This window comes from Zonotrichia leucophrys, chromosome 3 (genome assembly GCF_028769735.1).
Source record: "Zonotrichia leucophrys gambelii isolate GWCS_2022_RI chromosome 3, RI_Zleu_2.0, whole genome shotgun sequence".
NCBI lineage: Eukaryota > Metazoa > Chordata > Aves > Passeriformes > Passerellidae > Zonotrichia > Zonotrichia leucophrys.
The window spans coordinates 80,660,519-80,782,414 of NC_088172.1; the positions used below are offsets into that span (position 1 = coordinate 80,660,519).

At 37.2% G+C, this 121,896-nt stretch overlaps 1 protein-coding gene across 1 annotated transcript; it reads left to right on the plus strand.

Moving 5' to 3' along the window:
- The first annotated feature begins 31,651 nt into the window (after window positions 1–31,651).
- Window positions 31,652–118,807, plus strand: LRPPRC (leucine rich pentatricopeptide repeat containing). Its single transcript, XM_064708981.1, has 38 exons — window positions 31,652–31,842; window positions 41,704–41,906; window positions 44,512–44,634; window positions 45,309–45,430; window positions 45,520–45,578; window positions 46,133–46,219; window positions 46,703–46,829; window positions 47,847–47,991; window positions 48,875–49,017; window positions 49,301–49,406; window positions 49,487–49,594; window positions 55,352–55,470; window positions 56,084–56,177; window positions 59,361–59,430; window positions 62,550–62,577; window positions 64,797–64,854; window positions 65,985–66,091; window positions 66,305–66,382; window positions 66,709–66,762; window positions 67,487–67,600; window positions 68,813–68,943; window positions 70,380–70,465; window positions 72,101–72,305; window positions 79,930–80,054; window positions 80,680–80,786; window positions 93,167–93,235; window positions 93,478–93,568; window positions 95,806–95,948; window positions 96,059–96,140; window positions 99,978–100,098; window positions 103,782–103,870; window positions 107,074–107,278; window positions 109,404–109,543; window positions 109,706–109,821; window positions 112,622–112,696; window positions 114,238–114,322; window positions 116,888–117,030; window positions 118,316–118,807. Exons 1-38 carry the CDS (start codon window positions 31,652–31,654, stop codon window positions 118,370–118,372), a joined length of 4,206 nt encoding a protein of 1,401 aa, XP_064565051.1. The 3' UTR covers window positions 118,373–118,807.
- The last annotated feature ends 3,089 nt before the right edge of the window (window positions 118,808–121,896 follow it).

The window sequence follows — 121,896 nt, forward strand, 5'->3', positions numbered from 1 at the left end:
CATTCTTTGTTTGATATAGATTCTTTCTTTTGAGTAAACAGTACAACCACGACATTAAAATGTTACATAAATGTAGAAATTTATGGAGTTAAAAACAATGAATTGTGAACCTATCACTTGAAAACAAAGGAGAAAAATGGACAAAGTACAAAAAAAGCTTTTGTGCATTGACACTATGCACCATGTGCCTTAAAGAAGCTGCCTGTGATATGTTTTCTTATTTCACATTTTCTCAGTATATAAATCCTGCTAGAGAGCTTATTGCTTGTTTACATCAAACTTTTGACCTGGTAATGAAACTTCACACAATGCCACAAACAGAAATAATATTGAAAGGCGTGAAAAGAATGGGTCCATTGGGATTGCTATTTATTTTAAACAGTTCTCTGTGCCAACATCCATCTAGAGTTACCTGTTTTATCCATTAATAACCACTAAGTGTTAAAATGTGTCCCAGATTCTGCTGGCTTCGGCACTACAAACACGCTGCCTTCTTTGTCAAGAACCACTTTCAGATAAGGGCATGTGGCAGATTACTGTTTCTACTGTTCCTTCCTTGCCATTATGAATCTCAGCATGTTGTCCTCATGCTTTACAGAATTTCACAAGATCCTCTATGTGATGCAAAATTTTCACTTTACATGGACTAAAGTACCCCACGACAATTCCCAAGGGACAAACCCTCATCAACTGACAACACTTAAATGTGAGATGCAGAATGGAGAAAACTAATACAGCTCCCATCTTATTTTCACAGCTGGACTCTTATGAATTTTTGACCCCAGCATGTTAGACATTAACAGAACTGATTTTTGATTCAGCATTTAAGCTTCACTTTGACTTTTTATTCCCACTGCCAGATGATTACTATCTCTGATCCCACTATGAAAGTTTACCAGTCACAAATCCCTATAATGTGTAACCTTTATACTGCCTTGATTTACGTTAATCTGATCTACCAACAAATGGACACATCTGTTTCATTCTGACAAAGTTGATTTATGTTGACATGTTGACTTTTGTACTTTCCAATGCTGTATTCCCTTTATTAGGTTTCTGGCATTGTGTCTGCTAGACAGGGCTGGCTTCCCTGCATTTTTTTATCCAGCTGGGAAATATTTCAGTGCTTGTAAAAATTAGGATGCTGAACTCTCAAAATCAATGCATTTGTTACTCCTGTGGACAGTTAAATAAGGTTCTTTTTCACTTCCAAAGATTTCTATGCTCTGATTTCCTTCCCACTTTGGCTGATGTAAATCATTAGCAATGCAGCTAAAATTATGTAAATTACAGTGGTGTAAAGGCAGAAATTTAGATGTAATTGATGCCTAATTATTTTAAAACATTTAGAGCAAACTTTGGTACCAAGAGGTACCAGAGTGCAAAAAATATCTCTGCACTGCATTTGCCAGGTCAGGACTCCCATTTTCTGACAGAAAGCCATGCTTTGTGCCCTGTTTCCAGCCCTTCAGCAAAAAGAAACATCTGAACCCAGGCTCTCACTGGGGAGATCATACTCTGATAATAATCCCAGTTGAGAAGAAAAGAACAGAACAGCAGAAGTCTGTAATTGGATATCAGCAATGCAGCATCAGGACTGTGTGTCCAGGCCATCTACAATGGAAAAGGATGGGGAGGAAATATCACAGAGATATATGCATTTTCACATAAAACTGAGGTAAAGAACAGCTAAGAACACTTTAGTGAGACAAGGGCTTTAGGAAAGCTTCTATTCCTAGCAGCTAAGTGAAATGCCTTTTTCCACAGTTCAGTGATAGAGAGAAGTACAGAGAAACTCAGGTGTCTGGACACTGAGCTGATGGCATCAAAATAAGTATTTTCATTCTTAAGAACTTCTAAGAACTCTATATGAAAAGGGCAGTATATTTTTTTCAGGTATATCCAAACCAGGTTTTAAAGGAGATTTTGTAATACCACAGAAAGCTTTGTCTTAAGACATCACAGAATTATAGAATAGTTTGCCTTGGAAAAGACCTTGAAGATCATTGAATCCAACCATTAGGCCAGAACTGCCCAGCATCACTAAACCATATCCCTCACCACTACATGTATTTTAAATATGTCTGGGAATGGTGACTCCACTGCTTCCCAGGGCAGTCTGTTCCTGTGCTTGACAGCCCTTTCCATGAAGAAATTTTTCCTGATGTCCAATCTAAGCCTCCCCAGGCACAGCTTGAGACCATTTCCTCTCAGACCCCCACCTGGGTACACCCTCCTTTCAAGTACTTGAAGAGAGCAATAAGGTCTCCCCGAGCCTCCTTTTCTCCAGACTAAACACTCCCAGCTCCCTCAGATGATCCTCGTAAGACTTGTGTCCCTGACCCTCCACCAGCTCTGTTGCCCTTTTCTGAAGCCTCTTCACCTCAATGTCTTTCTTGTAATGGGAGGCCCAAAACTGCGGCCTCACCAATGCTGAGTACAGACGGGTGGTCAAGCTCTTTCCTGGTGCTGCTGGATCACATTATTGCTGATCCAAGCCAGGATGCCATTGGCTTCTTGGCCACCTGGACACACTGGCTCATGTTCAGCAGGCTGTGGACCAGCATCCCCAGGTCCTTTTCCATCAGGCAGCTTTTCAAACACTGCCCCCAGCCTGCGGTGTTGCATGGGTTGTGACACAAGGGCAGGACCCGGCACCAAGCCTTGATGAACCTCTTTTGCCTTTGTCCTCAGCCCATCTATCCAGCCTGTCCAAGGTGCTCCAGATCAACACTCCCACCCAACCTGGTACTTTCTCCAAATTGACTGAGAGGGCACTTGGTTACCTCACTCAGGTTGTTGATGAAAATATTCAACAGGATCTACCCCTATTCTGAGCCTTGGGGAGCCCCACTTGTGATCAACTGGGTGTAACTCCATTCACCACCCCTCTCTGGGCCTGGCCATCCAGCCAGTTTTTCACCAAGCAAAGAGTGCACTCGTCCAAGCCATGAGCAGTCAGCATCTCCAGGAGAATGCAGTGAGGAATGGTGTCCAAGGCTTTACTGGTGTCTAGACAGAACACATCTACAGCCTTTTCCTCATCCACTAAGCAGGTTACCATGCATAGAAGGAGACCAAGTTAGTCAGGCAGGACTTTCCCTTCATAAACCCATTTTGGCTGAGTCTGATCCTCTAGCTGTCCTGCACATGCATGTGATGGAAATCAGGATGATCTGATCCATGCACCTTTTCCAACACTGAGGTCAGACTGACAGACTTGTATTTCCTTGGTTCTTCCTTCTCACCCTTCTTGTAGGTGTCATACTGGCTAATTTCCAGTCAATTGTGATCTCCTTGGTTATCTGGGACTACTGGGAAATGATGGAGAGTGGCTTGATCAGCACTTCCACCAGCTCCCTCAGTACCCTTGTGTGAATGCTGCCTGGCTGCACAGATTTCTGTGTGTCTGAGTAGTACAGCAGATCTCTGACCATTTTGCCTTGGAATATGGGGGCTTCTTTCTTCTCCCCACCACTGCTTTCCAGCTCAGGGGGCTGGGTGCATGAAGAACAGCTGGCCTTACTATTAAAGACTAAGGAAAAGAAGGCAATAAATATCTCAATCTTTTCCTCACCCTTTGTGGCAATGTTTCACCCCACATCAATAAAAGACAGAGATTCTCCTTAGTCTTTCTTTTGTGAGAATGTATTTATAGAGATGTTTTTGACTGTCTTTCACAGCAGTAGTCAAATTAAATTCTAGTTGGTGTTTAACCTTTACCAAGGCCAATGCAATTACACCAGAGATTGAGCTCCAAAGCCTCGCCTGCTGTATGGGAATCCAGCCCTCAGGACCAGATCAGAGCCAGTCAAAGTAACTTCCCCAAATCTCATTTTGTGTGAACATTGAATCCTTAGATCCATCCACTTTGCTCTTTAATCCCAATCCCATTATGTCCCACTAGTTCCTGGCACAGGCCGAGGCAGCTCCCGACACAGGCAGAAGCTAAGTGTATCACTTTGCTTTGGAGGGATTGAAAATGTGAATTTTTGGTTCAGTGACCAAATCAAGAATTGTAACAAAATAAATTTTTGGCTTGGATCAAATTGACATGAAGCAATTATTTTTAGGTTATGTAGCCATTTTTAACCTGCCAGCATAAGAATAATAGATGATGGGGATGGAATAGAGGAGGGGGGAAATGGTGAAAATAGTTTTGCATTCCCTTTTCTTTTTTTCTTAGGACTTACTAAAAAACTCTACTATTTGCACTCCAATTTCTCCCTTTTTTCTCTGCATACTCAGGGATTTTAAAATTTCTCTTTCAAAATCTGGAGAATGAAGCGGCTTGGAGAAGAACACACAACAGAGGATTCAAAATTCCTCTACTAGAGTTGCCCAGCTGTACCCTGTAACTTCACGGACATTTTTTACTAGAAACTGCGGAAAAGAGACCAAAGAGGGAAAGCACTTGGGTGATGCAAGGACAGGCACAAGCGGCTGTGATCTTGAGGCCAAGCGTGCCATCTAGTGTTGGAGAGTGCTTGTCAAAGGGAAAGCGTCTGTTCATCTCCACAAGGCTCTCAACAGCCGCAACAAATCTTTCATCACTTACTGGACAGGCTACTGCTATTAAATGTAAAGCTCAACAATAATAACAACAACTTTTCACCCTCGTGACATTTGTGCAGTACATGTATATGAATGAATAATTTGTGAACACCTTTTATTTAAAAGCTGCTGATCAATATCTGGTGAGCACGTCCAAAAAATAATGAGACTTATCCTGAAACAGAGGTGCACAACATTACAATAAAACACTTTGAATATAATGTGGCCTTTTTGATGATCACTTATTTCAGGAAACTGCAGGAACTGATAGCCCAGTGTGATGTAGAACAGATTGTAACAACATTCTCTCCCTGAAACTCCAGTAAAGCAGGACAATGACCCAATTACCGCCCTCATATGATGGAAAAATGGGTACAGAAAGCTGAAGATATGCAGGCTGCCATTTTTTGTTCTTTTGGCTTTTGTCAGCCACTCCATATTCAGTTATGAGGTATGAGCAGCAAGACAGGTATCAGTAAAATCCACAGCACCACTGTCATTCCAGCAGTTCTCTTAGCACAAATACTCTGCTACCACTGAGGAGCACAGACTTCTAACACATGTTACCATAGAGTTCTCCTAAACAATTGCTAAAACCTCTCATGACACAATAAAGACATGTGTGAACCCCTGAAATCTAGTGCATTCCCATAAATACAAAAGTGTAAATTCTTTGGGATAAGGTGTCTTTGTTTCTTCAGTTATTCCATTTCAGGTCCCCCAAGCAGAAATGACAGGAAACATTGGGGATGAGCTGGATTGGAGGCAAGAAGTTGTATTTCAGTCATAGAGATGAAGAAAAGACTGGCTGTGAAAGTCTATGGAAACACTCATTTGAAACATCTCAGGCATCATCATCTTCTTGATGTACTGCTAGAATTAAGGCTGATGTGAATGCAGGCACTACAGTGATGGGCAGAGTCAGGGGAGAAAAAGGAGGGTAATTCAGAGTTATTGAGTCACATTTTCCCTGTTTGTTAAGCATAATAAAAAGCACCACGATTAACTGCTAAGTGACTTGATGATACACCTTATCTTGTGCAAGTTAAACTGATGGTATAAGGTATAAAAGTCACTCCCTTGCCCTCCTGTGCTGCTGTGCTCCCGCCACTTCCTCATGTCGGGGCAAGTGATCTTGTAGCATCAGATTTTGCCAGGTCAGTGAGCTGATCCAACTGAAAACTAACAGGGGGTAGAAAAAGTTTTCTATCAGGTAGCCACCAAGAATTATGTCCTGCAGCAGATGCTGGAGCAGAAAAAGCAGCCTGATCCTTCAAGGAAAATCAGCCCTTTTAGCAGCAGCCCTTTTAGCAGCGACTGGCTTAAGAATAAGTGAAACTATGCCCAAGAGAGTAGTACAGACTGAATCAATCCTAAAATTAGAATTATTTATATACAGACAGAGTGATATTTTTAAAAGTTTGAACTGTATCCTCTGAAGGATTTGCACTCCAATTTGCACACAAAAAAAATTTGCTTCTTTACATTAAGATCACATCAAAATTCAAAATGTTTTTCTTCTCAGCAGTTTTTTATTTCATTATATGCCTAAAGGTTTCCTTGATTGCAAAAATGCATAGAATATTGTAAAGATGAACAACTAGAAGTTTTCTTCAGTGAAAGCCATTAGATGTTTTTTTCAGTTCAATGTTGTTCATAATCATTCAAGATGAAAGCTTAATAATGTCAAGCTGAAAGCAAGCAGAAACAGTGGGAGACACCATGTTTGTAGCAATCTACTCATATTTTAAAGAAAACATGCCTCTATAGAGCTAGGAGAGCACCCACACTAGCAACAGACCTAATTCTTGTTCAGGAGGAGGCTGGAAGCCCAAATCACTCATTAAATAGACTAGAAGCTCCCATGTGTCCTTTCCCAGCAGCGATCCAGTTTGGAGTTACTACCTGTGGGGAGTCTGCATGCCAAGGTCAAGTAGGTAATGCACAGCAATTTGCAATGTTCCTCCCAACAACTATTTTTGAAGCATGTTACAGCAGGACAACTCTTGAGAGCAGCACATCTCCTGTAGGAGGCACTATTTCAGACTTTGATGCGCAGCACAGATACAGGAGAAATATCATCTCCTTTCTCAATTTCAGTGCCAGTGATCACGGTAGTAATTCAAAGACCAAACCGAGGACTCATTTGCACTGAATATTAATGCAGGTGTAATACATAAAAAAACTGGCAGGAGTAGTTTTCAGAACAATGCATCTGTCAGCCAAGATCTTTGAAACAAATCCAAGTTTAACAGAGCAGCTTCTTTCCCTTTCTTTAAAAAGGGATTCAATATGATCAGCTACATCTTCTCAAAAGAAAACATTTAGACTCTTGGCTTTTACTGACTTTGATCCAACGTCGGAATGGCGCTGATTTCAGTGGAGGCAAGATCTTAAATAAGCTTGGGGCATTTAGCTGTCTTTGAAGCTAGGTGCTCGTTTCTGTCACAGGACTTACTTGACAGCCTAAAGACGAAAGCCTCTTTTCATGCCAAAAATAGAAGAAATGCACCATTTCAGAAAACTGCTCACACAGTCCTGCCAGCTTGCCTTGACATTTTGGTGCAGGAATAACCTTGACCTTCAGAGAGGAGCTATTTCCCAGGTAGTTTGTCTCATCACCTCTGCCAAAAAGTTTACTGCAGGTGCTTAAATCATGGTAGTGGTGGGGAGCTGCTTCAGATCCAAGTGTTTGCTGGACAGAAAACAGGCAAGTGAGCTATTTGTTAAATATCACCAGTCACTACTGCTTTATACCCAGATCCTGCACTGGTGAAACTGCGCTGAAGTAAATGGAGTTTGAACACTTGACCAGAAGACTGATTTAATCAGTGAGTATAAAGTAGTCTGGTATTGGTGGTCATTCAATCTACCTGCAGAAAACAGCTTTTAACCCAAAGAAACTAAGTAACTAAATCTGCTCACAACTTCAATTTTTATGAGAAGGTACATTTTAAACTCTACAATGAAAAAATGTGCAATTTTCATAATAAAATAGTGATAATTAAATGGCCATTTTTATGCATGGATCCTGCTTCTGGCAAAACAAGACACCTTTTCCTGTCAATATCCTGAAGTACACTTTCTCCCTCCTGTTATACTTTGATGAAAGAATACTTCATGTCATCTCCATTACTTTCATGCTTAATGGCATTGCAATGAAAGAAATGACACCCTAAAGAATTAGGACCCAGACTGGCATCCCTTGGAGGCTGAGTTTCAGATCATTATTTCTGCTGACACTGTGCAGCTGTTGCAGAAGGTTTTTTTTTTTTTTTCTAGGAGCAACTTCGGGTGTTTTGTTTTGGTTTTTTTTCTTTTTTTTCGCCACAGAAATCTTTAGTGGGAAGAGGAAGGCACGGCTTGTTGGATCAGTGATGTAACACCAGCTGACAGGTGGGTTTCAGGGAACTCTCTGGGGCCATGGCCTCTTTAGTGGTTTTACCACTCTAAACTCAATTACAGTGGAGTTTCACGCTCCACAGCAAACTCCAGTCCTTTTTTGATAAAAACTCTACAAAGTAAATAAGTCATGATGATGATATGGGTCTGCCATTTAATATTCATTGAAGTACATATGTTTGAAAATTGGAAGCAGAGTTTAATCCATTTTCATATTTATATCAACATGCAGCTTTAAAAAGGATATATTTCCTTTTCTCAGAGAATCTTGACAATTTCTGGTCTGACAAGATAAATAAAGATGTAAAAACCTGACTTAGAATGTAAGGAGAAGATCCAAAGAGATTTAAAATGCAAATCTTAAAATACATATCCTAGGTCTACTCACTTTCAAGGAGGAGCACACCTCCCTTCCACATGACTTTTGTTTTCATTGAAATTATATAAAATACTTTCAAGGATCCATAATTCTTGATGATATGTGCATTATTTGATCACTATTTACTCCTTATTTTGTACACTGCACTGACAGTATAACAGGTAATATATTTTATAAAGGGACTTGTACATTTATGATCAATTCCTTCCCTCATTTAAGTATTAGCTTGGTGTCACTTTTCCATCTTTGACATAATTAAGTCACAGTAATATTCAGAATTCCACTGTGCATAGCTATGACAGTTAAATCAAAACACACAAGGAGCAGTCTCTGTGAGAACTACACATAAAACTGGCAAAATAAACAATACAGTGCTCTTAAATAACTAAAAAATTCTAATTTGCAAAATCTCACCTCATATAGCACTAAGTTTAATCATTATTCTGCAATATCAGAGAGGTTTTCCTGCCCACATTTACAAATCTTCTGGAGAAATGAAAACAAAGACACAGTAAATTTTCCTTTGTCTTGATGTTTTATTTTAGATGACTGAAGGATAAATGAAGCTGGTGAAAAAAGAGTTAACCTAATGATGTCGTCTTTTATTTGAGTGAATGTTTAAGCATGGTGCTACGGCTGATGGCACCTTGTTTAATAATGCAGTACAGAGCTTCCTAAGGGGACAGGGCTTGATCTGAAAACTGAATATGGTGCACTCTAAATTCTCTTCCCTGAGGAAGGCTGACTAACTGATAAGTGCCATGAGCTAGCGCAGGGACTGATTCTGTCAAATCAAGCTCAAATGGAAGGCACAATGTAGACTCTTCTCAAGTCTTAGTGAAGTAATTTGAGCAGACATTTGTGACATTAGACAGTGCATCAACTATGGAATGCTGTAAAAGTTCACTGTCTTACTACAAGGTGGTCTTTAGATGACAGGATAAAGAAATCAGTGCAAATTTGTTAATGTAACAACTTGGAAAAGCATGCTAAAAATGTCACTCTATTGGGATATGTGATAAAATGTATAGGGAAGTGACTGCCAGTTGGGTTTCCTAGTGAATCCTTTATTAGAACTCATGTAAAAGGCATATAAATAGGGAAAGGCAATAAGTACAAAATTTGTATTAGGTTCTATCAGCTAAGCTTCCGTTCTTCCTGAGCTAAAAATTCCCAATTGAAAACTGAAGCAAAAAAGTCCACCATTCAACTGTTTGTTTCTCACTTGGGGATCACATTGTCATTCAGTTCAAATTTCCCCTACTGAAGTCCTTGAATATCTTTTCTAAATGGGAACTGAAAAATACGGTCTTTAAGGTCAGGAAGAAAACTGTACAGGTTGAGGAGGAGATAAAACCTGTTAATCAGACATAAATAATATGCTAGCATACAAGGAGTAACTTTGAGCATATCAGCAAGAATGACTGGAAACAAATTCCTCAATAAATAGAATGGAAAATAGCAGGAAAAAAAGAATTTTTCACTACTAATTCACATTAGTCTAAGCTTGTTCTTTTCTTCAAGTAAACAATGGTACCCAGTTATAAGAATTGAGTAAAAAGTCTCCCAGTTTTCCAGTGAAAAATTTGACAAATTGCTACCTGTGAAAAACGAAGATGAAATTAATAAAGGAAAATCTGGTACATAAGGAATTGATCTAAGAGGATGGAAGAACAAATAATGTTGAAAATAAGCACTTCAAGTTTGAGAGATATATTGATGGGTATATTCCAGGATAATTTAAAAAAAAGTTTTCAAAAGATCTGTGACCTTTACAGAAAAATGCCAGTGTGCTGATGGGATGAGCTGACACTGCTCAGCTAAGAGTTAGAGCAGTACACAGTGAGGCAGTGTTTCTCAGAGAAAGACCTGATGGCTGGAATAATAAACCTGTGAAGGAATGGTTTATGATACCACACAAGATGGTGCATTTGGAGACTAATAACAAACTCTATGTTGCAAGGTGGGAATCCATCAGCCGGGTAAGGAGCAAGATTCTAGGGTAATGAGTGATGACAGAAGGAACTGCAGATGGCAATCTGCTGACAGCATGAGAAAGGCAAATGACACCAAACCAGTAGCAGATGAGACTTTTCTGTTGAAGATCTACTACTGTCAATGTCCAACACAGCAGGAAAGACCCTTTAGGTGACACCTTACTGAGAAGCCTTCACATCACTTAGCTCAGGAAAGAACTCCTCAAACCACGATGCTTCTGCAAGAAGATGCTCTCAGATGGGATAATATAAGAAGAGAGTGACATGTTGTGGCTGATTACCGATAAAATTTTCTTTTATGAAATGTAAGGGATAAGAATTTCCATTTACTCACCATGACTTCCTATCTGTATGGAGGCCAAGGAGCTTCTGAAAAGCAGCTTCTCATCTGAGCAGTGAAAGCAAAAAGACTGCTCCTTAGACAACAATTTCTGACAAGGTCAGGAAAAAGGTTATCTGATGTACTATGTGTGATCATGTTTAGTGTGAAGATCTAGGAGGTCCTCTGCCTATGTTGTTGTGGGCTGCATGGAGCTCTTTAACTCTGTTTTTATCACTGGTATGCTCAAAGGTGCAATTTAGGCCAGTGCCTGAGAAGTGTCCTCAGCTCAAAGTGCTACACAAGTAAATATATTAATAACCTTGTATTAATGGACCACGGGGAGAATTTTCAAAGGCCTGTAGAACTTTACAACCAGTGATGTTAATGGCATTAAATGGAAAAAAAAATTGAAAGAGGCATCCTCAGTCACCTTGCTCTGCAGCGATTAAGTAAAGATCCAAGCAGAATTCCAGTGCAGGTAACACTGACAACTATGAGCAACAAACTCATATTCTAGCTATAAATAGTACATCTCTGGTACACAGAAATGTCTGGTTTTCACAGGACCTAAATGATTTGCATAGAATCACCAGGTGATTACACCTTACTACAGGGCTCAAACGCTGTTGCTCAGTTTTTACTTTAATGCCTTCCTCTTTTTAGACCAAAAACCCAGTGGAAATGAGTCCTGTCCAGCCAGAATGGAGGATACTCACCAGTAGCTTACTTAGGAAGATAAAGGAAAAAAAAGACAAGGAATTTTCTGGTTAAGTAGGGGAAAAAAAAGAATTTTTATATTCTCCACTCATAGGAACAAGAGTGAAAAAAGACATTCTGATTTTTTAGAAACTGAGGTGGTCTCTCTGTGAAGCAGTATGAGTCAGCTGTTATTCCACATCTTGAAGTTCTGAAGCAGGATTCACTAGAACTGATATCACTGCTTCATGGGTAAAACCTGTTCTGCAAGCCCCAATAGCACTACAGCATGCTTCCAATAAGAAAACTATAAAATAGTCTTACAGATCTAATGTTTAATCTAGCAAGATTTCCTACCCCAAAAAGCTGACAGAGCAACTAATCACATTCACACAGAGCTACATTGAGGAACACTGATAGAGAAAAGTTTCAAATAAACCAGAATTGTTGTACACAGACTTCTGCTTTATATTTTCTTTAACTCATTCACTTATTTAATTCTGTTAATCCCTTCAGACACAGTATATCAGTGGTAGTGCTGAACTCAAAAATAAATGTTCAATTTCAAGTCAACCATTCCGAGTTCATCTGCAAAATGAACTGTAAGTTCACCCTGTTTCCAGTGTCAGGATTTCCAAGATGGTTATATTTGGACCTACATGGCATTTGATATTAGCTATGGTCCCATTTTGCAGTCTGATTTTATCATTCTACAGCCAAGTAATTTATTTAACTTAGAAAAAAATTGTGAAGCATTGGAAATAAGGATTAACCATATAACAATACTGCAAAGTATGAAACAACACGAATTACAAGATGATGAAATAAGCACATTATGAAGAAGAACTATGTATTTGTAAAGAACAGTTTCTCAAGTCTGAAGTAATTCATGAATAACTTACATGTGCAATTTTCCTTTGTTATTTTCTGCAAAGTAGGGTGTCCTATGGAGCACAAGCAAAATTCTAAATATGTAAGTCTATAAACATCAAGTGATGAAACCTGAATTTTTCTAAAATAAGGACATAAAGCAGGGTTCCTTTTACAAACAAAGTGTAAATTTTCCACTGGTTTTACCTATGCCACTGATACTTTCACTGAGAGTTGCCTACAGTGCTGACTGGTTTTGATCCCCATTCTTACACCTTCATGTCAGATGTTCTGGTACATAGAATTGCAGCAGCTTTGTACTACTGTCAATAAACTCCATCAAGAATTTCTTCCATAGCTAGTTGAAGTAGAAGCCACAAAAATCATTAGATAGTATATCATATAGATATACCAATCCTTTTAAAGCCAAAGGAACTTTACATTATTGTAAAGACCCAGCAGTTTTCATTAGCTCGTATTTGTGGAGCAGAGCGTAGATCAAGTATTGGCTGCACCTATGGGTTACTGTCATAAAGGAGTCCAGTGAGTGGTGCTAATTGTTTATTATTCATCAAGACTGCAAGATTTTTTAACATTTCATGCAATGTCTCTTCCTTGTCTTTTTAAGACTTCTCCTATTGCACAAGCAAAACTGAATATCTGCAGCAATGGAGAGAATTCTTCTACACCTTTCTGTTTGTGATACCACATTGGAGGTACAAGGATATTGACATTTTGAAACATTTCTCTGCCCATTTAAGAGAAATATTTTTAAATGCATGTCTAGAAAACCTGGAATCAATTTATCATCAAAACATAAAATGTTCATAAGATATTTTAGAAAGTCATCTAGGAGTCATGTTCAGATACAATTGTACATTATTATGAGTTGTAAGAGTCACAGTACTTAATGCACTACATTATGCAAAAGGTCTGATGATGTTCACAACAGCCCTTTCTTTCCAGATAATCTGCTTTTCTTTACAATCATGAACATTCTTCTAGACTACTGCTCATTTGCCAAGGACAAATAGTGCAGAAGTGATGACAGCATCACAAAACTTTTTCCTTACACTTTCACCAATTTGATAATGTATTGTTTGACAATGTAGTGTCATTTTTTTCACTGAGAGAGAATGGAAGCATCTCAAAGTACTGTCAGGGGCTACCCTTGAGGCATTTGCTTAAATATCTCTATGCCTCAGTTTTCCTATTTTAAAAAAGGTTCATAATATTCATTCACACCAGCAGGGTGTTGTAAAGCTAAATTTATTATTGTTTGTTAGATGCTTTTAGAGCATCCAACTGGAAGAATGATAGATATGCAAAACAGAACCTGATGTAGCTATTATTCTCAGACAATTTCTGTTGAATTTATATAAAAGGAATACTGATTATTCCCAGACAATTATTCTCAAAAAATATATATTGAATTTGTTTAAAATGGAATGCTATTTTTTGAACAATATAAATGTACTTGACCATTATTCATAAAATTCCTTTTTTTGGGCAAATAACCAATAATAAATTACATTGAAAATACATCCAATCACTCAGCTTCTGCTAAGATGCACTGAACATACAGACATATTACATGAACACAGGCCCCAGTCATCCTTGCCTCTTCTTGTCAGTAAAACATGCACAAAGCTTCTTAAGTGTGTGTTTGCTTCTGATGGGCAACTTTTAAGTAAGGAGAAACACAAGAAATTGCATACTAGTTCTTAATTCTGGTACTTGTCTGTGAATCCTGTCAAACTCACACTTTTAAAGGAGCTTCTAACACAGTTTTCAGAGCATGATCATAACTCATTCCTATCATATCCTAACCAAATGAAAACAGGCAAGAGTTGCTCTGATATACAAAACTAGAAGTCAAACCAAGTTTGTGGTTAGCACTGCAATCCATTAACTTTTCAACTTCAGTCACAAAACTCTGAATTTTCATTAATGTGACCGTAAATTTACTGCTGCAGTCCCCATAAGGCAACTCAACCTCCTTCCATTCAAAAAAGAATCCATTCCTCTCCTCAGATTTTGACATTGAAATTACTGTGAATTAGCCAACAGCTGAGCTCCTCTTTTTAATGCTTTCACCATCCATTCTTACCACTTCCAATTCTTCACAGAATGGCTGCAATTTGATCAAAATTGAAATTTAATTTGAAGTTTTTAGTTCCTTGTAGGCCAATGTGTAAGCAGGTCAGACAAATATACAACATAAAATATTACCAACATTCAGAGTAACACATGAATTTCAGTAAGGTGTTGTCTGGACCAGAGCTACCTGCTACCATAACACACTAACACAAGGAAATGGCCAGAATGAATATACACACTCCCAATATTATGAATAAAAGTTATTGATCAAAGGAAAGCATGTTACTCAGAACCAGAATAAGGAGTTGTGACATTTTCAAGAAATCTGAGTTGAGAAAAATCTGAATAGCCTTATATTTATCAATAACCATGCTCATTCATGTAAAAAAAAATTAAAAAAAGGTGACCTGAAGATGTGTTTATTACTGATACACCACCATCTCACTACCTACATCTTTGAAGACCGGGCTCAGCTTTGTCCAAACCACAACTCTTTTGGGACTCTTCATATATTTCATGAGCCAGCAATTGTGTCCTATAAAGCACCAAATCCACTGGGAAGCAGCAATTATAACGTGATCCAGGATTGTCCCTTCTGTCCAAGCTCTCTCACTAAGCCCTCCCCTGGCTGGGGGCGAGATGGCAAACACGTGTGGGTGGGCACATGTGCACAGATGTCCCTTCCCACCCTTTTCTAACAGACCTGTGTTCTGTGCAGGGGGCAGGAATGGCCTGCCTGCGCCAGAGACACCCTCTCAGTTTACAGATGAGAGACTAATCCCTGGCAGACTTCTTCATTTAAACAAGGAGGAATGAATAAAGAATCAGAAAAAAGCTAAAAGAGAAGCTGCATCTCTTTGTCCTCAGTCCTTTTATATGTTTACATGGTGGGGACAGGCCGTGTGGGCTGTGAAACCTTGAGATCTGACCCCAGGCTGTATTGGCTTGGCACCACACTACCTCATTTTCCCCAAGACCAAATGAAATGCCTAAAAATGTCAAGGCTTGCCAAAACATTTATGCTTTTAGCTTCGCTTGGTTGTCTTCACATTCAGAGCACTTTTCTTCTTCAGCCCTACCCCTCTGATTAGATTACATTTCTCTTAGTTGTGGGAGCTGGGATGAGCCTGAGCTGGGAACTGGAGGGAATAGAGTAAAGCAGTCCAAAGGGGAAGGGGGAGTATTTCTGACATTGCTCCCAGTGAAAGCGAGCAGCAATTGACCAAACACGCTGTACATCCACACTCAGCACTTACACACTGGGTGAAAGGGTCAGCCCTTGATCTCTGTGCTGCCTTATTGCATTTCCCACAAGGCATTACCTTTGTTGACAGATTCCACCCTTCTTATCTATGAGGACTGTCATCTGGTCCCTCAGGCTATGCTCTTGACTACTTCAATTGATCCTTTAGTTTGCCTTTATTTCTGAATGCCATTGTTTTCTCTCTTTCTGGGATTTTATATGTGCAACTGAGTATTATTGTTATTCTAAATCATAGCTCATCAATTTTAAAAATACAAATAATTTTAAAAAGAAGATGTCCAAATTCCTCTAGCTTTTCTTTTGATTGTGTTTAATGCTTCTAAACATTAACATTCCTCTCTCTCTTCATTCCCCCCAAGTTAAACAGCTCTGAAAGACTTCCAACCTCACTGCCAACTATTGCAAAAAGAATAAATCAGGTAGCAACTGGTTTCAGCCAAAGCCTACAGTGATTCTTACTGGCATTGCAAAGCTTACTTGAATTCACAAGGGGCTTAAAAAGCACTGAGATGGCAGAGATTGTTGTGGCAGAAGCAACTGGAAAATGTCCTGAGATTGAAACACAGACATATTAACATCACCCTTGTGGACGCTAATGACTTGCACTTTAAAATGCCAGAGGCTCATACTGCCAGCTAAAACAAAGAAAAAACCACATTTTTAGTCTCCAAAGACTTTAGATCTTTCCAAACTCTGAGGGCAAATTCAGCCATAATGTATTTTTGCAGTAGAGCAGGGCAGCTCATGCATGCCACTGGGGGAATCATTGCCTGGAGTTGCTGTAGGCAGTGTAGTCGGTATAGCTAAATAAAACAGCAGCTGAAAACCTCAGAGAGGTTCAGCCAGTAATGAAGCATTCTATAATGCAATGCAATCAAACCTAAACAGTCTGAAGGCATTTCTTGCTGACACTCACAGCCCTTGCCTTTCTCACTGGAATGCATTTAAGGAAACGACCACCAAACACAAGGATTTCTGCAAGAGCTTTACAATTTAAATTGACACATAATTAGGAAAAAAATACTGAAATCTTTTGATGAAGTAGCAATGTCCTACTTAGACGCTTCTAGATAAGTTCCTTGAAGAGTTTACTAGTAATGGCAGATTGGAAACTTTCTGGAACTGTTAATGTTTAAAGAGCTCTACTCCAAGAAATGGAAAGATAACAGGAAAGGAAGAAAGATACTGACAATAAGGAGAAGGCTAGGAAAAGGCTTAGAAGCAAATATTTGGAACAAAAAGTAATAAACCAAACTGGCTTGAGTGGGAAAATATCTGTAGGATAGGAAGAATACAGAAGTCAAAGTCATCTCTGGTAGAAATTCAGTTATGATACAAGCCCAAGAAACTTTAAATGGACTGAATTTTAAATGGGAAAAGGTTTTTTTCATTCTTTTCGATACTCTTTAACATGTAAAAGAAAAGAATTCCAAGTGTTCTTGGCTTACATTAGAAATGTGAGCCACATGCACTTTCTTCTTCACAGATTCCATGGATGGCTAAACAAAGAAAAGGGTAAGATTTTTATGCTATTTAACCTGAATAACTGAGAAAGTAATTTATACTTTGCATAACTGAACATACATCTTCTGCTGAAGGATAAAAAATTCAAAGTAATGTTATGTTGCTTTCTTGGTGACCTACTGATACCTGCAAAAATTAAACAAAACATCTCTTTTAAAAATTTTTATAAAAATCAGAAGAATTAAAGTAAAAGTCTTTCTTTAATTTTCAAATTACATTTTAATTTACAAATTACATTTTAAATAATTCTTATAATGAATATGAAAAGTAAATGCTTTGTTAAAGTTGAGGAAAAAAGGGTTGTAAAAGAGGTGAAAAGTCAAGAATATTTTTAAGAAAAACTTTTGCACCCCACAATTCTTTAGGCACATCTTTATCCCTCAGTAAAGATATGCTATAAGCACATTTAGGCCAATGGCCAGCATTGTCAAGGGAGTTGTTAAAAAGATAAAACCAAATGTGAATTTTTGAAGTTTGCAGGCAGAAATTAAAATTAAAACAAAACTCACACAAAAGGAATTAAATTCCTCCCAAAAAAGAGATAATAAAAGCAACACATGCACACAACTAAAAAACAGAAGAAAACATTTAAATTCTGAAGGCTAATATTGAGGAAAAATGTAAGAAATGAACTTGCCAAGACCCTCTGTGTAAGAGACATCCATCATTCTTCCTTTAACTTTTCTCATGAATAGGCTAAACTCTTCCTATTGCAGTCCCAATGCATTCCAGCTAATTACTATGCATCTTCTAAATTCAAATTTTGATGTAAAAGTGTTGGAAGTGGGTTTATAGTGGTTGAGATTCCATTTGTTCTTGTAAAAATGTGTTCTAAAAGTTTTAGTCTGAATTTCGCCATGTACAAATAACTTTTATTAAAAGATCTGGAAAGATGCAGAGATCAGATAATGAGAATTAAATGTAAATGAACCTACATGAAAGTGGCTGCACCTAAGCTAAGAATGAGCAAATTATAAAAGACTCAAACACAATTTGGTCAGAAAAAATGTGCAGCCGTACTGAATTGGAGCAAGTGAAGCAATTTAATATAATTGTTATTAAACTTACCCATAAATCCTTGCACACTCTAAAATATTATTAATGAAGTCCTTACATTGAAGTTCCACAAGAACTAGAAACACAGCTTTAGGCTGTGACCCAAAGATTTCTCTGTACATTTACCTTTTTGGCGGGGAATGCAGAATGTAAATTTAGTGTGTCTGTATCAGGCACATTTTTGTGCCAGTTTAATTTTCATATACCTCAAAAAGTTCTTCCACTACAAAAAAAAAAATTTAAACATCAAGCTTACCTCCAGAATTGCCTTCAATGCTGAAAGAAGCTAAGTAGGACTATTACTGAAGATCATTCTGGGAAGCCAGGGAATATCTAATACAGGAACCCAGGGTATGGATAGCTAACAGTTGTCACCAGGATCCTTCTCTTAGCTTCTGCTTCCACTCCAGAGCTAAATCAGGAAAATATGCTGCTTGGCTTGACTTCACTTAGAGCACTGCAAAGCATTGGAACCTGACAGCAGCATTAGAACCAATTCAGTTGTACTTTACTAAATTTTTCACTTAAATAAAGCTTAATAACTCACTAGATTGCATTTTAAAAATTGAAAGGATACTTACAGGTAAAAGAGCATCAACACTAAAAAGAGACAGGCACCATCAGTCTCTCAGCTTCTGATTTCTGCACTGGCCCAGTCCTTGTGATCAGTTTGTGCTGGCACAGACAGAGGACAGACACAAGGATGAGCAGAGGGATGGAGCCCCTCTCCTATGCAGACAGGCTGAGAGAGTTGGGGTTGTTCAGCTTGTGGAAGAGAAGGTTCCAGAGAGACCCTATAAAAGCTTACCAGTTCCTAAAGGGGAAGGGGGCCTACAAGAGAGCTGAAGAGGGACTTTCAAGAAAGGCATGTAGTGACAGGACAAGGGAGAATGGCTTTAAACTGAAAGAGAGTAGGTTTGGATTAGACATTAGAAAGAAATTCTTCATTGTGAGGCAGTGAAGGCGCTGGAACAGGTAGCCCAGAGAAGTTGTGGATGCCTCATCCTTGGCAGTGCTCGGGGCTGGATTAGACAGGGCTTTGAGCAACTTGGTCTAGAGGATGGGGAGTTGGATGTTGATGGTGTTTGAGGCCCCTTCCATCACAAACTGCTCTATCATTTGTGTGGTTGTGCATTGTAAAAGGTCAGGGGGAGGATTGGGGTTAAAACTAATCCAGACTGATACATCCATGTGGTTCATCTAGAAACTCTATGAACACTTGCTGCCAGAACAAAAGGATGGTGCAGGTGAGGACTCAGATAAAATACAGGTTGGAGGAAATATTTTCAGTATATCCTTCTTGCTACTTATCTCAGAGTGTTTCTCAGCTCCTGGTGACAGATTGATTCCCCCACAGATACCAGACTGTGCTCATACAACAGCCTCACACTTCAACACTTAATCCACTGCTTCAAAGAGAGCAGCTACTTTTCCTTGTATAAAGATCAGGTTAAGCTGATTTACTTGAAAAATCAAAATTGTTTCAAACTTTTATATATTTCCCTAGTGCTGCCCTGACCCACACAAAGGACATTCACAGGCAGGCCCCAAGTAGGTAATGATGCATCTTCAGAGAGCTTCCCTTTCCAATAAAGTCCTCTTGAGCACTGACCACTCATTCTAACACATCTGAACTTACATGTGCTGAAATAACCTGGTTCTTGTTCACCTCTACCACCAGACTTAATTCACATAATTTTGTGTAAGTGAACCATTTCCATCACTTACTGCTCCATGACTTTTCTCACTAATTCAAATAGTGACTTTTCTTTTAGGTTTCAAGTAAAATACTAAGCTAAGAACTATCTCCATATAACCTCACTAGATTGTCATTTATTTTGTTAACCTTTCCTAGCAAATACAATTTTTGTATTAGTAGTTCACTCATGCTGAATTTACCATTGTTGAAGAGCAGTAATTTTTTAATTGGTGCCACTAAGTCAAATGCTTTCTAGAAGAGTGTGAGCACAGTTGCCACCTGTATCAAGCAGACTTGTAGTCCTTGTAGTCCTTCAAAACAGTTACAATCTCATTTGACAAGACCTAATTGCTATGAAATCATGTTGGTTAACATTAAGTGCATTGTCAGCATTAAAATCTCTGTTGAAGTCCATTATCAGCTGACCTGTTACTTTTTTGAGGCTCTGTGTCTAAATAGTTGTCTTATATTACTTTTCCCAAATCCCATATCTCACCTGCTACAGCAGGAGCAGATCATACCCTCAATTCTCTGGAATTTCTCAGATTTTCATTCAAAATCAACATCTTGGTACAGACAGATTTGTTAAGAAACTCTTGGGATAACCTGTTTCAACCTGCTAACATAAAAATCACAGAATCAGACAACGTTTTGGGTTGGAAGGGACCTTAAAGACCACCTACTTCCAATCCCCCTGCTGTAGATAGGGACATCTTCCACTTAGACCAGGTTTCTCAGGGCCCCATCCAACCCAGCCTTGAGCACTTCCAAGGATGGGGCATCCACCTCATCTTTGGGTAATCTGCTTTAGTGCTTTACTACCCTCACAGTAAAGAATTTCCCCCTACCATCTGTTTCTTCCTTGCTTTTTTTGGTAAATGTTGACTACAGAGTACCTGTATAACAACAGGACATTATATCAGATATAGGAGCACCAAGAAATTCTGAATATCTGAAGATTATAAAGTGCCTAAGCTTCAAACAAGACTCAAGACAGACAGCATGATTTTCACTGATGCTGCAAGCCCAGCACGCTGCATGTTGGAGACATCTGGTCTCATGGATGGAAAATAAGTTTTCCAGGCATTCAGATGTAGCCAGAAGATTCTTTGCATAAAGCAGAAGGAAGAATCCTCCAATCTCAGTTTGTCCTGCAAATTTCTAAACCGACCCATGCTATTTAAGAACTGGGGTTTTTCATGTGTTGTGTTTTTTCCCCTTGCTAACATTTATTCAGCTCAAATATGACAAATATATTGGAAGAAATTCTCTCTGTGAAAGATGCAATATGCTATTCCTTCTGAAAATAAGCAATTGTTGCTGGTACCTTCCAAAGAACAGCAACAATCAAGAAATAAAATGAACAGGGAAAAAGCTGTTCTTTAAATTTCATTTTAAGCCAATATTCAGTGTACAAAATCAGACTTAGTGGAGCATGAAATTCTTGTCCGAGTCACTGATTTAGGAAAATAATCAAAAAGTGTTTCATGACTTCATCAAAACATATATTTTCCAATAATAAGGAGACAATTTTGAAGGGTGAATCCACATTTGAAAAATTTCTTTCTGCACTAAAAATACCATCAATTTTGCAAGCTTTTGATGAATGCCCCTAAAACATGAGTTTACAGAAATACACAAATACCTTTATGTCACAACTCATATATTTAAAATAATTAATTAGACACAACAGGGAAAACTAAAAAGGATTTTTTCACAGGAGATATGTTTAAAATGTAAATAATTTCTTCTTCCTTCACAGAGATAATTTGTGCTGCACCTTGGATAGCCCAATATATTCAACTGTTATTTTATCTTAATTTATCCAGACAGTGTCTGCCCCAAGGGAAATATTTGAACTTTCCAGCCTACACACATTGCAGCAATGGGAAAATATTAGCAATACAACCCATGCTGCTGAAACAGGTTCCTCTCTCCAGTTAAATGATACCCATTCCAGTCATCCTAACTGAGTTTTATGGGAAAAAAAAGCTTGATAGAGTTTGCAGTATTTAATGATAAATGCTTGAGTAGTATAAAAATTAATTAGTTAGAAAAAATATAGAATACTCACAAACCACAAAGGAATTGAAGCTGTTTGTTAAGCAAATTTGGAATTCACCCTTGAATTTGAGTTTCTTTAACCAAAATTTTATTTCAGTTGAGCTGATATTTTGTCCCCAGCTCACTGGGTGCATACACAGGCTAAGCTAGAAAGATGTTTCACTACAGATGCGCATTCTTGTGGGTAAAAACCCCACCCCCACCATATTTTGTTTTTACGATACAACATGAAAAAAGTATAAAACCCACTCAATGGCTTAAAGCAACAAGACCACCACAGAATATTGTTTATGGTAAGTATATCTGTCTGGATTTTAAGTTTTTTAAATTCTGGAGTTCAGAAAGAAACACCTTCCAAAAAAAAAAAAACAAACCCAAAAAACCCAAACCAGGGAAACTAGATAATTTTTCTACACAACTAACTGTCACTTGAGTTCAAAGTTTTGTTTTGTAAGACAATCAGTATTTGTACTGGAAAAAAAAGATAAAATCTAATTTTTTCTACCCCATCTTCACAATTGGAAATATTACTCCTCAGTTAGAGCACAGCCATATAAACATTTGTTTTGGCATTTGACATAACTGTGGGGCAGAAATATCCAGGAGGGATGATGGAAAAATTAGCAAGAGAAGAAAAAATTTTTCAAAGTAGATCAGCTGCCAAAAAAAACAACAACTTTTTCCAGCAGTGACTGATCTGTTTTAAGAGATTCTTGATCTCTGCCCTTCAAAATGCTTTTTTACACCTCTCTGGATATTTCTGTCTTCTTGGTCACTCAGGGTTGTCGACCTACAACAGGAGGGAAGAGAAATAAACATAAATGGAAGTCTTCAACACAATTCAAGCTGATCCGATTATTGTTCATGAAGAGAACAGTCCAAGTGCCATTTTTGACAGCCACCTCATATTTGAAGGACCTGAATGGAACTAAATTGCTACTCAGGTAAATGAGCCATACAAATAAGCAGCATACTGTATCTGCCCCTGGTGTGGGTGCCAGTGAGGCAGACGTGAGGCACATGCAATCTGCATGTGATTTAACATTTCTTTTAATGTCAGTGGATCAGAGTATAAGTGGCCTTTGGATTAAACCATCTACATCCCATATCATTAACTGCCCAAGTCCCAAACTGTATCCAGTAACTATTGAGATCAATCAGAACATTTGTGAGAAAATCTCAAATACTTCAAACTAAAGCAGATGTCTAGAGTTTAGATGCTCCTTACTTCATCTGTCTCATATCCAGAATTATTAATTTCCTTTTTTTGGGGGGGGGAATAGGAGGAGATTTGACAGAGACTTGGCCAGTGTGCCCAGCAATATAAAAACAGCATCAGAATTCTTGCATAAAGTAAAACCTGAAAGCTTAATAATGTTTTATTATGATTTCCCAGTCCAGCTGGTAATCTGTATGACCTCCAAGTCATTCTGCTTCTGTTTCCAACCAAAAGTTAAACTGTGCATCAAAATCTGAAAATGTTTTATTTCATACTGGAGATACAGACAGCTGAAATTCAATTTTACTATTCCTGAAACTTGTTTTACTGTTTTCTCCAACTACTTCCTCTCCAATACTCATAGCAGCCAAACTCTGGGACATGATATTCTTTGTAGTACAGCATGCTCCCAGTTTAAGGTGTAAAACAAAGGTAATGACAGAAGAAATTCAGTGTGTGACACTTGTGTGTGTGTGTGTGTGTGTGTACATATATATATATATATATATATAAATTCTTAGTTTGTTATTACTTCAATGCAGAAGGTTTAAGATACTGAAGGGCTAGTAATTGGTTACAGATTTATGACTGGTTTGCAGTTTTCAGTAACAGTACAATATGCAAATCTCTGAGCTGTATGAGTCACCACAGCTCGAAGAATATACCTTCTGACAAAAGCAGCCACCTCAACTTCTCATTTTATGCAGCTTATAGAAAAATTTCAGATGTGACCCAGTTATGTCATAACCATTTTCATATTGTGATCCTCTGAAAAGTAACTCTACAAAAAAAGCACCTTCTTACTCATCAGATCTACTCCCTGTAGATAGTCAGGACAAGATCTGCTGACTTGGTTACAAAAATAAAGGCACTACTACTTATTAAAATTTCTACTAACCTTGCAAAACTAACATAGCTGAGGAGCCAAGGGAGATAAATTCTTTTGCAATTTCAGTGGAAAAAATTATTTTACAGTGGAGTACAGCTTTAAAAGAGCTCATCAAAGATTTTGAGTGGAATCAACCAAGAGCAAACACATAGTTTTGCCTGCAGAAACATTTTAACTAAGAGATACATACAATAAGACATAAATTTAGCATTTTGTTAGGGATTAGGTCACCATTGCTCATTGGAAAGGAATTGTTTTACATTAAAATCAAGCATTCTTTATATAGAAATCAACAGAACCCTGAAGAAGTAATTTTCCATTCAAATTGTCTATTATTCACCTTTTTCTACTTCTCAGATTTGCCTTCTTGATTGAAATTTCAACAAGACTCTTGGATACTATTCTACAAATCCTGAAACATGACTCTGATTTTTACTTGCTACTGTTATTTCCTGTTCCAGTTCCTTGGTTTGATTCTACCAAGACTCCGAGCACAGCAAACCAACATGCCAAACCAATATGCCAACACCAGCAAAATCTGTGCTGCCATATCTCCATAAAATCTGAGATTGGCTTAAACTTAAGAAAATTTACAGCAGGGATAGGGGAATTTACTTTGGGGGAAGAGTGGAAACAATTGACACTTGAAAGATAAACAGGCCCCAAAAGCATCTGAGCAGCAAAGTGTAAACTTAAAAGTCCAGGGGAAAAAAAATCTTCTCACCATCTTCCTGAAAGTGAGCTGTACTTACTTTCACCTTGTTTCTGTATGTGAACAGAAATCCCTTTTTGTCATGGTCTAATCCCAGCTGCCAACTAAGCACCATACATTCAGCAGCTTGCTTTACCCCCAGCACAAAGAGGGAAGAGAACTGGGAGGGAAAATGTGAGCAAACTCATGGCCTGAGAACACTCATGGGGTTTCATTGTGATGAAAAGAAAAATAACACAGAGAAATAAAATCCAAGAGAGGCAAGTAGAGCAAATTAAAGCAATTGCTCACCACCATCCAACCAGGCAGTGGTCCTGCAGCCAACCTTGGCCCTCATTTTAGTGCTGGGCATGATGCCATATTATTGTATTTACAGGGACCCCTGTGGCAGAGAGGAATGATGAATCTGACTCCATGTTCTCAGAAGGCTAATTTATTACTTTATGATACTATATGATACTATATTATATTAAAGAACACTATTCTCTACTATACTAAAGAATACAAAAAGAATACTTACACAATGCTAAAAAGATAATGATGAAAACTTGTGACTCTTTCCAGAGTCTCAACACAGCTTGGCCCTGATTGGCCAGAGAGTCAAAACTACTCACACCAGAATCCAATGTAAGAATCAACTGTGGGTAAACAATCTCCAAACACATTCCAGACGAGCAAAACACAGGAGAAGCAAATGAGATAAGAACTGTTTTCCTTTTTCTCTGAGGCTTCTCACCTTCCCAGGAGAAAAACCCTGGGTGAATGGATTTTCCAGAGAATGTGGATGCCACTCTGTATGGTGTGGCGTGTCCTTTGGTCAGTGGGGCTCAACCCACTGTGCAACACCAACCTCCCTGCTGGTGGGGCAGTGTGAGCAGCAGAGAAAGCCTTGACTGTAAGTGCTGCTCATCAATGCAGAATGCATCCCTGTTCCCTGCACAAATCCAAAACCCAGCCCCATACTAGGGAAAATTAACTCTGTCCCAGCCAAAACCAACACTTTTCTATCCAGCAACCTTACCAAGTACTCAGTTACTCCCATCTCAGACTTTTCCTTCCTTTCTGTCAAGCTATTCTGTGTCACATTTCCCCACTTTTCTTCTGAACATGTATGCTTCTACCATGTCTACCTCACTTCTGTAGCTCCTGAACATCTCGTTCATTTTTATCCTTTCAAAATAAAGCCCAACTAGTGCAAAAATCTTGGTGACTTCAATCTTATGTGCTACTAGAGATTTTTCATGGAGCACCTGCTTTGCTATATGTAACACCAGCTACATTACAAGACCAGAAAGACACTGAAGTAATAAAAGAAGGGAATCTGGGAACCTGGAAAATGTCCCAAAGAAGAAAATCACATTATTACTAGCATTAAGCAATTCTGAAAAACATACATTTGTTTTAAAAAAACCCACTCTTTTCACATATTTTTTTTCTCTAAATTCATGAGACATCCTCAATTTATGCTTTTTATTTATTTTTATTTTTTTTTGCAAATGAAGCAAGAAAATGCATTTTCACAAGATCTGAGAAATATTAGGAATTCAACTGGAAAAAGTGAGTTTGAAGTAACAAGTGTGTGAGTACTTCAAGCTGCTCCCACTGTGTCCCGGAACAAAATGGAAATGAGATATTAAAAGTGTACAAAAACCTTGGCAAGCATGAATTTCACTTAGATTTTCTTTGCTGTCAGAGGAGTATCTGTATATTATCTAAATATAGATCTATCTAAATCTATATATAAACATACAAAATATCACAGAGAACCACATTCTTCATTATCCTTTAATCTTGAGCTGTCTCGGGAGTCACTCCTGAGATTAGGCATGAGGCTTAAACCAACATTTTCAGTCAGGTTTAGTGAACAAGCCATGGGGAAATATCATGTTCCCTCCAGAAATATTAAGGAGGCATATTCTTCATACCAGAAGCTCTTAAATAATAATAAATTTCAGAAAATAACACATTGTCTGAAATCTAACCTTACTCAGCCATCAAAACTTAAACCAATCTTGATACTAGCATTACATATACATAAGTGTCTCACCATCCTCTCAATTCCATGGCCTACTTTCCCCCAGAGTCTCAGGTAAAGGCTGCAAATGATCCTCTCCATGGCAAACCTTCCTGATAGTGCACCTCTCAAGAGGAATGCAGCCACAGAATGAGTGCTGGGAGCTGTGTTCCACTCTGCTCCCTCTCCCCATTGTGTAACGTGGATCATGCCCCACCTTGGATTAGGACCTTGGTGGGAATGGATGTCACACTGCACTGGTGACATCTGCACACAGCTGCCTCTCAATGAGGCCATTTGAATCTAGGGAATGGGATACAGCAAGTGAAATATGGCGAGGTTAGGAGCACAGCATCTTCCCTGCACACCGCAGAATGTCTTGTCCTCACCTGAAAACTTCCTGCCTTGAAACATCTAGACAGGAGCCCCATCTTTCCAATAGGGACTTGATGGCCCCACCACACAGCTCAAGTACAAGTAGAGGACACAGCTGAGGCTGCTGAGGGACCCCATAAATTCACCCACACCCCACTGCACAGCCCATGTCTGACTTTTTCAATGGCCAACCTCTCAGAAACCTCCTACAGGAGAGAAGTCAAACAGCCACAACCCTTGCTACCATCTGTGCTCGGACACACAGCAGCCACATCCAAACTGCCTGCAGGCAACACTGATTCTCTTCTGCATGTCCTCCTATTTTCCCCTCCCTTTGACATGACTTGGATCATTAACTCCAAAAGTTTTACACTGAGATTCTGGGGATGCATTTACAGCATCATTTAGCTTTGGATTTTCCAAGTTTCCAAAGTCAACTGTGGTATAAGCTAGTTTTTTTTAAGATGTTTTGTGCATACAGGGTTTTATTTGAAAGACAGGACAGTGAATGAGGAAAACTGTCATTACCTATGTCATTAACACACTTCAACTCAATTTTAAAAGCTATTAATAAGTGCTTATGATAAATTCCCCATGGAATTAGCAGAAACCTTGAGAGAATTTATGAGTTGCAGTAGAGGTAGTACGCAGACAACTGAAAGAATTTGGACAGAATCCTTCCTTTTAAATCCCCCCACTCTCCAGCATAGCATGGCCATCTCCAAACCACCTACTGGAAACAGTCCCAAGCTGATTGATGCTAATTCCTCAAACTTTGCCAAGCAATTGTGTGGCATAGGCTGAAACTATGGTAGAGAATTCAATACCAGAGATGTAGTTTCAGAGCCCAGGAACATAACCTGGCACTGTTTAATTATTATCCCTAGGAGTAATTAACTTAATGAGGGGAGTAAATTCCTTGAGCACAGTGAATCAAGCCAAGATTTTTAGACTATGTGGTCTATGGTATGTGTCTGCAGGGAGAAAAGCTTCTCAACAACTACTAGTGGCAGAGCGTTTTCTCTGGATTTTAGCATAAAAGGGCAAATATTTTTTCTCCACAAATAACATACCTAATTACACAACTCATCTTCTTCATCCAAAGAGCTAAAACTCTCACCTAGACTCCATAAACATTATGTCTCAATTTACTGATTAATTTTTTTCTTATTTTCAGATCTTGATAAATGTGACCTACACCCTCTCATCCAGAGAACTTCAGGAAACATAATTTCTTAAGTTTACTGTTTCAGCTAAATCACATTTTGAATTAATTATCCAGGACCTCTTTTCCTTTTCACATCAACCAAGCAGTTGTCTTTACCTGTGAAGCAGAATCATGTCTATGGCTTCTCAGTCAGCAGTGAAAAGACAGAACATCTCTGAGCAGCCTTTCATTTCAGATCCAGTTATCCACCAACTGGATTATCAAACAGAGTTCTGTTTTTTCTTCATCCTTTGGAGGAATTGTGGTCAGCATCTGTCCCAATGTTCTCTAAAACACTTCTTAAAATGCTCTTTACTGAGTCAGAAGCAGTGAAGTCTCAGTGACCAGAACTTACTGTTATGCTAACCAATGTCACTTCATTTTTTTCTTTCTGTCTTCCAGTCTGCTGTGATTTAGGGTTTTCCCTTTTGTTTATTTCTCCCAGGGGATTTTCTCCCAAATGTTGCAAAGCGACAATAACACCAATACTTAAGAGAGACAAAAGCAGTTGTCACAGGAAGGGGGCAGCCAGGTTCTCTCTCACCCGGGGAGTTCTCTTGGAGGGGCAGATACCCAGATTTGGGCTGGAAGGAAAGGGGCTGGGGCAGCTCCTGGTGCTCTTGCTCCCTTGCCATTTGGAGGGGGAACAGCTGAGTCGCTGTGGGGAGATTATTGCACCACTGCTGGGCTCCATCTCCTGCTGCCTTCTTCAACGGGAGCGAAGCTCTGCTTGTGGGAGCAGTCATTGCATTGGAACCTTATTAAAAAAGGACCTTTCCACCATCTGCTCGGGTGCCTCAGGGGAAACCCACAAAACCTTTCAACCCCCAAGGAAGCCTCTCCTGGCCGTGTCCTGGAGCTGGGCTGCCGCTGCCCAGCCCTGCTGTTTCCCGGCCACTGCTCCGGGGCTTTTGCTACACTGTAGCCACACACCCCGTGCCTGCTGGGACACCCCACAGTTCCTGCCACAGCTGCGGAGTTTCTGCCACAGGCCATTTCTGCCCTCCAGCCCACCCATCCGCTGTCACCGCGTGAGGGGGACGCGGCCGGCCTGGCGCCGCAGCGCCCCCTGCAGGCGGGGCAGTCACCGCTCCTGCCCTGCCCGGAGCCGCCAGCGCCCCTGCCGGCCGTGGCCGGAACTGCACCGAGGGCAGAGCGCTGCAAGAGCAGGAGGAGATTCATCGGGCTGTTCGCTCTTGTTTGTATTTGCTGTTTATCTGCCTTGGTGTACGTACTCAAAATAGTAAAGAACTGTGATTCCTCTTCCCATATCTCTATCTGTAAGCCCCTTAATTTCAAAGTTATATATTTGAAGGGAAGGGGGTCATATTCTCCATTTCAAGGGTGGTTCCTGCCTTTCTTAGCAGATACATGTCTTTCAATCCTAGATACAGTCCTTCACTGTATCATTTCTGGTCCTTATTGTAAACAATGCATAGTTTCACTGAAGTGAGCTCTCAGGGGCTCTGCCACAGGGCTTCCTCTCTCAAGGTTCTGGAGAGCGCAGCCTCCCTTTATCCTAATTCCCGGTAACATGTTGCCCTCTTCCTTTCCCCATTGGCCGAGGTACTAGGAAGGTACAGCCTTCCCAAACCACCTGCCACGTATTCCCCCCTTGAACCTACTGTTTTACCCCAAAATTCAGAAGTTCAGGCTTGTGCAGACCTTTGTCGGTTTCAGAAGCCAAGCTGTCTGGGCTCTTTAACAAACCTACAGTCCAAAGTTAGTAGAGATATTAAAAACTCATTTCAAAGATGTTAACACCCATAGCTTCACCCAAATTATTTGTAAAGACATTAGCTTTCCTCTCAAGACTGAACTTTGTATTCCATGAAATGCTGTAACACAGATACAGCAAAAGCCACGATAACATTGCAAGTATTGTCATACGAGCAGCAAGTTATTCCTCAGTGAGCTATGTTGAACATCCAGGACTTTGATAAATAACAAAAATGAGTGTACATAACAATTAAAAACTGAGCATTTTGCATCTTGATGATGAGACAAGTCTTTCCAAGCAAAGTGTAATTGGAAAAGGCTGGTCATAGCTGATCTACCTTTAGAGTAATTATTTGCAAGTTATGGCAAAAATGACATGAGTTTTGCATGAAAATATGCATTTAATTTCTAGATACCTCAGTTAATGTTTTATGTCACAGCAACCAGGTTAACTTGGATGCTAAAATGAAGCATCAATTCAGGTGGCATCTCAGTAAATACATGCAACCTCAGGCAGAGATTTACTATTGATATTTGGTATAATGACGTTCTTCCCTCTGCCTGCAACTTCCAGGTGTGAAAAACGCCAATCACTTTTTAAAATTTTAAAAACTTAATAGTAATAAAATGGTTATAAAAATAGTAATACAATTAGAGTAATAATAATTTGGACAATTTGAATTAGGACACTATGCGACAATAGAAACAAAGACGCCCGGGTACCTTTTTCTGGGCAGCATAAGCCAGAAAAAGGACTCCCTTAAAAACAACAGTCTGTTGCGTATTCATACATCTCATACACGATGCATAAATTCCATTCAAACACAGGATTCTGTCTGGTCATCGTCGACTTCTTCCTCCGAATCCTGACAGGGCCTTTGAGGCGGGAAGAAGTTCATTTCTTCTGATAAGAGGGCAATAAATTCTCTTTCTCTGAAAGATTTAGGTGTCCTGTGGCTGCTATCTCGCTACAAGTCCTTTCTTTAAAAAAAGTATCATACATAGCATAGTTTCTATTTTAACAATTTTTTATAACCAAAAACTATATTTAACACACTACTTAAAAGAATTAATACAGCATTACTTTCTAATACAACACATATAAAATTCATTTTAATATCTGCGAAAAGTCAATGATAAAATACGCATTTTTCACACATGCAATGATAACATTTCGGCGGAAAGGCTGATAGCGACCAGCAGCTTTCCCAGCCCCACTCCCCATGGCTCCCCTGGCGTACACGCCGGCCCGCTACGCTTTCGGTAGGGTCTGGAACCATCAGGGGCAGCGAAGAAGCGACGGCCACCGGTGGGCAGGCAGGGCCAGCCGGGGGGGCGGGCAGGGCCAGCAGGCCAGGGGACCGGCACGGAAGAGCTCCCGGGAGCGCCCTTCGGCAAACCCGGCGCTTCCCGCCGCTTCCTCCCGCGCGCCCGCCTTCCGCCGGGGCCGCTCCCGGTTGGCTGCCGGGCGGCCCAACCCGGGCCTGCGTGGAACGGCCCATCGGCGGCACGGGGTGGAAATTAGCAGCGCGCTGGCACCTTAGCGGCCTCTTTCAGCGGCCGCGCTTAGCGCCTCCCCCCTGAGCGGAATGGTTCGCCCCCATCACGTGGGGCTGACGGCGGCGCGGCGCCGGCGCGCGGCTCACGTGCTGCGGGCGGTCATGGCCGCGCTGCTGAGCTCCGCCGGGCGCCTTCGGGCGCTGCGCCCTCGCCTCCCGCCGCTGCTCCCGCCGCTCCTCCGTCCGCCCGCCGCCCCCGCTCCACCGCCCGGCCCCGCCAGGTGAGGTCCCGCCCCGCCGCGCCGCCTGGTAGGGTTGGCGGGGTCGGCTGAGGCTGCGTGCCGCACGCCCAAGGGCACTGCCGGCCATGCCGCCGGGCCCTGCGGCGCCGCCCGCCGTGGCTGCCCCGGGGGCTCTGAGGCAGCGCTCGGCCCGGGCCGGCCCGGTGGCCTCACCGCGTGTGCGCGGCCTCGGGGTGAGCGCAGGGCAAAGGCCGCGCCGGAGCCCCGCTGCCCTCAGGCTGGGCGGCCTGGGCTGGCCGCGCTTCCCGCCGCGCTGCGCTAGCGGAGCCCTGACCGCCGGGGACGCTGCCGTGGGAGGGGGGATCGCGGCTGTGGTGAGAGCCACACGGTTGGGGGGGGACACGCCGAGGGAAGGGGGCGTGCAGGAAGAGGGGAAGACCAGAGGAGCTAAGCAGCGATGGAGCGGAGTTACTGTCCCTTGAGGCGCTCAAGAAACGACTGGACGTGGCACTTGGTGTTCTGGTTATAGCTGGCAAGGTGGCGATCGGTCACACGTCAGACTTGATGATCTTGGAGGTTTTTGCACCCTGAGGCGGTGATTCTGTGACCGACTCTGGGTACATGCACAGTTGGAATTGGGGATTCCTCTTCGTGCCCTCCGGCTCTGCTGTGTCTCCTGTGAGGAGGCACGGCGAAATTTCTTTGCCATGGTTTTCTCTCCCCTCTGTCACAAAGGTAGGGTGGAAAACAGCCTGTGCTACCTGTGTGCATCCCTATTGCAGGTTTGACAGCACTTACGTGTGGTTACTGCCCTGCAGGAAGCTTAGAGACACCAGCCTTCATTAACGTAACTTCAGGCACATACAGATTTATGAGCTGATATAAGGGCTTGTTGTTCTGCCTCTTGTGTCATATTTCTGGTGCTCCTTCTAAGTTAATGTAGCTTAATTCCTGGTAAAAAACCATAACAGTGTTCTGCCATTCTAAGTAGATAAGTATGTTCAGCAAAGGACTTGGTGAGTTCCAGAGCTCCTTTAGAAGAAGGAATGGGAAAAGATAAGACTCAGAAATGGAGAACTCCTAGAGGGAAGTTTCACTGTCAAAATATAGGCATTGGTGCTAATTTCCCTTCTTCTAGTGCTTATTAGTCTTAGTTTGGGGCTGTTTTATTGGTAGCCTCGCCAAAATCCTACTTAAAAAAAAAGATTAATTTCTGTGGTCTTTAATCGCTGATGTGTATCAGCTGCCAACGAATGCTAAAGTTCTTGTGAAAGATGGAGTAGGAAGGACCAGGAATATCTGATATATGGTTGGCAACAGAACCACACATTTAATTATCTACAAATTATTAATAAACCTTTCTTCTTTCTAGTAACTAAATTTTGTTTTACTGAACTGGAAGCTTAATTCCCTAAATTTGTTGCAAGAAATAATATTCACTGGAATTCATGTGTGACTTGGTGAAGGACTAACTTTTTATGACCCTAGAACTCCATTTCTAGGAAGAACTTTAGAAGTGCTTTATGTGATGATATTTTGGTTCTTACAGCTGAGGTTTGGTTTCTTGGTTGTTTCCCTCCCCATACGTTTTTCTTACACCAAATTATACTTAATTTCAGTTATAAATTTGGTCATATGTGGGATAGTTCAGTGATCATGCTGAAAACTCTTTTGAAACTTTTTGTACATCCCTCTTGTTCCGTAATTTCATTCCTGAAATAAATTTTCACTTAAAATCTCCCTGTCACACTACTTTGTGTTTGGGCATCCTAGTGCACAAGTGATGATCTAGAGTCAAAGTGTAAAGCAAAGGTAATACTTACAAACTGATATTTTATGTATTAAGCATATGATCTTATGATCTAATTTAATTTTTTTACCTTAAGTAACTATTTATTGCTTTTTTTTTTTTTTTTTTTTTTACTTAAGCCCTAATTTCTGGAACTGGACCTCCTTTGAAGAACTAGACTGGCATATGGACAACTTTTGGGCTTACTGTACTTGCTGTTCAGGTCTCAAGATTATTTTGAGAATGACATGCAGTCTGTTTGGAATAGTAGGGGAAGACACACTCAGTTTTAAGATTCAATAAATAAACAGGAATAATCTGGCATTTTGCAAGAAAATTGTGTAAATAAGTGTTTCCATGTGCTGTAGTCACTTTAACATTGAACATAATAAAGTCAGTTCAGAGGCAAGTCTCTGACTACTATTGCAATAATGGTTACAGAAAAGTTGCAAATCTGTGAACTTCTTTAGAGATGTGAAAGAGCAGGCATCACATTCAAGCTGAGGTTTTCTCAAAGCATCATGATTGCTTTGATTTTTAATCTAAACTTCTTGGAAAAATGAATTAGGATAGTAGATGCATGTTCTAATGGTTGAGCAGCATTTCATAGCAAGTCAGATTTAAGACACATTTACTGTTTCACTTGACCCACCTGTGCTATGAAATGTGAAATAACTTGAGCTACATCATCACTCTCCTGCCATGCAATTTCGTTGCAGATCAACTTCAGCAGACCAATACACCAAACTTCAGATCTGCAGGAGCACAGTTCAGCAGTGCCCTGATTTATGTGGTGCAAATGGCTTACTGGAACTTACAAAAGCTTCACTAGGGGGAAAAATGCTTGAATTTGCTGTTAGTATCTGACTGTTAAGAGTGATGTAACAAACCTCTCCACTGACAAGTGTTCAGAGTATTTTTGAGTTCACATCAGGATATTTATTCTACATATTGTAGGTGATGTTACAGTTTGATGTTGCAGCTTTCTGCTGTGGGAAAGTTAATGCTCAGAAATAGGGTCTTGGCTCCATTCTTCTGGCAGCCTCCTGTTGCTGGCCACCTTGGCTGGGCTGGCTCTAAATCAGGCAAGGAGAACAGTTAGGCTCCTAAAGCTTAGAGATCATGGAAGTATAGCTGAAGAGGAAAATCAAGGAGAATCTGTACAATAACAAAATGAAATCAAACTAGCAAACCTGCTCCAGTGTGGGCTCTTTTCTCTACAGGCCCAAAGGTCCTGCCAGGACTCTGCTCCTTCACGAGCTTGTCTCTGTTTTCAAAACTGAACTCAGCATAAATCCAAAAGACAGCCCCATACTTGCTACTTTGAAGAAAATTAACCCAGGCAAAACCAGCACAGAAGGTGCTTGTAAGAACTCTTGCCTTTGGATTCACTGTGCTGTGTTTCAATTATGTTGGTAAGATGGGAGAGTGAATATCTCTTTAAAAAAGGTTTCAGACTGGGACAATGGGTTCGATTAAGTCATAAATTAAAGACCCAAATGATTCATGGCTTAGTGAATTGTGCATTTTCATTTTTTTATTTGTTTTAGATTAGCTGCAAGCAAGTTCTTTTTGGCTATTTACTGTCATAGTCAGCAATCCATTACCAATGGACAGAAATGTAGAACTGAATGCTTAATGAAAGCATAGAACTGAATGCTTAATTACAGTAGCAAAATAGATAGGAAGGGTCCTCAAATGCAGAGGAGGCATTGAGTAGACTTGCTTTCCATAATACTTTGCTGTAATAAAGTTGCACAAGCTGTGCTGTTGTAATTAAGTGTTTTAGTGATGGTTATAAAATACCCAGATACTTCCCAAGAAATCACAGACTCTTAGAGGTGTTAAGGTTGGGAAAGGTCTCTGGGATTATCGAGTCCAGCAGTTGGCTGACACTGCCAGCTTCACCACTAAGCCACGTCCTAGAGTACCTCACCTGCCTGTCCTTTGAGCACTCCAGGGAAGGTGACTGACACTTCCTGGGCACCCTGTTCCAGTGCTTGACACCCTTTTCAGTGAGGAGGTTTTTCCTGAGATCCTAAGTGCACCACAAAAGGTTTTCTCTTTTACTTCTTGTGAATCACGTAAGGAATTTTTTAGATATTCTCCAAGAAACACAAAGTTTGGCAATCTGCACGGAAAGACATGAATTTTTCTCTCTGGCAAGATCCTGCTATATCTCATTAAAACAACTGTATGTTAACCATGATTAACTGTATAAAAAGGCCTGAACATTGTGCCTTTTTGTACAGCTGGTCATGGCTATCAACACAAATACTGTTTTAACAGTCGTGTGAATCATGCTGGGATATCAGGTGGTAAGTTTAGTGTTAGGTTTACTGAATTTAGTGTTAGATCTGGAGTGCTTTTATGTACACTAATGAATTCTAACTCACTTAAGTTTGCCATTATTCTGCTTCAATGATGACTTTGAGAACTATTGCATGCAGGTTTTGCCTATTTAGTTTAGAAAGAACAAAATATTCAATACTTTCCATAGAAAAAGCACAGCAACTACCTTATTGTAGCTCTGATAAAGGGAGGCAAATGTCTCATATTTATAATTAAACATGTGGTTATCTTCATATATTTATACAAATATATAAATAATGCATGAATAAATATATAGCTGAATATATAAATATAATTTAATGTTTGTAATTGGTCAAGTCTTATGGAAAGCAGCCCTTCTGCTGCTGCAAGGGGAAACATGAACATCACCTACTTTTTGGGTTTTGGGAAAGATGGGACTTTTTTACTCAGGCTGGTGTGTAAGATATGTTCCTGTAGGAAATTAAAGGCAGTGCCTTAAGTCTGCTCTGGCAGTGTGGAAGACATAAGTATGTGGGTACAGCACTGGGATTCCTGCTTAAACCCTTGTAAACAGAAGAATTTTACTGGTTGATTTAATGTAAATTTCTCCATGCACACTTCATCTCTGCATCAGTTTTTGTGAGTTGATTCTCAGCTGCTTTCCCAGTGTTGTAAGCCAAACTGGAGGCGGAGTTGCCACGTGTTTTGGGATTCCAACTGCACAGGTAACCTTTCCTGAGGGCTGCAGTTGTAGAGACAAAGCTGAAAATGGTGTAAAGGCTCCAGTATCTCAATGCTGCTTCCAATCTTGTGATTGTGGGAGTTGGAGAGAGATTGTCATAGGGCTCAGTGTATCCTTTTGAGCTTCTCCCAAGTGTATTAGAGAGAAATTACATGTTTTGGGGAAGAACCACATTGCTCATTCAGACAGATCTGAAATTTACTGTGCAGCTTTATGTGCTTACAAATAAAGTGTTTCACATGGGGAAAAGCTTAAAATGCCATTTGGAGGTAATAGATGAAAGCAAATACTTGGTACTCATTGCAGCTCTTAGGGAAGTATATGTTTTGTTGTGTAGCGTAGCATTTAAGTCTGGAAAAAGTGAATTAAAGTAATGGGGGAAATATAATCACATCATAAAACTGTGTAATCAAACATCTAGTTTGCAGGATCAGAAGTATCAAGGTCATGCATGATAGATTTTTTCCCCACTCCTAATGTTGCTTTAGAAACTTCCAAATGAGAAAGCTTGACTGAAGTATCCCATTCAAATATTTCATTACAATTAATATTACAACGATTAGTTTTGGTTGTGTGATTCCTGGTGGATTAGGTTCAGTTGCTTCTGTGTTTGGAGAGTGGGATGGGCTAGACAAGTCCTTTAGGTCTTTTATACTTGGGTTTTTTTCCTGAATAAACACACCATGATGAAGAGATTATCTGTATTTTAGCTATGTTCTTGAGAATTTGAAGTCTTTTTTCCTGTGTGACATTTCATGCTTAGCAATGCCTCATTTTCAGTACCCTCTGGGCTGCACTGCTTAGCAAGCTGTACCCCATCTTGAATTTCTGCATTTGTTTTGTCCAAAATACTCAACTTCTTGACTTCTGTATTGAAGCTATTATTGCACATGGATTGTGCCAGTCATTTCCTAGTTGGGCCAGGAGATAGCTTCACTTGGACTCCCCCACAATATTCCCAGTTCTGCAAGGAACCACATTTTAATTTTGTGTATGGATTTAAAATATTTTTGCACAACTACTGCATCCATGCTAGAAGTACATTGTATCTCCTTGCTTTGCTTGCAAGCAGGTTGTCAGGTAAAGTGGTGCCAGAAGCCTGTACATCAATCTGTATTTTTTTGTTAGGCTTCTGTTTCTCCCACAACTTCCATGGATTTTTCAGAGTAAATCCAAAGGATTGGAGTTTGAGTAAGATCCAGTAATTTGCCTTCAATATATCTTAATGTTTTCAGGAATTATTTGAGTCATTCTTCCATATTCTCACCTACACCCCCATCTTCTTGTTAAAATTAGTAATGATAGTTAAAATTTACAGATGGTTGCAATTAACATTTCTTGAAAGCCAAACAGTGTATGAGCTGTCATTTTTTCCCTGTGAAGAGGTGATTTCTAAAATCATCTTTATTAAATTTAGCAACCTTTCTTGCTGCCTTTTTAGGTCACTTCCTGAGAGAAATAGTTAATATGGCCTTCTTGATTTTTATCCTTGCTTTTTTTTTCTATTTGTCTTAATTGGATGTTGTTTTTCAACTTCTGAAAATTAAAGATTCCTGATGCATGGATAACTGCCTCGTTTTGTTAGCTTCTTTTTGTGTTTCATAGGGAGGTTGCCTCCTCTGTTCTCCTGCCATTTGCCTGAAATCAAACCTAATGCTGTGTCCCTTGATTTGTTAAGTTTGTATCTTTTTTTGAAAGCTGACTTTCTGGTCTGCTCAATCTTTCATCTTATAAAATAGTGAGCTCTTTCTTGGTGTTTTTGGTTTTTTTGTGGGCTTTTTTTTTTTTAAATTTTGAGTTCTTAGTTGATTTGTAGTGCTGCATACCAGATTCAAAACAGTAGATGCTGCAGCATCATTCACCTTTTGAAGCCATAGTTATCTTTAATAAATTGTTATTATGGGATTGGCTTAACATTACACAGCACCTTAGTGTAAAGATGTAATTCATTCAAATGCTGAAGGCCTGCTGAAGAAATGCTCAATTCTGCTCACCTTTCAGAAGGTGAAGTTACTGTATAAAAATAACACTTTCATGTAAGTGTCTAGTGTTTTACAGTGTGCAACTGTAGCAATTGATACCTATGTTATAAATAGCATGGTGCTAAATGTGAAGCAGGAGAGTTTAGTAGCAAATGAAACTTAAGAGTTTCTTGTGCTGTTAACCAGCTTATGTTGAGCATGCACATTGTGTTGTCTTTACACTTCATCTGATGGTGCTGTGCAAGTGTTTAAAATACTTGTGACTTCTGAGAAGAAACTCTTACAAAGATGGCTTTCTTAAAACGGTGCAGGACTTAAGAACTTAGATAGCAATTTGTTTATGGTTAGAAGTGTGCTGTATGTCATAAGATACTGTTCAATAATTTGAAAAATACCTTAAACATGAGCAGGTTTTTACAGGGAAAAGCATTTCTATTCTAATCTGAAGCACAAGAGTTGTGTCCACTCATGCTTTGATTGTTAATGGCAGTTAAAGTATGAATTTCTGTGTTCCAAATACAGCCCTGTGTTGCTACAGCTTCCAGAGCATTTTTCTAACCTTTCTGCAAGTATTCTGAAAAGCTTTCAAGTAGCTCTTTTAATGGGCATATAAGAGTGAATGATACAATTTTCTTTTTTAATTTATATCTTTAAGAAATTGATAAAGAACTTGCATTCATTACAATTTAGTTCTTCTAGCTACCCAGTGGCTAGTTCAAAGTTGAGTATTGCTATTCATGTGTTAGAAGGAGTTATTTAAGTTCTAAGCATCTCACTTGTTTGTTAAATCCTGGAGGAGTGAAAATTGAGTGTCTCACTGTTATTCTTACCTTGTGCTCCTGGATTTTATGCTAATTAGTCTGATAACTTCTGTTTTCCAAAAGTACCTTGTGTCTGGTTATAGGAGGCAATAGAAGGAGAAAAGGAAAAGGAGGGAAAGAATTGGGGAAAATGACACCCTTGGGAATACTTTTAGTGAGACATGGCATTACTAGTAGCAGCAAAAAAGTTTGTTGTTAATCTGGTAAGGTGCTTGCCATGAAAGGTGGTGTTTCAGAGCTTTTCCTTTGTTGTTTGTTTTTATTTCTATGATTTTAGGTACTTTTTCTTTCTCAGTTTCTTTTTATTCCATGTTAATTCTGGTGGGTTGTGGACCTGGTGAGCTGTTTCCTCTCTAAGCTGATGCAACAGTAATTTTACTTTTTTGTAGAAGTGGATAAATTGATATTGTGCTCGGTTAGTAAGTGAAATAAGCTCACAGAGGGATCTGAATAAAATGAGAGCTAGCCCAAAGGGATTGGTGGGGACTTGCATCCATCAAGGAATGGAACTGACACTACAGGAGGGGATCTCTCCTTTTTTGTCAGTCTTTCTTCCCTTCTTCAATTCTTTCTTCTTTATCCTTTCCCTAGTGAAATACCATGGAGATAGTTAGCTGGGCTCTGGGATATTCTTCAGGAGGAAACTTTAGAAGATAGGGCAGTGTAAAAATCATGTTCTTGAAAGACCTAATGCCAAATAATAGTGATGTTCTTCATTACTGAAGGATTTTTTTTTAAATCAAATATCTGTTCAACTGCTGTCATGGCTCCATTAGGAAAGAGATTCTGCTTCAGGCTACTCTAGAATTTATGGCCTGCTGAGCTACCAAATCAAGATTTCAGAGAGCAAGTAAGAAGTTGGTCTTTTGGGCTACTTTCTGCTCACAAGAGGCAACAGATGGTGAACCAGCAGTCTGTATTTTGTACCCCAGTGATGATTTCTCTGCCATTTAGCAGCTTGCTGCCAGTGCTTCTGAAACCAGTGCAATTGCCACCAGCAAGCTTTTCTCCTCCACTGGCCTTGTCTCCTTGGGCCCTGAACAGTGACTGCTGGGTGAGAAAGCAGCCAGCAGACAGAGCTGGGAAAGCTGCAGGGGCAGGAAATGGTTTTGTAGAGAATGTCAGCACTCCTGGCTTTTAGGGCTGCCAGTTCACAAAATGTGCAGCCATTACTCTGTGGTAGGGACTCCTGGAGCACCTGTAGCAGCAGGGAGTACCAACCTTGGGGGTTTGGAGTTTTTTTAAACTAGTCTAGAAAGCTTACAAAAATTTAACTTAAGAGTTGTCTGAAGAGCCAGAGATGAGGAAGGGCAATTTTAGAAGTTGCTGAATCTTGCTTTTGCCACCCAGGAAATAGCACCTTTTTTTGTACAGGATTCTGGAGGAGAGTAATCTGGTTTATTTTATGAAGTTGTAAGCACAGTTGAGAACAGACTTCCTGAAATGCTTATGTGTAATGATAATTTCACCTGTACAGGCTGTTCATAACCTTGGTGTGGCACATATTCAATTTTTTTTTACTCTTATATATTAACTTGTTCTTAAAAAAAAAAAAAAAGGCAAGCTTTTTTTTTTATTGTTTTGCTGGAAATAAGATCCCTTTCTCGTTATGCTTCGTTTTGTCATATTTTATTTTGAGAAAAGAAATGTTGAAACAAATCTGCTGTTGATGTGTGGTTTACATGGCAGAATGGGTGGATGCTTCATGCTGGTTATTGTCAATTCTGTAAAATGTGGAATAATCCTGTTGGTGTCCAAGCCATTGTTGTCTAACACACCGACCTCTGCATTAGTTCTTGTGCAGTTTCATTGACGAGGAAGGTCTGATTTGCTACCTTGATTTACTGTGTTCTGGAAGATCTGTCTGTGACTGTTCTTGAGATTTTTCAAAACCTTTTGAGAGCTTTAGGGAGTGGCTGTAATGGGACAATAGACTTTTATAGCACTTTGGATGACTTAAAAGTTTTATTTTTGTGGGAATATTATTTGAACCATTTAATTCATGAGATGAAACTAACTGAAAATTTCAGAGAAACTTGTCACTGTGAGAAAATGTATGACTGACTTCTTAAGTAGAAAGACACTGAAACGAATCACTTATATTTGTTTGTTTATTTTAAAATGGAATGGTTTTGAGACTGTTCATCAGCAAGCAGTGCGCTATTGTATTTTTGACATTATGTGACTAGTCTAGATCCAAAATGACTCACAGAAATGGAATCTTTATTTTTTTGTTTGTTTCTGTTCAAGCAGGAATGCTATAAGCCAAGTCAGGTTCCTCACACTTGCACCTCAAGAGGAAGGAAGTGTTAAAGAAGAAGCAGTCGCAGAAGTTCGAAGCAGACGGACCTGGCAGTTTGACTGGGCGTTAAATAAAGTGGATAACTCTGTCAGAAAAACTGGCCGCATCCCTAAAGCTCTCCTTCTCAAAATCTTCCAGGATATAAGCAATGCAGGTAAGTTGCTTCCACTTAAAACCCAGTTAAGCTGAGTTTCAGGCTGCTGTCTAACCAAGGAAATGAATTGAGTGTTCTGATCTGTATTTTGTCTTTGAGTGTTGTTTGATCTGCTGTATATGTTGATGGATAGGCTTTAACTGCTTTAGAAATATTATTTTGTTTTGAATGCTCATGTTAGCTTATTCAAGCTTGGGTTTTTTGTGTCTTTAAGAATTTAAGTCTTATAAAGGTGTACTTTTAAGGTATGTTATATTGCCTTGCTTATTGTCGAGTTTTAATCTGGTAATGCACTTTCCTCATGTAACTGTATTTTACTCTCTGAGCAGGGATCATATGTGCCTCCTTTGCAGTGTATATTTTTAAAGCATCTATAATGAACCATGCTGCCCTTAAGATGTTATTTGTCTTAAATGGAATTACAACAGGGAAATGTGGAGGTGATACACAAGTTTCCACGTGCCCAGGTAGCTCTGTTCATGGCAAGAAAGCTTTGGTTTTTTTTAATAACAGAAAACCAAATAGCAGAGGCATTGTCCATTCTGATAGATTCAATACCTCTTTGGCTAAAATATGCAGACCACATTAGTGTTTTGCAGACCAGCTGCCACAATTGCTGAGGTTTGGTACCAGTTAGGATGAGTCAGTGGAGGTATTTAAAGAATATACTTGCTAAGTACTACTGCCAATATTTATCAATGGCAGCATGTCGCAGACATCTTTCCATTAAAATCCTTTCTTCGGATTTTTCCTGCTGAAGCTGAGGAGTTTCAGGCACAAATGTAAATAATGGTTTTCTGCTGCTGTGGAATGCAACAGGTGGATCTGTGATTGGTCTCCTGTGGATGTTTGGATTTACTGACCACTCACGGCAGAGCTGCTCTCGCTCTCTGCTGAGACACAGACCTTTGTTATTCATTCTTTTCTGTTCTTAGCTTAGCTAGCCTTCTGAGAACTTTTCCTTCTATTTCTTTTAGTATAGATATAATGTAATATATATATAGAATAAAATAATAAATCAAGCCTTCTGATCATGGAATCAACATTCTCAGCTCTCTCTCATCCTGAAAACCCCTGTGACCACGGTCACAGCAGCATGTATTGTTTTGCTTAAGTTTTAAACTTTGCTGTGTGTTACTCTATTCTGTAACGCCTTGTCTAGCTGGCATTGTGCTTTTAAAAGTGTTCCATTTTACTGTTTAAAGGCTGAACCTTCAATTCATGCTCTTTCTGTTGAATGGAGTTTTTTCTTTTTTGCTTGGGACATCCTTTCTGGTTCTGACTGCTTTGTTGTTTTTTCCATGTAAACCTCTAATTTGAGAATGTGGGTTGGCAAGAGCTTTGTAGCTGTAAACTTCTCTGCAAGTAGTTCTTCATGAACCTTGACTAGTTCCACAGTTTCTAAGTCATACTAACAAAAAAAATCTTAATCTCTTGTAGGGTATTCCTTTGGCTTTGGAATTGTATTTAAAAATAAATGCATAGAACTTCACAAATTATTTAGTTAAGATGCTATTAAAATAAATGGCAAATATTACCATATGAAAAATTTAGTCCTTGTTTATTTCTTAATAATGAAACTAGTTTAGCAAAAGTGTGTAAAGTTAGTGTTGATTTCTGCCTGTTTTTATTGTTTTTCCATTTCTAATTACAACACAAAAAATGCCTGAAAAGATCTACCTGTTTGCAGTAGATCTCATTGTGCATCTCTCCATCCTCACACTGCCAAAAGTTTTTGATTTTCTTTTCTTTTTCAAGGTACTATGAAACTGAAGATGTGTTGTTTTTTGCATTGCATGAAGTAATTATGTGCAGGGATTTAAATGCTGGTCAGTTAAGAATTGATGATCATACTTGACAGCATGTTGCTTTCTAAGCAAACTCTCATTTTTACTTGAAATTGCTGGGTTTGTATCTAAAGGTGGGATAGAGAAAATAATTGTCTTCAGCTGACTGGGTCATCTGCGATAGATTCTGCAGTTCTGCCTTTGCCTCAGGAATAGTAGTGAAGTACAAAAAAGAGATGAGTTTATAGTTAAGTTAAGTTTTTTGACATTCTGTGACTAGTACAGAAGTCAGAAAAGGCAGATAATCTTACAGTTCACTATTCTCTAGGTGTAAATTTTCTCATTTGTTATGTATTAAGCATAGGCAGAACTGGAAATGGAAGTTTGTGTGGAAGTGTCTCTGACTACCACTTGTGGAATTATATTGAATTGGTATGAAGCATTTTGACATTTTAGAAATTCATGGGAAAGTCATGTCCCTGTTACAATGAAATTATCTCAGGATCTTGAGTTGGGAAGTTGAAAGTATTAGATAATCTAAGTTTAGGAATTTTGTGTTGTCTTCTAACAATTTCTGCTCAGCTAAGCTCATTATTGTACTAAATGGCATGTTTTGTCATGAATCTTTTTAGGTAGTGCACAGTACTGCTGTTGTTTAATCATTTGGGTATCCTGTTAATTTAAAATCTTCAGTCTTGGAGAAAATTCTGTTTTATAGAAAGTGCCTAAATGTTTCAGTAGATCAGTCTCAAATCTTATTTCTGATATTGAATGCATAATCATTTATTAATAAATTTGTGGTTTTGTTCCATTTGCAGGGTGTCCAGGGAGTAACCACACCTTGCTTTTGTTACAAAGTTGTGGTGCTGTCTTACCAGAGGTATTGTCATCGGAAAGAACAGAACTGGCCCATATGATATGGGACAAGATGAAAGAACTTGGTACGTTGTGTCTGTTAGTCCTTCTTGCAAGAACAGCTCTGTGCTTTAGTTGCTCTCTTTGTAATGAGACACAATTTATTTTAATGGTATTTAAATGTTAGTTTATAACAGGTTGCAGTTAGTACTGAATGAACAGTGGATTTCATTATTCAGGTGAGAGACCTGTTTGTAATTCTGGGGGTTATAGTGACATCTAGGGGTGTTAATCTAAAATTCTAAAATCTAAAGATTTTTTGAAACATGTTTAAATTGGACTTCTGCTTGATTTTTATTATTGAGTTTACTTTCTGTTAGATGCTACCGATATATTTGATGGACTACATATTCCTAGTGCTACCAGCAATTTTATCAGATTATATTTTTATTGTGAGTCATTTATATATAGATAATGCATAGGTAAGTGCTTTTTTGATAGTAACATTGCCGAATCTGTAAAATAGATACAGCTGTAGAGACTGTAGAATAGCATTGCTGTTACTGTGCTCATTATGTTTTAGCCTTTTATAAACACCAGAGCTGTTAAATAAATGTCTGATGCTTCAAAGGTGAATAAAATGACTCTCTCCTAAGTTCATACAGAATAAAATGGACATGAAATTAATTACCTGAGAAAGCTATGAAACTGTGTTGAATTTAGAGAATCTACATTGACTGTTTTTGAAATATTTCCTTAGGTGCTGTGTATGATACGAGCCATTACAATGCTTTGCTTAAAGTGTATCTTCAGAATGAGCACAAGTTTTCTCCGACAGAATTCTTGGCCAGGATGGAGGAAGCAAATGTGCAGCCCAATCGAGTAGGTGTCCTTTTAAAGATCTTCATTCTTAATAGCAGGCTCCATTTATTGAATGGAAACAGTTAACTTGCCCATTTTGTTTTCTACAGGTTACATACCAAAGGTTGATTGCTGCTTATTGCAATGAGGGTGACATTGAAGGAGCAAGGTATTCTTTTGCATTTATGTTTAAAGGGATTTCCACAAAATCTGTTTCTCATATTCCCTACCACTGATGTTAAAACTGATTTCTGTGTGATTCATAGAAATTGAGCAAAGCAAAGAAGGATTTTAATATAAGCATATTTTTAACCAAGCAATGAAGAACAATTTCCTGGAGACTGCCAAAACCTACACAAGCGAAATAAAAATAAGTGATAGACCAGTGTGTTCAAATCAAGTTGTAATCACATTGCTCAGAAAATAACTTGGTTTTGTCATTTCTAGAGCCATTATGCAAAAGCGTGAGGTTATGAAGGCTTACTGGCAAAGGCATTTGAGAATAAAGTGGGCTAAGGAGCAAATTGTAATAATTGTGGTTGTTGTTGTTCTCAAACAGGGCTTGCCGGGTATCTCTTAACAATTTTAGCAAGGTTAAGCTGTAACAGTGTGATTGAGGGGTATGAGAAATAAGTAAAAGGAAGATAAAAATAAAAAGAACCCAGCCCCACCTTAGTGTCTGCATGTTCCAAAGTGGCAAATACAATTTTTTTTTTTTTTCAGTAAGATTCTTGGATTTATGAAGAGCAAAGATCTCCCCATCACTGAGGCAGTATTCAGTAGTCTTTTGAAAGGCCATGCAAGATCGGGGTAATGTTTAATACCTTTTATTCCTTTTGTTTACTGTTAGCTTTACTAAAATATCAAGTGTTACTGTACAGAAAAAATTACATGCTGCAGAATAGTGTGGTGGTTTTGAATAATAATATGTAGAAGACTGTCTCTACATTTATGAAGCAAAAAAGCTATTTAACAAAGGAAGTAGATTTTTTTCTTGTGTATGAAAATCTTGTATTTCAAGATAAATTACTGTACTTTTGTAGTGTTTGAGAAGAAATTTGCTGCACTTAGTTCTGAACTTTATAATCTGTTAAAGTTGAAAGAGTATTTTAAGTAATACAATTATTAAAAAGATATGCACTTTCACCTTTCAGGATTTGCTTAGTTAAAATAAGTTTCTCTAAGTTGCAGTCTTTGTTTCCAATTCTAATTAATTTAGTGAGGAAATGTAGTAGTTGCAATAAGCATCATTATGATTAAATCTACTGAGAGTCTTGCTTTGAATTCTTTCAGAGATATGAAAAGTGCAGAAAACATCCTTTCAGTGATGAGGATGGCTGGTGTTGAACCAGGTCCGGACACCTATTTATCACTGCTGAATGTGTATGCTGAAAAGGGTGATGCTGATAGCATCAAAAAGGTATTGCCAGTTTGAATTTAAATACAACTTGTTTTATCTTTTGTTCAGTAAAACTTTGGAATGCTTTCTGTCCCGACTGGAGAAATAAAAATTTGTAATTGGTTTCCTCCTACTTGGAAGTAATTATCAAAAATTTTTTATTGCAATTAAATAGCTGATTTAACAGAAAACAATGTCACAATTTCTAAAAAATATTTGTCTTTTGATAGTGGCATTTCACTCTGGGAAGATAGATTTGTCAGTGAGCAATTTAATAATTTAGTTTTTTTTTAAAAGACAGTGCATGTAGGATATCTATGGATTTATTTATGAAAACAAAAAGTAAACTTTGCTTATTCTGTTCCCATTGAGCCATTCTTTGGCCATTGAAATCACAGGATTTTTCCAGTAAAAATGAATTTTTTTTTTAAGAATTCGTACATACAGCTTAGGTATTTATAAGGTGAGGCTTCCTTACAGCCCTTTGTGAAGCTGATTTTTTTCAAGTATTCTCTCACTTTTTTTTAAATCAAAGAAATACTCATGAAGCAATGAGAAAAGATCAAACCAGTTTTCTTAAGTTGTTTCAGGCGTTTAATCAGATGTAGAGGACCAAATCAAGGAAGAAGATATTGGAAACAACTTTCCTCTATGACTTGAACAAATACTCATCAACCAATATTCTTCCAAACAGTGACAAAATGTTGGATTTGTCCTTCTTCCCTTTACAAAGTAATTTCTTTTGAAAGTCATCCACAGTGAGAATACCTCTAGTGCTTTCATATATTATTAGATATTGGAAAGAAACTATATGCTGTATTCCTTTTAGGTGTCCCTTTTTCTTTTCACAGTCTAAAGGTGTTTGAGTCTCTCTTAATACTTCTTGCATATTTTTTTTCTCTACCATGTTCCATTATCTAAATCTGTGGATTTTAAAAAAGAAAAAACCCAGGTTTTTATGCTTGTTTTGATTTAAAAAGTATTCCGCTTTGAGTCACTTTGGAGTTGATTCAAGTTAAATTTATTTTGATTTTACAGACTCTAGAGCAGGTTGAGAAGACTGAAGGGTACCTTATGGACAGGATTTTGATGCAGGTGATTTTCAGCCTTGCCAAGGCTGGGTATCCACAGCACATCGAGGATATTAAAGGACGTATAAGATTTGAAAAGGAAATAATTCCAGGTATGTCCTTGGTTCCCACAGCAGGGTGGAGAGAAAGCACTTTTTTCCTTTTTTTCTTATTTTTTTGTTTTGTTTTGTTTTTTGTTTGTTTGTTTTTGTTGTTGCTGGTTTTTTCCTTCTTTTTCCAAAAATAGGTGATTTTGCAGTTTTCTCTTGAATACTGAGGGAAAGGAATATTTTTGCCATTAGTTTGTGGATTAATTTGTGTGCTTGTGTGGTTTAGATTGTATTTCATAAAATCTAAATATGAAACAGCTTTAATAATTTGCAAAATTAATCTGTCATTTAAAAAAATTCTAACATGAATTAAGCTTTTATAAGAAGGCAGCAAGTGTGGAGTCCTTTCTTAACACGGCTCTTAAGATTCCTGTTATGAGAGCTCTTCAAGACTGCCATAAAAAAAGGGATAGTAAATACTAAATACAGTGTTTTATTACTTACCTTTAAAGTTGCTTCTGGGTCCCAGTATGTTTAATCTGATTGATAGCTATTAATTATACTTCATGCCTTTTTTTTTTTTACGTGTCTAGGAATTAGTTTCTTTTTTCTTATCCTTCTGTCATGCTGCAGGGGTGATACTTCTGTAATTTTTGGCCTAGTCTTCTTATGAGAAAAGTGAATTTCATTGATAAATATAAATAATTCTGGAAAAGGTAGTCTCAGATTTGGATTGTGAATCTTATTTAAGGTATTATATAAAGTATTTAAGTATGTACTTATATACTTAGTATTATTTAAAGTACTTATATAAAGTATTTAAGTATGTTAATAGTACTTGTAAAACATTTACTTTTCTAGCTTTCACTGATTTTAGTAGCTTAAAATGAAAAAGTTTTGTGCACTTTATTAATGTATTAATGTTGTTCTGTTTTTCACTTGCTAGATGTAATGAACCTGTGTTTGACTCTGATAACTCATGGCTTTGAAGATATCAGCTTCAGCATCTTGAAGTCTTTAAGTCATTTATCACGTGAAGATATGGACCAAGGTAGCTTCTTCTTGCAGCATTGTGTAAATAGAAATCTGGTAAGCAGAACAGTAATACTTTTTTCTTAATCTAATAATAGCAGTATATTTATTTAGTTTAATGCAGCTGTGAAGATTGCAGATGGTGAGTTGTTGCACAGTTCTTAAGAGGAAAAGAAGTGTTTTATTATTCTGTACCAACTTGTATAGTAAATTGAAATTCACAGTGAAATCCTCTTTTGCTTATGTAATATCCATTTTCTAAACATTAGAAGAATCTGACACTCTTAGTAGTTTGATAAATTGATAAATACCTTAAATGAATTTTTGAAATTGTTGGCAGCCTATGAGCAAGCTGAAGCAGTTCAGTAAGGAGTTAAAGGAAGCAAAGATGCACTCGGCGCCGTTACCGTTTATCTTGCGTTGCGCTTTGGAGGCCAACAGATCAGGTACTCTGCTGTTTAGTTATTCTGCCTGTGCTCATTTACAGTACCTGGTCACTGTTTAATCATTTGGTTCATGTTTGCAGCCTTGGCCATTGATGTGATGAAGATGATGAAAGAGGAAGGCTTGCCACTCAGACCTCACTATTGCTGGCCACTGCTAGTTGCATACCAGAAAGAGAATAATCTTAAAGGTGAGTTGTCTGAAAAATGCTCCTGTGGCATTATTGCATACCTAGTGCACAAATCCTACTGCTATGAGATTCATCAGAAATGTAACAAAGCCCTTGCTGTATGTCCTCATTTCAAACAATTTTTCCTTCAGAAAGACTTTTTCTAAAACCTCCTTTCTTGCTTGATTGTGATACAGTTCTACAAATGTCAAATCTCACTTGACATAGAAAGATGTGAGAGAGTGTGTGGTTATCTTTTTAACTTTTCACATTCTTTGTGCATTCCAGCGTCCTCTATGTTGCTCATTACTATTTTCAGTTTACTCTTGAAGAAGCTGCACTCCAAATGAAGAATTTAAAAGTAAAGTTATGTTATTATAGCTCTCTTGGACTGCAAACCCAGTCCTTTATTCAAGCCAGCTTCTTACTATTTGCCAGATGAACCAAGCGTGAGTTTTTTTAGAATCATAAAAACTGCAGAAGAACTTACATTGCTGAATGTGTGAGCCTGACCTGACAGCATACTGATTGAAGGACAAAAATGCTCAATCTTTGGGATTCTTAAGTAGGTTGAAGCATTTAGCATACTTTCCCCTGTTACACATGGGGATGTCTACAGGATATGAATAAGAATTGAAAAAATATTAAATTTTATAGTACAGTATCTAATTCTTTGGTTTGCGTTATTGGTAATTCAGAAAGAACGGTATTGTAAAAAGATGCTTTTAACAGAAGTACTTCCCCCTTGGGGAAACAAAAAACTGTCTTTTTCATCTTATCTCACAGTATAATGTGCTTTAGAATGAGATGCAGAGTTGTTAGTGTGACACTGGGTGACAAACAAAATGCACAAACAAAAAAAAAGTGCTTTTAGCAGACTCTTCCATATCGCAATTTTATCTTAAATATACAGTCATATTCCAGTTTGGAAGAAATGCTGAAACAAGTATTCCCTAATTGTTTCTGGCTATAAAAATGTCTCAAGTCTTTTTCAAAAAGCCTTTGTGAAAACAATATTCAGTTTTTATTAACTCCTTAGGCTCTGTTCCTGCTAGGCTACTGCCCAGGTTTATCTTCTCCCAGGTTTTCAAATTCTTGAAAGTTCTATGATATTTTAAAAGTCTGGCAATGTTGTTTTAGTTGGGTCCTTTGTGATTTACTTGAAACACAATGTTGCCAAAAATAAGTAAATGGAAATAAATCAGTACCATACTTGCTTGTGTGGTTGCTGCCTACTGAAGAAAGCTGCTTTCTTTTACTCCATGAACAATTTCACCTCACTGACACAATTCTGGGAGATGTTGGAAGTATTTTTAGATTTAGACTTGGCTCCCAAAATTAAAGCAGTAGTTGAGCATCAAGAGAAACTTAGGTTTTCATACTTCTTTTGGTCTTTGTTGAGATCAGAGTTTGCCTTAATTTGGACTCCCTGCTGTAGAAATCAACTGTGCTTTGGCAACTGCAGTTGCTGCTGGAGGTCATGTAAGCAAATTGAGAAGAGAACTGATGAAGGATCCCTCAATTCCAGCATTTTTAGCCATTTTCTGTAAAGCCTTTGTTTTTCTGTCTGCAATGGCTTTGCTTACATGTACTTCTGTATGGCTGTAAGATAACGCTGTGAATTTGCAAACTCAGTTTGTAGCCTGGTACTCACTATCCAAGTTGATATTGTCAAGTGGAAGCACAGTACATACCTACACAAGTCAGTGATTTTTCAATTCTTTAAATATATTAGGTAAGAAATCCCTGCTCAGTTGCTTCTGTAGTGAGGAACCAGTGTAACTGTTCTTCATGAATGGTGAAACAAGTTGTCTTCTTCTCTTATGTAAGCTTGCATTCAATTTTTTCCGAGTTAATCGTAAAAAAAAAAAGAATAAATAAGTTCCACTATCTAAAAATACAACCAGTACACTTGAAGAAAGGTAAATAGGGGGAAAAAACCTCATCCACCTTGGAATTGTTTCGTAGAAATAATGGAGCAAACAGTCATGCTGCAGTGAGAGTCTAAGGATGACAGCAGGTAGTAAATTAATAGAATGGTGCTTTCTAGGAGCAAAAAATGTGAACAGGAGTATAGACACAGTATCACATCTCATACCAAAAATAAGGTAATTAATTTCTCAACAAGGTAGTAATGCCCAGCCTAATGCCTGTAGTTTTGTGTCTTGCTGTAGGCAAGGCTGGTGATGGAAGAGAACTTGGAGGAAAAACTGTTAAAAATAGGATGGAATGTAGACTGGACTAAGTAATTAGAATGAACAGAATAAAAGCAACAAGTTGTCTAGAACTGCAGTGTACAAACATCTGGATCAGTACATATAGTGTGACCCAATCAATTAAATAGCAAATAGCAGTGTTTAATTACACGTTTCTCTAATGTTTATTATAGCAAAATCTGATACTGGATAACAAAGAAAATTCTGTAATTTCTGTATTATAGAATTGTGTTTGAAAGAAAAGTAGCAGTGAAGTGGGGGCTAGGAGGTGTGAAATGAAATAAGGCCATTTTAAAATACACCTTAACCACTCTGAAACCACAAACAGTTCTTTTCAGTCATTTTCCACAGGCAGATAATTTCAGGTGGGGCATTGCCTTTATGTGCATCTGTTACATGAGTTGAGAAATACTTATTTTTTTAGTATTTATTAGACTTAGGAATGAAAAGTGCTTGCCCAGTTTAGAAGATCAATATGCAGTGGATCTGAAACTGTTACTGGCACTGAGAGTCATTTTGTATCAGATTATGCACTAAAGTCTAGAGGGCCTAGTGTAAGGAAGCAGAAATGTCCAACTTAGGCTTATTCCTGAATATTTTATAGCTCCCCTTTGCCTTTGAATGATCATGCTATTTTAAAAAACTCTCCTTACAAGTGTGTATTTTGCTTTTGGGTTCTACTGTTGTTGAACTATTGTATAAACTACTGTTACATACAAAACCCATGGTTAGTGAATGGTAATTCAGTTTTTACTTTGGAAAATAAGAGTCTGGCTCCAAAGGGAATAAGGGTGGTGATTTCACAAAGTTTCTGCTTGAAATCTTGTTTTATATTCTTCTGGCAAAGAATGTTCTGAGTGGATCTGAAACTACCAGCACAGCAAAAATACATTAAATGCTATACTTTCCTGAAGGTGAGCTTACTTTTTGACCTGAAGTTTCGGTTTTCTGTTTCCTCAGAAAACTACTTAAAGCCAAATGTATCTTCCTTTGCTCATGTAGAGCCATACATAGCTGCCTTAGAAATTCCTTCTGTTCTCATGGGACTGCTTTAGGGAGTAGGCATGACTTAACTGTGAGAACTTCAGGAGATGAATGGTAGACTGAAATGAAAGCCTCACTTCGCAGTTTTTGAAAAGCTGCTCTACCACATAAATGCTATGACCACCTCATAGTTCATCTCTTATATTTGTTCTTCAATATTCTGATTTGAGGGTGGAATCTGTTCATTGTGGTGTTTGAGTGCTGTTTCCAGTACTGACAAAAAGGAGTTGTTTGACTTCGTGTTTTTTCTATTTCTGTCCTCTTTCTACTCAGTTATTGAATTTTGTTTACTCAGCTCCTGTTTACTTACACATGTCAGCCTAAAACCTCAAAAAGCCTGTTCTCAATCAAGTGGGGAGATGATCAAAAGACTTTGCTGGGGGTTTTAGTCATGCCCAGTCTCTGGGATCAGTGGTCTCCAGAGTGGGGTGTGCAGGGCAGTCCATTGGGTTGTGAGTGGACTGTTAGCAAATAAATATTGTATCATTTTAATATTGTATCATTTTAATATTGTATCATTTTATCATTTTTGCCTCTCTATTTTCACGTATGTTTGATAATGCCCACAATACATGTGAATGTGTTCTCTACATGTGAATAATTTCTAAATCAATATATATGTATATTTGAGGGAGTGATCTCGAAAAAGATTGTGAGACCAGTGCTCTGCATGAGCATGACTGCACTTTTGTGCCTTTCTTTTTTAGTCTGTTTTTTGGTTGGGAGGGAGAGAAGAAATCAGTGTGCTTTCCATTATGAGCAGCAAAGAACTTATAAAAGTTCATGTACATAATGCTCAAATCTTTTTAACTGAAATGGAAATGTTTCATTGCTTAGTATTGTGGAAGATGTTTATTTGACTATAAAGTAGTTCTGCTTTTGATGAGGTAGAAAATGTATGCAAAACTGTAGAACTCTGTGTTGGTTTCATTAATCTTCTGTCCCCCCAAAAATTGTACATCAGCTGCCTTAAAAAAATGCTGCTGCGCATATTTTCATTTCAAGTTTGTGATTACTTTGGCTGTGGAATTACTTTGGTGCAGTGTGGTTGTGCTGGTGTTCTCACACCTGCTTTTTGCTGCTCAGGAAATGTGCCCTAGTCTGTCTGCCAGGGAGTGGGGATGCTTAATAAGCCTCTTTTCTGCACTCTGCAGCAGGCAGGCTTGAGCTCAAACCTCCTGAGTGCACCACACCTTATTCACTGTGGGATTTAGTTCTTGGTCTTCAAACTAATTTTAGTGTTAGAGTTATTTTTGAAAAGGTTTCAGCGTGAGAGGACTTAATGTATTTTCTGCATGTTGAAAACATGAAATAGAAGCTAGCTGTCAACATTTGAAAGGTATGAAGAAAGACTTGGTGTAATTAATTCTTTATTCATATTTTTGCAGATTCTGGTCCAAAATCAGAGTTTTGTTTAAGGCAAACTTGAACAGATGATGCGACTTTAATCTAGTGTGACTTGCCTGCATGTATTTTCAAGTGCTCAAAGGGAATTCACATTTGATTATTTGCACCATAGTGCACTGCATAAAATATTCATGGAAGTGTCACTTTTCCATAGGTGGCACTCCAGGGCAAAGACAGGGACTTTGGACATTTTTAAAGTAATAAGTATGAAATGCAAGTTGAAAAAAACATATGCTGTTTGGTACTGGTGTCCTGCAGCAACTGACAAATCCTTTTTAGACCAGCAAAAAATTATTATACCTGTATTGGTCTTGACAGGAGTTCAGAGTTTGGTGGCTGAGGTTACTGTAAGAAGTTCCTGCAAATCAGAAGAGTGTAGGCAATTAAAAAGAATGGCATATACTCTACACTCTACTTGCAGGACTATTAATATTGGTGTCTGGTGTCTTCAAATGTGACTCTGCAGAAGTGATACACAGTCTCGTTGTGTGACATGATGTGAACCCTGTCAAAGTTACAATGTGGCTTCACTGGGATTGGGAGACTCCTTTTTCTGAGTTTCCAGTTTGAAGCTGATGTGTTGTAATCAACCAGTTTGATTGCAAACATGTTACTACTTTTAAACAAGTCCAGAGGAAAGTCCTGAATACTGACACTAATCAGAGTTGGATACTGGAAACAAAACGAGGAATGTATGATGTGTTGAAGAATGTGTTTGTATCTTGAGTTTATGTACTTTATATCAAATTCCGGATTTGTTTATTATGTTTAAAAATATGGGCATTTTGATACATAGCTCTATAAGATGTTGTGCAAACATGAGTAACTCATATATTTGCTGTGTTAGAAAATAGCTTTGTATAATAGCAATTTCCAAACTGAACCTTCATGGTTTTTATAGTACAGCACAGAATACAATGTTTTGTGAATTTATTTTTAGTTTCACAGTTAAAAATTTTATTAATACCTAAAATAGAAATGCAAGAATTTTCATGGCAATTTCATGGAGGGAAATTGAGCCTTTTTTTGTAAAGCAACATTTATTTTTACATGTTTATTATCGAGTTTTCATTTTTCTAAAGGCTTAGCCTTATTAATTTTGCCCTGATAGGTATCTTTGAAGTTCTCAAAGTGATGCACACATTGGGAGTGGACCTTGATGCAGAAACCTATACAGACTATGTTTTTAAAAACTTTGCTGATACTGAAACTGCCCATGCCCAGCTGAAGGTGAGTTTATATGTAAAATTTGTAAAAATGGCTGTTACATGGCTTCTTATGTTATGTGTTATGTTCTCTGTGGGGGCTTTAGATCCCTGTAGTGCTCCAAACATGAACCTGGTGTGATGAAACCTGTTAGGAATATTTAGAATATTTTTCAAACAGTTATTGCACTGATAATTTATCATGTCTTCCTCCTACTGCTTTACTTTTTCTCCTTCAGAGCTAACCAAAGTATTTTGCTCCAGACCTAGTAGCTTTTTGTTTCCTGAAGTGAAAAACAAATGAATGAATAGTGCCTTTTCTTTTTTCTTTTTTTTTCTTTCCTTTTGCTGGGGACTGGAAGCACTACAGTTGTTTCTGGTGAATAGTTTTTTTTTTTACTCACTAAAGAATTGAGAATTGGATACCAAATATAAGTGACCCAGTCTTTTTGCCTTTCATAACTTTGCCTCTTGCAGTTGAGTTCAATGCTAAAAAATATTTGATCAGTAGCATCTTGTTTGGCTGCCATATAGACTTCTGTAGAGCACCTTCTGTGTTCTCAACAGCTAGCTTTGGGAAGGAAATGTTTAAAAATATGAAGTATCAGAAGTTCCATGGTTGATTGCTTTTTCTCTAGGAAAATGGCTGCCTGTTTGAAAGTGCTGGGCTCTATGTAGCAGAACTTAGAAGTGAAGCACTTCAGGGGAGACTGGACAAAGTTCTTTCTATATGTGAGTATTTTTCATGTTGCTTGTTGCTGTGTACTTGGTGATAGTTTGGATTGGTTGTAGGCTGAGAGATTTACTTGTATTAATATGTGAGGTTTCAACATATGTGGGGAACTTGAGCAAAGTGCTTATCTCATGTGAGGTCTTCTATGATGACTTGCCAGATAGAAACTACCAGTTCTGAACCATAAATCATAGTTTAATTCTTCTTTGGTATTGAACCTGACCATAAGATTTGTATACAAGTTATTTGCAAATAGCAGCTTTACTGTGATTGTGACAGGAATGTGACACCCTTGTACTTAGAGAGTTAAGCAAAGAGTTTGTTTTTCACAAGGCCAGTGAGGTGGTTGGTGCTGGGATTGCTTTTGTTTGCAGCATCAATGACTACAGAAACCAGGAACGATACAGCTCTGAAGTACTGCAGAGCTGTACTCTCATAAAAGAACCAGCTTTAAAGATCTGATGGTCACTGACATTAACCTGAGGGTGTTCTGCTGATCTTTTGGTCATGGAAGTTGTGTATAAATGTGATTGGTTAATTAGGCATTGAATTGTAGCATGTTTAAGAGGTTTTTTCAAAGACTGTTCTGAGGCTCAGTGCTTGCAAATGTTAATTTGTGTCATTGACTGAATGTAGGGATGGGATAATTGGCTTGGTTAAGTAAGAATGAGATTCTCTTCAAAATTTCAAGAAATAGTTTTTATATTCCTAGTATGCTGATACATTAATAAAATGCCTAAACTTGGGCTAAATCTGATGCAGGAAAATCTCTTTCTGAACAACAGTTTTGTTTGTCCCAGTCTCAGGGAAAAGCTTAAGCAGTTGCTTGCTGTGGTTGTCTTTAACTGTTTGATTTAACAAATACAGAGATAAATAGTCTGCATACCATGACTCTGGGAAGCTGTTGTGTTACAGATGAGAAAATTGAGTAGTTAGTAATCAGTGATTTGATTTTGGTATTGGAGAGTTATCAATTAGTGAATCCTCAAGATTCACCTTACAGCTTGGTTTTATTACAAAAAAAAACAAACCAAAAAGCATGAACTCAGTCATTGACCCATAAAATTTAAGTCCTTAAAAAGAAACTTTGAATTTTCTTTCAAAGGAGGACTGTTTATTAACAACAATGGAATCTCTTCTGGAATGTGAAATAGTTTGGGGAATTTTTTTCTCCATGAAAATGTAGACCACTCCTTTCATTCTGCTTAACTGAAACAGGCTGGCTTTAATATGTTGTAAGACACAAATGCATGTATGCCTGGTATGTGGTAAATGTATATATCAAAAGTATGATACAGGCACATAGAGTAAGTTGAATTCTCTTACTGTCACAAAACTAGTATCACTTAGTATATTATTTAGCCATTGTCTGTGAGTTGAATTTAAATCTTTTAGTGGTATTTCTGTTTACAAAGAACGGGGTTAATAATTCATGGAGACGTATCAAATTTCTTTGAACTTGAGCTTTAAAGGAAGCTATTCCCTAAATAGTTTACCAAGCTGAAATGAATGCTAGTAAATCTAATTAGCACCTATGTGATGATAAGGCACAGATATTAAATAGCTGATTTTTTTTTTCTTTTTGACTTGTCTCCTTTTGCAGTATTACAAAGAGGGAAAAATAAATGCAGTATGGAAAATAGTTTGAGATTGTCTCATCAGTATAGTCAGAGGAGGCAAAGGTTGGTTATTAATGCTGGCTGCTATCTAGGTGTATTGATTCAGCTTCTCATGCCTTAGAATGTATAGATTGGTGCTACTGACAAGATGAAAACTCCGAGCATCAGCTGAGGAATCTGGGCACATAAGGCAGCGTACATGAGAGCCGCTTTTTCCCTTTATCATGCCGTTCCATTCCACTTCATTGTCAGCCCCTTGATTTTCTCAGACTTGTTTGTTGCTAAGGAAACCAGGTTGCCGATTGTCAGCAGCAGCTGAGCATACTAAGATGCTTTTCTGCTGGTTTTTGTATGAGCAAAAAGTTTAATATACTGCTGGAGGAGAATTTGTATTGAGGGTGTCTCGAAACCAACTTTACCTGAGGCTTTCAAACAAAAAGTAATGTTCCAGCATTTAAGGCTAGAGTTAGACTAAGGAGGTGCTCTTAGCATGTTCTTGTCTTTGACTTCCCAGGTTCCTTTAGAGCTGGGGTTTTTATTTTGGTTATCTTCTACCATATTGCAGCCCGTGCTGAAAGGGCCCTGTGCAGTCAGGTTTTTACAGCAGTTAATTCCATTGTGGTGCTGCAGTGAGATGCTGATAACTTCACACAGGACATAAATGCACCCACTACTGCATTTGTTTCTTTGCTGGTCTGCAGTGCTGCAGTGAGAGACAGCAATTCTACAGGAAGAAGGTAGAAAGCTATGGAATATTTAGTCAAGCAATGGTGTAAAGATGAGGACATGAATCATAACTGTAAATTACCTCTCAGAGACATCTAATTTTAAGTGATTTTGCAGTTTCCTTTGTGTTCAAGTATTATTGTACATAACAACATATAGAACTGTGTATTTGTCTCTTTTCTCCCCCCCCTTAGATTTAATTTAATTCAGTGGATAGCACTTTACATGGAACTACCTTTTCTTTCTTATCAGGGAATTTACACTAGTGGAAGCACACACTTAAGAAAGTGTTGTGCCATTGATTTTTGGATTTTTATAATTTTATTTTCATTATTATTTAAAAAATAAAAGGCAAAAATTTAAAACCTATTTTAAGGCAGGTGTTCAGTCTGAAACAATTGGCAAACCATTTGCCTTCAGTGGATTTTTTTTGTTCCAGCACTAGTATCTCAGGTTTTCTTGATTAGTATTGTTTGAGGTTTGTCTGGCTTTTTGGAATTGATCTTTTACTTTCTTTAGAAAGATTCTTTATGCAATTAATAATAATTACAAAAAGTTAATTTAATAACTATTGACATTGAAGACAATGTAGAGGGAAAACTTCTGACTCTCTGAATATTTGATTGCTTTTGAAATGGATCAGATTTAGAGCTGATAAAAACAAGACTGTTTCAAACACTTGGACATTTTAAATCTTGGTTTATAAATGTTTGTCAGCATTTAGTAAACTATCAAAATAGCTTTTCAAGTGATGGTTTATTTACATGATCTGCTCAGCTGTTGCAGTTCAGGGATTTTTTTGACAATGACTATTGAGAAAATTTTCTTTATTTCCAGTGTCTTCAGCAAACACACCTGCTATAGATAATCGTCTGTTTAGAAACAGCCTCTTTATGGGTTTTAAAAGGTAAGGTTGTTATATGAATACTTTCTTTTTCCTGTGTAACAAAGTTCCCTCTCTTTTTGTCTTGTTGAACACAAGTCTGTCTAGTCTTTTGTCCCCTGCTCCATGTTTTAAAAGTAGCATTCCAGGTGTAGTAGGAGATACTGTTGTTCCTCCCTGCTTTCCTCATTTTCCTTGTCTCTGCTATGTATGAGCCTACACTTGAAACATTATGTGTAGTAGATGAAAAAGAATTTCATTATTCTTTGTTCTGTGCTATGTGCCCATATATAAACTTAGGGTAGTAAACATTTGGGGGTTTATCTTTATTCACTTTTTTTTAATAAACAGCTGTGCTACTGTAAAATTTCCCTAAAGATTGTCACTGTTAACCAGTAAAGTAACAGGGTGCTTGATGAAGATGAAATACCAGTAGGAGCCTGGCTGTTTCTGCTACATGTGCTAACTTTCTGTGCCCTCTGGGTTAATGTGGCTCCTGAACACTGACATGTAACACCTGGTTCTGAGCTACATTGCCAGGACTTTGTGTTCCCAGTCATATGGTCCTGTTCTGCAAGGAAGGTTCCTTGCGTGTTTGCAAGATTGTCTTAAGCTTCTGCAAGCAGATATGAATTAGCAAGCACTTCTATCATGCACTGCTTGCCCCAGTCAAATGCTTAATACTGGGGATGATAGGGTTTCTTTCAGCATGCCTACACCACAGAGAACAAGAGAAGTCACCTAATATTACTCAGGATCAGGGTTTGAAGGTTGATTTTGTTATTTCTTGGAATTATTGTAATGAGTGTGAATTAGAACTGGTTTTGGTTGGATATCAGTAAAACATAACAGGTGAATATGACCAAAATAATTTCCTAGTAAATTGCATGTTCTGTCTAGCTGGTCCTGTTGTATCATAGGAAAAGGAGGAGAAAAAGCAAACCAGTGTTGAAATTTGGTTTCTTAGCTAGGCCCTAGCTGGCCTTGGCACCCAAGGGATAAGTGAAATAATATTTTAGATCCAGCAGGAGTATATTGCTGTTCCTTTAATAGTCAGCCCCAGAATAATCTGTTTCAGATGTATTAATTAAAGTAAAAGATTTTCTAAACACATTTTCTCTCTGTAAGTATGGATAAATATCCAGCTGAGGTAGGATTTTCACTAGAAAGCAATCCATGCCAATGTTTACCACCCACAACCAACACTAGGCTGAAATATCCCTGCCATGGGGAAACTGTGCAGGTGTGCAGAATGTGATTTAAAGTATCTTTAAAATGTCATCATCTTGCTAGCAAACTATTTGCTAAATATTACAGTCTTCCCAAGTGAAACAGTTACTTTCTTCATAGTGGAAACAATTCCTGCAGTTATTGGACATCTGGGCTAAAAGCTCAGAATTCTGATAGAAATTAAGGTTAGAGGTCTTTGGATGTGATTTTTTTGGAGGGTGGGGTGGTGGTGGGTTTTTTTAACTTTTTACTTCAGCTTTCATTGCCACTCTTAAGTGTGTCATAAGTTTTGTTTATCTGTTTTATGTTTTTCTCTTGTTTGCCTTTCTTGCTCCCTGGTTTCAGACACTGTGTTCAAGGTCACCTGTGCTCAGATTTTTACCCTTACATTATTTCTGAAAGCATACCCACTCATGTTGCCTTTTCTGTTTTAAACTTTAATGGCTATAACAGCCTGAGCATGAAACTTGAGGGTATGATAGGAGAGAAGAAAGAATATTTGTAACTTTTGTAAAGACCACAGAAAAATTTTATGGCTAAATGCAGGTCTTGTGTGTTCAAATGAACAAAGTTCAGGATTGGAGTGCAAAAGTACAGGGTAGGGATGCCAGGGACACGTAAACAATGTCTGTGGCAGACTAGTTTATGGATTTCTGGTGAAACTGCTCTTTTCCAGTAACTGCTTGAAAGTATTCCCATTCTATTTGCCTGATGTACCATTACTATTTCAGAGTCAAGTACTTTAGGAAATTGATGCATTTGATATCTGCAGTTCATTGTCATGCTGTCAGTGTTGGAGTGAGTTCACCCAACAAAGCTTGACTAACCTCACAGATGGCATTTTCTTTTCCCTCTGTGTGGACCTGCATTTGACTCATTTTCAAATACAAGTGGCAGTTGCACAGAAGGAACAAGTGTTTCATAGGCTTGAACTTCCTAAATAAAATCCTAAATTTCTGTGAATGCACTCTAGTTTTTGTGCATCTATTCAGACTGACATCTTACTTTCCTCTAATGAGAATTACAGGAAGATAAAATCATGTAATAAGATTCTGTTTTCTTACCCGTGCCTATATTAATGCTGTTTTATAGTTTTCCAAAAGTTACAATTCTTGAAAACCTGTAGCTTCTAATGAGAATTTTGAAGTTCTATGAATTACAAGAAAATGTCAGGTTTTTAATAGTTGAGACAGCTGGTTTGCATTAAGATGTCAGGGGTTTAATACTTTGGTGAACTGGTTTGGTGAACTGACATGATTTTTCGTTGTAACCTCATGATATACAGGGAATGTTCTTCTTCAAGTTCTGTTTCAATCTATGAGGGGAGAAAATCTATGTTTTGTTTTCTACATTTTAAAATATTATGTGTTTCTCTCACTATAATGACCATTATACCTTAAAAGATTTGATTACTTTCTTTTTTTGCATAGGATTAATGCAGTAATAGCTGTCTGTAGTTATCTTGGTGTATAAAAGGTCTAATGCACAGGAGAGTTAGATTTTTTTGTTCCTAGCACATTCCATGTATCAAGCGCTTTCTATGTAAAGTGCAGCTTAAGTGAAGCTTATTTTCTTGAAATGCTAAATAGAGAAGTATAAAACAAAAAAAATACAATTAGGATATGTTAAAAAATTGAACTAAGACCAAAACGAAAGCACTTTTTAGTCATAAGTGATCTATTTGGAATGTTGGATTGTCTCAAGTTTTTTAGCAGAAATTATGAGCATATTGAGTATAGTAAAAAGCCCTAAAGTTATTCTGTACAAAATTGGTTTAAACAGTATGTGGCAATTATTGTATTTTAATTTGATCTAAATAAGATCTTCAGTGTTAATGTTCTGTGTTGTTTTAAAGAAAGCTACAAGAGTAAAATCATTTTGTTGCTTTTCTTATCCTTTGCTGCCCTCTTCAGCTCAGATGATGTACATCTATGGAGCAAGGTAAGTGGAGATAAAACTAAATAAAATCAAGATTATTTAGGCATTGCATGTTTATGGTGCATTATTGTAAATCTGAATTCTGAGACTGAAAAGGGTAGACCAGGTAATTTGAGCAAGACTTCTGTCAGTGGCAGATCGGACAAGTGTATCAAACTGAGTTTTCAAATCAGACAGTTAAGTGGAATTGTGAAAAGTCAAATGTGGTATTACCATGCCATTTAGCTTATTCTACTGCAGTTTCTAGATCAATGTAGTTACTACTGAAGGCAATTGTAGCTTCTGGACCAAAGTCTGCCATGGTTGTGCCATCAGGCATCAATTCACTTTTCCTGCCCTCCTTAAACTTTCTCCCTGTCCTCACACTGGTGCTACCAAAATAGTAAGGCAGACTTAGTTTTTCAGAGTTTCTGTTATATCACTTAAAGCATCGAAGTCAAAGCCAGATGAAAGAAGTTACCTGGATGAGCTCCAAGGGAAATTGCTGATCATTTTGCCCGATCCTGCATTAGGGCTACATTAGAAAGACACTGCAATATAACTTGATTGTTACATTTTACACAGTACTAGAATGAGGGAGATGTTGGCAGATGCTTTGGATGTGGTTTCAGAATTTGGGAAGAGATGCACTGTGTTTTTTATTGTTATTCCTCAGGACTATAACTGCTGATTAATAAAAGTGTCTTTTAGATTTCACAAAGAAATCTTGGAATGAAATGGAACTTGGGATTTGCTCTGATCAATGATTTGCGTAAAATCAGTTCAGGATTTTTTTAACATTTTATTACCTTTTACTGCTATGTGATGATTCTGGTGAGAGGATATTTTTGTCGGCTGCCTCTCTCCTTCCTTTTTTGCATTTAAAAAAAAAGGAGAGCAGGAGAAGAAAATAGGACATCTCTTATTGATCCCATTGTGAAAATAATTTTGAAGGACAGAGAGCTGAAGTAATAATGGTCTGCATGTGAAGTAATATCTAGAGTTAATTTTGTTCTTCGTCACAATGGAAGATAAATTTTGTTGTCTTCATTAAGTTTAAGAGTAAATACATTCATTGAACCTCTAAAATAAATGCTAACTTGGGAAGTAAATAGACACTTAGAGAAATAATATTGCACATTTTTTCTGTAATTCATTGCTTTTAGTATTCTGATATTTCCTTCAGAAGAACTGTTATGACTTCTTTGGATTTTATTGCAGTGTGTATTAATTTGTCATAGGAAGATGAGGGGAAGAGGGCAGAAAAATGCTGTATTTTCTCTGTGAACAGTGTCCATGATGTTGGTAGAAAAGTAATAGATAAGATATTGAGGTACACATTTGGTATTTTCTGTCTTTGTTTATCCATTCTCATCAACAATTGAAGGTGAGGATTCCTTTTCTTTTGTCATTACTTAAAACACAGCCTTTTGGCAGTGAGAATGCATCTCTTTCTGACTTCTTTGGGATTGCATACTAGAATCATGGTAGATAAAACAAAAATTCTTGAAGCACAATTTCAGTTTTTAACTGAAGATTTAATTCATAAAATTATTTTATTTCCTTAAGAAGAGTCAAATGATTTTTAAAGTGATGTTGTTTGGGTTAAAGTATTTGTAGGTAAGATGTGGGGGGCTTTTGGGTAAATGCTTGTTTTCTTTCAGAGGAGGTAAAATCTATATATTTCTTTGGTTTGCATGATGGATCAAACAAGTGCTAAATATAGTTGTAATTAATTTTTATGAACACATGTTCTGTCATTCAAATTTGCACTTATTTACAACAAGCTATACTAGTTACCTTAACTCTACCAGAGCATGATAAATGTTGTTCCTTTATAATTTTTTTGTATTTGCTTCTTTCAGATATAAAAAATAAGAAGCTTTTTAGGACAATTTCAGCCTTTCTATAAATTGGAAGATAATTGTAGCATCTTCAGGAGTGACACACATTAAGCAGTGTCTTAGGATAGCTAACTTCCTAAGAAGATATATAAACAGAATACTAGTGTTCCCTGTCTTAATGCTATACCTCAGAAAGCATTTCTGTTGCAATATTTTTTCAAGAAAACCCTATTATTTACCAAAAAAACCCCTTTGTGTTTCTTAGGGAATGACTATGATGTGGTAAAGCATAATACTTTAACAGAGAGATGCTTTATTATTTTGAGAATTCAATTTCAGATGCTATTTGTCCTTGCTTGCTGCTTTTGGCTGCAATGTACGATTATTCTGTCTCACCAGATAACAGAAGTGTTGTACAAGGATGAACGTTATTGCCTGACGCCTCCAGGACCAACTGGTAGAGTTTCAATTTCTGTGATTGTAACTTATCCACAAATCCCTTCTTCTGTGTAATGATGGGTTTGAGGGATTACAACAGTAAACACTGATTGCTTCTTTTTGAAAGTGAAATTTGAAAACATGTTGGGTAAAATCCTGATTCGAATAATCAGAGCATATTCTGTGAGATCCACAAGATATTTTTTCTTTTTAGAATGATAAACAAATCTTACTGATAATGATGTATTTTTCTAAATTTATAGATCAAAATGGAGAAGGAATACAGTATCAGTGCTTAAATACTTTAAAAAGAAAGCAATTTTTCAACCTATTTTTACATTTAATAGTAAAGGTACTGATTTTGTTAGGCAAAATGGTACTTAATATCCCAAATCTTCTAGCTTGAAATAAGTATACTTTTTTGTTTGATGTGTTTGTTTGAAAAAGGTTTGGGTTTTCTCCCTCCTTTCAGAGCTAGAGGGACAAGGACGCATGAGGACAGCTAACCTTTGAGAAGGCAGTACTTGGTACTCTTCCTGTTCTGGGAAGAGCTACAGAGCCCCACATATTTTGCACTGCATAGATAAGAAACTTAGCATAATTTGATGAAATCTGTTCATCTTAATTTTCATTGGCTAATAGGCAGTTTCTTCAGTGTTACTTGCTCAAATGGTTAAAGTATTTTTGTATGCTTTTATATTAATATTACAATACTTAATGTAGCTTGGTAATGGAATATAATGGGTAAAATGTACAGAATAAATATGCAAAGTGTTAGAAATCTGTTTTTTTTTTTGAGCAATGACAAAATATTTGTGGCAACTATTTGGGGTAGCAGGCAGAAAAGGGGGGGAAGGCCTTGGGCAGTACCACTTCTGTCATACGGTAGTGGAAAAAAATAGATTGAAGTAAGATTCTGTACTGAAAAGCTGTCACTAGGTCTGAAAATAATTAATATTCCTTTCACTCACCAGTTAGATATGTGCTCCCAAACCACATAATCTCTATGCCTCAGTGATCATTGTTGCCATTTCAGAGCCTCTCATCAGGGTGACATCTCACACCAAAATGATTTCTTATAAATTAATCTTGATAACATGACAGTCTCGGTAATTTTAGTGGAATGCTTTCTCTTGTTTTTTTCCACAGAAGCTGTTGGCTATTTTCTTTATCACTTGATTGACAGCATGAGTGACTCAGAGGTACAGGCCAAGGAGGAGCGTTTGAGACAATACTTCCATCAGCTGAAGAAGATGGTACCATTTCATTTTTTGCTACATAATGCCTGTCCTGCCTGACATGTATCTATTAGGTTTGAAATTGCTGCTTTTAAGTACAACCAGACCACTTCTCAATGACATGCAAGAGCTGGAGACTTGAATTACGTCTGAGATAATTTCTGTTAGACAAATTTCAGTTTGGTTCTGTTTCAAAACTCATATAATTTTTTTCCCCACCTCTTGGTACAGAATATAGTTATCCCCACCAGCCACTACAGCGGCATTTGCAGACTGCTGGACTCCTCTCAAGTTCCTGAATTAATTAAGGTCTGTGGTTCTATAGCAATTACTTTGAATCTAAAAAAATCTCTGAATATATTCTCCTTTGCAAAATAAATATCTTCATGCAGTGATTATATATAAGCCTTTTAACCTTTCTGTGATTTTTCACTGTTGTAGCTGGTTTCATTTCTAATGTGAAAGGGATACATTTAATAAGTGCTGTTTCAAGTCAGTGTAATAATGCTGCAGAACACAGCTTTTTTTACCATTGCTGTTATATAATTACCTTGAACCTTTTGAGTATGATATGCTTACTTAGAGATTGAGCTTAGGGGGAGATCAGTGATATTTTTTGTCTTACTGAATTTCAGGATGTAAGGTTACTGTGTCATAAACCATCCCCGTCTACGGACAACATTCCAGAAGTAAGTAAATTCACAGATAGCTGTGCTTGTTCTTACTGTAATAATACTGTTTGGATATAGGGTTGAGATGAAGTGTAATCACTGGCTTTCAGGTCATGCAAGTATATTAACGTTATTTAAATCTACTATTTGAAGTTCAGAGGTTACTTTCCAGAGTAGGAGTAAAGGCTATCCAGATTTTCATACAGACCTGATACTTGACCTTGGAGTTGGCTGAGGTCTCATGCCTCAGTTTCCCTGCCTGGTAGATATTTTTTTTGAAAGTTCTAGTTAGTTAACAGTAGTGGTGTGAGGCTTAATTCGTGCTTGTAAATTACAGTGATCCACTTGAGTGGCAGGAACCATATAAATCCATACTGCTTCTAATGGTCGAGTGTCAAGTCTTTACATTTGTGATCTGAGCAAAGTGGAGATGGAAAAAGAAACAGACTTGTATTCCCTACTTCCCTGAACACAAAGAACTGAGTGCGAGAGAAATAGTAATGTTGACCTTTGTAGATATGTGACTTAATATTGGGTTTTTATTTTTTTTACTGTATTCTGACTCAAGTCTTCAATTAGTATGTACTATTTAAACTGATAAAAGCACCTTAAATGATTAAAAAAATTTCTTCGAGTATGAAAGAAAAGGATTATTTTGTCTGTCTTTTATTAAAGTGATCCGACAAGTTGCTCAGGGAAGGGTGTTTTCACAATTGACATTCTTTCTGTTACCTCCATTTAGAGTGCTAAATCTGACGTGTCTGCTTTGGAGAAGAAACTGGAAGAGCGAAAAGCTGAAAACCAGCCTATTACAGATGTCTTGAAACAACTCATACATGCTCTTTGTGAACAAGAGGTATCTTAAGCAATGCAGACATAATTGGAAACACATAGCTATATTTTTAAAGGGACATAAATGACTGTGTTATGGAAAGACACAGTTAAGCAAAGACAAGTGCAGTGCTTCAGGTTTCATGGTTTGATGCTTATAAATCAAACATAAGTGCAAAAAGCAATTAAATCAAAAGGTTAACTAATTTCAGCAACACCTTGAATGGCATGTTTTGGGGTTGCTGAAGTTTGTTTACAATAATCTGCAAAGTGAATGATAGTAACAGCTGTGATAGGTTTATCATACATGCCAAATGTCCTTTCAAGCCATGGCTCCGGTCTCTTATATCTAGATTGTCAAGCAACTGATACATGCACTAGTCATTTGCAATTCAAATATTACTAGGTTGTTAATGCAGGGATTGAAATTCCATTTTCCTGCAGGAGGAAAGCTCTTCTGAGATAAAGGGTCTCTTGCCTTCATTCGGCAGGCGTCCAGCTGTAGTTTACATTCATTTAGTGTGTGTCTGTAATTTGTGGGGTATCACCACACTTTTGTTAGGTTTCTTGTTCAGTATGATCCTGCCTTTAAAGCTGGATCTATAGGAACAGTAACAGTTGTGCAGGTGATAGCACAATATTCTCTGCTGCTACGAACACAATTTAGAAAGAGTTGAGTATCTCGGCTGTGTAGCTCTACAATTTTGCATATGAAATAAGCCTAGATGCAAACACTGTTGCAAGTTCAGAGTGGTCAAATGTATGAATAAGAATTTATAGAAAAGTAAGCTTTCTATGGAATTAATAAGTAGTTTCTTATTCTTTAGAAAGTAGTTTTGTTATGTGTTTGGCAGTGTACCAGGTGAAAATGGTTATGAATTCCAAGTAAATAAGAACTGTTTTAGAATATGGGTTAATCATGTTCATGAGTATTGGAATGAAAAAAAAAAGACGTCTCTTACATTAAAAAATGCAAGAAATATAAATGCAAAGCAAGAAATTTTATTTAGAAGTCTATTCTCAAATTAATGTAAAAGGTGTTCTACAAAAATAACGTTTGCGAAACAGCTTTCACTCTTAAAATTTCCTAAAGCATTACAGCACTGTGTCCTCGTATGTGATCCTACACTACTAAAAGCACTAAAGCAGTCTTATAACTGCACACTGAATGTAGAAGATTCATAATGTCAGATTGACTTTTCCTCTCGTTCACATCTTTGCTTTGTTCCTTTTTTAGAATATGCAAAAAGCCCTTGAAGTGAAAGCCAAATACGAACCGGACATGGTTGTCGGTGGCTATGCAGCCTTAATAAATTTGTGCTGTCGACATGATAATGTAGAAGAGGCAATGAACCTGAAAGAAAAAGTGTAAGTACACCGGCACTGAAACATGTCACAGAGATTTATGCTGATACACAGACCTTGTTGAATTAAGTAGGTTGAGTATTAACCCCCTCATCCATTTTTAATTAGTTTTCCCCAACAATGTATGTGCATTTAAAACAGTCATGGGTGTGGTTTTTGGAAACAAAAAATTTGCTTTGTATAATTGAACATTAGAAGCAGCTACTTCTTGTGGTCAGTAATTTCATTTTATTTTTATTTTGAAAAAGGCAGATTGCTACATAAGATGTTTTATTTTTATTTTAAACAGGCATGGTGTCTAAATTGAATTTTGGCTTAATTTACAGTTAAAAATGGGCACCTGTATTGTGTGTTGGGCACCTGTATTGTGTGTTACAAAGCACCTAGAATGTGTTTAGAGTGTGGAACACGTATATTGTTTTTAGAATAGAGGTGTTTGAGTGGTGTTACTTTAAGACTGTCAACAAGCATTCTACTTTAAATTTTTATATTCAGTTCTTTGAAACTTGGCAGTAAAAGTTAGCTCCCAGCTAAAACATGCCATGCATGACTTAGCCCAGAGCAAATTCTTACAGATGATCCTTTTATTTGTCCCTTTCTTTTTTCCCTCAAAGGGCTCCTTTTGGTCTTGTGCTGTAGTGAATTGAAAACAAGTTAAATGTGACTTTCAGGGTCTTTCTCTCACATACACCCACAAAGTACTTAGTTAGGTTTTACAGTAGGTTGGCAGCCAGGTGCTCATTACACCTTGCTAGTGTTAGAAATTATGTGAAATGATTGAGCTGTGAATATAAAGAATTTTGCCACTCTACAAATAAGGGTTGTGGATTGGCTTTGACTGCAGTTCTGCTCTCGCATAGTCCCCAGTGTGAGTTTGCAGGAAGTGAAATTCAGTCTTCTGCTGGAGCTTCACTGCAGTAACACATTTTTATTGATCTGCCTCAAGTGTAGCCTCATATTGCAAAAAGTGTCTCTTTGGATTGTTATACAAAGAAATAGTGGTGAAGCAATTAACTTTTAGTACTTCCAGAGAAAAGAAACAATGCATAGAAGAAACTTTAAAATAGTGGCTATGAACTTAGGCAAATAGTTTCAATCTCTCTGTCGAAAAGAATATAGCCCTGTTCCAGTCATCTGCACTGTTTTCTTCCCTGACTTTTGAAAAATACCCTATTTTAGAGTCAGATGATTTAATTTACTGCCTTTCTCAGAAACATAACTATTGGCTTTTGAGGGTGGGAAAGTGCATGGATCATATTTTTAAATCATGTTCTAATGATGCATCTTTTCAATTCTATCAGATTTTTCCTTTAAGACTCACTATCATTTTTAGCTCTTAATGCTGTGGCTGGGTTATGCACTTTTAAAAATAAATATTTAAGCAGAAGCTATGAAATGTCAGCCTCTGTTGATAAAATTCTTAATGCTTTAATTTCCAGCTTCCCTAAGAATTCACCTGTTGCTCTTGACAGTGGGAAGTACGTAGCACTGATAGAAGTCTTAGAAAAGCATGGTAGACTGGAAGGTAATCCATTTGCTTTCATTGTGTGTTTCTGCTATATAATAAAGGTATCTTGCCTCGAGAATAAAAATGTGACTTGATATTAATGGTATATCATGTCCTGAAAAGTGCTTGAACATTTTGCATACAAATTTGCATGTGAATTCAACCAGAGATGCTTGGACAGTGCAGGCCATTAGTTTTAATGGATTGGCAAGCTTGTCATTTACATTTGCACAGCTCAGTGCTTTTTGCATTTCTGCAGCTAGTTTTTATTAGCATTGCTGTTTGGATTGAGTTTGAAGATCATGACTTATGGCACAAATTGCGTATGTGCCTAGACTAATGGCTTTGTTTTTGCTTAAGAAGGTCTGAAGGCTGAACATAAAACCTATAAACATAACCCTCTCATAAGAGCCAAGTACTGCAAAAAAAAAATTAAATTTTCATAAAGTATATATTTTTCTGTTGCTATTCTTTTTTGTTTGCTGTTGGATTTTATATTCAATCTGTAAACTGCCTGGAAATTTTGGCTTTTTAATAAGTGTTTTACAAACTGCGTATTTCATATTTCTAGATGTTTGCATTAAGCTGTTAGCTCTTTGATTTTTGTAATTTAGTCTGATATAATTCTGTGGCTTACATGGTTTGGTTGATCTTTAAAAATAACTCTAGACTGTCATTGGCTTTAGAAGACAATTCTGAGTATTGAGTTCTGTGATTTTGTAGAGTAACAACTAAAGTAACACTATAAAACACGGTCTAAGCCTAGACACAAAATGTAATGGTTTTATTTAAAGCACTGTGAAACAAAACAAAAAAGCTAATACAGTTTTTTTCATGTAAGGTCTTCCTTTGGAATTTGTATTGACCTTTTATTAAGCTTACTGTTAGAAAAATAATAAACAAAGCTGATGTTGTCCAAATCATAATAAATCAGATCATGTCCACCTCTGCATTAAGCAGTTTGAAAATATGAGCTTGCTTTTAAGACTATAAATGTTCCTCAGAAAATAAAATAATTCCGAAATGTAGCCAAATGTAAAGTGGTCAAAACATTCTGTCTATGCAGTAATTAAGAACATTATAAAAATGCACTTATTCCATATACAAAAATGTTTGTTTCCGCCTTACTAATGAAGCTTAATGAACCTAATGTTTTAACATGCAGTCTGTTAGAAAGCTTTCATTGGCTCTCCTTGGCTAATTAGTATCGACACAGCAAACAGGCCCTATCGGTATCAGACCATTAGTCTGGCTGTATATACAGTGTAAACATATCTTTATTATCTGGCCTCGTGACAAGCCATCTGCTGAAGAAACAATGGAGTGATTTAGCAGATGTTAGCATTGAACGATAAAAGCATCCATTTAGTAGAATCTTGCAGCTATAGGGCAGGCTGTACAGGGTTATGTGGTGCAGAGTGGGCACACAGTTCCTATCTATAATTTGTAGTCAAAGTTGCAGGAAAATGATAAAACCATGCTATTGTGGATTTATAATTGTAGTCTCGTTTAGAAATGCAAGTAGTAATTAACTTGAAATCGGCATTATACACCAGAATTTACATTCCTGCTGGGTTTGAAATGCTGTTTTAATAGCAGTTTGTTTTCCCTACATGAAATTACCTAAGGGTCTTTTGTGTTGTTTCATTGTAGATGCTATTAACATTCTAACGGAGATGAAAGAGAAGGATGTTCCTATCTCAGGCAGAACAGTTGCATCTTTTCTCCGCATTCTTAATGCCGCTGCCACGCGAGGTGAAGTTGAAACAGTGAATCGATTACATGACACCATTGCAAACCTGGGCTTGGTGCGAACTGCTGCCCTTCATGCCCCTCTGATTACAGTTCACCTTGAAAAGTAAGCTATGCTTGGGCTTCAGATGAACCAAGTTATGATATTTATATGTGTTCTGTGACCTGTGTACGCAATTCACAGCTGCGCATACGTGTCTGGAAGTGCTCACGCACGTGCAATTACTGAAGTGATCTTAGAGCAGTAATGAACAAATATGTTTTCTTCATTTAGCTAAGTCTCTTTTCATCAGCTAGACATCATGTCACGATCTCTGGGAACAGCAGCTGTGTTTTACGGGCACATCAGAGATGAAGTGGCTATATGTTGGAATATGCTTATGAATTAGTTTGTTCTAAAGTCTGTTTGACAAGATAGCTATTGAGAGCATGATAGGTGCAGTGTCAGCTCTTGTGGTTAAGTGGAACCACATCAAAACAGCATTATTTTGCTGTGCCTTCCAGTATATCTCAGGTGAGTTGCAGGACGGTTGTTGAATACTGAAGTATTTTTAATTCATGTAATTCAAATAATTTGATATCATTGCCAGGAGGCTGCTGTGTTTCTGAATTTAAAATTCAAAGCAAATACTGTCTCGTCTGTTATGTTTGAGGGATTTTGCCAATATATACTTGTACCATTTATTAGAGAGAAGGAATTTTGTACAGGCATTCTGTTGGGAAGTATCTTTAATTCCATGTGAATTGTTCCTTTGCATAAGTTTTCATTATGACATGTAGGATATTTGAATTAACATGCATATGAATTTTGTAGTAATTTCCTTTTAAAATTAAGGCAAGAGTTGCTTTTCCTTTACCATATGCACAGTCCTTTTATTATTCTTTTGTGTGTCACTTCTGTAGTTCCTGGATTTTCAACACTTGTAGCTAGAGTTTATGAATCGATTTCTTAAGATTTGGTTCATGTAAAAAAATGTTATTGGCATAAATATAATATCTATGAAATAAATGATTTTTCAAATGATCATATAAGTCAGCCAATAGGGGCTTTTAGTTCTTGTAGGTATTCTGGGTATGCAAGGTCTGTATAACATTTCTGTATTGGAAATTCTTGAGCAAGCGCTAACTCTTGGTAGATGTGTGCACATTCTCTTTTAAAAACAGTGTTTTAATAAGTGGTCAGCAGTTAAGAATATAGTGTACATCCTCTCAGTCAGTGACTCTGTCTTGGTTGCATCACAAGCCAGGCAGATGTTTATGAAAGCAATTTAACTGCAATCATATGTAACTAATGTGTCGGAAAAATATCTGATATGCTTTGCAGTGTGCATAAGAGCAGCTGCATTTTGCATAATTGCTTTATGCACATTGACATGCAAGTTGTACCTGGTGCTACTTCAGCTCTTTTCACTTCAGATGTAGTGTATGATGCTGTAGATAAAGGTGTGATCATGTGCAGATGAAGAGGGGGACAGTAATGACTGTTATTTTATTTTGATTCCACTGGGTTTTTTTGAATTACAAGTTTTTGGGAAAACTTTATAAAAAGTTAGAGGTTTTTTTATTAATGAAGGAACTTCTGATGAGACTAGATTCACGAAGGAGAAAGTAGTTCCAGACTTTGGAATTGTATGGCTTGAAGTCATTGGTCCTTAACTGTAGGGGTGCCAATATAATTCATATATAGAAACAAAAAGGAAAGTATGCTAATGGAGAGACTACATCTTCTCTGATGGTAGACAGAATTTGGAAGGTTTTTCCTGCATATTTGCTTAGGAGGAATAACTGCATTTTTACTGGGGTGTTTGGTTTTTGGCAAGGGGGAGGTGTTGTGGTTTGAGGTTTGTTTGTATTTCTTAGATATGCTAAGAGTATTTTGAAAGTTACGAGTGACTGAAATAAGTGTTAGTCATTTCTTTCAGTAGTAGTGCTTATTGTTTGCCATCCTGCAGCTCAGGTATCATGCTGAAATGTTGTCATTTAGCTGCAGGTCATCAGCATGGCTCTGAAATAAACTCTGGGGTATTTTAAAATGTTCCACAGTAGTGATTATACTGGTGTTTTGTTTTCTTAATTTATTTCAAACTTTTTAATTGCTTGTAAAGGAATCTGTGATTTGCTTTTGAAGACTTCAACAATTACAGGTATAAAATGTTTTCATCCACCATTTTCTTCCAATCCTGAATATTCTTAAGTTCTTATTAAGTCCTAGTGCAAGTTAAAAGTTTTTAACAGAGCATGGAAAAGAAAAAAAATGTTGGTGGTGGACAGCATAACTTTACAAAAGCCAGCATTCTAGTAGAATGGACATTTTGCCTTTAATATTCTGTGAAGTATTTAACTGAAGTAACTAGAGAAAGAACCTATGCTTACTTTACAGTTTTTCTGACACTGAATAATGGGACTATCCCCCTGCATTAAATTTTCTGATTTTTATTTATGACCTTGAACAGTTTCTTAAGATGGGAAGATCACATTAAAAATTGAGACAATCCATATGGTCTTGGTCTATCATATAATGTCATAAACCTTCCTTGGATTGTGTGAGAATATTTGCAGGTATATAAAGAACTTGTACTTTGTCTTAAAATATGTCTTACTTTTGAACTGATTTTTCCACCTGCTGATAATTAGAAAAACTTCTGATACCTACATCATGTAAAAATTAAGATTTTTAAGTATTGTGGGTTTGGCTTAAGTTCTCTACAAACTCACCTTTGAGAAAAGAAACAAAAAATAAAAAATCTTCACGTTTGAAATTTCCTAATTCTTGTTATAAGAAGTGCTCTTAAGCAGAGGGAAGAAAATTTGCAGGTAAACTATGAAAGCATTATGTTACAGACCATATGAGTAGATTATTTTGTAGTTTTAAGTTAGGGAACACAGGCTGTTAATACCTGTATCTTTAATGATAAAAAGGCTGTAGTTGGATTGTTTTTCTTTAAAAATAGTGAGTGTATTTTAATACAGCATTGTCCAGTAGGCCATTGAGTGTTCATTTGTTATTAATCTCATATAAACCCATTTTGATTAGTTTCTTATGTAGTAGACAGAGCATGAATGCAGTGCCTTGACAATTTTGCTTCCGTTGTTTTCAGGGAGTTAAAATCACCTGTGATTTCTTTTTGAGATCGCTCTGCAGCACTTACAAGTTATTTGACTTTTATATGCACTTGTAAAAACAGGCATCTTTGTAAATGAAGTGGTATTTTTAGTGGGGGACACATGTCTCTACTGGGGAGAGGTTTTTTCCCGATTTTTTTAGCAGCTTTATTTCAAATATTGTATTAAAACTCCTTATGTGTTGCAATGAAATTAGGGATGTTTGGCTCTCTTACTCCATTATTGCAATTAGGAATTTAGCATCATCAGTGCCAAAGGACAAAAGTGTCTCATTTGCCCTATGGGGACAGGACAGTGATAAGATGATTTTTCGTCAAGGATCATTGGGTCGTAATTAAGTTACATTCATGGCTATTGCTTTTTGAAGGATGATTGGTAAATGACAGGCTTCATGTGCTTGCTATGGACAGTGTTCACTAGGGTTTTTTCTCCCTCTGTCAGAAAATCCTGTTGAGTCTGATAATGTAAATGTGGCATTTTATTCTGAACAAAAGAGCAGGGAAATGAGCTATCTTGTCTAATCATTCAGTTGTTTAACACCGACTTCCAGTTTAGACTCAATTGGCTGGAAAGCACTTGACATGTGAAGTTAGTGCTGTTCCGAACGCATGTTTGAGTAAATTTTAAAGTAAGTGACAGCTAAATTGTACCTAGGGAAATTACAAAGCCTTCAACACAGTTAATTTTTTGGGGAGGATTAGTTGTAATTGCAACACCAGTCTCCTTGAAGATTCCTTAGTACAGCAAATGAACAGAAACACATTTAGCTCTTTCAAGAGCCTGTTCTCTTTTTACAGAATAATTTTTGTAAAGCTGATTGTACCTTGCTGAATTGACTTCTCTCTACACTAACATCTGCTTCAGATTTGTAGAGAGGGATTTGTTTTACCAGGCTACCCTCCACCCCCACTCCAGAGAGTCCCTTTTTTCTTTTTACCTCTCTAGTGATTTCAGGTTTGAGAGCTTTTCAATCAGTAAACCCCTTAGGTAAATTGCCACTTCACTAAAGCTTTATGCATAATGTTGCAGCACTTCATTCCAATTAAAATCAATATTTGGAGTCTTATTTTTATCAGGCAGACTCTCTGGTTGGGAAAGTTGTTTATTACAAGTAAAAGGGTTAGATTTAGTGCTACGTTCTTTAAGCAAGAGGGGAGTGGCTTGTTGAAAGAGAGGGGGGCTGAAATATCGGGGAATGCTATAGCCAGTCCTGCCACAGTGTATCCTGCAAACCTTCCACTTCCTGGGTAATTTTGGCTCTTCAGATAGCTTTGTGTGATTAAAATGGCCACACAAATATTTTGGAAGATTGGACCCATAATACCTTGGACTTCGTAGCCATTCTAAACAGAAAAGAATCAAAAAACTTGGTGTCTTAACCTGAAATTCAGCTGGAAAATAATGCCAAAATAGGATTCTCCTGGGGCTGCATAAAGGCCAAGCGGAATGTACTCATGGCTGAGGCTTCTTCTGTCATTCAAAAATAATAGTGTATCTTCTTTTTTTAAAAGAGCAAGTTTCAAAGTGCCAGAAAAATACACCTAATCTTTAAGTGGAACAGGTCTTAGTCTTGAACAGATAATATTTGTGAGTGACTTAAAGCTGTAGTATCTGGCCAACTGAAAATGAAGCATGGCTCATCTGTGTTCATACTTTAAATCCTGTTTATTCCAAACTGATGCCGGAAATACGGTTTTTCCAACATAGCTATGAATATATGGGCTTTTTTTTTCCCTTTTTGACTAGAACCATATTAATGAAATAGTAGTTTTAGACAAGGCTTTTAATGTCTTAGAGTAGTAAGTATCCTTGGGGAAGATAAAAGGGTGTTTGACATGCATAACTTCTTACAGAAAGGCTCCCAAATACTTTCAAATGTACAGCTGTTTGTTAGTTTAAAATCATTATGTCTAAATAGCATTTTCTTAAATGTAGAAATTCTCTTTTGTGCAGCTCTTTTTATTATAATTGTTTCAAGAAACACATTAAAATTTCATGTCTGCTTGAAATTTGAAGCCTACAGTGAGTTCCTTATTTTTCATTTTCTAAAAGGACTGTAAAAACTGCTCACAAAAGTTGCTGCTGGTACTTACTTGGAATTAACTGCAGTTTGTGACAGTTAAAAAATACTGCAGTTTGCTAAATCATAGGAGCTCAAGTACAGGCAGAAGCTTGATAATTTTTTCTTTGCAGTAGTGATTTATCAAGTTGGAACTTCTCTGTGTTTTCTTGTTTTATATTTGTCTTTGTCAGTTTTAGTATTGATATGTTCTATAAACCCCATTCTCTGGTAAACTGTGGATGACTGGTTGGTTGATTAAATGCAACTGAACAAATATATCTGATTTTAGTAGATTAAAAACAGCTGTAACAATACATCAGTGTGTAAGATACAGTACTCCTTAAACACAAACTTACTCAGCCCCTTTGAGCCGTACGTCCCAGTTACAAGTACAATATTTCAATTTATTTTTGTCTCGGGTCTTTGCTGACTTTTTTTCTCTGCATGTGCAGTATTAATGCCTTCAGAAGTATTCATGTAGAGACTAGAAAACTGTTAATGCTACTGCTTGAATGACATTGCAATTATTCATTCATTTATTGATAGCTTTGACCTAAAAACAGTCACTTTAATCCTTTAGGAATACAGCTGAGACAATACTATAGCTGTTTGAGCATCAGTCTGAAAAGCTAGATTTATCACTGAAAACTTTAATTTGAATGTATAAATGTTGTTGTGCCTCCTTAGAAATTGAGTAGTTTTCTGTAAAACTGGTTTTTTTCTAGATGTTAACTGAACTTGCATCTAAAGCAGGAGAAAAATACTGATTATATAAATCTTTATATCTGACTATGGTAACTACCATAGTATTTCGCTTTTATGACAGTAATCTAGCCTGCAACATCTACTTGCAGTTTTGAAATTAACCTGTAATTTAGTCTTCACCCCAAATGACAAAAATTCAAATGACTCCATGGGGTGCCAGAAGATGCACTGTAAACAGGGCTCAGTAAGGGGGATAAGGTAGAAATCCATCATCTTAGGTTCTTTTAAAGAATGCCAGTATTACTGAATAAAATTAATTCTTCCTCTGTGTTTTCCTGTTAAATTTTAAAAAAGTATTGGCCTAGATAATGATAGTAGCACATGGTAGTTTAGTTAGTTATTCTTTGAAAAAGCAAAATCTGTGCTGCACAAGAAATGCAGTGTGAGGAGAGGACATCTGAATTGGGCTTGTTTTAACAGTAATGTCTTGATTTGTTAAGGTTTTGTTGGTGAAAAATAACATTTTCATCGTGCTTGGGAATGTAGCTTCGGGAATGTTAAATCATTATTTCGAGTCAGCATCTCAGCTGCTGTTGTTAAGTGATTTTTAATTTTTTTTTTCCCTTTGGTAACTTACATCACCCGTATCAAATAAGGCTCTTGGAATCTAAGATGCAGTCTCACTGACTGCCTGGCTACTTAGATTTTTGTGTGTGTGGTCTTGGCTTGTTTCTGCTTAAACCTCACCCCTCAAAGAATAATTTGACCTATTGTTTTACCAGTGTTTCTGTGGTTGTCCTTGGTTGTTTCTGGTGTTTTTGCTTTGTTTTGTTTGGTTTTGTTTCAAGATTGGGCTGTAATTCTTTGAAAAAAAGGTCTGCAGCAGATGATTAAGTACAGTTAGAGTTACACAATATGGAAGGTTATTTTGTATTTGTTGTTACTGTGATTGTTTTTATGACTTTCCAGTTTTGCATTTTAATTATGTGTACTTCTGAAGGTGTTAATAGTTTGTGCATAGGGGAAAATTCAGTGAAGGATTGAGGTACCAAAAATGGAAATATTCTCTGTGTTACTTCTACTTGCTGCTCAAAGGCTCCTGACAAAATGCATTTCATGCCATCTTGTACACTTACTTACCCTTACATGGATTTACACTAGTGCCTGTGTCTGACGTGGATAGGCCAGCATAAAACACATTTTGGTACCACACTAGATTGTTGGATTAACTGCAAATTTGTATTTTTTAAAGTAGAAAATATCTGTTGTATTCTGATTTTCATATAGAACATAATAATGCTATAGCCCTTCCACTGTGATGGAGTGGACATCAACAGATGATTTACAGGCACTCTGTCAAGGTGTAAAACCAGTGTAAAGCAATGTAATGAGCTGTGGTTATCTTAACTCTGGTGATTTCTGTTGAAACAAAATGTTGTGGAATAATTGTGAAGAACTTAAAAACTGGAAATGCCCAAGCATAGACAGAGAGGTAATAGAGTGTACACGGTATTACTTACAAATGAGAAAATAAAGCTGCTAAACACTTGAGTGAATTTTCCATGAAGTTTGGGTTTTGTCAAGATAGGACATAGCATAACTTAAGAATATTGCTCAGAATTTAAGTGCATCTGATGCTGAGGAACATTCACACCTTTGGCTAATTTGTAGTAAACAAGTGGTCATGGAATCAAAAACAGTAAGACTTGAGGGGGGAATAAGCACTTGGATTGTAGACTGCTAAATGAATTTTCTGTGAAATTTTCAAGATTAAAGTGCTTTCAGCATGGATTGCTCCTGCTCAGAATGTTTTTATTCTTGTTTTGTTTCTTTCCACAAGGGATGACATGCCTGCAGCTCTAGAAGCTTTAATCAGCTGTTACAAGAAGTATGGTAAAATTCTTCAACTCCATAACATCTGCTGTAAACTGGTAGAAAAAGGAGATGCTGATCTTCTGCAAAAGGGTTAGTTGCATGTACTCAAATGCTGTCTACTAATATGAAGTGTTTTCTGGGGGTTTTTCTTTCAGGATTTGTATATAATTTCTTTCAACTGAAAGAAAAAACAGTTTGTCTTAATATATTAACTTCAAAGCACTAATATGATGCCTGTATTCTTCAGATTGAAAAATTGATTGTAATTTTAAACATGGAACAGCTCTGTTTGTATAATACATCATTGAGCTCTCACAGATTAGTGCTAATACTTGTTCTAGCTATGTATGCTACTGTTAAAAAAGGAATTAATAAGAACACATCACACTAACAAAACAATACATCTGTTTTTCAAATAGCTGTGCAGTTCACAAACCATATATCCTCACTTTCTATGAGCAGAGCATGCCAATATAGTCTATTTTGTTGAATATAGTTCAAAATATAGTGCAGAAAAACATTTTTAAATATACTCAGCCACAAAGCTACAACAAATTGTGTCACATGTTATAATCATTCTGTTTGTTTCAAAATTATCCTCCCCATAGCTTATCTTTTATGAGGCTTGGAAAATATTGGTGTTAGGAATGTCTGACATAAATATTGAAATGCTTCAGTATATTGAGTAAATTAATGAGTTTTGTTGTGTCTTTAGTTTCAGATTTTATAAGCAGAGAATATGGTGACATGATGGCTCTTTACGATCTCTTCTTCGCTTTCTTGCAAACAGGAAAATACAAAGAGGCCAAGAAGGTCATCGAGGTGGGATTTTAACTATAGTACTCTAATCATGCAGCTATTTAGACTCTTAATTAGAAACATTTAAAGTTTTTAACCTTTAATTAGTCTTGTTCTGATTCACGTTAATAGAATGCAATCCCAGTAATAAAAAACCCTCGTCCGGCTTTATTTTGTATAATTACAGTTCAGAAGAGAGACAGTCGTCTTGTACATTGAAATTGTTTCCTCACTTTTTCAAATTTGCTCTTATATATCAAAATGATATTTGCATATTAAATATCGGATTGTGGAACAATTAAATTAAACTGGCATTCCTGGGTGTAAAGTTGCTAATCCTCTTTCCGAAGGAATTCTTTGTTCTTAAAAGCACTGGAATTTAATTTGCTGCAGACCATGCTCAGATTTATTTGTAATGCTTGTCTACAAGTTAATCAGCCAAACAAGCGCTGTCTGCTACTGTTTGGCATTTAATTTAGCATTTCTTCTCTCTCTCCCTTTTTCAGGATAGTAAGCAGCTTATAGGAAGTGGTAGGTGACAAACTTGGTCTATTTAGGATTAGTATATTTTATCTAGACTTGATTGAAATTGTGCTTACTGAAATTGATAAGTCAAAGGGGCAGCTGCAGAGTCTGCCCAGATTGTGATTATTTTTTCTTCTTAACACTGTTGTATGTTTTTAAAATGCTGCATAAGTTTTTCACATAATGTATGGGAGGAGGCATCTTGCAGAAAAAGTAATAGTTTGTCCTCAGCATTTTTGTGTTACACACATACACAACTCTAACCTAATTGTTGTTTGTTTTTTTTTTTTAATTTTTTGAGACAAAGAATTCTTTTTCTCCCAGTTCCCCTTAGAGTATCTGAAATACTAGCTGTCTCTGCTTGAATTGTCTAATGGAATTTTTGCATTTAAAAAAATCTTAACTGAAGGTCTGTTTGTTTGTCTGTGATGGAACAATAATGTCCTGCTGTAGGGTGTGTGGATATTGCTGAGCACAGTGTTGAAACGTGGTATTTTTGTTCTGAGAGGGTGTTTTGGAGCTCAAATCTTACAGTACAGAAGAACAGAAATATCAGTGTCTGACAGCAGATGACACTGAGGAGTTGAGTTCTTTTTACAGTGATTAAAGCGTATAGGAGGTGAAAGTATGAAATCTGAGATTGGAAGTAAAATTAAAGCTAAATGAGCTAATGTTACATCATGTGATTTAGCAGCTCTTTCTTTGATATTGGCATTTAATTTCCCAGAATTTCTCTTGGTGTCTGGAGCTCAGCAATTGTGAATAGGATAATAAACAAGTTATCAAATTGTTGGGGCACTGAAACTCTTGTCATTTTCTTAAAACATGCCAGATTCTTCCTGCAGGTATTCAGTATTTGGTGATTGATTGTGAGTTACTAATATCCACAAATGTTTAAGCATAAATTTAAACACCAAATATCTGGAGATGAAATGGAAGTTGTCCAGCCTTTTATGCTAGTTAAAGTATTTTTATCTAACTTTTATGAAGTATGAATTAGAGCATTGTTTATGCTGCAGAGGAAGAGCTGTTTTAAATTACAGAATTTTTAACAGGGAATTTTCTAGGACTAGTATGCCTGTACTTTTACTAGTGGAAAAAGTGTTACAAAATCAATTCTATATGGTGCATAATATTTTAAATATGCCTTTGTTATGTCACAATATGTTAAGTATTTTCAAAGAAATTGTTTCCAAAAGGGGAAGACAGAAACCTTATTGTTGATATTTTGCTGAAGAAGAAAATAGTTTGTGTTGTTTTAAAACATAACCAAGTTCTGTTTGCTTTTTGGTTTGTTGGGAAGTGAAAGTCTTATCCCATATAATGTGAAATGTTGTGTGTGTGTATGTAATATATATAGATGTGTATGTCTATGTATAAAAAATGAGTTGTAGATGTATTCTTTTCTCTGGTCCTGTGGGTTTTGTGACTAAGTTACTGCTTTGATGGTCATCTCAGATGATTTTTCTATCTTCTTTGCTTGTGAAATAATACTTAGTGAAGGAGATCAGTTGGTGCTGTTTTCTCTTTTAGATGCTGTTGCATGTACCTTTAGGCATATACTTTAATCAAGTATTGCTGGTTATGATGGTCAATTTTAGTGATTTAAAAACATCTATGGAGTTAATAAAGAGTATCTAAAAGGATAGTAATAAAATGGCAAAGAAAACTCTTTAGAAGCTGAGGAAATTACCACTGTGGAGGATAATGGTTGCTTAAATGGGATTTTTACTCATTGGAGACCACTGCCTCTGCTTGCTCCTGCTATTTTTAGAAATTAGAGATATACTATATGCTTATGTGAAACTTAATAACAAGTGCTGCTTTGAAAAACTTGGAACTCAAAGGATTGAAAAAATAACTCTTAAATCTCAAATCTTTGGTAAAATGAAAGTGGGTGACAATACTGGGAAAGGACAAGGGGTAAGATTTGAGTGAGATTATAAAAATCAGGTCAGACTTGTGTATGTTACATTATCTGGCCACACATGTGTTTTGTGAATGCATATATATGCAAGATCATGTCATGGGAAAAAATGAGAAAGCTGAAAGCCCTGGGCCTCATCTGCTTGGTGCAGTAAAAGCAAGACTAACCAGAGAATAAGAGTGTGAGAAGCAGTGAAAGGTAAATACAATGGAGATGAGGCAAAGAATTTGTCTGGCCCATGCTAGAACAGCTGGGCTGAAGCATGTGGTAGTTTGGTGGTGGGAGTCTCTTCTGAGGCAATGCTGACTAGAAGAGGAGCTGTGTTTGGGAAGGCTGTGGGGAAAGGCTGTTCCTGAGGCACCATGGGCTTTGTGTGACAAGGCAGCAGTTTCCATTAGTGTTGAACTGCCTCCTTAAGCACTTGAAAGTCTTGTTCTCAGGGACAATAGCTACAGATAAGGCAGCCTTGCCTGCTCTGTAAAGTGTAAGTCTGTTTTATTCTAGCTGTGCCTGGAGATTCCTGAGCCCTCAAAGTTGTGCTGATAGTTGCTGTTTTGCTTTACACTGAAAAAAAGTTCTACCAATGGGTGTACATCCAGACATAACTGAGTCTTCTTAACTGCACCTCAACTGAGAAGTTACCTTTGTCTTTAGTCCTTCAAAGATGATCTTTTCAAAACAAAGTTGGCACATCTCTCTTCTTGCCCCTTACCACAAGGTCACATACTAGCTTGTTTTCCCTTGGATTGGCACAGCATGACATCTATGTCATCAATTCTAGCTCTGGATACTTAGGATTTTTTCCCTTACTTAGAAAGGCAGCTTAATTGCCTTTTGTCCTTGAATTTTGTTTTTCATAAAGAAAAAAGGAAGTAAATTAGGTCAGTATGTTTTGCTTTTAACTAAACTAAACTATGTTAGAACTAATGTAGGCTAAAAGAAAGGGATGTGAATTTTCAATAAATAGCATTAGGGAAAAAGTATCTTTTAAAAAATACCTATCCTCTGAAATGTTTTTTTAATTCAAAAATGTTTAATCAGATCTCCTTCTGGAGAGAGGTCTTACATAATTATGTGGCAAGAGAATAGAATAATTGTTTGGCCTTATGTTCTTCTAAGTCTGGTATATAAATGGTAAAAGAATATTTTAGAGCCTAGTCCACCAGATCTTTCAACTTCTTACCTCTTGTCTGTACTGGACAGTTAAAAGTCTCTTTTGTTTACTCAGCTGTTGATTGCCACTTTATTAAACAGGTGCTTAGGATCTGTACTAATGGGAAGGTCATCCAGAAGAATAGGTGAAAAAGGGAATCTTACAACACCTTGGATGAATTTATTTATTCCCCTTTTCACCTGTTACCCTGTTTGTTTTCATGCTGCGTGGAGGTTTACAGATTTCGCTACCTAGAGTAGTTAAAATATAATGGATGTCTGCCATTTTGGTTGGATTTAATATTTTGGTCATCTCTGAATCTTTCACCAGGATCTCATAATTTGCAGCTGTTTTGCATTCGTGTTGATTGAATATTTCTAGACCCACCCTTTCCCCTTCATTTACTCATGCTAAATGCAGCTATTTAAATACCCACTGAATCGGTGTGTAATGCAGCCCATGTCCAGTCTTGGCTTTTTCTGAAAAGGTTTGTGTCTCTTTCAGTACTGTAACAGTTCTGCAGCAGAGGGTCAAGCAAAGCCCAGCTGTAAATCTGCTTACTGAAAGTCTGAACCATGTTTTCATAAGCAGAAATCAACATTCCTGTGACTGAGCAGGCAAGGTATTGAACTGATGTTAAACCATTTCTGTGCTGTATCAATAAAATCATTGCACCTTAAATTAAGTTTCATTGTACAGCAAAATACTTACCTGAATAAACCAAAACAAGCCTGTTCAAAATCGTGTATCAGGTCACTGGCATTTTAAATTGGGAGCTTATGGCTCCCTCTGATAGGAAGTAGGAGTTGGTAGCAGTGTTCCACTGTCTTTGTGTTATTCCACAGATCTTCTTGAAATCTTTCTACATCAAATTACTTGAGCTGTTAAAATAACAGCTGTTAATTTGCTCCTTCAGTGAAAGAGTGAAAGTTCTCATTCCTGCTGTGGTTTTGGTTTTGCTGGAACTGAAGGCAAAGATTGGAATACAGGGAAAGATCTCAGAACTCTGTGGCAGAGTTTTTGAGGAGAAGTTCAACCTATTTTGTTTCCATTAGAGGAGCCTTCCTTGAAAATGGCCATGGATAGTGCATGGCTTCAGAATTCCTTAAACCAAATTTTAACCAAGTGTGATACTATCTTCATCTACTCTCATACTAAATATGTTGTTTATATTTAATAATTAGATTTATCATACTGAATCCCACATATGTCGAGACATTAGTATGAAGAATTCAGGATCAAATGGTTGTGAAATAGCTTAATGAAATGTGTTCCATTGTGGAGAAACGTAAGAAAAGGCATTTGCTGCTGCAGTCTGGGACCTGAGGAAAGAACTGGTTTGGGTGAGTTCAGTGTACAGGAATATATCTATCAACAGATGTCAAGTTAATTTAAGAGGTAAATAGATTTAAGCAAAGAATTGTGACATTCATTGTCAGCAGACCTCAAGATACCAGTAGCCTTTGGATTTAATCTGCCATAAAAACAATGAGAATATTTCTACATGATATTGAGAGATTACAACCTTCTTTCATCCAGATTGCTTTTTTTAAGAGTCTGCATCATAAAATTGCATCCTGATTTTATGCTGGAGATGAAGTACCAGGAGAAGATGCTTTCTTGATTTGTGACAGCAGGGTTGGGGGAGTGAGGGGGGTGCATCAGTTATGTGTAATTTAGTGATGGTTATATCTAGTCTCTGAATTTATTTACAAAGACTGAATTTTGGTTCTGTTGAGAAAAGACTGGAGATGATTTGAACAAAATTTAAATGTTTGTGAACAAAGTTGTATTAGATAATGGTGGTCTGAGATTTAGGAATAGTTTGTAGAGGGTGTCATAGCTTTTATTAGACTAATTGTATACAACTGAGACAGAGGGGAAGGAGCTTTTAAGCATGCAAGCCCCATACAAGAAAAGATTAATTTTTTTAATTATTGCTATTGAGTCCAATTAGTCCAGTAAAATCATTACTTCTCTTTCTGTGACTGGACTCTGATGCAGTTAGTTATTAGTGAACTTGGATTTTCTTTCCATGCACCAATGTATGTAGGTTAATTTAAAAAGGGGTGCTTACTAGTTCAGTGCACATTATTTTTTAGAAGTTCCTAAGTATTCCTTTCTTACAGGGAAGGGATATGTTTCAAATAAGTAAATTTGTTAAAGGAGATGACTACTGAAAAAATTCCTTCCGAAAAGGAAAGCAGTAATGTATTCAGAATGTGGGATTATGGCAAGATCTGTGCTTCTTTTCTTAACTCCTGGGACTTTGTGTTAGAAGGAAGAGGTTTATAGTGCTTTTTTTTTTTTTTCATTCATCATACACTGTAAAACCACATTACAAGGCCAAGAGCAAATTTTTGCTCTCTTTTTAGTCTAGGATAACCTTGAGGAGTTTGTTTTAAGCAGAGTTTTTGTGTGTTTTTTGTGTCACCTTTTCTTCCAGTGTAGTTATTGTTGAGAATGCCTACTGATTTTTTTTTTTTTTTGTAATAATATTTCACTGCATAATTTATCTTGGAAAACTTACTGTAAATGTAGAATATTCCAATAGTGATTAAATGTACATCAGTTTCGCTTGTCTTGAGAACAATAAAGTTGTAGAACTCTATCCCGCTTTTATTTTAGTATTTTTGGAAAATAATTTACTTGCCTGACATTTTTCTCCAGGTTTACCTAAAATATAGCAGTGTGTATTCCTCTTTCAAGTGAAATAAATTAAATCATGAGTATTTACTCAACAGATACTTGCCTTGGTAAAGTCAGTGAACTGTGAAACTGACAGAAGCTTTGAAGCAAATACATATGTAGGAAGAAAAAAGCCACAAACCAGCAGTACAGACTTTCCCAATGGAGACTGTAAACTTTGTAATTTCTTACTGTGAACTGCTGCTGCTTTTTACATCAAAATTGACCTAGTAGAAGTTGACTGGTTGCCATCTTGTGTGATTTTAGAATAGGAGAGCAATAGCTTGAATTCTCATCAGTCTCAGGAGAATAGTTAGTGAGGATCAATGTGTAGGCATGTGTGCCTTTGTCTTTCATTAACTATCTGGTACTGCAAATAAAATATCAGATACACTTTAGCTGATTAGGCTTTGAAGGCATGACTTGCAGTGGAGCAGCTCATAAGTTTCTAAATTCCAGTACTGCATTAGAGTACTTGCCCTCATTATCAAACATGAAAAGTAGCCATACTGAAGGTATGGATATCATTGTTTTCAAGCTTACATACAGTTATCTCTTGCCCAAGAAGTTGAACAAGAGTCCACATATTTTGGATGAGTTTCTCTTTATAGAAGTCTGTGTTATAGGGGTTATATTTTGTTTAATCATATTTAGTTCTGGGCAAAGTTGCTTATAAGAAGAAAATAAATTACTCATTTTTTAGAGAGTTTGCAAAGTTTTCTTTTGTTTAGAAAGAGTGAAGTGAGCGAGGGTGTCATTCTGTGCTATCACCAAAAAAGCCATTTTTAAAGTCATTGAAAACTCCTTTCAAAGTGGAAAATGAACTTGTAGAAAAAGTATTGCTTCCATTGCCAGCCATAAACAGCCGTAGCTGTAATGCCATCCTGGTAGCACAATAACTTAAATAATAGCTGAGCTAGGAGAGCACTAATGTGGTTTGTTGGGCAGTTGGTATGATTGCAACAGGAAGGATGCTTTTTGATGCACAGGTTATTTTTAGATCACTCAGTCTCTAAAGCTGGATCTTTTGTGAGCTTCTGGACTATTGCATAAAAGTTCAGAGCCAATAATCAAATTAGGGTTTTTTTTTCCTGTATATTTAACAATGATACTTCACTTGGACTTTGCTATGACGACCATAGTGGGAGAAATACAGCAAAGTGGTGTACCTGCATACATATGAACTCAAGATGTAAGATTATTTTTTAAAATAATATAAATATGTTAATTGGTATTTTTAAAAAACTCATGCATTGTTATTTGAAAGTAAAGGAGTGTTTAGCAGGAGGAAAAATAATAGAAGTGTAAAATAGTTATAACCATCTCGGTCAACACCTATAGACTAGGATGGCTACATAAGGTACAGAAATTTAATGTATGTTCTTTTGGTTAAGAGGTTCACTTACTGCTTAGTAGAAGTGAGGACTTCTGCTACAAGTTTTAACCTAGGGGAAGATTCAAGGAAAACATCCAGTGTTTATGTTGTAAACAGCTTTGTTCAAATAACCTGCTATGCAAAAATATCCCGGGCTTCATTAAAGCTGTATGGAATTAGTGAGATTTTCCTAGACATTTTTGTGGAATCAGGAAAAAAATCTGTCTTTAAATTAAGTACTTCCCATCAAGTGTTCTGTTTTCCATGGTGCTTATGTTGGGGAGAGCTGTTAGGAATGACACACATCAGTTCCTATAGCTGTCTGCCCAAGGCTGTCTGCTTGGAGGAGTAAAGCATTTTCCTGCAAGACATTGCTTTGGCATCTCAATCTCAGTAACTGGTTCTGGTACTGGTAGCATAAGTCTCTTATTGCTGCTGATGTAACTCTTCATGAAATGTTCTTCTTCCTTTAGCAGCATTAGCTGTCTCATACTATTACTGGATTTTTCAGCTGCAAAGAGAGGAATGAATGGATCTGTCCTTCCAAAGAACACAATCAGGAAGTGCAACATGGATGGCTTCTGTAAAATTTGCCTGTTTCTTTCCAATATGTTTGTATTAGTGATTATAGTAGAACTGGTTCCCTAATAAAAGACTGAACTTTCTGCAAATAAAATGCAGAAATTTTCAAGAAAATGTAAACTAGGTAAGGTGGTTGGGGTTAAACTTGAATAGTTAGAATTGATGTGTTATTCACAGTGCAGTGATGAAAGGCTAGAATAAGTTGACTGCTGTATGTAAGAATTATTTTGCCAAACAGGCACAGTGGTCATTTGTGAACATGCAGCATTGCAAGGTTAAAACAGAAGCTCTCCATCTCATGTCACATATATGCCAAATGAAAAATGCTGCTGCTGGTTTTTAAACAGTTGTGCAACCCAAGCCAGCAAAAGTGGCACTGTTTTGGGGCAGTTCTCAGCTCTTAGTTTGCTGAAAGTCCTCTTTTTGAAAAGGACTCGGGACTTCTGGTCTGTATGTTGTCTTTTGTGGTTTTTCTCTGTAAGTGTTGTGTTTAAAAAGAAAAAGTTTGGTTTAGGCAAGTGGAGAGGAGTAAATAAATATTTTCATATGTCTTCTGTAATTTTTAAAACTTTTTTGTTAGAAAAGCTTTTTTGAAAGTAAAGAACCAGTATGGCTCTATTGGCTGTAGCCGTTACAGAATACTAAGGTAAACAGAACTTGAATATTTCTATCGTTATTTTAAAATCTGGAAAAACGTCTCATAAATTCCTCTCTGACAGGTCACTGTTTTTCCAGACAATCTGTTTTCTTTCAGCTGTAATAGGTAGAAATTAGTTCAAATAAAACTGTTAGTACAGAAAATCTGCTGATTGGACCCCTTCAATCACCTGAAGTGACTGGTTCTCAGAAGGAGGAGAACAAATAAAATGTTTTCAGTGTGTTAGGACTGTTGAATGATTTTTATTGCTGCTTCACAAGAGTTCTTCCAAAGATGCAGCATATTTATCCCTTTCTGGTTAGTGTTCCTTTCTGTGTGTGAAGGTACAGAGTCAGTGAGTAAATTGGTATGGGTGTAAGTGTAGAATAAGTGTAATTCTCATAGAATCACAGAATATGCTGAGTTGGAAGGGGCCCGGCAGCATCATCGAGTCCCCCTCCTGGCCCTGTGTAGGACACCCCAAGAATCACATCACATGTAAGTTCTGGTCAGAACTCTGGGCTGATTTCTGTAGGAGATGCAATGAAGTAGCTGAATTCTGCTCAACCTAGAGAAGAGTCAGGGAGTTATTTTATATATTAATCATTAAATTAGTATGAAATTGAGATATTAAAGAAAAATCAGTTGTATATTGTCTTCTAATACAAAATCCAAGCTAGCAGAAGTTAGACTGAAAGCAATCAAAAGTGGTGGTGCTTTGGTTGCTCTCTGCAGAAGGTGGTGGAGGCAACCCATTGCCAAAAGATCATCTGAATGTGATAAATCTTAAGGGGTTTTAGGGGAACCAGAAGAGCTCATGGAAGAGAAATAACTTACTAGAATAAACCACTGAACCTCAGGTAGTTGGAGAGTGGAAGAACACTAAAGGGAAAGTATTGCTATGTTTCCTGACATTTTATATTCTCCTGTTGTTACTGTTACAGAGAGGATAACAAGGTTTGATTTAGTACAGTACAACTGTTTTCTATTTCAAAAGAATGTAAAAGCCAGAAATCTGTGTTTGGTTTATATGCTGGATGAATTGCACGAGACTTTCAAAAAAACCCAAGAAAACAAAGAAACCACTAAGACTCAATATAGATGTATTTTTTTAATTTAGTCCATTGAAACAAGCAAGATCAAAATTGTAAATAGGAATTTGGAAGAGTAATTATAGTTTTTTACTTGATTTTTCTTTATTCCTTGCATTCTGTTATTCTTTATTTTAGACTGCTGTTATCGTAGAAACACTGCTTGCTGCTAAATGCAATGTTTAAAATTCCCTAAGATTGTAAAGGATAAGCTACAAATATGGACTATCAGGCAAGCCCTGGAGATTTAGTTAATCTGACCTAGATGTTCTTTTGATGATTGAGACCTGCAGTATGTGAAAACACTTCTCAATTTCAAAATGAAACACAAGGATATCTGTTGTATAACTCAGCTGTCCTTGTAGTGACAGACACATCAATCATTTCTGAACAGGAAAGGATTTACTATAAAAAGTTTGTAGCTTTCGAGCTGTTGAGTTCATTGGCATTCGGATCAGCAGTGATATTGGAAGTTGTAAGTGAATTCAGCATTTGAATTTTACCATGTCCTAAAGAGGATTAGCTACAAATGCAGGCAACATACTTCTTTCTTTTTCATTTTCAAGAGCCTGTTGTGTATCAAGAGCTTGTTGTGTAACATGTTAATTCTTAGTTTTCAGCATATTTTATGTGAAACTGCTTGGTAGCTTTTACAAAAGCACTGAACAGTACCTATAAGTATAAATAACTGTGAGGAGGGGAAAAAACCTAAACAAACAAGTAATTGGAAAAAAAGCACATACCTGGAAAGCTGTGTTCACTTTGAATATGTGGGAAGACACATTTTTTCTGTAACCTGCTGGGCTGAGACTGTTCTAACAGTACAGCTAAACACCCAGAGATGCTCCATGTTGAGGAGCTATGGGATTAGCATCCTGTTTTTAGCAAACCCTTGCATTGACTTCATAGAATGGTTGGGTAATTGGTATGATTATGTGGCCCAACATTTACTCTGCAGAACGCTGTTTGCTATATATTTAGCAAAATTTTAGACTTTTCACTGAGATTTTGCATGCTGGTCCTCTGGTGTATGCTGAATTATTTCAGAAAGAGGCAAGGGTAGTAATTCTGCACTTGGAGACCATGGGAAAAGGAAATAATCTCTGTTTAAAAGAGAGAAGGTAAATTCACATTTCCAATAGTAGTTGTTTCCACTGTTTTGCAACTGAAACTTAATATTTCTCACAGCATTTTGTTCAAACTGCCTCTTTTGTGCAAAGTGGCATTCAAATTTTTAACTTGCAAGTCACATTTAAACTGTAGAGATTTCTTACAATATTAAAACCTAAAAGCCTTCAAGAGTCAAAACACACGTTTCTCTGTGTGTGTGAACAGACATTTCCTTGGAATTACTTTAAGCTTAATGTGAATCTGGACATTTGAAATAAAAAACAGAGTTCACTCTGTAAATTATATTTGTGCTAAGACAAGGTAGTATAAAGCCCGTAAATCCAGGTATCTATGGGAGGGAAAGCCAAGAGGTAAAAATTATGGATGCTTTGCACACATTTTGCTGTAACCTTTTTATAAATATGTTGGACATGAGTAGGTAGAATGTATGATGTATCTCTTAAAAAAAATTGACTTTTCCTGTCTTTTAGAATTTACTTAAGTTGAGGGGCTGCTGTTTTGATTGGGGCATATGGTGCTGGGAAGGCACAATGTGGTTTTCTACACCAGATAGAGTTTCAAGGATTGAAACCTTTCCTTTGAGTGTGTGTAGCTACCATGTAGCTGCAGTCTGCTTGAAACAACAAAGGAATGAGTGAGCAAAGGCTCACAACCTGGAAAAGTCAGTAACACAAAGAACTGTGGCATGCTGACAATTACACATCAGTTCCTCTGTGTATGCACACATAAGGGTAAGCTTTCAGTGTCTTAGCTTTAAGAGTAAATCTAGAGCCTTCTGTTCTGGAGTAGGAATTGCCCTGCAGTTCCTAGAACTGGTATCTGTACAGTATATTGGCATCACCAAATGGTGATGGTGCAGTTCAGAAACATGGTTCTCTAGCTGCTAGGTTGCAGTGGTGCTGAAAACAAATATTTCATGGTGAAGACAGTTTAGAAATATTTGGTGTAATTCTTTACCAGGAGTAATACAAAGGATTACTTTAGGTAGGAGCAATAATACCCTATTAATGTGATGATAGAAGTTATTCAATGTTTCAGTTCATCTGAAATGTATTTTAAATGAACTCTCTCAGCAGTGTTCAACCAAAAATGAGACTGTCTTGAATAAGATTACTGCAATTTTTATGTTGCATAAATGCACCTTAACTACAAGCTCACAAATAATCATGTTTTCATTTAGATTTCAAAAAACAAACAGTAGCTATGAAGTTTCTGTATGAATACCTGTATTATGTTTATTTTCCCTTAGAATGTTCTATGTGCCGTAATGTATTTCTTGTGGAAATATTTTACAGACTCCTGGCTTGAGAGCACACTCTGGAAGATTGAAGTGGTTTGCACAAAAGTGTATATTAAATAAACAGGTATGACTTGTATGATGTGTTCTATGGAACTGTCATTTTATTCCAAGAAAAATTGTTTTGAAGTATTTTCTCACTTGATTTTTATGTTTGTGAAAGGACGTATGACAGGCTGGTGAGGTGAACTTAATGCTGGTGTATACTTAAATACTATTTTAGCTGAATGCACACAGCATGTATGGACACATATATAGAAAAATAATTGTTTGGCTGAGGTATAACTGAGCTCTTCCTTCTTTTTGAAGATGGAAACTTTGGAACAGTTGGTAGAATCAACTCGAAATCTGTTTGAATGCGATAGAGATGAGATGTACTACCACCTGCTCCAAATGTGTGGTAAGTGAGCACAAGATCTTATTCATGTTTCTGATCTGGTTTCCTTTGTGGTTGGAGATGGGACATAACCCTGGAGAGAAGCTGTGTCTTGATACACAATTAGTCTGGCTAGCATTTCTAGGCATCTTGTGGGGAAGGAGACGGCAGGGGTTTGGTTTTTGCATCTGCAGGCCTGAACGCTTAGTTAGTATTGTGTGTGTGTGTTTGGCTTTCAGTGTGCCTAGAGAAGAAATCCTGTTCATCTGTTATCTTCATAACTGGTAAAAATTGAGGGTCTCCTGTAATTATTTCTGGTTCTTCAAGGTGCATATATTTTTAAAATTTACTTACTTTTTCCAAGCCACAACCTAACTTTTGCATCGCTTATAGTCATGAAACAGTTTTGAAAACTGAAACTTCCTTTCTATGCTGCAGACTTAATGGAGGATGTGTTTATGAGGTTTTCATTCCTCTTTTTGTGTTTTTTAAGTCTATATTGGTTTTGTTATTCGGTGTATTTTACTGTATTAAAAAGGATTACAATTTTTGAGATTTGTTTTAAAGTACTGAAAAAATACATTGAGTTCAGACTGGATATGGAGCACTGTTGGGTATGGAGCACTATACAGTAAATTGGGACATAAAGCATTGTAGAGATTTCTGTGTACTTCAGTAAAGTATGTACATATATCTGTATATTATTGAGCTGTTGCAGGTGTTTGATATGTCTGGAAAACTTGCTTTTGAATTTTGAGTAATATTAGGCTGTTCTCCGTGTATGTTTTTTGGTTGGGTAGGATTGTTGATGCAGGCCTCTTCCCTACTGCATTTAGCTACAGCAGGAGGACATGAGTACTTGCACAAAAAAAATGCAGCCAGAGACCCCATGAGAATTTTGCTGCTTTTCATTTCCTGAAGCCTTGGAAAGCTTCAAAAAAAACCAGTGTTACCTAAGTCTGGCTTTACACATACTGGTTCACCATCAAAACTCAAATAGGCCTGAAAATCAGTCTTGTCTCAACAGGGAGAGAACCTTCCTATTTCTCCACTCATCCTGTTCACCTCTGGCAGTGACTAAGTCTGACAGTGTGCCTGTTAGGAAGAGAATCTAAGAAGATACAATTCATCAAATTCTGTCATGCAAAATCTTCAGTCTTCTTTCAAAAGACAGAACCAATTCCATCTATTCAAAGAAGTGGAAAAACATTTGTGGGTTTCTGTCACCGTGAAAGACAAAAGCCGTGCATAATCCTGCTTTCAACCATTTTAGATTACCTATCAAAGCTGCCCCATGCACAACTACAGCAGGACTGTCATTGTGTACTAAAACTATAACTTCAGATCTATTTTAAGCATGTAAAGAAAACCCTACCATCTAGTCCAGGCAGTAATGAAAAATGCTGAAAACAAGGATTTGATTATCACAGAATAATTTATACTGGAGAAAACCTCAGGAGTTCTCCTGAAGTTAAGATAGCTCCAAAGTCAGATCACATCAAAGCCTGTTTAGCTAAAGTTTGGGTGCCTTCAACAGTGAAGATCAAAGAGCCTTTCTGAACAGCCTGATGCAGGATTTGATCATTCTCCAGTATTGCTGTAGCTGTCAAATGTCACCTTCTGCCCTTTGCTGTGCACTTGTGAGGAGAGACCGACTCCTGAAGAGTCAGTGAAAAATTTACAAGATTTGCATGTAATAGCAGGAGAGCAAAACCTGATTTGAATGAAGGCAGTTTATGAGAAGGATGTTCCTGCTTTAAAGAGCTTTTTTACCAGCGTGTAAATCAGTAGTGACTGAGAGTCATCAAGGCTTCACAACTGGTGACTGCAAAGCTAGAAAATGTAAAGGCAACAGGAAAGCACATGCTGTAGGTAGTTAGATGGTAGTTAAGCATTTTCTTACATGAAGTCCAGGTTTCTGTTTATTTGCAGTTATGTACAGTGATGCATATATAAATTTAAATGAACAGTCTAGAACAATAGAACTGATGAGCTGGGATGATCACTTCTGCACCAATTTTGAGCTGATTTCTCATTTATCTGAAAATCCATACAATCCTTGGGGGGTTTTTCTGGCATCCTCTAGGTATTAAAATAGTTTAAAACTTCAAACTGATGATTGTATGAAGCAGAAGTACATGATTAATTGATTTACATTATTAATTGATGGATTATTTTCCAAAGACATAATTTTGAATTACCTTAGGTAGGCATGCATGTTCTAAATGTGCTTTTATCTGAAGATTTTAATCTTGTTTCAGACAGCAACAAGGACTGGGGAAAGGCTGAAGCTATTTGGACTAAAATTCAAGAAGAAAATATTGTTCCTCGTGAGAAGACACTAATTTTACTTGCTGATATATTTCAGAAAAATGGTCAGGTTGTTCCATTTGAGATACCTAAGGTAAGTGGAGTTTAACTTCCCTAGTTAACAACACTTAGGGATATATTTCTTCTTATTAAAAAAACTAACAGATATCATTACAATAATTGAAATGTTTGCTTCTTTTAAAGGATATGCCTGAAGATAGCAGCAGTGCTTCTATTGGGGAAGAACTGAAAATACAGACGCTTTGCAGGAAAAATAAAGCAAAAGGTAAACTGAAATCCACTGTGGAATTTTCCCCTGCCATGTTAATTTTAAGGTTTCAATTAACTGCAGAGCTCTTCTGTGCAAACTTCCCAGTCTCTGCTAAAAACAGAATTAATTTCTGCATGGACCTTTGCCTTCGTATATAGAAGAGCAGAGTATATTTCAGTGCCATTCCTTTGATTTGGTCTGTGATTAATCATTGGAAATCCATTGCTATCCATCTCATCCCAAAGCAGAGTGACAGTAGAAGAAATAGCTTTACTGGGCCTTGCAAAATGGGGAGGAAGTCACAGAATCCCTGGATGCCTCAGCTTGGAAAGGTGGATCATCTGGTCCAGCCTTTTTGCTCAGGCAGTCTCATCCTTGAGCACATGGAACAGGATCCTTGAATATCTCCAGTGATGAGACTCCAGCACCTCTCTGGGAATCTGTTCCAGTGTTCAGTCACCAGCACAAGTCATATTTAGGGGAAACCTCCTGTGCATCAGTTTCTGCCCATTGCCTCTTGTCCTATTGCTCTGCCCCACCGAGAAGAGCCTTGGTCCCAATTAATTCATTTCTAGTATTTAACAAGTGCAGAGCATTTGAATGTTCTGGAAATACGTATTTTCTTCGTTTATACTATAGTAAATAAATAGGCACCTTACTTGAAAGCGGTATAGAAAATAGAATTCAGTAGGTTTAAAAATTATATTTGCTGAATGAGGAAGATTTATAAATGCAAGACACCTAGTAATTTTCTTCTCTAAGTGTAATCAGTATATATTATGGGTTGGACACAGATTTTTAAGCTCTGAGTTTTTAACAGAAGAATGTATCAGTCATTCAGACATTTAACTTACATTGTTAGTGAAATTACCATCTAGAGTTACTCAGTCTAAATATTCAGTTTATTTAGATTAGTAGTCCGAAGTCGAGTCTGGACATTCTGCATACTGGGAGTGCAATACCATGTTATGTGTATGAAATTAAGAATCATGTATTGTGGCAGACATCATGTTTTCAGGAAATTCTTCATGCTGGTAACTGTTGGCATCATAAAAAGATGAGAAATGAAGAAATGTTGTCATTGAAAATCAGATGAAATCAAGGGAATTGATTACTAGGAAAGTGTCCTGTGCCTTTGGTATCATAAATGATCCAGTGAAGAGCAGGAGGAAACGAAATAGCTGCCTTAGACTTGACAGGGAGACTAGTTTAAAACAAAAATATAAAATAATACTTCTGTGATGACTTCAGATATTGAACTTAGCAATAAATCACTTCTGCATATTTTTTTTATTTAAAGGTGCAATATTTGAGAGAAGGTGGTCAAGAGCTATTAGAAATGAAGGGGAAAAAAATGTTCCAACTATGTTGGAAAACAATTTGTCTTGGAAAACTGTTCTCTTGGCCTTAGAAAAAACCTAAAAAAACTGAGTTGTTGCTTTTTTTATATAACAGTATCATGTAATTTTGGCGTGAATGTAATGGGGCAGCTTTCTGATGGGAAAAAGATTAACTCAATCTAGTTATGTAACTATTCAGTGAACTTTCCAAGTCTGACACGTTTTGATAATCTGTTCTCCAAAGTGCTTGATTTATGCAAAGTCATATTTTCATCTTTGTCTTGATTCCTCAGTGTGAGAACTTGACTCTAGGGGATCGTGTAACACATATCCCAAACAGTCACAATTACTGAAACAGATTTGACTGTCTTGAGAACTGAGACTTTCTTGGCAAGTTGTCACTTTTCTAACAAATCTTTCTGCTTGAAATAGCTGGTATAGCTCAATATGATTTTGAAACCAAGAAATTTCTCTTTTGAATGCTAATATATTTTAATAACTTCAGATGCCTTCTGAAGAAGTAATGAGCTGATAATTCCTGATCAAGAGTATGGCTTAATTCAGGATTGATCTAGGTATACTTCAAACATGCTTCTTGCAGAGATGCAAAATGAAGTGAGGAAAAAAATCTGAACATGATGATCACAGGACTGACATACACAACAAAATTGATAGAAATATTTTTAATTCTCATTGAAGCAGTCATTACAGAAAAACCTGAAAATTCACTACATTTTCTTGTAGAAGGAGATCTTACATGTTATGGACTGTGATAATTGTTAGTAACATATGCCTGACATCTTGACCACTAGGGGCCAGGTCCATTTCTGTACCCAACTGATTAAAGTACTATTTAAACACAGGGTGAAATCCTAGTTCAGTCTGAAGACAGCAGAGCCTTTGTAGGAAAACATAAGGAAATTTTGTCATTAAAAAAAATAGAATTCAAACAGACATTTATGAGCAGAAAGGCCAAACCTATCACCAGTCAGCTACATTTTTGTAAATCATTAGTTGCATTTGTAGCAGGTTATACCAGTCAGAGGGGTATTGTTTTTGTTGAATATGGTTGTTGGTCTGCTGGTACCTCAGATTTCAGAGCAGTGGAAAGAAAAATGTCTTCCCACTGAATTTAAACTTGAACACTATGAATCCAGTGATCTGCATCTGAGCAGGCAAGAGATTTCACATTGCTGCAGGCCAAACTAACTTCAGACCTCTAAGTAAAAGTGGTGGAGGATTTCAGGACCTTTCTTATGTGGTCCTATTATTGTTCCATTGCTCTTTTGCTTGACAGTGCAATCACTCTTGTAATGTCAGACTCGAAGCTAATTTTACTGAAATGCTGTTACCCTTTATTTCTCTTCATATATATATTTAACAACATTTCAAGCATACAGAGTAGATTATGAATGGCTGTGGTAATTCTAATTATTAACTTGGTATAGGAGTCTGTGTGATGTAAATAATAAATTTTATGCATAACCATTTCTTTGCCTGCAGTTCAGGAGATTTTTGTGTGTGCTTGTTGGCTAAAGAAGTTAAGATGCACACTCAAAGGCATACCAACAGTTTTGATTAAAATTCCATAACACGCTGTACTAAGAGCAATTAGTATAATGCTTCTTATGACATTAAGATTCAAATGAGTTGTCTCCATCTTTACTTTCAAAGTAGAAGAAAAAAGCTTAATGCTTATCTGTGAAATTTGTGGTGATAGTCCAACTATTTCTGATAAGTTTTAAAGGTTATTGTGGCTGTGATTTGAACTAGCAAAGGAATTACTTCATGAGTTATTAAAAGAAACGTGCAATCACTGTTTAGATGTAAAAGATCATTTGTGGTTCTTAACACAGCTTTCTAGCATATGTTACAGCGTGGATGGCAGTTCTAGCTGCATGTTTATAGCTGCATAATCTTGTTTCAGAAAAATAAATGACTGAAAACTGTGCTTATCATTTTTTCCCCCTTTTTGGTAACATCTTTTCATACACTGACAGTTATTGTGAATGCATGAAATAAAACTGTTAATCAGTCAAACAAATGCAGTGTAGTTTACTTGCTAAATATCTGTATATTTGTAAATTGTATGTTTTGTATAAATCTTGTCGTAGCCAAATAATCTGATCTCCCCATATTGGAATCGCCTCCTATATTATTTGTTAAATGCTGTTGTGATCATGCACCAGACACTGTAACTGCATACCCCAGAATTAGGTGTTGCTTTAAAAATCCTGAGTCTTCCCCTTCTAACCAGCTGTGTTGATATTGAAGCAACAGCCACATATAAAGGAAGAGCAGTAGCAAACTTTTTCTCCTGTAGAAGTGTGTGTTGATTGTTTGTATGCAGGCAGTTCTGAGCAAGCTGTGATCTGCAGCTCTGAGCTTAAAGATGTAAGCAAAGGATACATAAATTTAAGATGGACCTTTTTCAGTGAACAGGTGATTTCTTTCTGTGATCCATGTTCTTGCAGTATGACATTTCCTTTTGGCTTTTTTACTCTTTTTTTAGAGGCCTACAATATTTTCAGGAGAATGCAGAAGGATGAGTCTCATTCCCGTTGCTGTGACATCCTTGTAAAAGCGTTGTTAACACAGGATTGTCTTGAAGAAGCCCTTGATGTGAAACGCATGTAAGGCTTTTCTTTGTTTGGGGCACTTTTATTGCCTTAGAGAGAGGGCTTAAATAATTTCTGGATCATTTTCAGGTGAGTCCTTATCTTTTAATGGGAAAACAGGTCATGACTAGTGATTAGGAGCTGTGGTAAGAAATACACCAGTGTTTCATAGGGCAATATGCCACATTTTTAAAAAGGTACTAGAGTGACAGTGTCTATTGCTAATAACTCATTTCAAATAACAATCTGAACAAATGTACTTGGCATCAGGGTTGAAAGTCTATCCTTCTGGCAGTCTGCCTCTTCCTCTTTAGAGCAATATCCAAACAGACAAGATTCCTTCACTTAGCTGCCTGTGAGCCTTCCCCTGAATGCCTGTCCCTGCTGCTGTCTTACCCTGCCCACACTCCCTGGCAGCTGGCTGCCTGCCAAATGCAAAATGGTACGTTTGACTGTGATGCCAGTGGCTAAGAGATGACCATAAACCTTAGATCCAACTCTTACACTTCTGAAATAAATCCAACCTGCTGTCACAAGTTATTAGAAGGAAAGGAATCGAATTAACCTTTAGTGAGTTGTATGATACAGCCCTTGCTTTAATGATTGCCTGTAACGTGTGTTCTGGTCAGGTTATAGGCTTTAAGGTGTTCTGGCTTGTCAGTGTAGAGTTCAGAAGAACAAGAATTTAGGTTTAAGGGTTTTAAGTCTTTCAATTTATTCAACTAGAGCAAGACTGGTGGTTGTCATCAAGTGTGCTCACTGAACAAATACAGTGGATTTGAAAATGCCTGTAGGTGAATTACCTAATGTGTAAAGTACTGTAAAAAGTTTTTAGAGCCAAATTAGTTTCTGATCTCCAGGAACAGTCTAGTGTAAGATGATATTGATTATTTTAATGTTTTCTTTGTAAGTGTTTAGATTGGAGAAATGTCTTTCATTGAAAAAGTGTTGGAGTTCTGCTTTCAGAAGAACAAATAGTCCTTTTGCAAATAGCTCTCAGCAACTGGGCTTTATGATAAATAATGTTTGTGCCTGCAGGATATATAGCTTATATTAGAGAAAACTAAATCAGTTTATCAAATTGATCACCCTGTAATGCAAGTAACTGATAAATCTTTGCCAATAGAAGATGGAGGGGAGATGTGTTAGGGAGTACAAAGAACATTGATAAAATTTAGGTAGTTTGTTTCAGAGAAAATACTCAAGTATCTAAAAATGTATTGGAACCTTCTTCAGGGAAGAAGCTTGAAACATTGTACTGAAGATTTTGTACATGGATTCACTGCTTTCCTTCTCTACAGCTCAAACAGTTGTAAGGAAGATGCACAAAGTAGTGCATAATTCCAGCAGTAATTTGCAAAATTACTGGAAAAGAAGTGGAAAAGAAGAAAGAAGGTGGTGGTTTGTTCCTAGTATTTCATGGATTCAGATTCGTCACTTTAGATAAGTGTTTAGATAAGTGTAGTACATAAATTCAAAATTCAGGGGAAAAAATCATTTGAAAGACTGAAAAGGTCAGAGATGTGTTAAGCCTCTGAAGTTTGAGATGTTTAGGAGTAAAGTAACAGGATTTTATAAGAGATTTTCTTCTTTGTTGCTGGTCAAAGCCAACTATGATCTAACCCTGGTGCTTTTCACAACTCTCCTACTCCATCTTCTAGCTTAGAAATGCCAAATAATGACAATCTGAGAAGCTTCTGACAGCTTACTGTTGCATCAAGACAGAAAATGCTTCATATTGGTCGTGTTCATGGCATATTTGTGTGGCTTTTCTTCTAGTAACAAAGTTATGCTTATATTGAGCATTTTTAAAAGCTTTTAAGTTCTAAGTAATTCACTGAAATAGAGAAAGTGATGGTGTGCATGCCTGTGATTGAGGACTAACAGATCTGTACAGCACACATTTCTGGATGCTACAGAATTTTTCCAGCCTCATACTAAAAAGAGATTGCTCTTACAAAGCCTAAATGTGTGGTCATCTGAAACTTGTGCAGCTCCTAATATTTTCATAAAATACAGGAAAGCTACCTTAATTTACATACAAATTACTCATTTTACTGTTTGAAGCCAAATTTGAAAGGTAAATAATACGTAGATAGTCTTACTGTGCACATTAGCATAGGCAACAAAATAACTACTTTTTAAATAATTTTAAAACATCCAATAACTTCAAAATATCCCTCTGTTACCTGAACTGAAAAACTTCCATGAGAAAGTGATGTGGGAGAAGTAAATAGCACTCCTACACTGCCTTTGAAAGAAACAAACACCAGGCATCCCAGAACATTACTGATCTCTTGGTCAACCCAAGTGTAGTTGCTTTCACATTCTAGAACTGTTTTCAGGAATATTTACTGCATTTAGTCCAAGAAGTTTTAAATAGAAATTTAGGAGTATTGGAATGATGGATTAGTTCTGTAATAGTAGCTAACATCTATTTAATCACACTAAAGATTGGAAGATTGGAGAAAGTAAATCCTTTGTTATATGTAATTTACAGTCTCATGCATGAATTGTTGACTTAAGGGCTTTGACAGATGGGACAAAGGGAAAAAAAAAAGGCGGAACTGAGCAGTGGGTGCTTAGGCAGGGATTAAGGGGATTGGTTGGGAGAGGAAGAAAATCCCGAGTCCAGTGACTGCATTTGTGAGCCTGGGAGGCTGAAAGTGACTGAGAGGATAGTCATATTGTGTGCAATGTGAAGGATTTTCTTGGGATTGAGGAGAACAATTTAGCAATGACCCTGCTTACCTCCCAATCCGCTCAGCCCCTAAGTTCAAGTAGGTAGGCTGCTCAGTTGTTTGCCACAAGATGATCACTGAGGTTTATCTTGATTGCTGATATGGTAAATGGCAATGCCCCCCTTTGCTCTGTGGAGATTTTGTAATCTAGAAATGAACATTTGTAAAGTTATCCTTCTATATTAAAAATGGGGCTTGGCTATATGTTATTTAGGAGCAGGAACATTTTGTAGTACAAGACCAATGTGATTGCTGGTTAGTCTCTCTTGACTAATTTCCAGAGTGTTAGCAAAGCTTTAGCAGGGTTACTGAAGTAAAGGCTGTCTTTGCTCTACTTACATGAAGTTTTGTATTACAGGAGACAAGCAATTGATAAGCGAAATACAATTTTAATGTGGCTAAGGCAGCAAATGTAGGATGTTCGCTTTAAAACCTGTATACATCTAGATGACAGAAATTTGAAAATTAATCAACCAAATGATATGGTGTTAGTTCATAATATGCTTTAGTTTATGTTTAAAATATACAGTGCTGAAAATAAATGTTTCATTTTTATTGCTGAAAGAATAGTTTTATATTTTATAATTATGGTGACTATTGAAAAAAGAAGAAAAAGTATCCAGCTTAGGATACAACAGAACAATGCAGGGCATGCAGTTATTTTAGTCATCTAATATGTCAGCATTCAAGAATCTGAACCGATTGTTTAAAAAAAATCTTGTACTTTGTTTCTTTTGTTGCTCACTTCCAACTTTGTCATCTGTCAGAATGCAAAAAAAAATTATCCTTCTATAACCATTGACAGGATAACACAAAAGCTGTCTCCAGGTCGATATTTTGCAGCAATATTTTTAACATACGAACAGTAGTTTTTATAATTTCACCTTGGTGCTCAACCATTTATTATCGTATCAGAAGCATGTCAGTAATTCCTTTCTAAATGTCTGCTTCTTTTAGTGCTGAGACCCACATCAAGGGCTTCACACTGAACAGTGCTGCCAGCAGCCTCCTCATCATATCGCAAGTTAGGCGGGATTATTTGAAAGGTATGTCACAATGCTTGACCTTTACGTCACATTAATGCCTCTGCAGATTTTTCTTGTAACGCCCTTCGAATACTTGGATAAAGGAGTCCATTTAGCAAATTACCTGCTTATCAAGAGCCTTTTGTGGTAGCTGAGAGACGTAAATTACTGTACATGCATTTATAATACAGCTTGAATATGAATGTACTTGTCATTTGACCACTTAGTCCAGTTTCCATTCCATTTAACACAAGATGGGTTTTCTTAAGATGAATCACAGCTCTTCAGACATGCAAAATTTGTGCTCCAGAACGAGAGAAAGTACAGGCTTTCAAGTGCGTTAAAATTCACAGCACAAGTCATTTTGCTTTGGAAATTAACATACTTTAGAGCATCTGAAACAATTCCCAGCAGTTGTTTCTTGCATATTGTGTTGGTTGTGTGAGATACCAGATGAGTTAAATTGACTGTTAAATGTGCATGATTGTGAACTAAATGATTATAATATTGATTTAAAAACTTAATCAAATACTTTTTAATAGTTCTCAATACCAACAGTAACAAAATACTCTGTTTGGTTTTCTTTTTAATGTAATGATGATAGTGAAGAAAATGGTGGCTGAAGAGTACGTAAGGGTACCCAACAAGATGGTGCATAAAGTTTACAGTTGTTTTATTTTAGTCCTCAGTATTGGCTGCTTTACAGCCTAGAGATCAGCTCCACAGAGTTATGTCCTACTTATGTAGTTGGGCTGTAGAAGTGTTGTGATGGAGGAAAACTCTGCATGCAGGTAGTTGTACATGCAGGGCAATGTCTTTTATCTACATGCAAGCCTAAGTACGGTGTTGATACATATTTTTGTCAGTACCTTTAAGCATTAAAGCAACTATATACAAATTCAGAAAATCCACTTTTGATTCTACCATCATTACATTTTAGTTAATTCCATCATACATAGCTGTGCTAGTAACTCATACCCATGTAACATCAGCTACATTAAGATACTCAAGATAAGCATTTAGACACATCTTCTCGCTTGTGCTCTTTGTTTCCTGTGGCTGATAAACCTGTCTTCTTCCTCATTCAGTCTCCAGTTTCATGTCATTGGCAGGTGTCACCCACTGAAGTATTTGTAATGAATGCCATTGCTCCTTTTGCTCTTGGCAGATCTTTTTTTGCTGCTTTCAAGGCCTTCACCTGACTTTCCTGTCTGGTTTTATTCTCATAACTCTTCTCTGCTTTTTTCTCTAATACGCCATAAATTTTACCAGTTCTTCCTGAATATTGCCCACGAAAAGTCTTCCCTTCTTCAGAACATCACTGGTACTTCTATATCCTGCTAGTCTCTTGCACTGGGGTTTTAGCTAGCATACTAAATCGTGTTACATCAACTCTCTTCTTTGTTGTACTCTAAAAATCTCACTTTTTGCACAATGTAAAGTTTCTCAATCTTGTGGAATTACATTACTTTGCAAAATTATATTTTCTTATATCTTGTGCATTGAACAAGCTTTATCTAACAATTTTATTGAATAGTCACACTTAATCCTTGTTTCTATTTTAATTTGAGATATACTACTTGTCTTTGTCTAAGTGAAGCCTTGAAAATGCAAGTTACTGAGTATTTCAGCCATACAGGTCATTTTCTAAGGGTCACAGATTACCCAAAACATTTTGGCATGGTGTTTTTGTAGTCTTTTGTTGGTTAGGTCCATTTGACCTACATCCTGTGATGGCTTTCACTTGTGTAAAACCTGCTTGCATTTTACCACTTACATACCTCATTTAGCTGATCAGCATTCTTTGCTGTGTAATGTGGTGCAGTTAGAAGGTTTTCTGGAGGTACTAAAGTGTCCTCCTAAGAGCTCTGATATCTTCTAGCAAGAACTTGGTAAGAACCAGGTTACTTTAAAGAGTCAGAACTTGAGTTTGGTGGTAGGAAATTTGCAGAGTTTGTAGAAGTTTATTTTGAAAGATGCATGGTTGGTTTCCACAAGCATATTCCACCTGCAGCATTAACCCACTATGCTACTAGTACCTTACTTCTTGCGGTAGTTGTGCACATATGCAGCTTTCAAATCTTTCTCTGTCCTTGTTCTTGAGAAGGCTGGTTGCACTCTGTGCTAGAGGGAGGCCCACACCTAGTTAGGAGAGAATTTGAACTTGGCATGTCTTCTGAGATTACTTGTTAAATGTTGTGAATCTTCCTTCCCCCCATGTATTGCTCCTTATTTTCCCTAAAAAGAAGAATATGGGGCAGGAAAAAAAAAACTTCCTGTAAAGGAAGCCTAAGCATAAAGGATGTTTTTTGCTTCCTCTCCTGTAAAGGGTAGTGCTTGATTTCTGCAGTACCTGCATATTGAATTGGAATGGCAATGCTGTGGAGTTCATGTGGGTGTATGTTATGCTAGGAGTGTTATCCCTTGGTATTATAATTATCATCTGTGATTAATCCTGCCTGTGCTGGTGAGGAATAAGAGATTTTTACCAGAGGGGCATGTCTTTCTGTGTGTGTTTGCTCATGGATAACATAAACTGACAAGAATTCTGCTAGGAGAAAAGAGGGTGACTTCATCAGCTGTGGGTTTGGGGAATTTTTGGCAGATGGACAGGAGATTGACCTTGTGTGTTTTTAACATGTAATTGCTATAATCTTAGGAGTTTCTGAGGTAAGGTTGAGTTCTTGGTTTTGGTTCTTGCAAGGAAACTTGTATCCCATAATTCTATTTAAAAATTAAATTTGGGGAAGCAAAGCTTTCATGCACACTTAAAAAGAGAAATCTCAGTATTGTAATTCATCAGTTTCTGTAATGGATACATTTTTAGGCTATATTTATTCTTAAATATATGACAGTTTTTGTTTTTAGTAAAGGAAATTGATTGTGGTTTGGGGAAGAAAAGAGTCACGACTTCAAAATCATAAGAGAGGATGTTTATGACACACCTGCTTTCCTTGAGCTGGTTAAAAACAAATTATTTCAATGTTGAAAGTAGCTTAATACTTCTTATTATGAGATATTACAGCCTTTCAACCTAAATTATTGTTGAAAGTTTTTGTTTGTGTATATGTATTCAAGTTAGAATTCACTCTAGTGATTGCAGGGCTTAAAGAATTTTTTTTTCTGTACTTATTTTTAATGGGTAGGATTAATGATACCAGCAGCATGGTGCTTTCTGAACTAAAGTCAGATTTCTATTTCCCTTACTTCTTTACCATTGTTAGATGCCTTGGCTGTTTTAAAAGGAATGCTTGACAGTGGTGTGTTGCCTACTAGAGCAGCAGCTACTGCTCTCATTCAGGCCCTGGCAGAAAAAGGAGATGTAAAGAGCCTGCAAGTACTTGAAAACATCCTGGGAGACGTCACCAAATCCATTCGTTTACCTGACTCACTAATCTCTAATGCAATTGCATTGGCTCATACAAAAAGGTAAGTATTTCTAGGACTGTGTATTTAATTCTTTTCTGCAATGTGCTGGGAAATCTCTTGTATTATCCATTTCATTCTGTTTCCATTTTTACAGTGTCCCAGATGTTGACATTCTAGTTGAGTGTAGTGTGCAGTTCTGTTCTGGTATTGTCTCCCATACGAATTTGGGGTTGGAAATTTAATGAAATAGACATATAATAACTGTGAAGCATTAAGGTCTTTTTTTGTGCTGTAATTTGATACCTTTGTTCCAATGTGCATGTAAAGTGTTTCCTCGGTGTTAGATCAAAAGCTCTATGAAGTCTGAAGGTAAAATGGAATTACTTCATCAAACATAGCACCCAGAGATTATATATTTATATACATATATATATGTATGTATGTATGTGTATATATTACATTAAAAGCTCTATGAAATCTGAAGGTAAAATGGAATTACTTCATCAAACATAGCACCCAGAGATTATATAAATATGTATTAAATATATGTGTATATATATATAGTTGTTGTTTGTTGGAAAGAAAAATCTACTACCTTTTCCAGCAGTTGAAATGGCAATATATTCTTGAATTCTTATTGTCTTTACCTTCAAAATGTGAAAGCCAGATGTATCTGTGGAGTGAGGTCTTTCCAGTAAGAGCTAAAACAGCTTGACTGATGCTTTAGGCCACAGTTTAGTTATCATAGTTATCCCCACACTTCCTGGTATCCTGTGATTCAGCCGTTTGTTCAGTATTGTGCTCTGTGTGCATTTCTGGTTCAGTTGTTACATTGGTACTGTGCTGGTTTATCCTTTGTGTGTAAAACTGCCTGAGGAAGCACCTGGAGGAGAGAGGGCAAGGTCAGCTTCTCCACTACACTTTGCAGGGAGCAGTCTTCAGGAATCCTACATCTTCTGTTGTTTTATTTCAAACTAGTTTTGTTGGGTGGGCCTCCTGTGCCTGGCTTGGCAGGAAAGCTGTAGAGCTCTGTAGTACATCACAGATTCCTGGTTGCCTCAGGCATGCCAGGCCACAGGGAGCAGATCCCAGTGGTCCTTGGCACACAGCTCTAGTGCCTGGACTTGAACGTAAATGAAATGCTTCAGATGGGAGAGACACTTCATTATTTGTGTTATAATACGCCTATTTTCCTGTATTTCCATGTCATAAAAGTGTTGCAAAATCAGGCTCGGCTCTTAAGATGGAGTTTGATGACAAGGATAAATAAATAAATTTGCATGCAGGTAGAGCACCAACTTTTCCCATACCAAAACTAACTTGATGTATGAAAAGACTGAGCAGTGTAAATAATATGCACCCTATATATTCTTAAATACCTTGTAATATCTATCTTTATAACTCTGAAAAACAGAGTCTTACTGATATTTCCAATACAATGTTCATTTATTGGTAGTTCTGTGTTTCTGATTCAGTTTTCAAAGCATTTTTTGTAGCTTTTACATGTGCTGCATTGCTGCTTCACCTAAAAGCATTCGTTGTGCTCAGTCTTCTTTTTAAATTTAATTAGATTTTACAGTGGACTGGTAAGAGATGTTGTCATTTGAACTTTTTAGAATGCTGGAAGTAGAGTTTACACTTTGGTGAACACTTCTTGAATTATTTTATTAACATTTGCTATATTTAAGCCTTAAGATTAAAAGCAAATAGATGTAATGACCAAATGACATTTAGTATTGTCTTTTGCATCCAAAAGGGCAGGAATGGAAAAATCAGGTAAATAATTAATTACATTGCATAAAAATACTTAAGTTGCATGCATTAATTATTCAGATACCCTCTGTTAATGTTTAGATTTTGCCTTCTAGATTTGCAGGATGCATTTTCCTAAAGCAGAGTGCTGAACTCTTCTTTCTTAATGAGGAATAAAGTGTGTCCAAAATACATAACTTTGCATAGGTCAAAGGCCATTTAAAGTGACTTATTAATTGATTTATTCATTTAGTCATAAATTGTTTCACGTTTACAATATCTGAGCAAATATTTTTTTTGGTCAATGTGTTTTCATCAGCTACTCCTGGTAAATAGAAGCTTGATGTAGAAAACAAAAACTTCATTTTAATTGCTTCTTTAGGTTTAGAAATCTTGATTTCAGAAACTGAGCCAGTTCGATCTCTTTTCCTAGCAATGACCTTGATGCTGCTGTGAAATACCTTGAGCCTCTGCTTATCTCTGGTGCACAGAATCCTGATCAAGCTGTCAGAAGTATTTCCTATTTGTTAAGAAAGGTGTCTGAGGAAGGATTAGAACCAGCTTTGGAAAAATGTAAGTTAATTGCAATGATATTTAAATATTCTGACTCGACAGAGGTGTTATGAAAGAGCTATTACACATAAAACTTGCTCAGTCAGCATAAATCATGCCTGTGAAGTTTGCAAAAGCAGCTTTTCAATGCAAGCCTTTCCTCATGTTCCCATCATTTTGCAGTTGGTGCGATGGCAGAACGAGTGGCCAGTCAGTGTGGAATGTACAGACCTGTCACAGATCTTTTCCTTCAGTACATCACTGCAGGCAGAGTGGATGATGCCAGATCGTTGATACAGGTAATGACATAACAAGAGGAACAGAAATGCTTAGAGCTCTCCAAAGGTTAACTGAGAAATTGTCACAAAATGATGTTGTGCAGCTGCTGGGATGCATTTGAATTACAGTGTGAGTAGCAGTGCACCCTTTACACTAAACCATGGGCTCGTGCTCTAGTGCTGAGGGTAGCAGTGCATGCCAGAGTCAGGGCTGGTTTTTATCTTCCAGTAACATGAAGGGAATAAAGGAAGTATTTGTATATTGCACATATTTTTTCTCCAAGTTCTCTGTTAGATGTCAGTTGCTTCTTGCAAACCATTTCCTTGAAACTTCTCACCTAATTTCCTAAGTGCTGTAAACACGATATCTTACAGCTGTACAGTTTGCAAAACAAGCAGGCAATAATTGCTTGTCATGGACTTCACTTGGCTGTAATATTGTATATATTGTATTCAGGGTTGATTAAGAGCTGAATTTGCTTTCTAGTTGTCACAGATGCATTAAACCCCAAATGTTGGTCTCTGGGTCACAGTCTCAGCTGAGTTAGGAATTGAGACAGCTGCATTTGTGCCATTTGTGCCAAGCTAAAGACAAGCCAAGCAAGAGGTGGGATGAGCTGTGGGTGCTGGGAGCAGGCTCTGTCAGGAGGCTCATCCAAGCAGGTGACAGTCCAGCAGTCAGACTGATGTGTGCATAGCTCCTGCCTCAAATCAGGGCCTCTTATCATCTCCTGATAGTGCATGCTACTCTTTACCAGTGCCTAAGTATTTTAAATTCTTAAAGAAAAAGCTCTGCTTCATCCATGACATATTTTATCATATTCCAAGACACTACCAACAAAGCTGTTCTGTTACTTCTGCTGCAGTGTGAGGGTGTATTCCTTGTAATTCCCTTACTTTGTGCAGGGCTTTACCTAACTGGTGATCTGAATATTAAATGAAAAGGAGACTACAATTTTGCCATAAAACCCTCTTGCTATATAAAGGTTTTTTTTGCCATAAACCCCATCTTGCCATCAAAATGCAAAAAATTCTCGCGTTATTCCACTCTTTCTGATTTGTTGATTGCTCTTTGCTTGACATGGAATGAGTAAATGAAAATTGGGTACTTTTTCTTCTTTTGTGAAGATAAGGTTTTTTTCATTTTTAAGTAAAATGATACTATTCCTAAAATTTTCCAGAACATGGAATAATATACATATATATATTCCTGAAACTTGTTACAAGAGCATCTAACTGGTAGAATTAAATTAATGGCTCTATAGCATACTTGAAATACCCTTGTATACATTGTATCTTAATGGACTATTTAAAAATACCTTGTTATAAGTGGATATTTACAGGTAATCTTGAGTTGGAACTTCTGTGTCTAGGAGAAAAAATAGGGGATTTTATGGGTCAGCAAAAACTTTGAGCTGGGTTAAACATTTATGACTGCTATGTGGATCAAGTGTTTCACTAATAGGAATCCACCAGCTGGAGGATAGGAATAGTCACTCTGCATTGTTATATTTTGGAAATTAAACAACAATCTAAATAAGCTACTTTGCTTGTAATCTAAAATATTAGTATATGCATGAAGACTCCATGGTTTCAGAAATGCATCTAAGAGTCTATATAAAAGTTTATGGAGCAGCTGCAGTGTCTGTTACTGTCTGGAGGGAGAATGCTTTTACTGATGAGAGTCGGAAGGGATTTGATATTTCAGCATGAAAGGGAGCTGTGGATAATGTTTCTCAAACTAGACTCTTTCCTCTCAGAGCAGTTACTGGCAGTAGGTGGGAATGGCTAGAACTGGTAACAAAATATTGCAAGTTTCTCTCATCAGTGTTTTGCCCCTATTCAGCACCATAAAGCCATTTCTTGTCTGTTTGCCTAAAGAAGGGAACCTTCACACCTTTTCACCTGGAATGTAAAGAGTTGTAAACATATTACTTATTCAGAATATTCATAATGACATAACCCAAATTTTCTTGTTTGCAAATGTCTACAGTATTAGTTGAATATAGGAAAATCGTGGTATGTGTTTTCATATGCACAATATTCTCTTTTTCCTGTGCATTTTGGTACTGATATCACACAGCCAGTAAAAAAAGCTACACTCTGCATTTCTAAGAGTTCTGACACTGACATCTTTGAGGAACACACACTTCATATTGTCTTGTATATTTTATTTTGTCCTTGTTTCTAAAGTAAGATCAATTTTTGATTTTTATCTGGTCTGTCTCAAACTTTTTTAAGTTCAACTTCTCTTTCTCAAACCCTGTCTATTGCAGTTAAAGCCTTTTATAAAATAGAGAGATTGAAATCAGTCCTTTGTATGCATAAGTGTAGGTAATTATACTTTAAAGAGAACTTGCTTTGTACATTTTAATTTTTATAAAGAAACGAGCAGTTATCTCCCTGACACCTTATTAAATGTATAATTAACCTTATGATCCCTAGCTCACTTGTGAATGCTTGGCAGTATAATTGGAGAGGAATAGTGTTTCTCTTTTTCATTCTTTTGCAGTCCTAAACCTCGTTTTTGTGGTATATTTGAAGTATTAGTTTAATTCTTTCCCCTATTGTTTTAAACAAACTTTATCCCTACCATTTAAAAAATGTTTACCAGTGAAGTGCATTAAATGAACTTGATTTGTGGTTGGTTTTTGGTTTTCTTGTCAACCTAATATTCAATTATTTACCTTATAAATTGGTAATATGTTAGTTAACAATGTTAATTGTTTTAAGCATCTGTAATTGGAAATTTTCACCTTGGTAATTTTGTTTAACAGTAACCTACTTATGTCTGCTACATTAATCATTTCTTTGTCTTCAGAGGTGGGGTGGAATAGTTCAGGAGAAGAGAACTTTGGGGCGTTTTTTGGCTAGATCAGCATCTCAACCTGGACAGGTACAATATTTTTTTCCTGTATACAATTTCATATGTTGCAAAATACTATTTCATCAACCTTTGTTAAAGTGTTTCGAACTTCACAGTTGACGGCTTTACTGGGTTTCTTGAGGAGGGGGGAGGTTAATTTGCAGAGCTGGTTATATTTAAAGAACAGTTGACATTATGGAGCATGATGGAAAGGAGGGTGTCCTTAATACTTTTCTATTGTTTTGGTTATTTCCTGCATTTTCCATGTTACACTGTACATCCTACAAACATTGGGCTTAGAATGTTTTACTGCATTATCCAGTTCAGTATCACAACCTGAAAGTCCTTATTTTATTTGCTACATTGTACAAATACAAATGCAAGTTAAAACCTCAGCCTCTCTGATGATAAAATGCCTCTGTCTTTACATTAAAAGACACATTTCATATTACTTGTTATGGTGGTTTGGACATGTATCTACTTGGAGCATCTGTTTAAGATTCCTGGCTTTGTCCTCATTCCCTGTAATTTGAAATGCTGTTTGTATGCTTGCTCTACTCCTATCCCTCCCTCCTCCTATTGCCCCCTTAAAGTAAACAAAATAACCCCAAAACAACTAAAATACAAATCCAAAGGCCAACAAAGAAACTCCAACCCACACAAAAAAGCCTTAGAATGCACTAAAAAAATCAAACCCCCACCCCTCAAACCCGACATTGAACAACAACCAAAGAACCCTGAAATATACACCCAAGCAAAACCATATGGATTTCTCTTTCATAGAGGAGCAGCATCAGGAACATCTAGCACACAAACTAGAATAATTTTTTTTTCAAATGAGTCAAATGCACATTTATATTTTGTGGGAATTGCCATTAAATACTAGTAGATTTAAAGTTCATCTCTTGAAGTGATGATGATAAATACAATGTGATAAACATTGTTTGGTGTCTATAAAAGGAACTAAAAATGTGTAAGTTTCTCAGCCCATCAAGCTGAAATTTTACTAACACATCAAAGTTGGTAGTGTGTGATAAAGACGTTCTTCATTTCAGTAAACTGCTTTTAATTTAAAACCTAAAAATTTTTGAAACTGCAATCAGAGGCTGAGGGAAGGAGGTTCTAAATTTAAGCACATCAGTTAGTGATCCGACTCCTTTTAAGCATTGATCATTGCTGCCATTGACCTCTGCGTCATTGAAGGATGCTGAGTGTTTTGCAGTTTTCCTTAATTGGTTGTAATCCTGCCATATTCTTATTGATACATTACATTAATTGTCTACATGAAGAAAAAACAAGACACTAATGTTTAGGATTCTTGAGTATAGATTTTAGATCTGTATTGCATTAGTTGTGTTTTGTGCTTAATTGCTTTTACAATTTCATATCTGCAAAATTTTGGGAAGGAAATTATTATATATACTTCGAGTCACACAGTCTTTTCTTTGTTACCAGTACAGTTTACTTCACTTTAAAACTGTGCAATCACTGTTCTGAATTTGGTGACTTCATTTTGTTCTTTAAGATTTCAAGTTCATGGGGTTTTTTTGTATGTGAATTAAATCTCACAGGCAAAGAGGATTGAGGCGCTTGTGGAACTGATTCCTGAGCATCTTGATCCAGCAGTGGTGTACCGGTACCTCTTGAGATGTTATGGTAAGCAATGCTCCTTGGAACAGTGTTTTAGTGAGAGCTCTGGAGACATTCAGAAAGGTCATGCAAGCCCTTACTTTACAGTTCAAGTCATAAAGAGGTGCAGGGGTTATCAGAGGTTTTTCTTGTTTCAGTCTGTTGGGTTTGTATGCTGTCCTGGCTGTTAGGATCAAAGAGCTACCAGCTGACACAAGCCATGAATCCTTTACTTAGAGCCTTAAGTAGAGGCTTCACAGAATAAGAAAGAATCCATCCTAACCCATGGGGGAAAATGCTGTAGAAATGAATGACTTTTAAAATGAATTTAGCTTTTTTCCCCCCAAAACATGTAGTAATATTGGTTCCTTTTATGTGTGCATTTGTATGTTTCAAAATCATAAGTGATTTGTTCAATCAGTAATGTGAAACGATCTTATTGTTATTAGTGGAAATTATTTATACATCTTATAATGTAGCCAAAGTTAGTATTCCAGATGTCTGCATTTGAATTTACATAAATAGTTGAAATATTTATCAGTTCTCTTTATAGCTGAAGTCAGAAGAGACCCGTCTAAAAAAGTCAAGTTTTTTGTTTATGCATGTTTATTTGCAAGGCTCACTCTTGAAAAACCAGGACAAACAGCTCCTATGGCAACACTGGCATCTCTGTGCTGTAGAGTCCTTTGCCTTTTGTACTCTGATACTGTCCTCCAGTTTTATAACAGGGAGTAAATCCTTTTCACATGTGTTACAAGCAAAACAGAACAAGGACAGAAGCCTTTGTGTACCAGTCTATCACAGAGGAGATAAATAGGAATAATTAGGTAAAACACTTCAAACACTTCAAAGATATGGTGTTAAAGGAATACAAACATACTTATTTGAATCAAGTTGTAGAAGTGCTGTGATTGTTATCTAACTTAGAAAATTTGCTTGCTTAGTAATATTGCAAAGAGCAATCTCTACCAAAATTGTTTAGCCCTGTAACAGATAGGTTCAGGTTCACAGCAGGGTATGTTTTTTAACATGTTTTCATAAAACAAAAAATTGCCCTTTTGTCACCAGCACTGTACTTGCTGCTTTATGCTGTCGTTAGTCCTCTGCTGCTTTAACTTGAGTAAAAATTCTGTAATTAAGCAAAGCTTTTCACCATCCTTCCTAACTGCATGATGGTAGAGCAGTTTCATAAAGAGATTGCTGAGAATCAGTCACTTGCCCTGCTGCACCCACAACAGTGGTTGGAGTGTATTGAACAGTGAAGCTGCCCTCTGTATGAACAGATGCTTGCTGTACTCTCTTCAGGCACAGATGTACCTGGTTCCTAGCAGGTTCTAGAGGAGACACTCAGTACCAGCATGAAGAGTTTTAAAAGCTGTTCCCAGGTCATTCTGTGCAAGCATCTTACCCAAATGAGACATTGATCATTTGACCATTAAAGGAATCATCAGCAAAATATTTAGCACAACTGAAAAATGAGAAGGCTTAGATTGTGCTCTAGCTATGAGGGGTAGAAATAAGATCTTTTAAATAAAAGTTGCTGGGTTTTTTAATTTTAAAGTTACTACTAAGCTTTCAAACATGCTTTCTTGTTTTGCACCAAATCCAACCCTGTATTAACATTAATTTCTTCACTCAAAAATTTTCTCCTTTCAGGCCATTGTTATTTTTAATTAGAAAAGGCTATGAAACATGGCAGAGGATTGTTATTACCACAATTGGTAACTGTTTCTAATTAACAAAAAAATGGGCAAATAAAACTATAATTGTTTGTGTTTAGCAAAGATATGGTAGAACATAGATCACAGCTGAAAGAAGCTTGATCATCTGTCAGGCATCCATGATGGAACAAATAAAAGGACCTTTACTCCTGTCCTTGTCCTGAGATGAGATCCACTGCCAGGGCTAGCTTTCCTTCAGTCTGGTGAGATGCACAATCCTTTGCTGTACACCTTTTAGAAAAAAGAAATATGTAAAATCACAATTGTGTGGTCCGTTAAATGCAATCTAAGTATTAGCTCTTTTTGTTGGTGTTTCCCATACAATAAATCTATTTTAAAGTTGTAGAAAGTTAACAATTTCTGTGCTTTCATTAAGCTGTCATTTCCTGCAGTTTTTGCAGTAGCCTCCCACATTAAAAAAGGAGCTCAGCCACTTGCCAGATGTGAGTGGGAAGCTCTTTCTCATGAGAAAGGGACACAGGCTATCCATTTCTGCACAAAGCTTTTTTTTTCCTTTATGAACCACTGCTTTTATAGCTCCTGTGGTTGCGAAGATGATGTTTCCAAATGTGAACAAGTAAAACCTGAGACAGCTTCCATACTGCAGGTGTTTGTGTTCTCCCTCCCAGGCAACAGAATGAGTTTAACTGGACATGATGGCTTCCTTGGTGTTTACAAGGTGCTAGGAACTGTTGTACTGCTTCTAGGACCCTGGGGACAGCAGTGAAACTGTCAGGGGTCGCTTCAGTTTCATCCCAATGCTTCTCAAACAAATGTCTGAGCAGCAGTCGATGGTTAAGCATGAGTGAAAACAGGTGGAAAGAGAAACAAGTAACCATTGAGATTTTTTGGGTTCTGTTTTTTTCCTCAGAATTGGATGGGGATGTTGCTTCTGTAAAGGCTACGTACGAGAAAGCAAAAGCGAAGAATGTAGAGCTGCACGAGATCTCTTTGAAATCTTTAGCAACTTTTCTGAAGAAAGTAGGAGAGCCTGTCCCTTTCACTGAACCCCCTGTGAGTATTTCCTAATTAAGAAATAGAGCTGCAGACTTGTGTATGTTCAATATTAATAAAACAAATTGCATGAATAGTTACATAGGGACTAGGACTCTGCAGACATTCCTCAAAGGAGGTAATGTGTGAAGTCCTGGGTGTTGTGGGAGCTGTGGTAATCTTGCATTGGATTTGACTTGAGGAAATAAAACCCCTTGGGGCCTATGATATTTAAACTGCCTCCTTATCAGGCACTCATCTACAGGTGTACCTTTATCAAATCTCCTTGGGGCATTTTTCTAAGCAATTGGACTTGAAAAGGCATGCAGAAATTGTTCTTCAGTAACAATTAATGGCTTCTAGTTTTCATTAATTAGTGTTTTGTGTCTAGTATAAGTTGCTGAGCTAGTAAGATGGAATTTTAGAACTGTAGGAATTATTTTTCTGTTGCAGCTTTGCTTCTAGCTGCCCTGCCAAGATACCTATGCAACTGTGCAAAAACATATTACTTGAGGGTGACAAACAGCACGATATTAAATCTGTGAAGATTGCAAATAGTTCTGCATCATTCCTTTGACTAATAGTTTACCAGTACCATTTTTGCTAAGCAGATTTTGAAGACATTCTCTTTTCCATTCCCTAAGCAAACCTTTTATTGCAATTTTCTCACCACTTTTTATACTCTAAAAAAAAGTTCTGTAATTTGGTGAAGACTGGCTATATACTGTTTCTCTATATTGCTTCATGATAAATGTGATTTTTTAATTTGGAAAGAGTTGGAGAAAATTTTGGTGCAAAATATTTAGTTTATTCTTTCCGTGATTATGGTGGTTTTTTTCTGCAGCTTTACAGAGTTTATAGTCTGAATTTTTGTTTGGACTTTAAATTTAAAACATGGAATGTCTGTTTCTTATATGTAGCTAGTGAAAATAAGAGTGTTTTTTCCAAGTCACTGGAATGATTCATTCCATGTTCAATTTTTCTCTAATGCAGCTTGGTCTTTAAAAATGTTTCAATTTTTTTGACACAATTACAGATTGAAGTTAAAAAGTATTTTCATTTTAAAATGAAATTGATTATATTATTGCATTTAGTAATAGAAGCTTCATTATGCATTTTTGGCAAGGTTTTCCTTTTCCTTTTATTCACTCTCTCTGGTATTTCTCCTAATTATACAGACTTCAATACAGATCTAGTTTTGCATGACAGAGAATAATAGATTTTGTCAGGACGTGAGACTTTGTTCAGAATTAGTAACTTCTCAGCTGAAACAAGGTTGAACTTATTTATTCCACTCTGTTTATAGGAGTCTCTCAAGGTCTATGTGGAAAAATGGAGGAATAGAAGATCGGCAGCATCATGAACAGACGGTTTTATGATTTAGTTGTTTATGAAATTGTTTAAATACTACACTCAATAAAAACTTTAAAAAGCATGTTATGTGTAATTTTTAATTTAAATCTGTGATTAACATCACTTTCCGTAACTGCAGTTGATAGAAACATTTATTAATGGAAATGCTGTTAAAATTGCTAATGAAGTAAGGTGCAGCCCTGTGAGATATTTCCATTTTGATGTATGATCTGCTGTAAACTCAACTGGTTTTTTGCCCCTGTTGATTTGCCAGATATATGTATATCAAGAAAGTTGCTAGAGAGGTACAGAACTGTAACTGAAGGAGACTGTCTTGTCCTTGTTCTTTGCCTGGTCACTGTACTTTGGGGTGAAAATATGAGGGTGAAGAACATCTTCAGGATTCAGCTGTATCTGCACAGAAAATAAACAATTTTTTAAAGTCTTCTCTTAATTGTACTTTCTTAATTGTACTTTCTTGTGTTAAGTGTCTTGGTAGGATGTTGGATATTATATGTAAAGACAAAATACTTTCACCTCTTATACTAGCCTTGTGTGTTGTAGTCATATAGCATTTCATTCTCATAACTCTTAATTCAGTTAATTTTATGGATACAAGAACTCCATATCCATGAAAACATGTCCTTTAAACAAAGCAGTACCTATTCTTTGCAGGGGTTGCAATTTTTACTTGCTGGGAGACTGGTGGACATTCTTAATTTGAAGGAATGTGGGAGAACAGCCATTCTGAGATGATATTTTAGAGCTCAGAGTTGTGTGATCATGAAAATAAGACATGTCTAAGTTACAAAGATTAAATGTTAGGTAGAAAATACATCCATTATCTCTGTGCATTATGGAAACTCACAAATGTGCACATTGGTATTGCAAATGGAATACGTTGCCTGCTGAGTACCTCAAACAGGTTTTGCTGAAATGAAAGATTGTTTCTGTGCATTTCAACTTTGTTTATTAATCCTTAAATTTTCAGCCATATCTTAACTGAGATATTTTTCTTAGGTTTCCCCACATAGGCAAAATTGTGGTAATTAAAAATTCATATATAACTTCAAGGTTTTAGCAAAATTTTGCAAGACTTGTATGGTCAAAGAAAGAAATTCAGACTTAATTTTTTTCAAGTTAAAACTCCCAATTTAATTAATTATTATATTAAGAAATACACAGAAAAATCCTGCTGTCGTTTAAAAGTGAGGTTTCACTGATCAGGAGGGGGGAGAGTGATAAATTTTGTTCTCCAGGCAAGCTGGATGAGTGCAAGCAGTGTGTGCCTCCTCGGTGGCGTGGTTTTGCAGTGACCTTCATCACTCCACGAGCGTCGACTCGACAGCACACGGCAGCTACGTGGCTCGAACCGCCTCGCACCCTTTGTTCCTGCCTTGTCAAGATAAGGCATTAACGTCTGAAATTTCATTCACAGCCTAATGGTTGTGTGCCCTATCTGAAAGCAAGCCTAGGCAGGACTCAGTTTATTTCATTTCACAAATGGAGATGGTTCTTTTTTCTAAAGCTGCAGCTACATTACATGTGTTTCAATGTAATAGCAGCATAATTGAAGACTGTGTCAACTAGTTGGCAACCCTTTCTCTGGTGCCACAGCTCTTGTTTTTAGAGGTCATCTCATGAATCTCTCCATTTCACAGCAGTAGCCGTGTTCCTGTAAGTGGAGTCACAGCTGAGCGTAACTCGAGGAAATGGGCACAGATGCAGCTGGACCTGAGCTAACACATGGATTAAGGAAGAGAATATTACTTGAAGCAAACACCAGGTCACCACAGAGGAAGTTAACAGCAGATCTGCGGATCTGAACTCCCATTTGACAAGGAGGTGAAGTCTCATAAGGCTGTGGATCAGGTACTGCACCTATCAGTGGTGTGTGTTGTGATGCCAGGGGGTCATGTTTGCAGATTGCTGCCCTCTGAGGCAGGAGGGCAGCACGCACGGCCACAGCCGGATGCAGGGCTGTGTTGCTAGTGCCCACGGTGGGGTCTGACCGTGCAGGATTGGTGCTAGTTAACATCTGTCCATTTTTCTTCTAGCTGGTTTGCCTCTCAGAAAGAACCATGCCCTGTAATTGCTGCAGTTACAGAGATAATAAGTACATTTGATAGCCTGTAACTGAGGAGTGTAAGTGAAATTGTTTTCAGCTCCAAAATTGCCTTTTGAGTGAGCTCATGGAAAGTCGTGGGCTGAGCAAGCCAGCTCCAGAGCCCATTAAACATCAGTGAGGCACTGCAGGAACATGAGACCAAACAGAACCAGGGTTTCACGGCAGCAGGGACAGGGAGATGAGCTAAAGGACATGCTGACCATTTGGGATCCCATTGGAATAGCCTGGACTCAGGAGCCCAGCCTATCTGTGTGGCAGAGATGGGAAGAAGGAGATTATTCAAAGGATGGGCTGCTGTTGTGTGATAATACTTTTGGATTTCCTGTTCCAGTAAGTGTTTCATGTGCAGTTAAGGGATGATTACACACAGAAGTGCAGTCTCTCCTGTCTTTAAAATGTGGGCCAATGAGGGATTTGTGCCACTCTGGGACACAATCATCTCAGTCTGAAACAAGGTTATACCGGGAGAGTTTTGCAGAATTGGCATTTGTGCCGACTCTTCAAGAGCACGCTTGAAATGATAATATTTCTTGTGCATCGTTGTGCTGAGACTCAGCCATTTCAAGCATGAAGAAAAGTGCAGTTTAGAAGGTTGGCATTTCTTTACCAAATAAGTAGGCGGTTTCATTATTTCCTCCTCTTCAAAGAGAGAAACCTGTAAGATGAGAAAATGCAGAATGGCAGCCTTGCGAACTTGTCACGGTGATTTACTGGTCCTGAGAGCAAACGCACTCTGGCACACTGACCACAGCATGCACCCCTTTAAAGCAGGATAGAATTATTTGCCACCAGCTAGTGGATAACTGGGATTGTGCAAGATCCAGACCAGGTGCAGTGTCTGTGAGATGGGAGCATGCCTTTTCAGAGGCCTCCGTGGGAAGCAGAGAGCCTGCTGACATGCCATGACCTGACATGTTACTGTAGAAAGCAAATTGTGGGAGTGTGTATGTGTTTGCATAATTGTGTGTCTTGATTGGGGTTGAGAGGACTGGGAAAAGCTTGCTGCCTGAATTGACATGACTTAATCTCACTTCTGTGCCCTGCACCACATTATGGGCTTGCCTCTTACCACATCACGGGCAGGAACAAGGGGCTTTGGGGCTTTTGAGATCAAGACAGGAAAAGTTTCCTCATTAACTACCAATGTAGTCATTTGCAGCATGATAATTACATGCTATGGTTTTATCCTTATCTACTAAAACACTTTGTTCAACTCATTGTCTCCTGAGACCCTTTTTGATGGCAAGAATTGCAGCTTGGTAGGTTAGTAGCTGTCTTCACACTTCCTTAATATGTTCCCACTGCTGAAAATGGGGTAGCTGAAGGGATTGTGACTCTGGCAGTGAGAGTCAGAGGGCTTTTATTGATGGAATGCCTGAGTCAGCAGGATTCCAGCTGCAGTTTAC

Excerpts from the sequence above, each read along its gene's own strand:
- LRPPRC (XM_064708981.1), top strand. The coding sequence starts at position 31,652 with ATGGTTCGCCCCCATCACGTGGGGCTGACGGCGGCGCGGCGCCGGCGC. Across the intron at positions 46,220-46,702 it reads AAAGGCCATGCAAGATCGGG|AGATATGAAAAGTGCAGAAA; the intron begins GTAATGTTTAAT and ends GAATTCTTTCAG. Across the intron at positions 114,323-116,887 it reads GTACCTCTTGAGATGTTATG|AATTGGATGGGGATGTTGCT; the intron begins GTAAGCAATGCT and ends TTTTTTCCTCAG.